Here is a 144,179-nt window from a genome sequence, read left to right as displayed (position 1 = left end):
ACCAAAAAAGGGACAGAATCACATAGTACATCAACTAATCGGGTTGTTTCATGTACCATGTGATGTCATCAAGGTTGGTTGAGTGGTCACTCTCAACCAAACTGATGGCTGATCACATGGTACATCTATCAATAGGATTGGTTGGTGTACCATGTGACTGGTCTAATGTGACGTCACAGGCCTTATATAATGCCTGCAACGTCTCATTTGACCAGAAGAAGATTACGAGTCAACGTCATGGATGAAGAAAGAAGAGAAGAAAGAAGACAGCTTTCAAGAAACTAAGAAAAAATTAGAAATATTCACCGGAGACGGCTTTTTAATCAACGGAGGATCCATTGCTTCGGGTCAAGTTGAGGATTCATCAACCTTCACTCAGGATGACAGCGGATTGGAAGAAGGCCGTCGGGCCTGGATCTATTTTACCTGTTTCAAAGATTGCTTATTTTTGTTTCACCGGCAGGGATTTATTGTTCTTGTTTATTTTTTTTGTGTCATCGAGCACGGATTATTTTGCATTGATTTTGTTTTTTTGTTTTTATTGGCCTTCGGGCAGTGATTGTTTCTTGATTTTATTTTTCATTGGATTGATGTGCAGGTGTCCCTGAGGATGAGGAGCATGGCTTTCATCCCGGCAGGGGTAAGTAATACTTGTATTTATTTAGGGTGTCCTTTGATTGCCAATGTGGCTATCTAGGCCCCACATTGCCACATTTGATTGTGTGTGCGGGTGGGGGATTGGTGATGGGGCTAGTTGGTTAGGCCTCATTTGCTGGGAAGGGGTTGCGCGAGGGGTTAACACCTTCATTACCTTAGTGGTTAACCTCTGGAATAAATAAATTCAATAAATTCAGTACTGATTTTTCAACTAGTTTTGCACCTGGGAGATAAATAGCTAACTTAAATATCCCTTTGCTGTTATTGTAAAAAAAAAAAAAAAAAAATGTAATACTGAATACAAATATTTAAATTTTTCTTATAAAAAAAATACTGTAAAATAAAATAAGTCCTGCTTTTTTGAGCTTCTAGATAACCACCATGTGGGATAGTTAGACTGGGATAGTTAGACTGGGATAAGACACTTTACACAGGGCAGGCTAGGGAAAAATTCTCTAAATATAAACCCAAATGGGAAAATGAGTCCCATCTTGTAAAAAGCATATCAGTATTTGTTGTCATACTAACTGCAACCAGCACTTCATACATTAGCACCCAAATGAGTACATTTCAATTAACTAGATTCTGCTGCTGGTCCTTAATGGAGAAGTTTCCAGCTCCTTTTAGTAGGGTTATTTGAGGTGTACACTTTCTAAGAATGGGACAGCAGAGCACAGATTTCTTTCCACATCAGCAAATAGAGCAAGACTTTCATATGGATTTCTGTTTGGTTTTAAATTACTCTATAAAGCCAGCGGGGACTCTGCCTTATAGTCCTACGGAAAGCTGCATCTTTTAAAGTCTGAGATGATACCACACAAAAAAATCTTGTCTTCTATATAATAGGGGCATATTGACTTATACATTATTTGCTGTTACACATAGATACAGCCATATATTATGAATAGATGCATTTATCTTTTGTACTTATTAAATGACATTCATTTTCTGAACCTCAACTTGAAACAGAACCAACATTGCCTGAATTTCTACTTAAAAAAAACAACATTCATTGGACCCCAACTTTTAACAAGACCAGACAACTCATGTTCTTAATCTTCCATGACACCCACATCCACACACTTGTGTAAATACCCTGAACCTCAACTTGCACCAGAAGCAGCAACCCCCCGACGTTTGTTTTGTCTTTCATTGAAACGTTAAATAAAAATTCCATAATCAGCACTGCTGGAATCACCTGCTGCAGGATCTATCACCTCCTGCTGGATCTATCATCTCCAGCTGGATCTATCGCCCCCTGCTGGATCTATCGCCTCCTGCTGGATCTATCACCTCCTGCTGGATCTATCACCTCCTGCTGGATCTATCGTCTCCAGCTGGATCTATCGCCCCCTGCTGGATCTATCGCCTCCTGCTGGATCTATCACCTCCTGCTGGATCTATCGCCTCCTGCTGGATCTATCACCTCCTGCTGGATCTATCACCTCCTGCTGGATCTATCGCCCCCTGCTGGATCTATCGTCTCCAGCTGGATCTATCGCCCCCTGCTGGATCTATCGCCCCCTGCTGGATCTATCACCTCCTGCTGGATCTATCGCCTCCTGCTGGATCTATCGCCTCCTGCTGGATCTATCGCCTCCTGCTGGATCTATCACCTCCTGCTGGATCTATCACCTCCTGCTGGATCTATCGCCTCCTGCTGGATCTATCACCTCCTGCTGGATCTATCACCTCCTGCTGGATCTATCGCCCCCTGCTGGATCTATCGTCTCCAGCTGGATCTATCGTCTCCAGCTGGATCTATCGCCCCCTGCTGGATATATCGCCCCCTGCTGGAATCACCTGCTGCAGGATCTATCACCTCCTGCTGGATCTATCACCCTGTTTCTTACAGAGACATTGCCTCTTAGATCTTTACTTCCTCTCTGCTGACATACGGTAACCCATCTCTAAGGCTACTTCTATGGCAAGGCAGTAACGCCAGGATGCTGCTCACCTGCCAGGAACCTCGCCTCCTTCTCCCCATCGCTCAGGTCAGAGTACGCGTCACTGTCCATCCTGGCGTTATCATTGGCAGGTGGTGCTGGTTGGCCCCAGCTCTGCCACTCTATCATGTGAGCAACACGCCCTGAACCTAACGCTGTCGGCTTGGTCACATGATCCTTCATCGTGCGAGACACACCTGAGGGAGACAGTGGAAGGGAATATTTAATGCTAGGGGAGCATCATCGTGCCAAAGTCAGACAGAAGGTTGACATAGTATGTGACAGTGTTGCCTCTCCACCAGTTTCTGTGAGCAGGTGATGGTACAGTACCTTTGACAGAGGATTTGGCGAGAGCACCAATTCCGTAGGCATTAGAGTTTCTCTTCAATCGAGGAAGGATCGATGTTGTGTCTTCCATGGACAGCTGATAGACAGACCCAAAGAGAGAGGAAACAATCGCTCAGAGAGAGAGAGACAGAGTAAGAGAAAGGGAGACAGAGAGTGAGGGGGAGAAAGAAAGGGAGAGTGGGACCGTGCACTGAGAAAGGAAAAGACTGTTGAGAAGCTGAGACAGACAGCTGATAGACAGAAACTGCTGAGACAGACAAATATGTGGCTGATACTGTAGATAGACAGAGACTGCTGAGAAATTGACAGAGACCTCTGGCAGAAAGAAACCTGTAAGAGATAGACAATGACGGCTGGGAGACAGCAAGAGTGAGGGAAAGAGCTAGAGAAAGAGACAGACATGAAGACTGTGAAGACAGAAAGAGGCATTATAGTGAGGCAGACAGAAACTGCTGAGAGACAGACATGAGACACGAGAGAGAGACTACGAGTGCACTATTGAGAAGACTGTATCTATAATGGATAAATCAGGTATCTGGTAAAAAGATTTAATCCAATAAACCGCTTCATACAGCAGAATGACATGTTAGTGGGTGCTAAATAATCAGGGTGCTAAATGATGTAATGAGTCACACCCACAGTGGTCAGTCCCCACACCTCTGTCATGCAGAGACCACAGGGAGACAGCTACAGAACCTTGCTGAGATAGTTTGGCACGATAGGGCTAGTATTTTGAGACATACACTGTAGTTGCTGTGGGTCCTGACCGCAATACTGGGGCAAAAACAGCACTAGGTTTATATATCCTATTGAGAGCAGTGGGAAATGTCTGTGTTCCCTAAATCACTTGCAGTTTGGAGACTTTGCTAAATAGTCACCTAAATGAGAACGTGCAAGCGACAGAAAGAAAGGGAGGGGGTGGGAATGACACAGGTAACACTCACATTAATCCCGTCCCAGGAGAAGTCGGTGCGGGTCTGAGAGAGAGGGAGAACATTAACACATGAGAGACACACAGAGAGTAGCACAAAGACACAGATAAAGAAAGAGACAGCCAGACTAAGGAAGAGACAGCCAGACTAAGGAAGAGAGGGCCATAGCTGCTCTCACATTTTACCATTGTCCACTTGTTTTTCCCCCATTAAATAACAGAAATAAAAGTACTCCTAAAAAAAAGCCCTTACAGTGCTTTACAAACCAATGGTCACTGTTTGCAGTGATTCTTTCCTTTCTCCCAGAGATATCTGACTACCACTTCATTGCTAGAGGCACTTGTATAACATTGCACAATAAAAAGATACAGTACATTGACTCAGATACACAGCAAACATTTAACCCCTTCACCGATGCATTGCTTGCTAATGTTTTACAGAGCCCTCTATGGCAAGGAAGGGGTCAGTTACAGACAACGTTAGGCCACCTGCAGCAATCTTCTCAGTATATTAAGCAGCATTTATTCTCCGCGAGTTGCTAGAGAATGGAGTCGTTATCCTGAAACCTATGTGAGACTGTGAGTGTGTGCGCCTGTTACAGTAACACACCGTAATACGCTCTGAGCTTGAATGGGCAGGTTTGAGTTATGTGCTTATGCTTGAGGTGATGCTATTAACATCCCAAGATTGCTAACTTGGCTGGATGCTGGGCCTGTGTGCTATATATGAAGGGAAATGAACGGGGGGATATATACTGACGGAGTCTCTTCCGGGTGCCTTTATTCCTGCAGGGATATCAATCAACAAATTACATTGTGCTAGCCATGTTAGTCCAATTCCATTTGTGCAATAAGCAAGTACTTAAACAATAGATTACACCTCTTTTCTGTGGATAAACAGAATATGGGATCAATGTTTTGGTGTTAAGTTGACAATAAGAGAAGCATGTACATTGTATCTCTTAGAATACGCATATCAAGGTAAGGGAATGGGACAGGGCAATTATTTTATAAGCATGTATACAAAAATGTAATCGCTTCTCTACCGGGAGAGAAAGCAAAGCATTGCACACACCTCTGTCACAGAAAGGGGTAGTGAAAGGGTTAATGGTGCCCACTGCACAATTCCACAACCTGGTGATCTTTAGATGTACTGTACATAAAACACACATTAACACGCACACACTGACACAAATGCCTAGGTTCACTAAAGGTCGATACATTCATACAATTCTATTTATCTCCCTATGGACTAAAAGCCATAATGCCAGCGGTACTGAAGTGATAAAGGACTTATTACTGCAGTGATCTTTTTAATACAGTATATGCAAATGACCAAGCAAATGAGTAAGTGGCGCTAAATTACTTATTTATGCGCTAGTCACTAAACTCTGATATATTGCAGAGATGCTGCGGGACGGAGCAGTAAGGGAAGCTGTATCCCCCTCCAGAACATTACCATGCCGGGGGGGCAGAGTCACAAGCCTGGGGGCAGAGTCACAAGCCTGCGGTCAGAGTCACAAGCCTGGGGGCAGAGTCACAAGCCGGGGGGCAGAGTCACAAGCCGGGGGGCAGAGTCACAAGCCGGGGGCAGAGTCACAAGCCTGGGGGCAGAGTCACAAGCCGGGGGGCAGAGTCACAAGCCGGGGGTCAGAGTCACAAGCCGGGGGTCAGAGTCACAAGCCGGGGGGCAGAGTCACAAGCCGGGGGTCAGAGTCACAAGCCGGGGGTCAGAGTCACAAGCCGGGGGTCAGAGTCACAAGCCGGGGGTCAGAGTCACAAGCCGGAGGTCAGAGTCACAAGCCTGGGGGCAGAGTCACAAGCCTGGGGTCAGAGTCACAAGCCGGAGGTCAGAGTCACAAGCCTGGGGGCAGAGTCACAAGCCGAGGGGCAGAGTCACAAGCCGGGGGGCAGAGTCACAAGCCGAGGGGCAGAGTCACAAGCCGGGGGGCAGAGTCACAAGCCGAGGGGCAGAGTCACAAACCAAGGGGGCAGTCACAAGCCAGGGAGCCGTCACGACGGGAAGCCAGGTGGCAGAGTTACAAGCCCGGGGGGAGTCTCAGGCCAGGGGGCAGTGTCACAAGCCAGGGGGCAGAGTCACAAGCCAGGGGGCAGAGTCACAAGCCAGGGGGCAGTCACGTCGGGATGCTGGGTGGCAGAGTCACAAGCCCGGTGGCAGTCACAAGCCAGGGGGCAGAGTCACAAGCCGAGGGGCAGAGTCACAAGCAGAGGGGCAGTCACGACGGAGGCAGTCACAAGAAGGGGAGCTGCGTACTAACTTCAAGTTCAGAGGGAGGGGGCTAAGGAACTGGGAGACCGAGGGAGTCGAGGTCAGGAGCTTGATGAGGTTTTATCTTTTTTAGGGGTCATCAAGTGGCGAAGAAAGGATTTTGTTTTAATTTATAGATTGTGTAATGTTTTTATGGTTGGGCATCAGTCTATTGATTTACAAAGTAATTCCAGAATGTCTTTGACCCTGAAGACCATGGAGGACATCACCATGGGTGGGGTAAGTGCCCCCCTCAATTAACCCCTTTAGTGTCATTGAGGCAAACAAGGCTTTCCTTGAGGGCATAAGCAGTGTTACCGGTATTCAAGAGGTTAATGAGTGACCATTCCATGTATATTGTAAGGAATATTTTGGGGCTGTGGAGTTGTTTGCAATAGGGGTTAGTAAAGCCCCTTTATTTTCTGAATTAATTTGCTATACATTGGAACCGTATCAGGTACATTATCAAAGGGGTTAAATACTTTTCTGCAATAGGATAGTGCAGTGGTTTCCAACCTTTTTTTGATTAAGGAACCCTAAGTGAAATTTTGAGGAACCCCAACCCTCTCTAATAGCGCGTATGAGATCAGAGCATTGTAAGGAACCCCAACCCTCTCTAATAGCGCGTCTGAGATCAGATGCATTGTAAGTGTAACCCCTCCCCCCCCCCCTTTAAGGGAGATTTGGCTCTGGTTACCGGGTGTAGTGCTGCTCACCTGTTAGGCTCTCAGGATTCTGAGCTTCCGCCGATGGTAGTGGGGATAAACATGACAGGCTTTTGGATCTTATCTTCTTTCTCTTTGGTGCAGCACCTCCATCCAACAGGGCCTATCATGGATAGATGCAGCCCCTGCAGGAAAACTCTCTTCCCTCCCCCCGAATGACTGAATCCTCAGGCAGGAGTAAAACAAGGGTCTTTATTCTTACAGCACACAGCACATCTTCTGGGTCCCTGGAGCCAACCCAAGGAGCTTGAGGCCCCAGGAGTCTCTCCTTAACTCCCCTACTCCCTGGTGGAGTATGGGGTAGGTGCTCCCACTCCCCTGTGGGAGGGAAGGCCTGAAAAACAGATCCCTGGCCCAGCACACAGACTAGAATACACCCTCCTCCCCCAGAACGGAGAGGATAGAACAGAACCAATCCTGGCTCAAGAACAACTCTAAATTGAGCTGCAGCCCCTTTTTGTTACCAGGGAGTGTCCCCGATCATAGCCCCATTAATGGGCAGTACCTAGGCCTTGGGCACACCCTTCCTGTAACTACTAGGGGATAGATTACTGCAGCAAGGGCAAGGATTAACCCCAACACTGCCTGCACTGGTACCGGGACTTATGTGTTAGGCAGAGGAATTTAGTAGCTAAAGGGTAAATGGCTATATGCTCCCCCTAGTGGAACCCTCACCCCCCGCTGAGACACCCAATTTATATAATTCCATAAATTGGAGAACAGGAAAAACATCATTGGAAAACATTGGAATAAACATGAGTACAACAAGATCCGCCCTACACTGGAGAATCTATACCCATTCATCAGTAGTAATGCTTTGGATCAGGCTTACGAACCATCCTGCCCTCACCATCTGGTACTGTTACCGAATAGCAACGCTTCTAGCCCCTCTCTGAGATATACTCTACCCTGTTCATGTAGATTTTCCTGCCTACCTTCCATACTCTGACTAGGTAGGATACCTTCTCCTCGTTATAGTAGCATTAGACATTACAGCGGGCAGCCAGGTAATCCAATATGGCATCTCTGACCCACTCCTCTCTATTAGCCTCCGCTTCTCTCATTTAGGGGTTCAGGGACATAAGGATATCCATGAGATTTCCTATAGCGTTGGACCACTATACGATCCACCCTACTATTCTTAATTAAGTTCTGCCCACAGGCTTGCTCTGGCAGTACCTAAAATAGTGGCTCTTTGGATAGGGTCTCTTGCTTCACCACCTCCAGGCCTGAAGGTGATATCATCCCTAACTTGATGTCTCTATTACAATCTGTGAAGCCTTAAAATCAGAACCATGTCCCAATGTCTCAGGCGCCTTGCTCCTACCTCGGCCCATCACCGCAAGTACGTTGTGGCTATCTGGGTCCTTTGTGGCCTTACGATCTCGGCCTTGCCATGGGCACGGCACTTCTGCAAGAAACGATCGTCCTCGGCCTTACTCACCGGAGATCAGGTGACGGCTTTCGTATCGGCCCCGGCGGCCAAAGTTTCGATGACTACTTCTGGTTGCACCGGAAGGGTGGTGGCATCTACAGGAAAAAAGTACTGGCCGGTACCTCCAAGATGGACGTCTCCACAGGAACAAGCTGGGTTGATGCAGTCTCGTGGATCTCCCGGCCGGGAGCAGGCACCTCCAACACCTCGCGAAGATCCTCCGGGACCTCGGACGTCTTTCGCTCGGGTGGGGTCGTCTCCGATGTCGTCACGGACGGTTGACGAAGCTCCCTCTCACACCAGATGCCGCTCTCACCACTCCGGGGATAATGTGGCAACACTCCGGCAGGAGTACCGTGATGGAGCCTCCAGCCTCGATTTCAGCTAGCACAGAATCCGATACTTGCGTCAGTAGCTTCCGACAGGACACCACGCTCATCACCGGAGACACAGGTGATGACGGTTCCGTCGGCACATTGGATGAAGAGGACCACTGGGATATCACTACTGTATATAGCCGGCGGTGGGTTGCAAGTAGCGGGCCTGCTCTTGCACCTCTAGCGGCGGTGAAAAGGGTCCATCTTCTCCAAGCATCTTGGCAGGTATTTCGCATTCATAGTCACAGGTTAATTCTGAATTGTTCCTCCTCGGCTGCAGCTTCCAGAGAACTCGCTCCCAATTCATCAAGCCATAGGCCATAGTCCCAGCCGTGGCCCCTTTCCAGCAACGTCGGTCCGCATGGCACATATCATAAAGAGCCATCAGGCAGCCATCAAGCACCTCTCAGCCTGGCATGGAGTGCAACTCATCTGTTAGGCTCTCAGGATTCTGAGCTTCTGTCGATGGTAGTGGGATAAACAGGACAGGCTTTCGGATCTTATCTTCTTTCTCTTTGGTGCAGCGCCTCCATCCAACAAGGACTATCATGAATAAGTGCAGCCCCTGCAAGAAAACTCTCTTCCCTCCCCCCCGTATGACTGCATCCTCAGATGGGAGTAAAACAAGGGTCTTTATTCTTACAGCATACAGCACATCTTCTGGGTCCCCGGAGCCAACCCAAGGAGCTTGAGACCGCTGGAGTCACTCCTTAACTCCCCTACTCCCTGGTGGGAGGGAAGGCCTGAAAAACAGATCGCTGGCTCAGCCCACAGACTAGAATACACCCTCCTCCCCCAGAGGGGAGAGGATAGAACAGAACCAATCCTGGCTCAAGAACAACTCTAAATTGAGCTGCAGCCCTTTTTTGTTACCAGGGGAGGGTCCCAGATCATAGCCCCGGTAATGGGCAGTACCTAGGCCATGGGCCCACCCCTCCTCTAACTACTAGGGGGTTGTTTACTGCAGCAAGGGCAAGGATTAATCCTAACACTGCCTATGCTGGTACCAGGACTTATGTGTTAGGCAGAGAAATGTAGTAGCCAAGGGGTACATGGCTACATAAGGAACCCCAACCCACTCTAATAGCGTGTTGGAAATCCATTTATTATTTTAAAATGTATGAATGAGAACTTATATCAAGACAATTGCATGAGAATACATGTTTAAGGTTTTGAATTCATATGGAACAAATGAAGCTGAAATCTAATGAGGCTTTTAATTTATAGCAGATGTTAGGGGTTGGCTTAAGTCCTGGTAGGAAATTTGAGCCTGAAGCAGTTTGGGGAAGTTCTTTGTCTAAAGCCATGTGTAGAGAAAGGGGGTGGAGTTAGTGATCTTTAACTATTGTACATATTGCATCTCCATTTTCTCTCTCTTTGCCTGGACCCTCTTCAAGCACACCCACTGCATATATTATCTAAGCTGCAGAATGTGAGTGAACAAGGAGTCCTTTGTTTTATGAATCAACATCAGAAGAACATGTTTGCAATCATTGACTAAACTTCCATTTGTAAGTAACTTTGTAAGAATAAATTGACTTTATCTACTGGAAAACTATCTTCTGAAGTTTTGGAATCTTTTTGAACAAGAAAAAGTGGAATATTATTATTTAACATAGTGCGTAAGAGATCGGATGCATTGTAAGGAACCTCAACACTCTCTAATAGCGCGTCTGAGATCAGATGCATTGTAAGGAACCCCAACCCTCTCTAATAGCGCGTCTGAGGTCAGATGCATTGTAAATTCTTCTGTATTTGATACAGTGTTCAAGTGACCTAAAAATTGCAGGGAACCCTTTAGGGATGCCCGGAGAACCCAAATGTTTCTAGGAACCCTAGTTGAAAAATACTGGGATAATGTATTGATTGGTACAATGTATGTATGTTGTTCTGTCCCGGGCTTACTGTGGCTTGATAAGCTGACGCAGGCGGATAACTCAATTCCTACTTCCATGCAAAATAGAGTCTTCTTGAATTTCTGAAGTATTTATTATGAGAATATAGAGAGAAATAAAAGGGGGAAAACGTTTTGGGAATGCGTAAAAATAAGGAATAGGTAAGAAACAGAGCTGTCTCAAAGGGACAGCGGGGCGGGGGGTGGGGGGGGGGTAGGGTTTGAGTTTCAGCTATGTACTGGGCAGCAAGCTCTGAAAGGAAGGAACTAAACACAGTCCCAGAGGAAACAGCTAGAACTGCACCTAGTGACAGGGAGAAAGGAAAGTACCAAAGCCGCAGGGCTGGGGAAAGTGAGGTTGCTAAGGCAACAGGCAGAAGCAGGAAACAGGAAGAATACTGAACTGGAACCAGAACACTCCCCGCCTGGTATCAATAGATACCACCAAAAAAAAAACCATATGTGGAACATATAATAAAACATACAGTGAAACAGTGATTGTAAGTCCATAGTCAACATTAACTCCATGATACCGGTAGATATCAGTGGGTCTCGAAAGTCCTTTTGGTAAAATGGGTGCATAGGTAGGTGCACCAGTTAAGGATAGATTGGTGCTCCTTGATGTCTTTTCGGGAGCCATAGAAGAAAGTGGGACCTACAAATAGTAATAGAGACACCCAGGTGGTGGTATTTCAAGTCTTTACAGTCCCAGTCCTTCCTAGATCAAGGGCTTCAATTTTCTCGTTTTCTAGAGTCCAGGTGAGACATTAGAAGGATGTCTCTGTAATGGGCCTGATAAAGGTTCTGGCTTTGACAATAGTTGAGACTTCGACCATAAACGTTGTACAACTTCATGGGAGAGTCAAGTTGGACTTGCCTCCAGGATCATGGAGTCTGATTCATTCCACCCTTTGGCTAACATATACATAGAATCTTCTTGTTTGGTTGCATATGTAGCCTATCAACACTTTGCTATCTGTATAAAACTTGATGACGTCTGGTTTACTATCCATTTTATTCCCTATGAGCTCTGCTAGCTCTACTGCTAACAGCTCGAGCCTTGGTATAGTGTGGTGTAACAGGGACTTATCCCTGTTAAAAAAAATGCCTCTAAATCCAGCAGGGAGCTGGTTAAGTGCAACAGGCAATCAACCAGACTCCACCTGCCTAATCAGAGCTCTGTGAAATAGTGTCATGTGAGACACAGGAAGAGGATTCCTTAGCTCACAATTGGGGCTGACACAAGGAAGGACAGAGCAGAGATTCCCTAGTCCACAACTGGGCTGACCTGGGGAACAACAGATGTCTTGAGCTGCAAAGGGACTGCAGGCTGACAGCAAGACAAAGGGGAAAGACCTACTGCACCGACACACTTTATTCGAGCAAATACCCGGTATGTACCTGGCAGATACCTGGAATGTGCCGCTCCTAACCTCTGACAAGCCCCGTTGCATTTGCCTTCCCAGCCTGGGTTCATGCCTGGCTGATGGGCGGCTGATCTGTTAAATGATAATGATTAGGATTTAATAGGCTGCAATGCTTCGCGTGTCTACCAGATGGCATAAATTCATGAATTGTAATGCAGTTTATATATATATACTGTGCAGTATTGCAGCCAGCGGGAATAAATTGCTTCAATCCCTGCTTGGAAAATAACTCAATGCACTCGGGCAGAAAACAGTCACAAACCTCAATACACCCGGGTATACCCGAATTCGTGGGACTAGCCAAGCTCGAATAAAGTGTGTCGCCAGTGTATATACCTGGACGCAGACATTGCAATAACACACAAGGGTGCAGACTCAGGAGAGCAGAGAGGCCTTCCCCTACAGTTACAAGAAACAGATAAGAGACTTTCTTATGGGACTGTTGTATATCTGTATATATATATATATATATATATATATATATATATATATATATATATATATATATATGTTTTGGGCCTGGTAATTAGCTTAGCTACCCACCCAGTTAGAGAGGGCTGGACTAAATGTGTAGATATTCTCCAAAGCGGAGTAGGCTTTTCTTTTGTTTATTTTGAATGTCTTGCTGTGCTAAAGGAAGAGGCGCAATAAAGCCTCATTTTAGTTTAACTTTAAACGGTCTCCATTGCGTACCTCTGCACACGTCTCTTACATGTGGTCTGGTTGTGGTGCCAACTTAGCTTTGCAAAGCATGAATCTAACATGGTGTTCTCCATTAGCATCTGTGACCGTTAAGTTAGTCACTGCTGCTATGGCTTTCGTAAAAGCATCTGAGAAAACACAAACGTCTTTGTTTCGTGCAGTGGTGAGAGATATGGGTGTGTGGGATCTGCAGTTGCTCAAGGGTCTTAAAGGAATCCCTCCACACCTCCCACTCTCGTTGCTTTTCTGTAGGTAATGGAATATTCCAGTCCTGTGTTTCAGCAGACAGCTCTATAAGTACAGACTTCCCTCGTATAGTGATTGGGACTACAAATTCGAGGGGGTCAGAGACTGTTGACCATAGACAGGACTCCACGCCGGGTGTATGGCTTTTCTTCAATGGATAGTTGGAACGTAAATGTGTCCGCTTTAAGATACCAGCTCAATCCTAAACGCTGTTGTATAGGTGGCGTATCGACTCCAAAACCTAAATCTTTCAGATCATTAGCGTGATCGTATGAATCAAATGCCTTCATCACTATGGTTCTCTTAGAGGCTATTTTGTGGAGCCTCAGGTTGGCATTTGCTAGCATCTTTTATGTTCTTTTGAGTAAGTCGATAGCTTCCTCTTCTGTAGGAGCTGATTTTAGCCCATCATCTACATAGAAATCTCTTTCGATTAACTTCTTAGCGTCTGTACCATATTCTTTTTTTCCCTTCTTGGGCTGTCCTGTGTCCACAGTCAGCCACTGCAGCTGATGGACTATTACCGAAGAAATGCACTTTCATCATGTACTCGTGTTTTCCAAACCCCTCCTTGTGCCACACGGCCAGACCAGGCTTCTGAGACAACCACCTAACATTCTATTAGTATGCAAAAAAAGTTAATTCACTTGGATGCAAATGTATTGGTTATTCCTAAAACCCAGTGGGGCCGTGGGTTACGAGGTTTGAAAACCACTGCTGTACTCCATAATTTTGTCATCAATGTCGTTGTTATAGTACCACAGGAACCTTAGGTAGTTTTTGGTGTCTTCTTGAATGAGGAAACAGTGAAATATCTGTTGAATGTCGGCTGTTATGGCAATAGGCTCCTTCTGAAAGCAGATTAATACTCTTAGGAGACTATTCGTAAGTCTGGTCCAGTAAGGAGAACATAATTTAAGGAGACTCCCTGGAATTGAACACTTGAATTAAATACTACCTGTATCTGACCAGGCTTCTGGGAATGGTAAACGCCAAATGATGGAAGGTATTGTACCAGCATTCTTTGCCTTCCTTCAGTGGAAGAGCAGGTTCTGCATTGCCACTGTCGAATATCTTCTCCATGAAGACCACAAAATGACGCTTTGTCTCTGGCTTCTTTTCCAAGTTGCGATGTAGCGGAACAAGTCTAAAGTGGGCCTGTTCTCCGTTCTTCCGGAGACGTCTTTTGGGTGAATGAAATGGAAGTGGAGCCACCCAACTGTTTTATTCATCTTTATAGGTTTTTATCCAGCATCCTCAGGAAATACTTATCTTCCATTGACAGAGCTGGTTTATCATCGTCTTTTGTTGTCTGGAACATTGTACATCCTAGGCCATCACCACACTTTAAAAAAAAAGCTGTGTGTGCTGTGCACGCGCATAGTAAGTGAAACTTCTTTGACTTTTGCGCGTGCTCGGCACACATGTGTCAGTCAGTGTATGTGTCAGTCAGTGACTATGTATGTGTGTCAGTCAGATAGTATGTATGTGTGTCAGTCAGAGAGTATGTATGTGTGTCAGTCAGAGAGTATGTATGTGTGTCAGTCAGAGAGTATGTATGTGTGTTTGTGTATGTATGTATGTCAGTCAGAGAGTATGTATGTGTGTCAGTCAGTGTGTGTATGTGTGTCAGTCAGTGTGTGTATGTGTGTCAGTCAGTGTGTGTATGTGTGTCAGTCAGTGTGTGCATGTGTGTCAGTCAGTGTGTGCATGTGTGTCAGTCAGTGTGTCAGTGTGTGCATGTGTGTCAGTCAGTGTGCGTGCGTATGTGTGTCAGTCAGTGTGCGTGCGTATGTGTGTCAGTCAGTGTGTGAGTCAGTCAGTGTGTGAGTCAGTGTGTGTGTGTGTGTGTGTCAGTCAGTGTGTGTGTATGTGTGTCAGTCAGTGTGTGTATGTGTGTCAGTCAGTGTGTGTGTGTGTGTCAGTGTGTGTGTGTGTGTGTCAGTCAGTGTGTGTGTGTGTATGTGTGTCAGTCAGTGTGTGTGTGTGTGTGTCTGTCAGTGTGTGTGTGTATGTGTGTCAGTCAGTGTGTGTGTGTGTGTGTGTATGTGTGTCAGTCAGTGTGTGTGTGTATGTGTGTCAGTCAGTGTGTGTGTGTGTGTGTGTATATGTGTGTGTCTGTCAGTGTAAGTGTGTCTCTCTTTCTGTGTCCTGCCCCCTCTCTCCTGACTCCCCCCACCCCAGGCAGAGCTGCGGACCCGCGGCGGCTCTGTCTTGGCCTCTCCTCCCCCCTCACAGGCAGGCAGAGCTGCGGACCCGCGGCGGCTCTGTCTTGGCCTTTCCGCCCCCCTCACACACCGCCCTCACAGGCAGGCAGAGCTGCGGACCCGCGGCGGCTCTGTCTTGGCCTCTCCTCCCCCCTCACACACTCCCCTCACAGGCAGGCAGAGCTGCGGACCCGCGGCGGCTCTGTCTTGGCCTCTCCTCCCCCCTCACACCCCCCCTCACAGGCAGGCAGAGCTGCGGACCCGCGGCGGCTCTGCCTGAGTCTCTCCTCCTCCCCACCCCCGGTGAGACGCGGCCGCACCGGGCCCGGCGTATGTGAGGGGCAGATACCTTAATAAAGGCCCCCCTCCGGAAGTGCTGCGTGGGCAGAGGCGATGGAGGCAGTGTCGGCGGGGGAAGGGGGGCAGCGTGTCATCGTCAGCGGGAGCTGGCTTCGAGGGGAGCGCTGCAGCGATCCCCTTCTGATGGTGCTGTGGGGAACGCAGCGCACTCAACTCCCCCCCCCCCCTGTTCCATGCCTCGGCCGGGGGAGGTCAGCAGGGAGTGGCGGCAATTAAATTTTGAAAGATGGGGGGGGAACAAAGATGGTTAGGAGCTGCCAGAACACAGCCTGGCCTCAACTGCCAGCACTGTGACATCAACACTTTGACGTCACATCCGTTTCATTTTCTATCCCCACAATCCATTTTTGTCCCATTAGGAATGAGGTGCCACTAAAGAAGTTTCACTTCAAAAAGAGATGGAACCGGGCGCTTCTATATTCAGTATAATAACTCATATCAAGTGAATAAAATAGTGACAACACCCAAATACGGTGAAACAAACTTTAAGAATATTTAAAAAACTAAACGTGAGTATCAAATCTTCACCACTAAAAAAACGTGAACTGTGAACTGTGCAATCATGTATGATTAAATGCAAATGCAAAGTGAATAAATACAGCAGCTCTACACAATTGTAATGTACTGTCCAGGTCCAGTAAAGTCACGCGATGTCTTCCAGGTAAGGGGGGCGCTGAAGATCTCAAGGTGATATGTGAAAAATAAAAAGATTCAAATAATAGTGCAGATTGTAATAAAAATAGTTATATCCAAACATATTTGTGTCAGTTTCACTCACAAATGTCTTCTGGTTAAGATAGGCGTATCAGAGATCCATCTCTCTCTGATGGGAGCCCTTGTGTAAGCCCTTAGAAGGTGGAATCCTTATAGATGGTGGTCTTTAAATAGTGTGCTTGCTGAGTTGTTTATCAGGTAAAATCCTTATATATTCCTCCCAAGGAGTAAAAGAAAAGAACGCACAATAGTGTAATATAATAAGGGTATATTGCCCATATAAAGCATATGGATAATGCACTCACATTTTGGTAATCAAGAACAATTCATTGGAGGGAACTGCTAATTTCTGGAGGTAAATGCCGGTACACTCTGCTGCCACATTCGCTTCCGCATATGTCACGCCTACGTCACGTCCTGTGACGGCTTGGCTGAGGGCAGAAGAAGATACTCTGTTCGTTTGGCTTCTGCAGCTTGCCAGCACCTTCCCGTATCGCTCCTCAATGGTTCAGTGGTTCTCCAACAGCTGATTCTACGCGTTTCAGGCATCCTGATGAAGCAATAGCGAAACACGTAGAAGCAGCTGTTGGAGAACCACTGAACCATTGAGGAGCCAAAATGTGAGTGCATTATCCAATAAGCATAGGGAGTGGTATATTTATTCTACCATCTATGGAACACATGATGTAGCCGTTTGCTCTCATTTCTGTTGTTTCCATCAGTCCGGCACACGTTCTGAGTGTGTTGGGGGATGCGTTGTCTCATATGTTGTATAAATCAAAGAACTCTGGCCTGGTTAATGAAAGGTTGCTTTGATCATCGATGCTGGCGTACATTCTTGTAGCTCTTTCAGGTTCTCTTTCGGGGTGTACTGCAACGAGACATATTTTGGAGCAGGATCTCCCATCACGTCCTTGTCCACAAACCTTGGTGCATTTGGTTGTGACTGATGGTGGTGATATTTTCTCTTCTCCCTTCTCCCTGCATTCTTTGTCATGGAGGTAGGAGACTTGAGTTGGCTAGGTTTAAATGCCTCTGAATATAAAGCTGCTACATGCTTGTCACTATCACACTCATTGTGCATTTGATAGCTTCTTTTCAGTCTCTGAACAGGTGACTTGTGGAAACACAGCAATTGAAGCAAACTAAAAGTTCTTTGATTAAGCTCCTGCATTCCTCTATGGACTTCATTCTAAAACCAATACACTTGTTAAGTGGGTGTGGTTTCTTGTGCACGGGACATTCCCTGTTTGGGTCCCGTCTTTTTGCTTGTTGCGATGGGATCGTTAGGATGTGTATATGCTATAGGACAGGGGTCCACAAATTTCCCCCCTGTGCCCCCATGCCTGCTCTACCTCACTGCTCGACCCGCCTCCCCCCGCTCGGCTCCGGTGTCAAATGACGCCGCTGGGTCATGTGACATCACGTGACCCTGCGGCATCATTTGACGTCGCCCGAAGCCAAAGTAAGAGAAGTTACAGAGGCCACACGCGGTCCCCCGGCATTTAATGTAAATGCCTTCAGGGAAGCGTGGGGCCTCTGTAACTGCCGCGCCACCCCTAGAAAGTCTCATAAAAGCACACTGTAGGTAAGAGCACTGTGACAGGGTAAATAAAAGCCACCAGTTATATGCCTGGAAAACCTATGTCTAGTCTGCAGTGCAGCACTGACTAGGTTAACTTCAGCTGGGAACCTCAGGACAAATAGTTGGATCCCAGCTGCCTAATCAAGGTGTGTTAAAACCCAGGCTGTAGACACATGGAGCCTGGCTGTTGAGGAGAGAGGAATAAGCTGATAAAGATTACTGAAACAAGGTCTGAGTAGCAAAGTAGTTGAATTGTGAACTGTCTGTCCCCTGCATAGAAAAAGGGTAGCTACCTTATATATAAACTGTCTGCTAAAGAGAAACTGTTTTGTTTGGTTTGCTGAAGAAAAAGCCATTTTCGTTTGTTGCTGAAGAAAAAGCCATTTTCGTTTGTTGCTGATGAAAAGCTATTTTTGTTTTGTGTGCTGTATATCTTTTAAGGCTAAATAAATAAGCCTTGTCAAGAAACCCATGTGTGTAGTTGCATGTACCCTGCAACAAGCACACTGTAGCTATGAGCACAGTGCAGGTAAGAGCACGCTGTATGTAAGGGCACACTATAGCTAAGAGCATACTGTAGGTAAGAGCACACTGTAGGTAAGAGCACACTGTAGGTAAGAGCATAGGGTGACCAGATTTTCAAAATGAAAAACCGGGACACTTTAAAACAATGTACATCACGTCACGCACCCCCCCTCGTTGCCATGACAACAAGACACTAACGTCAGGCGGTGACATGTTGCCATGACAATGTGGCATCACGTGATGCCTCGTCACCATAATGCATCCCATTGTCATGTCAACTTGATGCCGCGTGACGTCACGGAGCAGCTCGTTGTTATGGCAATGTGTATTACGTGACGTCGCGCAGCCATGTTGACGGAATTTGGAGGGGAGGATACAGCCAAAGGCAAGATAAATAAATATATAATAAATAGATCTAAAAAAATGTTATCTCCGCGTTAGCCTTCAATAGAAGGTGGCAACTCTGGCTGCAGTGTGTCTTTCTGTATACAGAGGTAGGCCCTGCAGTGGGTGTTTGTGTGTATAGAGGTGGGGGCTGCAGTGTGTGTTTGTGTGTATAGAGGTGGGGGCTGCAGTGTGTGTTTGTATGTATAGAGCAGTGATTCCCAACCTTTTTTGTTTGGAGGAACCCTTTAAGTATTTTGTTACATTTTGGGGAACCCCTATCTGGATAACATGTTCGACGGGTAAATCACAAAATAGACGTGTATAGAAGTGGGGGTAATAAATAATAATTAACTCATACTTTTGAATAAACAATGTGTATATATTTTGTAATGATTTTGGTTTAAACACCCCCCCTACATCTCACATCACCCCCCCCCCGTGCATCTCACATCACCCCCCCCCCCCACGGATCAATCGATCTCTCCCCCCCTTCTTTCTCCCTCCTCTCTCTCACCCCCCCCTTCTCTCCTCTCCCTCCCCTTTTCTCCTCCTCCTCCCCTCTCTCTCTCTCTCCCATCCTCTCTCACTCCCCCTCTCTCTCTTCCCCCCCTCTCTCTTCCCCCCTCTCTCTCCTCCCCTCCCTCTCTCTCTCCCCCCCTCTCTCTCCCCCCCTGTCTCCCATCCTCTCTCACTCCCCCTCTCTCTCTTCCCCTCTCTCCTTCCCTCTCCCCCCTCTCTCTCTCTCCCCCCCTCTCTCTCCCTCTCTCTCTTCCCCCCTCTCTCTCTTCCCCCTCTCTCTCCTCCCCTCCCTCTCTCTCTCCCTCTCCCCCTCTCTCTCTCCCCCTCCTCCACTCTCTCTCTTCCCCCCTCTCCCTCTTCCCCCTCTCCCACACACACTCTCGCACACACACTGTCACACACACACTCTCGCACACACACTGTCACACACACACACACACACACACACACACTGTCACACTCTCTCACACACACACACTGTCACACTCTCACACACACACACACACACACACACACACACACACACACACACACACACACACACACACACACACACACTCTCGCACACACACTGTCACACACACACACACTGTCACACTCTCTCACACACACACACACGTGCCGGGGGGATCGAGGGGGGCAGCCGGGGTGGTGCCGGGGGGGAGTGAGGGGGGAGCCGGGGGTGTGAGGGAGAGAGCCGGGGGTGTGAGGGAGAGAGCCGGGGGTGTGAGGGAGAGAGCCGGGGGTGTGAGGGAGAGAGATGGGTTGCGAGGAGCCAGAGGGAGGGCCAGAGTGCCGGGGAGAGGCAAAGACCCGCCCCCCGGATACTCCATCCAATCCCCTGCGGCCCGGCCTTCTAAAGCCCCGCCCCCCGGATACTCCATCCAATCCCCTGCGTCCCGGCACGTTTCTGCAGAAGCCCAACCCCTGGCAGTAAGAAAAAATACTTGCCGGGCTGCTCTGCAGCCTCTTCCTCCCCGCCGCCGTGCACCGCCCCCCCATCCCCACGCACCGCCCCCCCATCCCCGCGCACTGCCCCCCCATCCCCGCCCACCGCCCCCCCCACTGTAGCTAAGAGCACACTGTAGGTTAGAGCATACTGTAGGAAAGGGCACACTGTAGGTAAGAACATACTGTAGCTAAGAGCACACTGTAATTAAGAGCATACTGTAATTAAGCGCATACTGTAGGTAAGAGCATACTGTAGGTAAGAGCATACTGTAATTAAGAGCATACTGTAATTAAGAGCATACTGTAGGTAAGAGCATACTGTAGGTAAGAGCATACTGTAGGTAAGAGCATACTGTAATTAAGAGCATACTGTAGGTAAGAGCATACTGTAGGTAAGAGCATACTGTAATTAAGAGCATACTGTAGGTAAGAGCATACTGTAGGTAAGAGCACACTGTAGGTAAGAGCATACTGTAGGTAAGAGCATACTGTAATTAAGAGCATACTGTAGGTAAGAGCATACTGGCTGCAGCCGTGGAGATCACATTCTTAATATGAAAATGTAATTTTGAGGATTTCACTGTCTTGTCCCCTCTGAGCGCACTCATTGGCCGAACTGACCACGAGCAGCTAAACTAGCAGCCTGTGACTCCTTAACCAGCAGGAGTATCCCAGCACTGTAACAAATACACAAGAATACATCCCTGGCTGTGATAGGTGTACTACAAACTTACACCCCGCTTCCAAATAAAACACAATTTGAATCAATTATCCCAAATTATTCAGCCTGTCATTTTGCTTGGGTTTGCCCCAAATATTTGTACTCTACAATGCTGCTCCATTTTATCCCACGCCTCACATTTTTTGCCTCAATTCAGCGTGTGAAATTCCCCCAAGCCTGAATCGCGGCCATCTCCCGTTAAACGGGGGGAAAGATGGAGCCCAGTTCATTTTGGGGCTCATTCACTAAACTTCGATAACTGGCTTAATGCAAGTTAAATGCCCTTAAAGCACGATATTGCCTGTTTTGCTATTCACTAAACTTCGATAACGGTGCACTATGGAGCTCCAACAGCTTTTTAACAAGCTTTAACACTCTGACAAAAAAAGTCATACAAGAAGCCAAAAAAATTCCAAAATTCCTTTTTTTTTGCCAGAAACTGCTATTCACTAAGCCAGCGGTGCGCAAACTGGGGGGCGCGACCCCCAGGGGGGGCGCGAGACTGCCGACGGGGGGGCGCGGGGTTTACAGAGGCCCCATGCGCTTCCCGAAGGCACTTAAATTAAGTGCCGGGGGAGCTGCAGGGCCTCTGTAAACCTAACTTACAGTGGCTCCGGCGGCTTCCTCCCTGCGTCGCCATGGCAACGCAGCGTCAAAATGACGCTGCGAGGTCATGTGACGTCACATTACGCCGGTGCGCGGGTAAGTTGGGGTTGGGGGGGGGGGGGGCGCGGGAGTGAGGGGACAGCCGGCAGGGGGGCGCAGGGAAAAAAGTTTGCGCCCCCCTGCACTAAGCAGTGATAAGCTTATTGTACTTTAAAATGTTGCAATATTTTGGCACCAGCTAAAGGCTAGTGCTAAAGATATTGCAAGATGCAAAACAAATTATTTTATTTTTATTGCACCGGATTGATACTGGAGGCCGGCGGGGACCCCCGGAGACCTGCTGGGATCCCAGGGGTCCCTGCCGGCCTCCGGTATCAATCCTGTGCAATAAAAATAAAATTGCAGCCAGTTTCATTACCTTGGCGGCTAATCGCTATGGTAATGAAAGAGTTAAATAGCAGGCACTGCTTTGTTGTTGGTACAGGGGGTTGGTGAAGCCTGTAGTTGCCCCAGGGTGGGTGTTTAGGCCTTGCGGGAGGTTGGCAGTAGACGTTAACACCCTTCACAACCGCTAAGGTAATGAAGGGGTTAACCCCTCGTGCTACCCTCCCGAAACACCTAAACACCACCCTGGGGTAACTAATACCTTCCCCTACCCCCTGTACCCACAACAGGAATGGGTAAAAAGTGGTACTGTATTAACCTAAAGATGGCTAATAGCGCTTTTCCCCAGGCAATACATAAAAACAACACTCCCTCCCCCAACCTCAACACATACAGTACAGTAATGCACAAATTACTATTATCCAGATAAGGATAAAGGTGCATTTGCCCATTAAAAATAAAACCAGCCAGCATAAAGTAAAGAAAAGTTGTACTTACCGGGTTGAGTAGAACTTTTATTTACTTTATGCTGGCTGGTTTTACTTTTTTACCACCACTATGGTAAATGAAGGGATTATCTCCTCCTGCAACCTTCCCGGTAGGCCTAACCACTCACCCCTCGCCAAGTACCCCCTTCACTCTCCCCTTCTGCCCCCAATAAACCAACTACTGTGCCTTAACCCCTTCATTGCCTTAGCGGCTAGCCGCTTAGGCAATGATTTTTTTTTAATACTAGTGTGCGGGAGCAGGGGGTCTCCTGAGCTAAACCACATTGATTTCAGCCTCGGGGACCCCCTGCTTCCCGAGTTACAGGCCTCGGTATGGGGTGCCGGTATCTTCTGCAATATTTAAATCCCCCGGTCACGTGACGCAGAGGATTTAAAAAAAAAAAAAACCGGGGCCTGTATCTCGGGAAGCAGGGGGTCCCCGAGGCTGAAATCAATGCGGTTCAGCTCAGGAGACCCCCAGCTCCCACACAATAGTATTAAAATGAATATTTAAACTGCACGACGCAGCGTGCTCTTCCAGGCTGCAGTTTAAACAAACACTTATAGCACGATAATACTTAGAAAAAAATAAATAAAAAACAAGTAATTCGATCTTACATTTTTTTTACGATTTTTTTTTTTTTAAAAATGCAGTTTTTTCTTACTGAATACCAATTTGACACAAGCGTTTTATAGCGCGATAAAACAATGCAAAGTTGATCGGCAATGCACTGATTTTATCGAGGTTTAGTGAATAGGCCCCATTGTCTTTGAATATGGACTATGCAAGATTACATTGGGCCAGACTGAGCTGCCCGTCACCGCACAGTAAATATTACACCCGCTGCACCGATGCCTGAGCATGTGAATGAGTATTTAATACAGCCATTCATAAAGAGCCAGTTAATGCACTTCTCCTGCTGTGTTCTACACGTAGCATGTACAGCCAGGGAGGGGAGCGCTTTATAAAAACATTCATAACCGAGTAGAGTGGCAGGTTTGTAAAATGAAAGATCCGATTAGGTAATATCCACCAGCAGAGAAATGAAAACAGTGAAAGCGGACGCTGATTCCTCTGTATTTGTAGGGTGAGAACGAATAAAATCAGTGATCTACTGTATATTTAAAAGAGGTTTTAGCTGCAATACATATGACTCCATTATTAAAATCATGTATCAGCTGATGTTGCCCTTTAACAAGCATGTCACTGCTTTTCTCTGTTATTCTTTATTTATGCGCTGTATTACCGGGGAAATCCCTTTCATACTTTTAGGTTTTACAAATGTGCGGTTCCGACATAGACAGGAATCAGAAGAGGAATCTCAGTGCACTTCAGCCTCATCCCAGAAATGACATGACAAACCCACACAACTTTCTGCGCCGCGCTGACTTTCCAACCTAAAACAGTGGAATATACAGTAAAACCTGATGAGAAGCAATGGTGCTGGGTACTGTACTTGTAATGCAGAAAGCACAGAAACAAAAACAGTGCAGGAGGAGTAACTATGCAGGATACAGCAGGAGAGTGTAAGAGGAGTACAAGCACAGAGAGAGAGGGAGAGAGATACAGAGTGACAGAGAGATACATAGAGAGAGAGTGACAGAGACAGATGCAGAGTGAGAGAGCTACAGAGTGAGAGAGATACAGAGTGAGAGAGATACAGAGTGAGAGAGATACAGAGTGAGACAGATACAGAGTGAGAGAGATACAGAGATAGAGGGAGAGAGACAGAGGCCCAGATACATCAAGCAGTGTTTAGGAAAACTGGAGATGTTATGTCCAAAAATAAGTACATTTTTGGTCAACATGTATGCAAGTTTTTTTAGAGATAGCAAATACAGTTTTCCTTAACACTGCTTGATGTGCGAGAGAGAGAGAGAGAGTTAGAGAGACAGAGAGAGGAGAGAAGAGAAGAGAGAGAGGTACAGAGAGAGAGAGAGGAGAGAGAAGAAAGAGACTGAGAGAGAACGCAAGAGAGAGTGCAGGAGAGAGGAGAGAGTGAGTATCTCCTTTAGTGTCAGAGAAGTGTAGCAACGCATTGCCATGGTGTTAGTAGTGCAAAAGGCCAAACATGTGTTCACATATACACTGTGGTACCTCATTAGATGGTCTGTGTGTGCTGCTTCCATGTACAGAGCTGTTCTCCATGGTTCCTTGGTCAGCCTCTTTCAACCCTTTCCAGTCCACAGCTGCCCCCTCACTGCCTGCAGGAAGGAAGGACAGCTGAACAAAGCTTGGCCTAGAGATCAGCAATGGGGCATCCCTTTATTCCGAAGGGCATCTTTCCCTTGTCCACAATAACATACCGCTCACCTCCTTAACACTGCTCAAGTTGTCATTAAAAAGTACCAGTCGCACTGTCAGATTCCAAGACTACCTCTATTTCAGAAGCTCAGCATTTTAGGCTCTACTTTCAAAAGGCTGCGCTCTGTATACTGAAAACAAGGAGTATAATATATATATATATATATATATATATACACAATATATATATACATATATATATACATATATATATATATATATATATATATATATATATATATATATATATATACTGTACAAACAAAAGGAAAAGAAAGCGCATGCACCATATTATACATCAATATTATAATGTATTTCAGGGTTAAAACAGATTAATGTACACTCCAAAATACAGTGATGATTAGAAATCTGATAATGACCACACTGGAACTCACTACAAAACAGCTTAATGAATTGCAGAAAAAGATAAATCTCCAGAACAATTACAATGCTCCAAAGTAAATGTTAGTCACTGGGAGGAAGATACAAGAGGGTCAGAGGCCACTCTATAACCCATCACACTGCAGGGATCAAGCTCCCAATATCAAATCTGTCCGAGGGTGCTTCTCTGCACCCGACAGGCTGCACAAGACAGCAAACCGCTCCGTACCCTGCACCGCGCGCTTATCTGGTAAGTAGAGACTGTCGCTGACTTTGAAAGGTTTCCACTTTGATCACATTTTATTCACCAATCAAACACATTCGTCCATACTGTCCACACTACAAAGTGAATATTAAAGGTCAGCTGGAAGAATCTGATTATCAGACCAGGGGGATTCATGCTCGGAGTCTCCCACTCACAGAGGAAGGTCCCACCTCTCAGGGTCCTCTGTTTGAATCAGCAAAGATTGGTGATAGTCACAGCTGATGTAAAGCAATTCAAAGAGGAGTCACCAGCAGGATTAAAACCTCTCAAAGTTTGCAAAGGAGTGCAGTGTCCCACACCCAACGCGCTTCATTGTGACTCTGCGACTTCCTCAGGGTGTCTTTTTCTGCCATTCATTAAGCTGTTTTGTAGCGAGTCCCAGTGTGGTGATTATATGCTTTCAGATTTCAAGTCATCACTGTGTTTTGGAGTATACCTTTATCTGTTTTACCATCAAATACCTTCATATTGATTTATAATATGGACATGCGATTTATAATATGGACATGCGCATTTTTTCCTTTTGTGTTTTAGATTATTTTGGAAATCAGTGCCTTTGAAAGCTGCTAAGTCGCCAACTTTACTCCCTTTTCACCTGGCATTAATTATATTCAATCATTGATTGCAAGCAGGATTGTATCCCAGTTTAATAGAAAAGTAATTGTTATTATTTAATTAACAGTTGCATTTATTAGCAAGTTATAAAGTTATCACAATTTGTATGCACATATTTTCATATTTAAGTGATTTATTTCACTATAGCAATCTGTTATTTCGCATAAACTCATCAATTTACATTTAATATATTAGTGAGCACTGTAGCGCTAATTTCTTCAGGTTTCACACACACACACACACACACACACACACACACACACACACACACACACACACACACACACACACACACACACACACACACACACACACACACACAGTAGATATATAGCAGTAGATATGTAGCAGTTCTAGTGAATGGAGAGATGAATATAGCTATACAATAACATATTCTTACATATTAACATATTGGCACATACTGATCTAATGGGTAAGGAAGTAGATCAATGTAGATAATATTATAAAGTTCTGGAGGGATAGTATGGTAAAGTAGGCACATTGGGTCCCTGATGTGAAGAGCTAACACTAACTGGTGCCTGAGAGTAAGTGACCAGCACAAGGTCACACAGAATATGCAGATGTGTCTGAGGATGCAATCACAGCCAGCAGCTTAACATATCTATCTATATAGTCATTATGCATCATTCACAGCAGCCACTGTGTGACATATGATCACTAACACATGACATTTAGCCGAATATAACACTTAGGATTTATTCCTGAAACTTCGGCATCAAATAGGAGAAACCGAACATCCAACATTAAAAGCAGAAGGGTTTCTAGTAAAGGAAAAACAACACAATAACGTTCCCAGACCCAGACTTTGCGATATCCCATTATATCTCCTTACTGATGCCCAACATAAGAAGAGACAGTCATACTGACCCTGACACAAAAGACGTCTGCCAACATCAATTATACGCCAAGAAGACCCCATGACAAGTAGCCCCCCTCAGTGACCAATATGTGTCCTTCTTGCACCATAACACTCCTAGGTAAAACTATTTCCTGTAGTATGAGCAGAAACCACATTGTGTCGCTGTCGCTATGTGATGCCCAGAGGGAATTTACTCCTGCAACTACACACAGAGAGCACACGATGCCACTCCTGCTCCATTACACACACTGGGGGGAACATGTTCCCAGCAGCACATACACACAGTCATTTATTTGGAATATTTTTTTATTTACAGGTACAATGCTGAGAGCAGATGGGGATCGCTTCCCCCATCATACACACAGGGACCACACTGCATCTCTATCTGTCCCAATAGGGATATATTCCCACAAGACACATGGTAACCATATATTGTCATTCCCCATACCCGCAGAGACCGCAGGATGTCACTACATGACAAAGTGAGACATGTGCAGTACACTGATATATGGGAATACACACATACAGTGACTAACAGTGACACACATAGTGACACACAGTGACACATGTACTCACTGTGAGATGCACGTACACACACTGATATAAAACACGATTGTAAATCTGTACACGCACTGACACAGACCAACGCTGATATCTGCACACACAGATAGTTATACACAGGGACACACACAGTTACACACAGGCACACACACAGTTATACACAGGAACACATACAGATGTAAATACACAAGTCTGTATCTGTGGACATTGACAAACTGTTACACATTGACACACACTATACTTACACAAACACACACACACACACACACACACACACACACACACACACACTGATATATACTGATACATAGTGCTACACTTGCACACACTGACACTCACACCTCATACATCAGTGGAAACTGCCGGCAGAATTTGAAGCAACACAACACAATATTACATAGTAGTTGAGGTTGACAAAAGACATGCCCAATGAGTCCAACCTTTTTATTATTCAGCACAACACAGCACTAGAAGAAACACAATTCAACACAACACACCATATGAATGAAGCCAGCAGAGTACAGAGTATACTGTGGTACAATGCAGTGTGTGAGCTTACCTGCACTGTGAGATCCAATGCAGCCCATAGTGAGGGGGGGGGGAGAGAGAGGGGCAGAGGGGAGAGAGAGGGGGCAGAGGGGAGATAGATTGGGAGCGGGGGGAGGAAGAGGAGGCAGAGAGACGGGGGGGGGGGGAGAGAAGGGACAGAAGGATAGAGAGGGGGGAAGCAATAAGGGGGCTCAGAAGGAAAAGAAAGGGATAGAGAGGGGGCAGAGGGAAGGAGGGGGGTGAGGGAGGATAGAGGGGAGAGAGTGGGGAGGCAGCGGGAAGAGAAAAGGATAGAGAGGGGGCACAGGGAAGGAGGGGGAGAGAGGGATAGGGGGCAGAGGGAAGGATGGGGAGGGGGAGAGAGGGGGGAGAGAGAGACAGAGGGAGGAGAGAGGGGGAAGAGGGAAGGATGGGGAGGGGGAGAGAAGGAAAAGAGGGGAGAGGGGGAGACGGGCGGAGGAGTGGCCCGTCACTGGGGTCTCATATTGGGGGGAGGTCTCCGGACGTGACGAGCAGATCCCCCTTTCTCTCTCTCTCTGTATTAGGGATGCTGCTCGGGGACCAGCAGGCTGCAGGAGGCGGGGGAGGGATGAGATACACAGACAGAAGGAGAGAGGCCTGCAAGGATTGGCTGAGGGGGAGGAAACAGCTGTGAGAGAGACTGGCACATCCAGAGACAGCAAGAGACAGCCAGAGAAGGATGCAGTCTGTTTCCTTGTCTGTCTCTCTGCATGCTTCTAGCTGTCTCTCTGTATGATTTTAGCAGTCTCTCTGTATGCCATCTGTCTCTCTGCATGCTTCTATCTCTCTCTCGCTCTCTCTCTGTATGATTCTAGCAGTCTCTGTATGCTATCTGTCTCTCGGCATGCTTCTAGCTGTCTGTGTATGCATCTAGCTGTCTCTGTGTATGCTTCTGACTGCATGAGTCTAGCTGTCTCTGCATGCTTCTAGCAGTCTCTGTATGCTTCTAGCAGTCTCTCTGTATGCTTCCAGCAGTCTCTCTGTATGCTTCTAGTTATTTCTCTGCATGCTTCTAGCTGTCTCCCTGCATGCTTCTAGCTGTCTCTCTGCATGCTTCTGTCTCTCTGCATGCTTCTAGCTGTCTCTGCATGGGTCTAGCTGTCTCTCTGCATGCTTCTAGCTGTGTATGTATGCTTATAGCTGTCTCTCTGCATCCTAGCTTTCTCTGTATGCTTCTAGCTATCTCTCTGTATGCTTCTATCTGACTGCATGAGTCTAGCTGTCTCTCTGCATGCGTCTAGCTGTCTCTCTGCATGCTTCCAGCGGTCTCTCTCTATGCTTCCAGCTGTCTCTCTGCATGCTTCCAGCTGTCTCTCTGCATGCTTCTAGCTGTGTATGTATGCTTATAGCTGTCTCTCTGCATCCTAGCTTTCTCTGTATGCTTCTAGCTATCTCTCTGTATGCTTCTATCTGACTGCATGAGTCTAGCTGTCTCTCTGCATGCGTCTAGCTGTCTCTCTGCATGCTTCCAGCTGTCTCTCTCTATGCTTCCAGCTGTCTCTCTGCATGCTTCCAGCTGTCTCTCTGCATGCTTCCAGCTGTCTCTCTGCATGCGTCTAGCTGTCTCTCTGCATGCGTCTAGCTGTCTCTCTGCATGCGTCTAGCTGTCTCTCTGCATGCGTCTAGCTGTCTCTCTGCTTGCGTCTAGCTGTCTCTGCATGCTTCTAGCTGTCTCTATGCATGCTTCTAGCTGTCTCTCTGTATGCTGCTATCACTCGGTATGCTTTTGTCTCTCTGCATGCTTCTAGCTGTCTCGCTGCAATCTTCTAGCACTCTGCATGCTTCTATCGGTCTCCCTGCATGCTTTTAGCTGTCTCTCTGCATGCTTCTTGCACTCTGCATGCTTCTAGCTGTCTCTCTGCATGCTTCTAGCTTTCTCTCTGCATGCTTCTAGCTTTCTCTCTGCATGCTTCTAGCTGTCTCTCTGCATGCTTCTAGCTTTCTCTCTGCATGATTCTAGCTGTCTCTCTGCATGCTTCTAGCTGTCCCTCTGCATGCTCCTAGCTGTCTCTCTGTATGCTTCTGTCTCTCTGCATGCTTCTAGCACTCTGCATGCTTCTAGCTATCTCTCAGTATGCTTCTAGCTGTCTCTGCATGCTTCTAGCTGTTTCTGCATTATTGTAGCTGTCTCTGCATGCTTCTAGCTGTCTCTGCATGCTTCTGTATCTGCATGTATCTAGGTGTCTCAGTCTCACTCTGCATTTAGGCTATCTCTAGTATTTTGACTGGACATTACTCTTGCAGTAGTCTCTCTCTCTCTCTCTATATATATATATATAGTCAGATAAGGCAGTTGGCACTCCAATAGGTGCTGGTAAGCCACAGGTGCACGTCCCATATAGAGAATGTAGTTATACGTTACCGTTCCAAGGATTGGTAAACAAGAGACAGCACTCAATGTTGAAAATCAAAGTGTATTAGTGATAGCAAAAATACATCCAGAAACCCAACGTTTCGGTCCTACAAAATGGGACCTTCCTCAGGAAACGTTGGGTTTCTGGATGTATTTTTGCTATCACTAATACACTTTGATTTTCAACATTGAGTGCTGTCTCTTGTTTACAATCCTTGGAACGGTAACGTATAACTATATATATATATAATGTAGCACGTCCCCTTTCCTCCCTTTCCCCTCTGGGATATTTAGTCATGGCTATTGCTAGGTGTAGTGCTGGTTACCTGTTTGGCACAGGAGAGCTGAGGTATCAGCGATGGTGTGGAGGAAGACAGGCAGACTTTTAGGGATTCCTCCGGTTCTTCTTCTTTGTTACAGCGCCTCCAGATATGGGGGCTTCATCAAGGCTGAAGGCGGTCCCCGCTATGACAGTCCTTACTCATAATACTCCCTCCACATAGACTGCCGTGGAGCCAGAAGTATAAATGAGGAGGATCTTTATTATAGCAGCCTCTGCGATGTTGTTACAGCGAATGCTTTAGTTGGTAAGGTAGATCCCTGGCTTCTGGATGGTACGGGCCTGCTGGTAATAGTGAGGCCTCTCTGGATTGAATTAGTGCCTCAGCCCATGAGGGACTGAGCACATGTCTCCCTCCCAGCTGGGAGGAGAGCTCAGAGCTCCTACCCCATGAAGGGATAGTTTGGAACCCCCATCACAGACTGAAGAACCCACCCCTAAGGGGCTGAACTTCATACTATAATATAGGCACTTCCTTCCTGTAGCTCAAAGAGGGATGGCCCAGCACATGCACCACCACTCTAGTCACTCAGGAAGTCAGCATGAGGAGGGGGAAAACCCCATAGGACAGCCTGTCACTGGCCGTGTCTTACTAGAACTTACATGACAGGGTAGGTAGAGAGATAACTGGACCAGCAATCGCTGTACTCTCCCCTAGGTGAAAAATCCAACGTCCTCGCTTGGATCCAAATGTGGGTACCACCCATCCACCTGGTCTCTGCAAACAAATACAGGTTATAGCAGATGTACAAATAACCTCATACTGTACACAGTACTGTATCATCCACTGATGACAGTGATGAGATTAGATAACTTATTCTCCCAACTGTAAGATACAAGAAAAACCTTCACTTGTAATATTTTGGGTCCGGATTCTTGATCACCCTCCCATCAAATAACTTGGTCCAGATATAGTATACCTTAGGACAGGCCTGCACAACTTGTAAAGCGAGAAGGGCCGAACTGCTCCAAGGAAAACAGATTCAAGCCGCACGGGTAAAATCATCATCCTCATATCTGCCCCAGCACCCCTCATCATCCTCATATCTCCCCCAGCACCCCTCATCATCCTCATATCTCCTCCAGCACCCCTCATCTTCATATCTCCCCCAGCACCCCTCATCCTCATATCCCCCCTCATCATCAACCTTTGCGAGACTCACCCACTATCTCACACCCCCATCTCTCCCCCTCACCCATACACAATATTCCCCCTCCACATAACACACAATACCCCCCTACAGCCCACACACATCCCACCCCCTTGCACCTCACCCCCCTGCACCTCACATCACTCTCCTGCACCTCACATCATTCCCCTGCACCTCACCTCACATCACCCCCTGCACCTCACCTGACATCACCCCCCCCTGCACCTCACATCACCCCCCTGCACCTCTCCTCACCCCCCCTGCACCTCTCCTCACATCACCCCCTGCACCTCTCCTCACATCACCCCCTGCACCTCACTCTCCCCCCTACACCTCACTTCACGGCGGCAGAGCAGGCAGGACTAGCGTACTCGCAAACAGGAAGTGCCACACACATACAGCGCGCAGTCCTGAGAGCAGAGGGGGAGAGCGGGCTCACACGCGAGGAGGGGGGAGCAGACGCGCGCGGGGTGAAAGCGGATTCGCGGGGGAGGAGGGGAAGAGCGGTCTTGCGCGCCGGGTGAAAGCGGGCTCGGGAGGGAGGAGGACAGGGAAAGCCGCCGCGGGCCGCACAATGAGTGCAGGACGGCCCGCGGGCCGTGTGTTGTGCAGGCCTGCCTTAGGAGAACCAGGGCACTGTCTAACCTCTACTCGGTCTTTAAAGATACATGTGCCTATGAGCCATTCCTCCATTACAGAACAAATCTTATCATCTTTAATAAACCTGTCATCACTGGTTTTGGTTTTAATATTCTCAATGACGGCCAACCTCAACCACTCATGTCGGTGTTGATCTATTTCGTCTAGTATGGGTTCAGGTACATACGGGAAGGTATACTCGTGAGATTGACGGTACCTATTACAGATAGCTCGGTCAGCTCTACTTAATCATTGTATTTTATGGCCATGTCCCTGACCAGGTAATACCCAGAACCGAGGCTCACTTAACTCAACCTCCTGGTAGAATATGGAGGGACTCTTGGGGATTCTTACTCCCAAATTTATTTCAACCATCCTCTTGCGGAGGGCTTCAGCTATCTCTTCCTGGGATAGTTGACCTTCCTCCCACCAGTGGTCCACAATTGCACCATTTACCAATAGCAGTCTCGTTCTATTAAGACATGGGGCATAACCCTCAAACATGGGTCCCACCACTTAAGGCCTTACCGGGACTCATGTGAACTACTGGACCTGGTGTCCATCTGGGAGGACACACCCGAAGTAGCAGACCTCTGGGGGATGAGTCCCTAAATGACGTAAACGGCCTGGGAGACCTTTTCACAGGAATGCGGCTGGCATAAGGTGTTTCACCTTCAGACCCAGATGACCACCCATCTTTTCCCTTAAAGTCCCAGTCTCAGTCTCTCAAGTCCATGGACATACCCGGAGATAACTTCTCACAAGGAAACATAGTTAATACAAACATAGCAGCAGCAGAGGCCGAGATACTAGGGTTAGGAATCAAGGGTAGGGGCCCAGTGTCACTCAGGATTGGCCTTCCCTTTACCTTTAGCAGATGGTGAGGGGCTAGGAACATGGGCTGGTGACAGGGCATTGACAACTGGGGCCGGTGAATGGGGCCTAGTAATGTCCATGATTTGTACCAGTAGAAGGAAAAAGATCAATGCCGCATCAGGCGTGGCTGCTGCATCAATCTTTTTCCTTCCACTGTGACGCTTTGATCGAGACCACGCCATGGAGGGACACTGACCACCAATTCAGGTGCACCGCGAGGCCAGGAGACAAGGGGGACGGTACCAATTGTGAGTAAGACGTATACTCCACATCGGCAAAAGGACACTGTGTTTATTTGCAGCCGTAAACCTTTACATTTGGATGCGGGTCTGCACTCAGTTACCCCCATACTTTCTCCATCTAGGCTTAACTCTGTTTATGCTCCGCAATATACAATTAACCTCTAGGCAATTCATTGCCATATACTTTTCTGGTGCCCTATGAGCTTAAACAGACGGTCTCTTTTTGTTTCATGATTTGTACCAGTAGGTCTAATAATATGTTTATTTTTCAGTCACCCTCTCTCTCTCAACCTATATATCTCTCTATCGCCCACACTGTCTCCCTCCCCCACACTGTCTCCCTCCCTCACTCTGTCTCCCTCCCTCACCCTGTCTCTTTCCCTCACTCTTCTTTCTCTCCCTTCACTCTCTGTCTCTCCCTCACTCTCTGTCTCTCCCTCAATCTCTGTCTCTCCCTCAATTTTTGTCTCTCCCTCACTCTCTGTTTCCCTCGCTCTCTGTCTCTCTTCATCGCTCTCTGTCTCTCTCCATCGCTCTCTGTCTCATTAGGATTTCGGGCATGTTTTCTTTCCTGCATCAATCACTTCTCATGACCATAAAGAGAGAGAGAGAGAAGCTAGAGAGGGAGAGAGAGGAACAGAAAGTAAGATGCAGAAGATCAGACAGACATAAACTAGAATGTGATCAAGTAAAAGATATGTAGACAACATGAGAGAGGCAAACGGGTCCGTGTATCAGGAGCAGTTCTTGGTCACAAAAAGTCTGCCCCATTTGTATCAGAAAAGGAAATCCCAATGAAATCAATAGGGTTTTTCTTTGATTCATTTTGAGCAGTTGCTTTGCACTAGGTTTGCATGTTCACCTTAATGCCGCAGAGCCCAGAGACAAACTCCCATGGTTGGGGCGTAAATAAATGTAAGTGGGACACAGACAAACAATTTGGGAGGCCGGGATCTATTTATCTAAGTCTCCCAACCATGCCGAAGATTTATCAAGCAATGCTGCTGAAGTTTTATCTTTACTGAGTCTGGTGCATTTGTTTTGTCCCGGTGGTGTCTCGGTGGTGTCCCATTGTCTGTGTTATCTCGGTGTTGTCCCATTGTTGTCTCTGTGTTATCTCGGTGGTGTCCTGGTGTTGTCCTGTTCGGGGTTGGCCCGGTGGTGTCCCGGTTTTGTCTCAGTGTTGTCCCGGAGTTGTACCTGTGGTGTCCCGGTTTTGCAGCCCTGAGACATTAGTAAATACCTCCCTTTGAGATTACAACAGGTAGATATCAGTTAGTGGGTTTATAGGCAAACAGAGCCTCCCACCGATTACTGTGCTTATGGGCATACGGGGAACTCCCCAATATAACATTCTTTTGTGGGGTTGTGACCATTTCAGTCCCCATCTGGGCCACTTAGACATGGAGTTATCTGAGTAAATGAATTCTCCCTGTACCTGAAAATGAGATGTACATCTCAATGTGTCGGTCCTGGTAACATATTTGTATAAATTAAGAACCTTCTGGATTCGGATTCCTTTTTATTTACTGGACCTCAATGGTAAAAGTGTGATGATCCTGGGAGGGGGGCCTTAATAATAACTTTATTTCACATAACTTTATTTCCTATAACGCAATTGGACTCAAAGCACTTAATTACAGTATAGTGTGCGGTATGCAGCGTTGTACAAAGGATTAGCCCAGATAAATTTACAATGTGTGGTTTTGGTGGTTTCCCTGAGGCACAGGGAGAGAAAGGGACTTCACCAAGAACACAAGGAGCTGACACTGGGAATTGAACCAGGTTTCCCTGATACAAATGCAGTGTCAGTGTTACAGTCAGTGCCTTTCCTCACTGAGACGCTCCTCACTTGAGTACTGTTATTTACAAAGCTCTTTTTTACATGGAAGGGAATTTACTCTCTGATTTCCGGTTTCATGAGCACACATATTGCATACACCTTCTTGTGTCTCATTGTTTAACAGGCTTATCACCTCTACAAACTGAACACAGTGCTATTGCTATTATTACCGGCACTCCCAACGCTGCATGAACTCCTCTCTGCCAGAGAGTGACGGCAAAGTGAGGGTCCGTCAATCAGCACTTTGATCTGTCCCATCATTGGGTTCCAGATCACCACCCAGACCAGGTTCTAAGATGGAAGCTTTAAACACTACTCATATGACAACGGAAGTCTTTGTTTGGCAGTAACAATGAGAATATTTGAAAATCTGTGCTGTATGGTCATTTGAAAGTGATTATGAGTTACTGTACCTGCCAACTTTCTTGCAATCTGCACAACACATTCGTAGCGTATTTAAGAGATTAATAGCCATATTTCAATAGTGCTACTGTAGGTCACCTAACACCTAAGGGCGCGTAAATAGTACTGACGCGCGCATGACCGTGCGTGTGGCTTCGTGTATGCCTGTACTTGCCGCGATCTGTGTCCTGCAGGATTGCGCGATAGGAAGGTGGGGTGAGGTTGTGCCGGGGGGCGTGGAGAAGGCGTGCCCCTGATGTCACGTGAAGCGGTTCGCCCGCATTGGCCGTCGCGCTGCAAATTCAAACGCAAAGTACCGGTTGCCTTGTCGCGCTTATGCACGCGCGATCTACTGTATACACAAGCACATTGGCATACATTTGTATGTACTGTATTCGGCGATTCACCCATTCTGGCAATTATGGTGTTAATCTTATGTTGTGAGCTCATAATTTTTTTTTATTTCAGTGACAACAAATACCCCAAATATAATGTTATCTGAGTCGGGGGGTTGTGGCCCTTCCTTTAGATCTGTTTTGAGCATGCAGTTGGCAGTGTCTATTGATCTCAGACTGCAGGATAAGGAGGGGCTGACTTTACCCAGGTGATCCAGAGCCAGGTGGTTCACTGCTCCTCTCCACCCTACTAATCAGAAGACAACCCAGCTATACAAATATTAGCTGCGTGCAATTAGCTGCTAGTTAAGGTATGTAATATTTGCTGAGGGCCTTAGCCATTGATTAACTCCTTGAGTGCCGGTGGGGATTTTAATACATTAAGATGCAGTTCATTTAGATAAGGTATAAAGTGAAGAGATACACACAATACCAAATGCACAGCCCTATAAACCTCAATGCTGCACCATTAGCCCTTTCTTGTTATTAATCGCTATATAATGCTGCATAGATCCTGCAGATCATTACCCTAGGAATTCTCTCGCCTGTCTTTGTGATTCTTTAGATATAACTAAGAAGACATATACCATGCCAAGGTAAACCCACCACATGCAGCTCGGGTCTTAGCCATGGTTAATTAGCTGAACCCTAATGCTTCCACTGATTCGTTTCCATGGAGATAAACTCACAGAGGTTGATGTATCAACATCATTTTTGATGATCGGAGTAGTATTATCCTCCTGCGTCAAGCAGCACAGAGAGGATTTGTCCACCTTTGCCCCGTGAGGATGGTTTATCGAGGCAGTCTTACCAATAGCATTATTTTCATCTCTTAATGTCAATGTACCACGGCACTTTGCTCTCATTTTGCTCTAGGGAATGCCAATAGGAAGAGTTAGGGAGAAGTTACATTTGTGGTGTTCCTGGCCGGTTCTCTGGGATTTAGGAGACAACGGGGCGGCCCAAACTTCTGGCGCCGGTCAGACTCAGCTCCCTTGGTTAGGAAGGGCCCCGCAGCAGAGGGGAGATGGAGGCCCTGGTGGTCGGACATGGGACCAACTCCCAGCATTGACCAGCTGGGCCCCCGAAGCTGCCGAACCTGGGACACTCATCCTGCTGACAGCCCTGATCCTACTCAGTACAGGAAAAACTACCTCTGCCATCACGTGGCAGAACACTGTATAACACTCTGTACTTCCAGCAATGCGCATACCTCACATTCTTAACCCCCCCATCTGCCAAAGGGGAAAGAATAAGGCCCCACACCTATCTTACATATGTGGCTGTCTTCGAATGCTATAACAATTCAAAGAGAACAACGGGCAACCTCATACGAAGTACAAATATAACAGTATAGAACACATATAAAACAATAACACAGACAACATTTTAAGACTGCCATAAAGATTTAAGCATGACTATTCAACCCACCAGTATGATAAGGGTTGCTCCATCTGTTTTTTTGCCAGTGCTGGGTAACCCATGGCACTCTGGGTAACCCTTGGCACTCTGCGAGGTCAAAGACGATAAGGCAAAGGGACTTCTGGATTAAACAAAATCAGCATGAGTCCCCTCATTAGAAGAGGTACAATATACAGCATTGGTCTGGACGAGTTTGTACCCTCACTGACTGCCCCGTAGAATCATATATGTTCTCATGATCTGAAGGAATATATCAGTCTGTGTGTTACGCCGGTGCTGCCCGCAGACCAGACCCGTTCCTTTCACTGAGGTGAGGAACGTATAGAAGCACGCACCCGCAGCAAAGGGAGCGTGTCCGGAGTGTGGTGATTTTGGCGTTGCCAGGCCAGGTGTATTTCGCTAGCAATACTTGCCGGTACCGGTGTAGAAATGCCGTTGTCGTTGCCGTTAGCCAAGGTCTGGGATTGGAGAATACTGGAAGGTCGTTTGTCCAAGCAGGGGTCTAGAGCCAGAGAGAGACGTCCGCCAAGCCAAGTCGTAACCTGAGTGAATGAGAGAGAAAACGCCAGAGTAGTAATCCAAGTGAAAACTATGTCGAGCAATGAATGATAGGAAGGACTGGCATTATAAAGTGTGGCTGACCAATCAGAAGTGAAGGCAGACCTGGAGGACTGCGTGGAGCCATCCTGGATAGGTTCCCTTGATTGGCAGGCAGGTGAGAACTCTTGTCTTGACAGGAGATCATATTTCTGTATTGGGGGCGGGTCTTCACTGCCAGAGCAGTGAATAAATTAACTTCGCCCGGCGCGCGCTGTTCAGGCGCGCGCCCGAGCAACATGGCGGCCGCGTGAGGTACTGCTGGAAACCGGGGACGCCGAGGACGACGAGGAACCCCCAGCACCGACGGAGGTGAGTGGCGCTGGCGAGAGGTGCGTGCCACGGCAGCAGGAGGGAATATATCAGCAGAGGAACCAGGGCGCGGGCGCCGCGATCCCTGATTCCTCACACTGTGCAAGGAAGTTGCAACCTTTAACTTTTTCCCACTTGACATGATTTATAGAAGAAGCCGAATCTGGCGTCCCATCAGACCCAAATTGAAAAAGGTTAGATAAACCTAAGTCATTGTCACCGCTCAATTCTGAGCTCTTGGATTCCGGCAAACTTGGGCGGTCCAGGGGTGTATCCGGACTACGGTCACCATTTAGGCCATTTGCAGTATCAGAAGGTCAGTAAGGAATAATGTCACAAACATGAAATGAGACACAAACTCACCTATCCGGTATCCTCAGAATATAGTCTCCCACGATAATAATAGCGTTTTTTTGGTCCGGTGGGACTTATCCAGTTCTGTTCTGACTAAGGCATTTGTGTCATCCAGAATTGAAGAAAAACAAAAAACTTCTTCAACTGGTGTACTGTGATACCTACCCTCTGTAAGGGAGGGTTGGGTGGTCAAGTCCTGGGATACCCTCTATAAGCGAGGGTTGTCTGGTCAAGTCCAAGGTCGTACACGAGTCTTTCCCATATACTGTATAAGACATGCAGGGCCCAGGGGTTGTCCCGTACTAGCATGCAGAGCGTAATATAGACTCCAAAGACAGGAGGAATCCATCCCAATCTTTATTCTATTTAGTTACAAAAGCCCTTATTGCTTTTCTGAGTGTGCTATTAACCCTTTCTGACATTAAACTCAGTAATAACAGAAGTAAAATTGTGCTAAATGTCTAAAGTACAAACTTCTCCTTTGAAAACAACACTTGGAAGTTATTACCTCAATCAGAAATTAAGATCAGAGGAGCTCAATGCTGCAGGAAGTTAATTTGACGACTTTATCAGTATGGTTTTAACTGTTGCCTGTTGAGTAGGGGTGATTTCTACCTGTTTTGAGAAAAAGCCCACAAAAAAAACCAAATGTATTTAAATCCTCTTGTTGTTCTTTGTAAAGGATCCATAAAAATCCACTCCCACCACATGAAGTGGATGTAACGGCTTGAAACGTACAATCAATTCCACTGGTGCCATGTTAGTTATCATGTTAGCCTGCATGTTAGTTAGCCTGCATGTTAGCTAGCATGCATGTTAGCATGCGTGCATGATAGCTAGCGTGCATGTTAGCTAGCGTGCATGTTAGCTAGCGTACTAGTTAGTTAGCATGCATGTTAGCTAGCATGCTAGTTAGTTAGCATGTTTGTTAGTTAGTTAGCATGTTAGTTAGCATGTTTGTTAGTTAGCATGTTAGCATGCATGTTGGTGATCATGTTAGTATGCATGTTAGTTAGTATGTTAGTTAGCATGTATGTTGGTGATCATGTTAGCATGCATGTTGGTGATCATGTTAGCATGCATGATAGTTAGCATGCTAGTTAGTTAGCATGTTTGTTAGTTAGCATGTTAGCATGCATGTTGGTGATCATGTTAGTATGCATGTTACTATGTTAGTTAGCATGTTAGCATGCATGTTGGTGATCATGTTAGCATGCATGATAGTTAGCATGCATGGCAGAACATCACATGCTTTATAAACAAACATCCTCTCTCATAGAGATGGACAGTAAGCACTGTACCTAAGTCGCAAAAGAGTTTTAGAAATACTCAACGGTCCACTGATCAGATAGATGGTCATGGTAATTGTGAGTCTCCTGCTCTCAATACTTGTGGCACACAGACTTTGGGGCACATGTACTAATATGTACTAACAGATTTTCTCACATTTTTATTGCATCAAAAATGTCAGTGTTAAAAGTAATACAAACCTTCCAAAAAATGTGCCTTGCACGTATGAAGTCTTCCTACATATGACGCATAATTTGTTGTTTGAAATATTTTTTTTATGGTTTCTCATGTTGAATACCTGATTGGTACAATTTTAGTGAAAAAAATAACTGTTTATTTTTTTACATTTATAACTAGTAGTGAATAACAAGTATGATAGCATTCGCGCGAAATAATATTCCTACAGTAGGTATCAATCGAAAACTTTTTGGAGCGCATCCTGGATGTATCATTATATAAGTTAAAACAATTCTTATTTTCACAGTATGGCTATTGTGAATTATTGAAGAAATTCCGAGGCATAAAGCGGTGCACAGCAAAAATGTAACCAAACGCAGCTAATAGAAAAAAGGGCTTATTTAATGAAAAACGAACACCTTTACATAGCTAAACACACTGACGCATTTCACCCCGTTCGGGACACAAGAGGTGTTAGTTTTTCATTAAATAAGCCCTTTTTTGTATAACTGCGTTTGGTTACTTTTTTGCTGTGCACCGCTTTTTGCCTTGGAATTTCTTCTACGACTGATTCAGCTGGAAGCACGTCCCCTTTGCAGACGGAATACGGACGTTTTATGCTTCTTACCAGTGGATTCTACCTAGGAGCGACGTGCACACTGGTCTCAGCATGACAGCAGGTACTTTTGTGGTGGTAGTGGGCTGGGGGTTATGTTTGGAGTAAGCCGGGCTGCTCCTTGTTAGGACGGTTGGCTATTCCTTCCTATACCCTAGTTATTACCCCTCCCCCTATCCTGCTTAATAGTCCTCTTTGCTCATAGACCAAGCTTTATGACGTGCCTTTATCTGTCTATTTCCTACAGGTCATAGACCTTTACTACTACGGATTTTATATTCTACTATGCTGAACTAGCTCTCGAGCACTGGTTGTGGGATTATTATCCTACGTTTCTCCTATTATGAATTATTCATGTGTTTTTATATAAAATATTAAATATGAAATAGGCTATTACATAATAGCCATACTGTGAAACTAGTACATTTATTAACATATATTGTGAAACATCTGTGCTACGTCAAATAACGTTTTGGGTTAATACATTATTTTGCACTAACTCTATTAAGAGTGTATTGAGGTTGAACAAGACGTATGATTGTGACGCACTTTTTATTAATGTTGTGATGCACAGAAATCTTCTTTTTTAGTACGTACCATTTACCTCTGTAATTGAAATGTAGTTTGACAAGCGCAGCACCAGAAAAGCCTTTTTTGGCGTAGTACCAATGCCTCATTCAGCACAGGATGGCAATCTACTGCCCGATCGTAGACAAGGTTATCCAAGAGAGGGAAATGGGGGTTCATGCATGAATCTGGGGTCCAGTTCTGAAGCTTAAAAGATAAAGGACCGGTTTCTGGATCTTCCATTTCCAACTTTTGAAGTTCCTATTTGTCCTTTGGTAGCCACACAGGCAGAATGGACCATAAAGCCCTAGTTAGTACTGGTAAAGGATCCACATCTTCCCAAGTTTCTGGTAAAGGGTTGCGGGAGAGGGCATCCGTTTTGTATTCTCAGTCCTTTTTCTGTGATTTGTGATTCACAGTAAAATCAAACTTGAACCAGGGTAAGCAGCACCTGCAAAGTCTACCAGGAGGCTTCTGGTTAGACAGGAGCCATTCTAGAGGACAATGATCCATCACTACCATGAACTGAGCTCCTTCAACATATGCCCAGAAATGTTCCATGACCCCATATCATAGCCAAACATTCACATTCTGTTCACGGTGGGCAGTTCAACTCCCATAAGCATTAAGAACTTCCTTGCCGTCTGCAAAGCATTGAGAAAGAGCTGCCCCTAGGTGAGGAGTGGCCAACTCCAGTCCTCAAGGGCCACCAACAGGTCAGGTTTTAAGGATATCCCTGCTTCAGCACAGGTGGCTCAGTCAACGTTGAGTACACACATACACACACACATATATACATACACATACACACACACATATATACATACACATACATACATACATATATTACAGCGGCGGTAGCAGCGCAAAAACGTTATTTTCCCAATCTTCCCCCCTGTCGCCAGTTCCACGCTCACTGACGTGCGCGCGCGGCCCTATTATAGAAAGGCTGACTAACCACAGCCAACTATAACTGCCGCGCACGGCGCAGCAAGCGCACGCACTATAGAACAGCCTTAAGGCTTGGTCCGTGCTGGCTACTGCAGCGCTCGCTATGGCGGGTGCTGCGGGGACAAGAGCCTCAATGGGGTCGGGCCCACTGCGAGGGGTGGCCGCCGCGCAGTGCGTTTTTCAGGCAGACGCGAAAATTGTCAGTACAACTAGCGATGGAGTGGTAGGCCACGCCCCCCTGGCGGTTCAGCCAATGAGGGCGAACCTGCCGGGTGACGTTATGGCCACTCCCCCATCACGCCCCCCCCCCCTGTCTTTCCCCCTGCAGCTCACATATTACATTAGGACACATCCAATTCTGCATTGATGTGTGCTACTTTCATTAAAGTGCACTAAGGAATGAGATGGTATAAACTGTCTGTCTGGCTAACAATCTGTTTAAGTAACCAAGCAAACATACTTGTGCCATATTGTTTTATACGTGTAACACGTCTTTCTGTGTAGACGCGGGGGAGGGGGGGGTTATATCAATTAAATGGGCCACAGACCTTCAAAACTGCATCCGGAATCCGCCTGTGTGTTTGTAAAATGAAACAAATATTTGTTATTCTTGGATCCCGTTGGAATGTGACTTTATATGCAAAACAACCAAAAAAACAAGACGCATATGCACATCCTATTAACCCTTAATTCTGCTCCCTCCATGCAAGGCTATCTGTCATAATGTAACAATGCAAGGCTATCCGTCGCACAGACCTGGTAACACTGCCGCTACACTTGCGGTTTACTGGCTCATAAACTAGACCGAACGTATTTGCACTGGATCCAGAGTCTAATTTACAAACTCTTACAAGGATCACAGCCGCATCATATTGTTTTAATACCCAATATTTTATTATCCGTGTTGACATTAAAATGAAATGAATTTTTAACTTGCTCATCTATACAAATCAGACGAGGGCCCACACTAGGTTTCTTCAGTTCTTTTGTTCTGATCTTACCTAGAAGAGCACCGCTGACTTCATACATTAGCTGTAGTGGGGGTATCTGTTCTAGTTTACAAGGCTATCCGTCATTATGTAATAATGCAAGGCTATCTCTCATCATTTCAGAGGGGAAGGCTACCTGTCATTATGTCATAGGGCAAGGCTATCAATGATAAATTACATACAATGTTTTAAAAAAAAAAAAAAAAAAAGGATTTTACTTAATGTTTTCGGCATTTTTATGCTACTAAAATGGAGAAATTCTAATACTAATAATGATAATAATAGTAATTAGTCCCCAAAGATTGTGGAAATCAAAATAAAAACCTGTACACTGCTATGGCACAACTTACAATCATTTATAAAGCAAACACATCGATTCACAAGCACTTTTTTCAAAAGATGATGCAAACTTTGCAATGATTTACTCTTGTAAAAAGCTGCAATTTCGTTGCAAAAAACGCTGCCTCTCTGCAGTCACACGTTCTCTTGTCTATTGCTTTGGACAGTGATGTTCAGTAGGAGATTGTAACACTGATAAACATGTCCTGGTAAGAGACTGGGAGATAATGGCTGGGGTAATTTTGGTGGCACATATATCTGTATTAGATTTGATACAAAAAGCACTGGAGCACATAGTATGTTTCTTAACTGTGCCATTATAGCAGAGATATACCAAATCAGTGTCATTTTGCTCAAGCATCAGAAACCTCATCTGAGACTAGGAAAAGTGTGACATTAAATGAAAATGTTCGACTCGTGCCCAAAAGGTGAATTGTACAACAATAATCTTGAAAATGCTCCAAGGTACATAACTGCAATAAAAACATGCAAGTTATTTGGACAACCATCTAAAAAAACTGACCAAGTTTGGTAACAATCTGTTCTGTCGTTTGGAAGATATTCTTTCCCCCAGAAACGTGATATTTTTCCAAAGCTTCAGGTTTTTTTTTTGGTTTTTTTTCTTAGGATTTTGTTTCCAAAAGTGCTGAATGTTTCAAATAAATGTGAAAAAACCCAGATCACTAGAAAACTGCCAAGTTTCATCAGGTTTTAAGCTTCCCAGCCAGTCCTATGGATCCACTCACAAAGTGGGGTTAGCTGCCTTAAATGGGTTATTCTACATAAGGCCGTGCTTATAGTCCTGGCTACAGCGACGCCGCGTCAAAACAAGTTTATGCAATCCGTCGCGTGCGCCTATAGTGTGCACGACCGCGACGGAGCGACACAGCGACCAAAATCGCTGAAGTCAATGAAAATTGATTTTTCTGGCGACTGCCGCGTGACGAAAGAGGGCACGTGAGCGGTTCAGCCAATGAGGGCGAACCGCTCACGGCCACGCCCCCTGGTTGCCGTCTCTTGTCTCCTACACTATAGGCAGAAATCGCTATGACAGCAGCAATGGATGATCTCACGCGGTCACGTCGCCGTATCCGGGACAAAAAAGCTTAGTCTAATGCAGCAGTCACCATGACATGTATAATCACACAGCTTACCATTCATTTTCCTGATCAGCTACTGTATATATACACATTTTGGTTTTGTTATGAGGTTTTTAGCTCTGGGTATGATATTAAGGAAAAGGACATGCTGGGTTAGTTTGTCTTTGTATTCATTTCATAGGCAAACTGTAAAACCTGCTTCAGAGAAACAATGTGACATGTTCACCATGTGCTAGAAACATTTTTTGTTAGAGCAAACAAAACAAGTATAACAAGGACATTGTCAAGTTTTGTGCTGTAAGTCTCGATGAAATTTTCTGTGTAAACCTATTTATGAGCTTACAACGTTTGATCTGTAAATAGGACCCGGCTGAAAAGAGCTTGAAAAAACATTGTTGGTGAGAATTGCGCATGTCAGACGTTTGGCACCGCGGCTCACGGAGGTCGGAACTTCTGCTTTCTGTGCACCGACAGTATGTGTAAATAGGCCTGTAATATTTGCTATGTTGCTTCTATATATATCAAACATAAGATCCGGTCCCACACAACTTTGTAATCATGATGATTGAATACGGTGAAATGCTCCACTAGTTTTTTTTCTGCTATCCGCTTATCCACACTAGGAACACACACACTATTTTTGTCCCTGATTTCTAGGTTACCCAGAAAAAGAGTCAGCTGTGACAATAAGCACTAAATATACTTTCTAACTTGACTCTGGTTTGCAACATGTAAGCTCCTGCACAAAGGAGGTTTCATATAGTTTCCATTGCATCGGCAAAGACCCTGGGACTGTTTCATGTTGACCTTTAAATATTCCTATATGTGTTGTTTTGTTTGAAACAGTATATCAGTTGTGTAGTATAAGGCCTCGGGCATGGTCAGCGCGCTGAGGCGCGCTGCTGCTCGGCACTGAGCCCCTGCAGCCGCAATGAGAGTGGCTTTAGCAGGGGCTCGCGTACGCTTCCGCACGTTTGCAGAAGCGTGTGTCTCACTGAGTCTTCAGATTTTCCTGCTTGCCGGAGCGCAGGGCCGGTCACGTGAGCGGTTTGCCCAATGAGGGCAAACCAGCTCCGTGACGTCACTGGCCCGCCCCCAGACCCGCCCCCGACACGCCCACGGACGGCGCGCTGTGTAAGGCCAGGGAAAGCACCGCTTTCCCTGAGCCTCAGCGCGCCTCCGCACTCGGCAAACCACTATGTCCCAGGCCTTAGACAATACTTATTGCCTTTTGTTTTCACCCTTTATGCCATTTTGAATGTATTAAGCTTTCTTGGGTTGCTATAGCAACTATTTAGGAAGCTACACCACTTCCTCTTTTGAAATAGGCAGCCATATTGCGTGCCCTGGGAAGAAGGATCTTCTGCAAGCGATCATGGGGGAAAGGATTGATCAGAAGCTCAATTTCATTGCTGTAAAGGCAAGGTACTGCTGCATTTATCAAACAAAAAATTGGGCCAGAGGAAATGCCCCTTTAACACTGTAGGCGGTTTCGCTTTCCACAAATTCATTACGCCACAGTATATATAATTCATTCTCCTATTGACAGTCAGCCTGCAGTTCTTGTTTGTACATGTGTCCTCCTGAGTATGCTATTCACATTAAACGAGGAGATGCAGCTGGCTGTGCATCGCAATTGACCGGTGTAGCAATAGCAGGATCAGTGCATATACATGTAATGTAAGTAGCCTTTAATATAGGGATGCTCATGTTACAGTTACATAGTAAATGAAGTTGAAAACAAACATACGTCCATCAAGTTCAACCTATGCTAAATTTAGATAACAGATACTTTATCCTATATTTGTAATTACAGTATATTGATCCAGAGGAAGGCAAACAAAAAACCCCAGTGATACATTATCTAATGATATCTCATAAGGAGGGGTATAAATTCCTTCCTGACTCCAAATATTGGCAATCAGATTACTCCCTGGATCAACATTCTTCCCAAGTATACTTATTTGTTATATCCCTGTATACTTTTCCTTTCTAAGAAGATGTCCAACCTTTTTTGAAGATATCTATTGTATCTGCCATCACAGTCTCCTTGGGTTATAAATTCCAAATTTGAACTGCCCTTACTGTAAAGAAACCTTTCCTTTGTTGCTGGTAAAATCACCTTTCCTCCAACCTTAAGGGATGGCCCTGAGTCCTTAGTACTGCCATTGGAATGAATAGTTCTTTTGAAAGCTCCTTGTACTGTCCCCAAATATATTTGTAGATCATTATCATATCCCCTCTTAGACGCCTCTTTTCTAATGTAAACAAATCTAATTTAGCTAGCCTCTCCTCATAAATTAGATTGTCCATTCCCTTTATTAATTTGGTGGCTCTTCTCTGCACCCTCTCTAGTTCCATAATGCCTTTTCTTAGGATTGGTGTCCAAAATTGTACTCCATATTCAAGGTGTGGTCTTACTAATGCTTTGTTATGGGGCATAATTATGTTTACTTCCCTTTCATCCATTGCCCGTTTGATGCAAGATAAGATCTTGTTTGCCTTTGCAGCTGCTGCATGACTTTGGGCACTATTACTTAGCCTGCTGTCTACAAGCACTTCTAAATCCTTCTCCATCAAGGATTCCCCTAATGTATCCCCATTTAATTTGTAAGTTTCCTGTTTATTCTTGCTTCGTAAAATGCATAACCTTACCTTTATTTGTATTAAACCTCATCTGCCATTTAGCTGCCCAAGTTTCCAGTCTCTCCAAGTCCTTCTGCTCCGATTCTGCTACCTTACACAATTTAGTATCATCAGCAAAGATGGAGACTGCACTCTATGCCAACCTCAAGGTCATTAATAAATAAGTTAAAAAGCAGGGGTCCCAGTACCGATCCTCCACTCACAACTTTAGCCCAGTCTGAAAAAGTTAAATTTAAGACAATATATATATAATTTTTTCTCTATTACTTGGATACTAACATGTGAGAGTCAGCTTTGCGGGTTAAAAATGCCAAGGTTATCTTCACAGCTTGCAAAGAGTTTTTTCATTCCTGAAAAATATTACTAAAAACCCAGAGACCCAGTTAATCTACCAAAAAAATTCAAAAACGTGTCTTGTTTATGTAACACCCATACAGAGTAACGCCCTTTCCCCATCACATGATGCTGGGTGAATAGGTAGAATCATAGCCCCACCCACTTTTGCCTAGTGATGTCATTGCAGGATATATATATATTGTGTGTATGTGTATATATATATATATATATATATATATATATATATATATATATAGTCAGATAAGGCAGTTGGCACTCCAATAGGTGCTGTTAAGCCACAGGTGCACGTCCCATATAGAGAATGTAGTTATACGTTACCGTTCCAAGGATTGGTAAACAAGAGACAGCACTCAATGTTGAAGATCAAAGTGTATTAGTGAAAGCAAAAATACATCCAGAAACCCAACGTTTCGGTCCTACAGAATGGGACCTTCCTCAGAGGAAGGTCCCATTCTGTAGGACCGAAACGTTGGGTTTCTGGATGTATTTTTGCTTTCACTAATACACTTTGATCTTCAACATTGAGTGCTGTCTCTTGTTTACCAATCCTTGGAACGGTAACGTATAACTATATATATATATATATATATATATATATATGATAATGTGTATATCAGGGGTGACTCCATTTTGTCTAGTGTATAACCATTTTATGCTAACACTGCCATTCTGCTTAGTAGTATAAAATTAACTAACCCTTTTTTCAACTACCCTTTTTATGAATCTAATGTTGGCTGAACTTCTGAATTGATATAGGAAGTATTGACCAAATAAGGCACAAACGGGAACTTATGTACGGTCTCAGCAATTTAATCTTGCCATTGCCCTAAGCCCGCAAAATGTATATATTGTATGAAACGTTTAGGAATTGCAACCATTTTCATACACAGTCCCTTATTTCAGGGGCTCAAATGTAATTGGACAAATTAACACAATCATAAATAAAATGTTCATTTTTAATACTTTTTTGAGAATCATTTGCAGGCATTGACTGCTTGAAATCTGGAACGCATGGACATCACCAAACGCTGAGTTTCCTCCTTTGTGATGCTTTGCCAGGCCTTTACTGAAGCTGTCTTCAGTTGTTGTTTGTTTGTGGGTCTTTCTGCCTTAAGTTTTGTATTCAACAAGTGAAATGCATGCTCGATCGGGTTGAGATCAGGTGATTGACTCGGCCATTGCAGAATATTCCCCTTCTTTGCCTTAAAAAACGCCTGGTTTGCTTTCACAGTATGTTTTGCGTCATTGTCCATTTGTAAAGTGAAGCGCCGTCCAATCAACTTCGCTGAATTTGGCTGAATCTGAGCAGACAATATATCCCTATACACTTCAGAATTCATCTGGCTGCTTCTGTCTTCTGTCACATCATCAATAAACACTTGTGACCCAGTGCCATTGTAAGCCATGCATGCCCATACCATCACGCTGCCTCCACCGTGTTTTACAGATGATGTGGTATGCTTTGGATCATGAGTCGTTCCAAGCCTTCTCCATACTTTTTTCTTCCCATCATTCTGGTACAGGTTGATCTTAGTTTCATCTGTCCAAAGAATGCTGTTCCAAAACTGGGCTAGCTTTTTTAGATATTGTTTGGCAAAGTCTAATCTGGCCTTTCTATTCTTGAGGCTTATGAATGGTTTGCACATTGTGGTGAACCCTCTGTATTTGCTCTCGTCAAGTCTTCTCTTTATGGTAGACTTGGATAATGATATGCCCACCTCCTGGAGAGTGTTCTTCACTTGGCTGGATGTTGTGAAGGGGTTTTTCTTTACCATGGAAAGGATCCTACGATCATCCACCACTGTTGTCTTCCGTGGACGTCCAGGACTTTTTGTGTTGCAGAGCTCACCAGTGCGTTCTTTTTTTCTCAGAATATACCAAACTGTGGATTTGGCCACTCCTAATGTTCCTGCTATCTCTCTGATGGATTTTTTTTTTTTTTGCAGACTCAGGATGCCCTGTTTTGCTCGCATTGAGAGCTCCTTTGATCGCATGTTGTGGGTTCACAGCAACAGATTCCAAATGTGAATGCCACACCTGGAATCAACTCCAGACCTTTTACCTGCTTAATTGATGATGAAATAATGAAGGAATTGCCCACACCTGTCCATGAAACAGTTTTTGAGTCAATTGTCCAATTACTTTTGATCCTTTGAAAAAGAGGCGGCTACATATTAAAGAGATGTAATTCCTAAACCCTTCCTCCAATTTAGATGTGAATACCCTCAACTTAAATCTAATAGACTGCACTTTAAGCCCATATTCATTATTTAACTGTAACTTGAATTTATTTTGGTACACAGCCAAAATAACAAAACTTGTATCAGTGTCCAATTATTTCCGGACCTAACTGTATACATACATACAGTTGTGTGAAAAAGAAAGTACACCCTCTTTGAATTCTATGATTTTATATATCAGGGCATAATAACAATCATCTGTTCCTTAGCAGGTCTTCAAATTAGGTAAATACAACCTCAAATGAACAACAACACATGACATATTACACCGTGTCATGACACCGCACCACGCTGTCAGTAAGACTCGCAAGCGGGTAAAGTGAGGGGGGGTGACTTTCTTGGGGCGCGTTTTCTTTTTAGAATTTGTCGAGCCCTGTGTATATATATATATACACACACACATACACACACACATTGCCAATGAGTATCAATATAGAAGTGCAAATTGCAAACATTTGACAAATGTACCTGTAGCCTCGGTCTCTTTTTGGTCCCAGAGACCCCCCTCCTTGCGTGCCGAGCGGTCGCGGGTGCCGCCGGAGGCAGCGACGGACCCGCCGGCACGGCGAGAAGGTGGGGGCCGGAGCAGGGAGTGCTCCGAGTCCTCTGAGCCTTGGCAGCGCACCCGGCTAGCGGGGGCCACCATGACAGGTTGCGCGAGCGTGCGAGTTGGTCGCGCATGCGCAGTAAGGTGCGGAGGTTGCGGCGGCCATCAGGGACTCAGCAGGATAATCGCGCACACGGCCCCAAGGTAAAGGCAGCCTCCACGGGACTACAACTCCCATGAGGCTTAGGGCCAAGCATCCCAGGTGTCCCCAAGTAGCCAATGAGAGGCCAGGATTCCCTAGAGCAGGGATAGATACATTTTGCGGGCTTAGGGCAATGGCAGTTGGAGCTTGGAGCAGGAAGGGGAAGGCAGGGTGTAGGGAGCAAGTGGCTCCTACACCAGGTAAGGTATCCCCGGGTCCCAGGCAGGCCCCAATCCATGTTAGGGTAGTGGGTAGGTACTGAGGGACGGCCCCTAAGGTAGGGATTCTGCCCTTAGGTGCGTGTGGTGTGCAGTCTTGTCAGTGTCATGGCTGTCAGTGCTGTGAGTGCTGACAAGAAGGCACAGTGTGTGTGCAGTGTAGCTGCAGGTACCAGGTTGAGTGCAGTGCGGTTGCTGCAGGTACCGTGTGAGTGCAGTGCGGTTGCTGCAGGTACAGTGTGAGTGCAGTGGGTTGCTGCAGGTACTAGGGAGAAGCTAGTGAGAGGGTATCCGGGAGGTGAAGGGAGAGGTAGTGTGGGTGGAGGGGGTCAGGGACCCGCCTGCATAGGACAAGTCTTCCCCGCAGGCCCCTAGGAGAATGCCTGAAGTCACCGTAGGTTGCTGTGCTGCAGGGACGCCCTATAGTGGTAGCGAGCATCACCCTTACTGAGTACCAGTTAGGGACAAAGCACAGAGTTGCGGCGGTTGCAGTCATCTGGGACCAGACGGCTGGACACCGTGACATCTGGAGGCCACGTGTCGGATCGACAGACCCTTTGCAAAGTTGTTACCGGTCACCGCCGTGACCGGAAGGTATTATTACATCAAGTGCACCAACACCGGTCAACAGGTGCTGATCCCGCCTTAGGCGTAACTCTTTAGGGACACTAAGCGAGTGGCTAAAGAACTGAGCCTAAACCAATACATTACCGTACACGGACACGGTGTGGAGCACGTGGTAGCGGGACAGAGACGGTACTCAATAGGAGCTTGGCTGAGCCACTACCGTTATAAGGACGGTACCAGTTATTAGGGTGTTAGGCATTGCTGCTAAGGTTATGTGTTAGGTTATGTGTTATATGAATTAATATGATAAAGTGATAAGGATTATTCATTGCGTTACAGTAAAATTGGTTGCATCACATATGTGTTGTATGTTTCTTGCCCAGGGGAATCTCACATCACGGGGATCCTGAGTAAGTGGAGGCGCTGCGCTATTACGTGTTACCCCAGGCTCCCAGATAGCGGAGGCTCAGATCTCCTGGAGCCACAGGTTGTGTACAGTGACCAGCAGTCTCTTTGGGAGCGTCAGAAAAAGGGCTACATACCATTTATAATAAAAAAGACAGAAGTGAAAACCATGCTAGGTGTGTAAACATATAACACACGAATTGCATATAGATTAATATAATATAGCGTTCTAAGTCAAACTTCTTTGGGTTTTGTCACTGAAATTGTGTTTTGATTTTTATTGGGTGAAAGACTTTTGCGAGTAACGGCATTTAGATAATTTACAATCCAAACTATATGTTTCTTACTTTAGTTATCATAAGTCAATTATATCATGTATTCCAAGTGATAGTTTGGAAATTTCAACACAAAAATAAATAAAATAATTAATACTCTCAAATCTCTTTCATTGAATTAAAAAAATCACCATCACAAATACAATTTCTGTGACAAAACAGTCACAAAAGACTAAGATGTTTAACTTACAATGCGCGTGCTCGACACACACAACGTTTTGAAAATCCACAGTGCCCTTTCTCTTTTTTTTCTGTTATTATTTGATGTTAAAACACTGGATTTTGAGACATTGTTAAACATCTTATGGAATGCACTTCATGGTCATTAATGGCTTGGAAACGTAAGATCTGTAATATCTCATGTTTGGAATAACGACCAAGTTCCCCCAGTGAGAAGGAAATGACTTTGTGCCATGAAACGTTTCAGGAAATGACTTTGTGCCATGAAACGTTTCAGGAACAGCTAGCTACACAACCGACACGCTATTACATTGGTTAGCAGTTTTAGATGTGTATACAATAAATAAAAATATTTACTGTTTTAATAAAATTGCTAATAAATCGTAGCCCAGCTTTATAATCTGTGTTTATCGCAAGCAAGTCTGAAATGGAACTCACTGCACGTAAAGAAGTCAGACCCCTCTGTAAGGTTCTCTCGTTGCTTTAGGATAAATACTTTCTGGAATGTATCAAAGAGTATGCAGTTTCCATTACCCAATGAAATCAAACTGTGCCAGTGACCAAAGAGAGACGTAAATCTCACGCTATCATAGCAGCTATGGTCTTTTGCTAACTGTTGCCTGGAGCCATGTGCTTTCTTCCTTCAGACACTTCATTTAGAGTTTGCTGTTTTTGATTAGGACCAAGTGCAGGAGAGCAGTTAAACAATGCTATCCTATGGTCAAATGCGTGTGCAGATATTGGCAGTAAAGCATTCAGCGACTGCATGATTGCTGTAAAATGAATGCTCAGGCTGCGCTTATAGTGCCGGCGACAGCGAAGCCGCGTCAAAACAAATGCATTGCCGCCGTCGCGTGCGCTTATAGTAACGGATGTGACAGAGCGACGGCTTGGTCGCAATCGCTGGAAGTCATCTCAATTTGATTTTTCCAGCAACCGTCGCCTGACCGTCGCCGGCACTATAAGCGTAGCCTTAGACACCGGCGTTTAGAAGTGTATAAAGATTCTGAATAGCATTACAGAGTACATGCACCACGATCACTTTAGGAATAGGGTCACATTGCTTTAAAGCCACAGGACCGCTTACTCTGTCCTTTTGTTTACAATTCACTTTGTCTTTCCTTTTGTGACTCTAAGCTCAGGTTTTATTGTAATATTCTCCAGATGTTTCCTATTCATGGCAGCTTTGGAAGCCCGGCTGCATTTTTCCTCAGTATAGATTGCATGTTTCGTGACTTGGGTTGTTCTATTGAGATTTGGGGATTTCATTGACAAAACATATTACATTACACAACGACATACAAAAATAGTAGGGAAATGTTACACAGCGGATTGCTTTTATTTTGTATACCTCCAATATATATTGCTAGATGGGACCACACCATTTAGCAAATACCTTCCCTACATCTGTCATATTCATGAGAAAGCTACAAGCTGAGCTTCTGTTGACAAGGCTGTAGATTGACCAATGTAATAAAATTCAGGCAATCTAGAGATTCCTGTAAATCGAATAGTTTGACCTTTTAGTCTTTCTCCCTGACATAAAGACTTTGAGAAACGGCTTTGGGTATCTGGTATTAATACTGTATGCTGACGTTCTTTCATCACTACAAGCGATTTCTGCTGCCTTGCTCTTTGGGTTACATTGGAAAGCCATGGACCAGCTATCAGTACTTCTACCAGCTTCTTGGCAATTATTGGGTTTTAAAGAGGCAATCCAAACAGCTTAAAATATATATGTAGCCTTTGATTTACTAAATCACCTAAGCTGCCGATCAATTTGTTCTCCCGTGATCGATCAGCAAAATCCTGCTTCCCAGGGTTCACTAAATGGCCGCCTTTCAGTTTAAAATCAATCTTTCAGTAACTCAGCAGCTATAATGTATCTTTATATGCCAACTGAAATATTATCTATTGTCACAGTTTACAGCTGAAACTGCTGGGAATATTGGCGACAAAATATCACAAACAGGAAAGTGTTACAAAGATCTTGCACTGCTCGGGAGGTGGGCTAAAGCCTGCTATAGAAATCAGAGGATTATCAGTATTTATTTATTTATTTATAAAATGTTTTACCAGGAAGTAATACATTGAGAGTTACCTCTCGTTTTCAAGTATTTCCTGGGCATAGAGTTAAGATGACAAATAATACATGGTTACAATACATAGTTATGTAGCCAGGCCCCCTCTGGCTCCCCAGACATTCGGTTCTCTCTCTCCTACCTGCGACAGCGTGAGGGCAGTTGCATGGGTGATCGCGTCACCGGGGGCACACGGCGACATCAGCTACAGGGCGCCGCCATCTTGTGTGCATTTGCGCATACGCGGAAGTTCGCGCGCGTGCAGTATAGCCTCAGATGCGATATGGCAGCCATTACAGGGAGTGAGAAGAGGCGCTCCATAGTCAGGGACATCCCCCAGTTCGCATATGCGCAGTTAGCAGCGGCGGCGGCCATTACACAGCGCGCACGAGGCCCCAATGTTAAAGAGAGCCACCAAGGACTACAGTTCCCAGCAGCCTCTGGGGACTGCACTTTCACCCTGGTCACAGGCAGCCAGGCAGCCAGGCAGCCAGACAGCCAATAAGGCTGACAGATTCTCATGCTGCAAAGTTGCAACAATGTTGTGTGAAGACAGGGATTGTCAGTTAGGAGCTGGGACACAGAGAGGGGAGGGTGTGTTTGTGCAGGGAGGAAAGTAGCCCCCTGCACTAGGCCAGAAGTCTCCCCTTAGCCCCCAGCTAGGCCCTACTCACCTCAGCTTGTGGTTACTACAGGGACTCCCCTTAGACTAGGGACAGGGTCCTGTAGAACCTAGACAAGTGAGGGTCCAGCCAGGAACCGTGACTATCCTGGAAATTGCTCTGAAGGTAATACATCCTCTGAATTAGCAGAGATAAGAGACATTATAAAGGTGGATCACTCCATGCGGGAGCCACCCACCATTGAGGCGGAGGCATCTTGGATCATCTCCTGGAGCAAGGGATTCCAAGCAAAGGTCATCTGCGCACCCGGTAGCAGGAGCACCGGGCAGGTATTATCCAAGTCACCAAGTGCACCACCTATACACTTCATCTTAGTGGGCAGCGCTGTTCCACACGTGGGTGGGGGTGTGGGACTCTTGGGACTTTGGGTACAAGGACTTTGGGGATACTGTGTAAGGAGGTTATAGCCCAGTTAGGGGCAAGGTTATAGCTGCCAGCTAGTGGCAGAGGGTGGCATATATATCGTTGTGCATACTGATGATGTTGCACTGTGAAAGTATGATACTCTGTGTTGTGTTGCTATACAATATGATGTGATGTTATTGTGTTATTTGCTCGTTCAGTAAACCTTTTAGCCATAACCCTGGTGTATGTGGTTTCTGGGTGGGTTCCTATGCTAGGCCCATTCTACATTCCTATAGAATCCTACATAGGTGGAGGCGCTGACTGACGAGAACGTTCCAGAGATTCACCCCAGGCTCTCACTAGCGGAGGCTCAGGCCTCCTGTGAGCCTGACAGGTCTAACGCACCACACCAGGTAACATTAGGTTCCCCACACACACACACTATATGCGATTGGGTGGGGGAGGAATACCCGTTACAGTTACATAAGTGAACAGGGTATACATTATATACAAGACATTGCATGCACAGTTAAAGATACTATATATTATAGGCGTATGTAACAGTGACAGACCAGATTAAAATATGAGACAGCTTTAGTTTTGAAAGAACTTCAGCTAAGGCCCTGCTGCGCGCGCCCGCCTTGCGTCCTGGCGGCGCGTGCACAGCACTTCACCGCGATCTTTGGTCTGTTGGGAGGCGTGGGGGGGGGGGATGGCCAAAACGGGTCGGGTGGGCAGAGCCATGGCGGGGGGGGGGGGGGTGGGGGGCGCGGCCATGATGCACATTTTCTGATGTGTGTGTCCAGCATTGAGGGCTGAGTATGGTTGAGGAATGATCCACCCCACTGCCGGTGATCTCCCCTCCTCATTGTCTCCCTGCCACAGCACGTGACGCGTTGCCGCTCGGAATCACAATCCTATTGTAGCCCCTGTGTCTGACGGGTCACAGTGGGAAGTGAGCCTGGCAGCGAGAAGGGACTGGGGCTGACTAGGCAGGAAGTAAGGAGCTGCTGAGTGGTGCAGTCGCGTGCGCCGCCGGGTGCAGCGAGACCCAAGCCTTAGACTGGTGGTGGCTGTGAGAGTCTCCGGTAGATTGTTCCAGTTTTGGGGTGCACGATAAGAGAAGGAGGAGCGGCCGGATACTTTGCTGAGCCTTGGGACCATGAACAGTCTTTTGGAGTCAGATCTCAGGTGATAAGTGCTGCATGTGGTAGGGGTGAGGAGCTTGTTCAAGTAGACGGGCAGCTTGCCCAGAAAGTATTTGAAGGCAAGACAGGAGAGATGAACTTTGCGCCTAGACCAGTGATTCCCAACCTTTTTTGTTTGGAGGAACCCTTGAAGTATTTAGAAAAATCTAGGCGAACCTCTAACTGGCTGACACATATTGGGTTCGACAGCGGTAAATCACAAAATTTCCCACCTTACGAGTCCCCTCTATTTCCCACCCTCTACCCATGTATTTCTCTCCCCTCCATCTCACTCTCTCCCCCCGTCCCGCCATGCATGTATTTCTCCCCTGCATGTCACTCTTACTCCATCTTTTCCTCATTCACTCCCTCCCCCCCTCTCTATTCTCACTCGCCCCAACCATCTGTCAATTACCCCACTTTCACTCAACCCCCCCCCCACAAAATACATACCATATATCCCCACCCTGCAATATACTTAATAAAAATACCCCACCAATACATATTAAAAAGGCCCCCACTGCCCCAATACATTTAAAAAAAATCCCACCATAGATCACCCTCTCTCCCCCTCCCTTCCCCCCTCCCCCCCCCCCTTCGAGGAGCACACAAGAAGAAGCAGCAGCAGCCGGACTCCTAGAGCGCGCTCCTAGAGAGGAGAGCCAGGGGGAGAGTCAGGAAAGCCGTCGCGGGCCGCGGTGAGTGTGGGCGGCAAGGCGGAACCCCTGGGACTGCTCCACGGAACCCCAGGGTTCTGCAGAAACCTGGTTGGGAATCACTGGCCTAGACTCAAGTGATGACTAATCTAGTTCTTTGAGCATTTTGCAGTGATGTGTGTTGTAGTTGCATTGGAGAACAAAACGACATATTGAATTGTAGAGGGTATCAAATTTCCTAAGGTGGGTTTGGGGTGTCGGGCCGTATATTATGTCCCCATAGTCGATAATTGGCATTAGCATCTGCTGTGCGATACGCTTTCTGACAAGCCGATTTAGGGAGGATTTGTTCCTGTAAAGTACACCTAGTTTTGCATAGGTTTTGAATGTCAGGGTATCAATGTGCATCCAAAATGTTAAATGGGAGTCAAACCATACAGTGGCGGCCGAGCTGACTCTAATGTGGCCGCCACCGCAGTGCGCGTGCAATGCGCGGGGTGACGTCGCTTGTCCGCGCGTCACTGTGGCACCGGTGTCACGTGGCGCGCCCGCTTCCCCGGCTTCCCCGACATCCCCTGAAGGTTGAAGCGGGGTAAGCGGGGTTACGGGGAAGATGCAGGGCAGAAGGGGCAGAGCAGGAGCAGCCAGGGGGTCGGGAAGGGAGCGGAAGATGCGCGCGAGGGGAGTGCAGGGAAGAGATGCGGCTGGCGAGCGGCCAAGTTTCCTTTTTGTGGTTTTCTTGCGGTTCTTCTTTCCGATGTCAGGGCCCATTCCTCTGAAGCTTCCCCCACTGAGCTCCCCAACAAAGAGGCATGTCCACATTACGCAATACTTCAATAATAATAATAATACTGTATTCTTCTATTGCTCCGTGTTATGCAGCTATAACTGGCTGCTCCGTGACCCCAGGTATAACATGCACTTCTCCTGCTTAATCTTCAAAACTCTCCAGCAGAAGTCGCTCAGTTACTGTGCCTAAGCTGCTTACATGTTATATTCCCGCACATGATACATTGCATTGTCGTTATATATAGAAATAGGCTTCACCGTTCATGTAACAGGGTTGGGCTCATCTAAAATGTAATGGGGCAGTCTGCAGTTATTATCAAAAGTTGTTGTTTTTCAAACTCATTAATGTACTTGGTTTCTTTAGAAAGATTAGATCACCCCTCCAGCAAAATTGTAACTTATTTACTCTGTGTAAAAATTAGTCATTTTCTGTTGTCTTCCATTTAATTTGAATGTTATCTGTTAATTATTGTTCATTCCCATTATCTCTTTAAAATAATGATGCTGTCATCATTAACTAAAGAAAACATCAAAGAGAGAGAGAGACTGGATGAACAATCTCCCTGCACATTCAACAATTATCACAGAAGAGATTAGGTAAAGACAATAAAAACCACCCAACGCATTCGGTAACTGTAGAGAAATTAAATGTTTGAACTAGGTATTTTAAAAGACTTCTATTTGTCTGGTTTGTTTTCAAATGGAAGGGCTGACTCTTTATTGCCATTTCTATCAACAACGTCAGAGCTCATTATAATTACGATGAATCAATCATTCTTCTTGGAATTCACTCACAGTTATTCATCTTATCATCTAACAAACAGACGCAGAGTGCTCGGGCCAAACGCAAGGTGCCCGGACCAGACAGTGTGTGTGTGTATGGTGCAGTTGCGGGTGTGTATTTCTTGCAGTCAGAGCTGTAATAGAAGGAGGCCAGTAAGGACTGAAGCTCTATGACACCACTTTGTGTGGCTGGGAGGTGGGCCCCATGCTGTGGCATGGAGTGACAGGAGTCTGGCCAGGTTTAAAGGTTCAATCCAAGCACCATTTGTTGTTATCTTTTTGTAATAGGTTTGAAGCAGGGGGTCTCCAAACGGAACCATGTTAACTTCAGCTCTGGGGACCCCCTGCTTCCCGGTATCACTCACAAATTTAAATGTCCTGGTTATGCGGGCCAATAGGAAGCTGCAAGGGATGACGTCACAGCTTCCTATTGGCCTGCGTGACGTGCTACCTTTAAAACCGCCATTATGAGAACCCCAACTAGCCTAGTCAGAGTTGCTACCTGCATACAGTGTCAAGTGACTGCCACAAAGCTGAACAAATACAGTGACAAGTGACTAACACAAAGCTGCACAAATACAGTGACAAGTGACTGTCACAAAGCTGCACAAATACAGTGACAAGTGACTGTCACAAAGCTGCACAAATACAGTAACAAGTGACTGTCACAAAGCTGCACAAATACTGTGACAAGTGACTGTCACAATGCTGCACAAATACAGCGACAAGTGACTGACACAAAGCTGCACAAATACAGTGACAAGTGACTGTCACAATGCTGCACAAATACAGTGACAAGTGACTGTCACAAAGCTGCACAAATACAGTGACAAGTGACTGTCACAAAGCTGCACAAATACAGTGACAAGTGACTGTCACAATGCTGCACAAATACAGTGACAAGTGACTGTCACAAAGCTGCACAAATACAGTGACAAGTGACTGTCACAGTGCTGCACAAATACAGTTGCTGCTTTTTGTTTACAAAGTGACCAGGGACAAACAGTGAATGTGTAAGAATTTAGTGGATGGAGAGGGGACCTGCACATCTGGGGGGCAGAGAATATTCAGGAGGGAGGGAGGCTGCAAAGAAAACATTAAAAAGGTTACCAGTGAAGGAGAGTCAGTATTGTAATAGCAGGAAATCATTATTGTAATAGCAAGAAGTCAGTATTCTAATAGCAGGGAGTCAATATTCTAATAGCAGGGAGTCAATATTCTAATAGCAGGAAGTCAGTATTGTAATAGCAGGGAGTCAATATTCTAATAGCAGGGAGTCAATATTCTAATAGCAGGTAGTCAGTATTGTAATAGCAGGGAGTTAATATTATAATAGCAGGGAATCAGTAAAGGAGGACAGGGCCTCTGATGCACAGGTGTGTGTCCAACATTGAAATAGGAGCGGGTGCTGTAGGGTACAATTCAGTTGGATGCCAGACATAGGAATACAGGGCTCAAGGGAGGTGCATTGGCAAAGGTGTGTGTGCGTGTGTTTTCCCAGGATCTCTGCAGGCAGTTTTTAGTTGTACAACCACAATATGTTATTTATTTATTTATAAAAATGTTATACCAGGAAGTAATACATTGAGAGTTACCTCTCGTTTTCAAGTACTGTATGTCCTGGGCATAGAGTTAAGATGACAAATAATACATGGTTACAAATACAGTTACATATACATTTTATTCAAGACATAGCATGCACAGTTAGAGATAATAGGCGTTAGAGTTAGAGATAGAGTTAGAGATATAGGCGTATATAACAGTTACAGACAGATTAAAATGTGACACAGCTTTAGTTTTGAAAGAACTTAGACTGGTGGTGGCTGTGAGTCTCCAGTAGGTTGTTCCAGTTTTGGGGTGCACAGTAAGAGGAGGAGCAGCCGGATACTTTGTTGAGCCTTGGGACCACGAACAGTCTTTTGGAGTCTGATCTCAGATGATAAGTGCTGCATGTGGTAGGGGTGAGGAGCTTGTTCAGATAGATGGGTAGCTTGCCCAGAAAGTATTTGAAGGCAAGACAGGAAAGATGAACTTTGCGCCTAGACTCAAGTGATGACCAATCTAGTTCTTTGAGCATTTCGCAGTGATGTGTGTTGTAGTTGCATTGGAGAACAAAATGGCAAATTGACTTGTAGAGGGTGTCAAGTTTGCTAAGGTGGGTTTGGGATGCCGAGCCGTATACTATGTCCCCATAGTCGATAATTGGCATTAGCATCTGCTGTGCGATACGCTTTATGACCAGCAGACGTAGGCACGTTCTATAGTGCCGGGCGCACGCGCGGAATTTTAGTTGGCTGACGTTAGTCAGCATTTCTATAGAAAATCTATAGAAAATCATCTTTTCGCGCCGCCACCGGCTCTGAAATGTATGTATGCATGCATGTATGCGTGGATGTGTGTTTGTATGTTTGTGTGTGTCAATGATTGCGGAACTAAAAAAAATAAAAATATTTATTAAACTTTTATTTTCTTTAAAAAATCTTGCTTAGGTCTTCCTTTCACTCACACAACCCATGCACACACATATACAGTACTCGCATATACTCACACATACACAGCTCCCTGCTCTATAAACATGAAAAGCATGCGGTCCGTGCACGTGCATTCGCATAGGCACGCACGGCCGCATGCTGTATATAACAGCCCTAAGGGAGGATTTGTTCCTGTAAAGTACACCAAGTTTAGCATAGGTTTTGTATGTCAGGGTATCAATGGCATCCCGAATGTTAAGAGGGAGTAAAACCATATGCCCAAGTATTTAAAACTAGTGACACGGGTTAGGGTGGTGCTGGCGTTGGTTCTGATCTGGAGCTCAGTCACTGGAAGCTACATTTTTGTAGTCTTGGTCCCAAATACCATTGTTACAGTCTTGTCAATGTTTAAAAACAGTTTGTTTTGGAAAATCCAATTTTCGAGTCTCAAAAAGTCAGATTGAAGTACATGTCCATGGTCGGAGAGGCTTTGGCTGTGTGCATATAAGATTGTGTCATCTGCATACATGTGTATTGAGGCTTCCTTACAAGCTGTAGGACGATCATTGATGAACACTGAGAAGAGTAGGGGCCCCAGAACAGAGCCTTGCGGGACACCACAGGTGATATCCAGGGGGTTTGAGTTATAGCCTGAGATAGACACATGTTGGGATATACCTGATAGGTAGGACTGAAACCAGTTTAAAGCATGCTTTGCTATTCCAGAGCACTGGAGTTTGTTAAGCAGGATAATATGATCAACTGTGTCAAAAGCCATTGCAAAATCTAGGAATACTGCACCAGTGAGTTGTCCCCGTTCCCTTCCACATTGGATTTCATTGCAAACTTTTAGCAGGGTATTTATGGTGGAGTGTTTGGGCAGGGGTTTGGACAGGGACTATGGTGTTGTAGGACATATAGATGGGCAACGCAAAGCACAACGGATTTGTCAATAATCTAATTTATTTTAAGCCAGAAACATTACAACGTTTCGCCAGCTACATTGTATTACTGTATTACTTTCATTTGCCAATTTTGTTTGGTGTGCAGCATCTACCTTATCTCATGTTGTAGGACATATGGCAGTGTGGTTTCAGTGCGGTGGTATTTTAAAAGGTGTTGTAGTAGAGTGTAGGTGCGAGTGTCGGAGATGTGACCTCCATGTAGTAGTGTGTAGGTGCTGTGGCATGTAGTAGTAGTGTGTAGGTGCTGTGGCATGTAGTAGTAGTGTGTAGGTGCAGTGGCATGTAGTAGTAGTGTGTAGGTGCTGTGGTATGTAGTAGTAGTTGTGACGATCGTGAGGGTTTGGCCCGGGATTAACGGGGTTACCCCCCCATTTGGCCACCCTCTAACCTCGCCAGGGAGACAAGGGGTTAACTGGGCAGAGGCCCAGAAATGTGATTTAACCCTTGTTATAACATGAAAATGCTTATTCCCCTGTTCCCCCATGTTTTATTGTTTCTGGTTTAATCAGTGTCTGCATAACACACCCACTGGGACTTAAGGGGTTAATATTATATGCAGTGCTGAATAAACGGTTCCCTGAAAACTGGTAATTTGGGAACGGAGTGCGCCAGCTCCCTGAATCTGGGGGTGCAGCCTCCGGGGAACCCCCCAAGTACACACATATTAAAAATATAACTTTGTCATAAGGGGAACATATATTTTTGATAAAGTGCCTTTCTGGGGCAGTTTTTGAAATGTATAGGCAGAATGCTAATGGTGTGCTAATGCTAATGTACAGGCAGAATGCCTGCCCTTTTGTAATGCATGAGGAACCAAATGGTCTTGACACCTTAAAGCTGGGTTACCTCTGTATGCTAGATAGGACATCTTGCTAGAATTTACATAAGCCCTGATCAAGGGGTAATTACCTAATTGTTTATGCGGGAGGCAGGCACAAGGAATAGTTAAAGTGTAACAATTCACACTTACAATGGAAGCCAAAAGCCTGCTTCAAAAGGTTTTATTGATGGGGCCAGGGTGGGGCTACCCCAAGCAGGATATCTGAATGGGTGTCCTTATTAAATATAAGAATATTATGAGATGTCCTTGGCTGAAAATTATAAGAATTACAGATTTGTATTCGTGGGATGTAGCATATCTTTTGGAGTGTAAACACTGTATATGTAACCGCTACGAAATGCCAGATATTAATATCTCTATTAATTTTCAGATTACACTGTAATGTTTGGTCTCTCTGCGAGCGTCAGGTGTGACGGAATGTATTAATATATCTCACCTGCCTGTATGTATTACTGAACTCAAGTTAGGGAGTGATTTGCAGTAAATATGAAATTTTGGTTGAGTTCTGAAAGACTGCAACCCCCCCCCCCCCTGTTATGATAATGAGCAGGGACGAGGATGTTTTTGTAAACGTGGTAACTCACACTTACACACCAAGGTTTCCTGCAGGAGTGAACATGACAAATGTCCTCCCTGCTTCAAAGGGTTTATTGATGGGGGGGCTACCTCAAGCTGGAAGTCCAAAATCAGCTTCAAAAGCTTCAAAGGGACTTTTGCTAGCCGTCGCGGCACCTAGGGTTAAAGAGATGAGTTTGGCATAGTATATAAGTCAAAGCCACCCTTTACCCATTGTTCTTCATGTTCTTCTTGCAAATGTTCTTCATGCAAATGTCTTCATGCATGTGTCCTGCATGTATTGCTGTGATGTCAACTGACATATGGGAGAAGTGGCCCAGTCTGTATCCTGATGGCCTTCTGTCCTAATCTTTAAGTAAGTGTCTATATTTTGCTGTTATTTGTACATATCTGTTGTGTTCACCTATCCTAAGGAATAAATACAATTTGTTATATCTAAGTCTCGTCCCAGTTCAAACCCAGGTATATATATATTTATATATAGTTTTGGTGTAAATTACAGCCTGTCACAAAATACCGTGACAGTAGTGTGTAGGTGCAGTGGCATGTAGTAGTAGTAGTGTGTAGGTGCTGTGGCATGTAGTAGTAGTGTGTAGGTGCTGTGGCATGTAGTAGTAGTGTGTAGGTACTGTGGCATATAGTAGTAGTGTGTAGGTGCTGTGGCATGTAGTAGTAGTAGTAGTGTGTAGGTGCAGTGTCATGTAGCAGTGGGTAGGTGCTGTGGTATGTAGTAGTAGTGTGTAGGTGCTGTGGCATGTAGTAGTAGTGTGTAGGTGCAGTGGCATGTAGTAGTAGTAGTGTGTAGGTAGAAGTAGTGTGTAGGTGCTGTGGCATATATATAGTAATAGTGTGTAGGTGCGTGTGTAGGGCGGGAGGGAAGGGAGCGTGTGCGTAGGGCGGGAGGGGGAGATCGTGTGCGTAGGGCGGGAGGGGGTGTCTGTAGGGGGGCATGTGTATTTAGGGGGTGGGGTGAGTGGGCGGATTGTGTGTGCGGAGGGCGGGAGGGCGGGTGTGTGTGCGGAGGGCGGGAGGGCGGGTGTGTGTGCGGAGGGCGGGTGTGTGTGCGGAGGGCGGGAGGGCGGGTGTGTGTGCGGAGGGCGGGAGGGTGGGTGTGTGTGCGTAGGGCGGGAGGGTGGGTGTGTGTGCGGAGGGCGGGAGGGCGGGTGTGTGTGCGGAGGGCGAGAGGGCGTATGTGTGTGCGGAGGGTGGGAGGGCGGGTGTGTGTGCGGAGGGCGGGAGGGCGGGTGTGTGTGCGGAGGGCGAGAGGGCGGGTGTGTGTGCGGAGTGCGGGTTTGTGTGCGGACGGCAGGAGGGCGGGTGTGTGTGCGGAGGGCGGGAGTGTGTGTGGACGGCGGTTGTGCGCGCGGAGGTGTGTGCGGAGGGCGGATGTGTGTGCGGAGGGTGGGTGTGCGTTGTGTGCACGTGGGGTGGGTGTGTGTACGTAGGGCGGGAGGGCAGGTGTGTGTGCGTAGGGCGGGTGTGTTGTGTGGGTGGGAGGTCGGTGTGTGTTGTGTTGTGTGCGCGTAGGGTGTGTGTGTGCGCGTAGGGCAGGTGTGCGTGGGGCGGGAGGGGGGTGTGTGCGTAGGGAGAGCTGGTGTGTGTGCGTTGTGTGTGGGGAGAGCAGGTGTGTGCGTAGGGCAGGTGTGTGTGTGTTGTGTGCGTAGGGTGGGAGGGCGGGTGTGTGTGCGTAGGGTGGGAGTGTGTGCGCTTTTGTGTGCGTAGGGCGGGTATGTGCGTAGGGCGGGTGTGTGTGTGCGTAGGGTGGGAGGGCGGGTGTGTGTGCGTAGGGTGGGAGGGCGGGTGTGTGTGCGTAGGGTGGGAGGGCGGGTGTGTGTGCGTAGGGTGGGAGGGCGGGTGTGTGTGTGCGTAGGGAGGGAGGGCGGGTGTGTGTGTGCGTAGGGTGGGAGGGCGGGTGTGTGTGTGCGTAGGGTGGGAGGGCGGGTGTGTGTGTGTGCGTAGGGTGGTAGGGCGGGTGTGTGTGTGTGCGTAGGGTGGGAGGGCGGGTGTGTGTGTGTGCGTAGGGTGGGAGGGCGGGTGTGTGCGTAGGGTGGGAAGGCGGGTGTGTGTGTGTGCGTAGGGTGGGAGGGCAGGTGTGTTTGTGTGTAGGGTGGGTGTGTGTGCGTAGGGTGGGAGGGCGGGTATGTGTGCGTAGGGTGGGAGGGCGGGTATGTGTGCGTAGGGTGGGAGGGCGGGTGTGTGTGTGCGTAGGGTGGGAGGGTGGGTGTGTGTGTGCGTAGGGTGGGAGGGTGGGTGTGTGTGCGTAGGGTGGGAGGGCGGGTGTGTTTGTGCGTAGGGTGGGGGGGCGGGTGTGTGTGCGTAGGGTAGGAGGGTGTGTGTGTGTGCGTAGGGTGGGAGGGGGGTGTGTGTGCGTAGGGTGGGAGGGCGGGTGTGTGCGTGCGTTTGTGTGTGTGCGTAGGGTGGGAGGGCGGGTGTGTGTGTGCGTAGGGCGGGGGTGTGTGTGTGCGTAGGGCGGGAGGGCAGGTATGTGTGTGTGCGTAGGGTGGGAGGGCAGGTGTGTGTGCGTAGGGTGGGAGGGCGGGTGTGTGTGTGCGTAGGGCGGGGGTGTGTGTGTGCGTAGGGCGGGAGGGCAGGTATGTGTGTGTGCGTAGGGCGGGTATGTGTGTGTGCGTAGGGCGGGAGGGCGGGTATGTGTGTGTGCGTAGGGCGGGAGGGTGGATGTGTGTGTGCGTAGGGCGGGAGGGCGGGTATGTGTGTGTGCGTTATGTGTGTGTGCGTAGGGAGGGAGGGCATTTATGTGTGTTTGCGTAGGGCGGGAGGGCGGGTGTGTGCGTAGGGCGGGTGTGGGCGTAGGACGGGAGGGCGGATGTGTGTGCGTAGGGCGGGTGTGTGTGCGTAGGGCGGGAGGGCGGATGTGTGTGCGTAGGGCGGGAGGGCGGATGTGTGTGCGTAGGGCGGGAGGGCGGATGTGTGTGCGTAGGGCGGGAGGGCGGGTGTGTGTGCGTAGGGCGGGAGGGCGGGTGTGTGTGCGTAGGGCGGGAGGGCGGGTGTGTGTGCGTAGGGCGGGAGGGCGGGTGTGTGTGCGTAGGGCGGGAGGGCGGGTGTGTGTGCGTAGGGCGGGAGGGCGGGTGTGTGTGCGTAGGGCGGGAGGGCGGGTGTGTGTGCGTAGGGCGGGAGGGCGGGTGTGTGTGCGTAGGGCGGGAGGGCGGGTGTGTGTGCGTTTGTGTGTGCGTAGGGCAGGTGTGTGTGCGTAGGGCTGGAGGGCAGGTGGGCGGGAGGGCAGGTGTGTGTGCGTAGGGCGGGTGTGTGTGCGTAGGGCGGGTGTGTGTGCGTAGGGCGGGAGGGCGGGTGTGTGTGCGTAGGGCGGGAGGGCGGGTGTGTGTGCGTTTTGTGTGCGTTGTGTGTGCGTAGGGTGGGTGTGTGTGCGTAGGGCGGGAATGTGTGCCTAGGGCGGGAGGGGGTGCATGGTGGGATGGGGGGGAGCGTGTGTGTAGGGAGGGCGGAGGGTTTGTGTGTAGGGGGGCATGTGTATTTAGGGGGGGTGAGTGGGCGGGCAGGCATGGAGTGGGGAGTGGGGAGTGTGTGTGTATGTGTGTGGGGAGACTGTGTATGTGTGTGTGGGGAGTGTGTATGTGTGTGTGTGGGGAGTGTGTGTGTGTGTGGGGAGAGTGTGTGTGTGTGTGTGGGGAGAGTGTGTGTGTGTGGGGAGAGTGTGTGTGTGTGTGGGGAGAGTGTGTGGGGAGAGTGTGAGTGTGTGGGGAGAGTGTGAGTGTGTGGGGAGAGTGTGTGGGGAGAGTGTGAGTGTGTGGGGAGAGTGTGAGTGTGTGGGGAGAGTGTGAGTGTGTGGAGAGTGTGTGGAGAGTGTGTGGAGAGTGTGTGGAGAGTGTGTGGAGAGTGTGTGTGTGTGTGTGTGTGTGTGTGTGTGTGTGTGTGTGTGTGTGTGTGTGTGTGTGTGTGTGTGTGTGTGTGTGTGTGTGTGTGTGGACACTTAGTATTTCTCTTTCTGACTCATTTCCTGCTGATTTGGGATTGCTCCTTATATGGGCAGAGAGAACAGACAGAGTGAGATCACAAAGAGACACCCAGAGACAGTGCAAGAGACAGCTACACATATATATAGCTAGAGCACAAGAATAATATATATACAGAGATTATATATAGCGAGAGAGCAAGAATAATTTATTTTTTTTACTATTTATACAATGTTTAACCAGGAAATAATAGAGTGAGCGTTACCTCTCGTTTAAAAGAATGTCTTGGGCACATGTACAGTTCTATGTATTTATACACACACACACACACAGCAAGAATTATACAGAGATTATATATAGCGAGAGCAAGAGACACTGATAGAGGTGTTATTATTAATAAGGAATACAGAGCTAAGAGACTGAAATATATGAAATATATAGAACAAGAGACAGGCATGCATGCACAGAGAGACTGACTGAGACGGGCATGCATGCACAGAGAGACAGACTGAGACGGGCATGCATGCACAGAGAGACAGACTGTTTATTACAGAGAGCCCAGAAAGGCAAACACATAGAAGAGACCGCAGGAGACATCCCGAGAGTGTGACACACAGAGTCATTTCCTTGCCTCGCCCCGTCTCCTCCCCCTGGGCTGTCTCACGCAATCTCGGGCTGTCTCTCACTCTTGGCTTGCAGTCAGTCTCTGATACTCAGAGGTAAGAGGCGCTCACTTTGTCTTTTGTGTGTCCCAAACAGTCCCTGTCTGTCTCCTCTTCCACTCTCTGGCGGTCTATTTTAAGTACCTCACCATCCTCTGACTGTCTGTCCCCTTCTTACTGTCTCTCGGAGGAGCACAAAGAGCCTTATAAAGATCAGAGATTCCCGGACTGGTATCTACGTGTTTGTTATTGGGGTTACTGGTAATACTGGGGTTGCTTGTACTTGAGCCAGTGGTTAAGTCTGGGGCTTGTTGTAGTTATACTGGGGTTACTGGTCCCATGCTCTTGCTCTGTACTGGTGTGAACTGGTCTTTGCAGGGATTGTACTGGTAAGGGCAGAGTAATTACCTGTATTGCTGGGTGCTTTTAATGTTCGGTGGTGAGGTTTTAGTACTGGGATATACACTGTGCGCGCTATATACGGGGTTGGCACTGGGTGTGTTACTTCAGGGGCTTGATTTTGGGGAAGTGAATGTGTGAGGCTGCCTGTCCCTCCCTGGGATTGCTAATTTGGCCCTGCCTGTCCCTCCCTGGGATTGCTAGCTTGGCCCTGCCTGTCCCTCCCAGGGATTGCTAGCTTGGCCCTGCCTGTCCCTCCCTGGGATTGCTAGCTTGGCCCTGCCTGTCCCTCCCTGGGATTGCTAGCTTGGCCCTGCCTGTCCCTCCCTGGGATTGCTAGCTTGGCCCTGCCTGTCCCTCCCTGGGATTGCTAGCTTGGCCCTGCCTGTCCCTCCCTGGGATTGCTAGCCTGGCCCTGCCTGTCCCTCCCTGGGATTGCTAGCTTGGCCCTGCCTGTCCCTCCCTGGGATTGCTAGCCTGGCCCTGCCTGTCCCTCCCCGGGATTGCTAGCTTGGCCCTGCCTGTCCCTCCCCGGGATTGCTAGCTTGGCCCTGCCTGTCCCTCCCCGGGATTGCTAGCTTGGCCCTGCCTGTCCCTCCCCGGGATTGCTAGCTTGGCCCTGCCTGTCCCTCCCCGGGATTGCTAGCTTGGCCCTGCCTGTCCCTCCCCGGGATTGCTAGCTTGGCCCTGCCTGTCCCCCCTGGGATTGCTAGCCTGTCCCTCCCTGGGATTGCTAGCTTGGCCCTGCCTGTCCCTCCCTGTCCCTCCCTGGGATTGCTAGCTTGGCCCTGCCTGTCCCTCCCTGGTATTGCTAGCTTGGCCCTGCCTGTCCCTCCCTGGGATTGCTAATTTGGCCCTGCCTGTCCCTCCCTGGGATTGCTAATTTGGCCCTGCCTGTCCCTCCCAGGGATTGCTAGCTTGGCCCTGCCTGTCCCTCCCTGGGATTGCTAGCTTGGCCCTGCCTGTCCCTCCCTGGGATTGCTAGCTTGGCCCTGCCTGTCCCCCTCTGGGATTGCTAGCTTGGGCCTGCCTGTCCCCCTCTGGGATTGCTAGCTTGGCCCTGCCTGTCCCCCTCTGGGATTGCTAGCTTGGCCCTGCCTGTCCCCCTCTGGGATTGCTAGCTTGGCCCTGCCTGTCCCCCTCTGGGATTGCTAGCTTGGCCCTGCCTGTCCCCCTCTGGGATTGCTAGTTTGGCCATGCCTGTCCCCCTCTGGGATTGCTAGCTTGGCCCTGCCTGTCCCTCCCTGGGATTGCTAGCTTGGCCCTGCCTGTCCCTCCCTGGGATTGCTAGCTTGGCCCTGCCTGTCCCTCCCTGGGATTGCTAGCTTGGCCCTGCCTGTCCCTCCCCGGGATTGCTAGCTTGGCCCTGCCTGTCCCCCCTGGGATTGCTAGCTTGGCCCTGCCTGTCCCCCCCTGGGATTGCTAATTTGGCCCTGCCTGTCCCTCCCTGGGATTGCTAGCTTGGCCCTGCCTGTCCCTCCTGGGATTGCTAGCTTGGCCCTGCCTGTCCCCCCCTGGGATTGCTAATTTGGCCCTGCCTGTCCCTCCCTGGGATTGCTATCTTGGCCCTGCCTGTCCCTCCTTGGGATTGCTAGCTTGGCCCTGCCTGTCCCTCCCCGGGATTGCTAGCTTGGCCCTGCCTGTCCCTCCCCGGGATTGCTAGCTTGGCCCTGCGTGTCCCCCCCTGGGATTGCCAGCTTGGCCCTGCGTGTCCCCCCCTGGGATTGCCAGCTTGGCCCTGCCTGTCCCCCCCTGGGATTGCTAGCTTGGCCCTGCCTGTCCCCCCCTGGGATTGCTAGCTTGGCCCTGCCTGTCCCCCCCTGGGATTGCTAGCTTGGCCCTGCCTGTCCCCCCCCTGGGATTGCTAGCTTGGCCCTGCCTGTCCCCTGGTGCTGATAATCATATTTATCTCACTTATTCAAAAAGGGAGTCTTTTTTTTTTTTTTTAAACATGTCTGTCTTTGTGGGACAGTCTCACTTTGGTAACTACTGTATACCTCAGTGTCTCTCTTTCTGTGACAGGTATACATGTTTCCCTGGCTCTGTGTAGGGCAGTCTCTCCCTGCTAACATGTACCTCTCTTTTGTATCCTGTTACTCTGGCTGTCTCTCTTCCTGCTCTGTATCCACCGCCCCCATCTCTCTCTCTTTGGTGTCATGTTACTCTGGCTGTCTCCTGTATGGGGCAGTCTCCACTGTTATTAGATCATGTTGTATCTCCCTGTTACCCCCAGCTCAGCTCTGTAATGCAAGTTAATGGCTCCCAGCTGGGGAAGGGGGGGGGGGGGAGGAGAGAGTCTGCAGGGGGGAGCCCCCCCCCCCCCCCTGCAATCCTAAAGCATTGCTCACTCACCTCTTATCCCCTCACGTCCTGACAGAGGAGGCCCTCCCCCACACACAGTTACCTCATTCCTGCCCTGCGGGGCACAGCTTTGCTAGTTACCTCATTCCTGACCTGTAGGCCACAAACTTTGCTAACCTATCAATCACAGCTGCCCTATACTGGACCATGTTATTACAGCAATATATCTCCTCACACTGCTAAGCTAGTGTACCACATTCCTTTAAAGAACAGGGCCCCCACTATACCCCATTCCTGCCCTAAAACAGCCTTTAATATCCCCTGACTGCTCTTCCATTCACATGCGCTGCACCTTTTTAATATGCAATTGTCTTAGTATTGCAACACAAATTCAACTCATCCCTGTCCTGCATTCCTGCAGCACCCCCTGTACTCCAGCACTGACACTCTGCATACTGCTGTGTGAGCGGCCTCACATATTGACACTCAGATAAGAGACAGCCTTGGTTTAAAAGCTGAGCTATGCGGAAAACCCCGGGGAGGATTTCCATGGAAACGGGAGAGACAGAAGGAGAGAGGCATCCAACCTTGAGCTGGCAGAGAGCTGTTTTGCAGATCCTAGTGAGAGTTACATTACATTAACCCCCTCGCTGCCAGACGGGCCTGCACCGGTATCTCTGGCAGTGACGCGGTTACAGAAGAAAACATCGGTTGGAGATCAGTGACTTGAGAGCCACAAAAGATGAGTTTACTAAACAGACATTGATTGTTAGAGGGAGACCTCCTGTGTGGCTTTTTAGTTTCTGCTGGCGAAGCACAAGGTATATTTGACTTGTGATTGATTTGATTCCGCCCTCTCTCCTTTTTACATAGACTTCAAGATGGACCCGGCAGCGCCAGCCACTCGGATGACATCATCCTTCACTATCAACATTTCCACACCGTCTTTCTATAACCCACCGAAAAAGTTTGCTCCAGTGGTACCTCCCAAGCCCAAGTTGAACCCTTTTAAGGAGTCGGAAGGCCCTGGACCCCAGGATCCACCTGCAGACTTCCAGGAGCAGGCATCGGGCCCAGGGATTCACCGTGCATTTGTGGGCAAAGTTGGAGAGATTCCTTCAATAGCACCATCTGGTGGTGAGCAGGAAGGTAATGGGAACATCTGACTGTCTGTCATCTGTGAGGGGCTATCTCTTTGTCAAACATTTGTTTTTCTGGTTGTCTCTGAATCTGAGTCTTTATTAGAACTGTCCTTTTTTTTGACAAAGTATCTAATTGACTATCTTTGGCTGGTATCTGGGTGTCTCTTTCTGGCAGGGTATCTAAATATCTCTCTGTGTTGTGGCTGTCTTCCCTGGGTCTCTGAGTTTCTACACATCTCTTTAATAGGGCTGTTCTTCTACTGGTATCTAATTGTTTGCATGGCCTTCTGGAGGGGTATCAGAGTATCTATCATTTTTTTTTTTAATCCCATTGGTGTACTGTATGTTTGTTTAATTGTCCTTCTGAGTACATTTGTGTTGTATCTGTTGAGTTGTCTGAGTAGCATTCTGTCAGGGCTGCTTCTTTCTGGCAGGGTTTTTTCTCTCATTGTATATATCTGTCAGTGATGACTCTCTCTGGGTGTCAGGGTTTTTTCTGGATATAACAGGGCGCAGGGTTGTGTGTTTGAGAGCATACAAGGGTCTCCTATTGTACTTTGTGTAAAGATTTCCGCAGAATTGATGCTTGGCCTGTATATACAGGACTCTGGTGGCTCATCTCTCTCATAAACCACTCAATGTGATCGTTCTTCTCTCCCTGCAGATTTTGTCCTGCCGCCTCCTCCACCCGCTGAGGACTCTCTCACGTCTCCTACTGCTTCCTTTCCACCTCCCCCGCTCTCCTTTAGAGATGAGGGGCTCAGCTCCCCCACTGGCAGCTTCCCACCCCCTCCCCCGCCTGACTTTTCTGAGCTCTTCCCGCTCCCAGGCGAAGAGTCCTTCCCATCACCACCACCTCTGGAGGAGACCACTGGCGAGACCATTGGAGAAAGTTGCAGCCAGGTAACCGGAAGTGAGGGAAGTAAATAAAGAGCAATGAATCTTTGTGTGGTTTTATCACTGACATTGTATTGTCTCTTTGGCAGGTGAATCTCATACAAAACACAATTTCTGTGGTTCCTCCACCACCACCTCCTCCTCCCATATTTTCCCCTAAACCTGCTGCCCCTTCAATAATTGCTCCTAAACCTACTGCCCCTAAACCTGCTGCTCCTCACACATTTTCCCCCAAACCTGCTCTTCCTCACACATTTTCCCCCAAGCCTGCTCTTCCTATTACATCTACCTCTACACCTGTAGCCCCTACCTCATCTGCCCCTGCACCGCCATCAACACAAACATTTTTCCCTAAACCTATTATCCCTCCCATATTTTCCCCGAAACCTATTACCCCTCCCACATTTGCTCCGAAGCTTGCTACTCCTCCCTCATTCACCCCTAAATCTTCTGCCCCACACACATTCTCCCCCAAGCCTGTAGATCCACCCATAGAAGTTCCTCAACCTCCACAGAAATTCCCCTCACCCCAGCCAGCTCCCAAACTAACACCAAAGTGCACAGCTGAAGCCCCTGCCCCTCCAGTCCTATCTGGTACACAATCACCTGGCTTCACCTTTGTGCAGCAACGTGAGAAACCTAGAGTTCTGGAGAAGCCGAAGGTTGAAATGGAAGGGTCACAGTTCGAGAATGTTAGGAGCCTGAGGTCCCAGGCTGAGAATGTCAGGAGTTTGGGGTCACAGCCCGAGAGTGTCAGGATTCTGGGGACACATTCCAATGGAACCCAGGGCCTGAAATCACAACCAGAAGTATTGCAGAATAAAAAACCACAGTCTGATGGAGTCCAGAAGAAAGGGCCTCAACCTGATGTGATGCCAAGACCACCTGAGACTGTGAGTGATGCAGGAAATACAGAACCTCCGAGAAGATCTCAGGATCTCTGAGTTTAGTACACTTTTTTTTTTTATTATTTATTATTTATTTTGTTTTGTTTTGCAGGATCAGGCTGGAGGTCCCCAAGGACTAAATATGAAGGAGGTGGAGGAGCTGGAAATGCTGACGCAGCAACTCATGCGAGAGATGGACAACCAGCCCACACCCGAGACACACAGCATGGGTATAAAGACAGATAATATAAATAAATATATATATATATATATATATATATATATATATATATATATATACATACGCGCAACACACACACAATCCGCAACACACACACACACACACACAATCCGCAACACACACACACACACACAATCCGCAACACACACACACACAATCCGCAACACACACACACACACACAATCCGCAACACACACACACACACAATCCGCAACACACACACACACACAATCCGCAACACACTCAAAATGAAAAGTTGTTTAATCCGTGATATACATCAGGCAATCACAGAAACTCTAGCAGAGCGACGTACGTTTCTGACCACCGGGTCTTTTCACGTATGTGTGTGTGTATATATACATTCCCATTTTGGGTATCCTCACAAGTGACGGGGGTAGCTAACTCCTGTTCACGATCTTTATATTTTGAGGGCTCTTGGCCTTTCTCAGTTGGCTGTCACAGTGGGATAATTGTCTGTGGCACGGAGCCCATTTATATACGAAATGCTTAGTACAAAGATGTAAATCATACCGTTACGTGCCACAGAACTTATAAACACTGTACTCGGATCTTATCGCCTCTCTTTTTAAGTAAATAACCTATATACTGTGCAGAGTGATTCATCGTTTAAACAATCTTTATGGGCCTCAGTTAGCCTAAAATGAATTGTCAAGTGGATGAGTGAAGTGGAGTCATAAGTGGTTAACCCGAGGTCACTGGGGACAAGTGAAATTTCAACTGTTTATATAAAGGCCCATGCTGGTGTGTTTAATTTATACAGTTTGGCTTTTTTTTTGGCTTGTCTGGTTTTAGCTGATTTTTCAAAGCTGTTTCACAGTGGAGCTTTCTGAGTTCAGTTTGGTTGTCCTCCTCACTGACTTCATCTTGGAGCCGTCAGGTTTAGGTTGGATAAATGTTTGAAGTGTTTTTAGTATGCTGTGTGTCAGCCTCACGTGGGAAAGAAGTCTGGAAATGTGGCGTTATCCCATTTGTGCTTGACCATTACCCAGAATCGCTAGCTGCGGTGGAAGTACTGTATGCTAAGCCAGCGGTGCGCAAACTGGGGGGCGTGAGATTGCCTGCGGGGGGGGGGGGGGGCGCGCGGTTTAGAGGCCCAGTGCCCTTCCCGAAGGCACTTAAATTAAATGCCGGGGGAGCTGCAGGGCCTCTGTAAACCCTTTACTTACCTTGGCTCCACATACGTCGCATGGCGGCAAATGACGCCGCGAGGTTGTGACGTCACACTGCTATGGCAACGTGACATGACGCCGGGGTGAGGGGGGGCAGGGAAAAAAGTTTGCGCCCCCCTTTGCTAAGCGACCATGGGGGATGACCGAATAGCAGACCTTTTTTTTATTTTTTTTAATAACTTTTATTTTATTAGGTGATCCAGTACATACATAATAACACAATCCATAGGCTTTTGTAAAATCACCAGTTCCTTTTTTTCCAGTACATTGAATGACACGAACGTGACAGACTTGACAGACAAAAAGACATGACTTCAGGGTGTCTGGGAGGGGGGGGGGGAGGCGACCGTGTTGCCTGATGGACGGAGGCAGCTTTTTTTTTTTCTCCCTTCCCTTCCTTCCACCGGTTTGTGACGTAGTAGGGATGTGCGGGTCTAGCAGACCTTTTTTATTTCTTTATTTTTTCTTTCTCTCCCTGTACGGTGGATGTTTTTTGTCACTCTTTTTTAACCACTAACCTTTTAATGGTTGACCAAACCATACTTCCCAGTAGTGATGTACCAAGTACCCGGCATACCCAGCCATATTTCACCTACTCGGAAATTACCCGGACCATGCCCATGGCGCTGGAACCCGGTGCCAGGTACTTCCGTCCTGCTCTGCTCCCTCGGTCCTCCTCAATCACCCCCATTCCTTCGGGGCGGCAGGAGAAGAGGATGGAGAACGGTAAAAGGAGGATAGCAGCCGGCGGTGGAGGGAGAAGAGGACCACGTGAGCGGCACAGGATGACAGCCGGGGAGGAGCGCGCTGTCGCAGCGGCAGGCACCGGAAGTCAGGGAAGACTTCCGGGTCGGACCGCTGGGGCGCTCTCCTCCCCGGCTGTTCTCCTGCTCCGCTCACATGGTCCTCTTCTCCCTCCACCGCCGGCAGCTGTCCTCCCGCCGCCGCCCTGCACTTACCGCCCTCTTCCACCGAACCCCAAGGCTATGAGGACGGGTAATTTTTCTTTTTTTTCCCTGTATTTTTTTTTTAGGACCCGTTACATCATCACTTCCCTGTGGTTGTGTGTTGTGTTTTTTGTTTTTGTTTTTCCTGATCATGAAATAACTAGTGTTCCCTTTTTTAATTATTTATTTTTTACTTTGATCACAAATCTACTAAACTGATTCTGTCGAAATTTGGGGAAAGTCATCCCTGACTGCAAGCTGTAACCCAGTCTAACGTGTGCGTCCAGAGCTAAGGGAACATTTAATGCAGATAGTTAGTTTAGAGCCTGTATGATAATATAAAAGAAATCCATTCTGTTTGTCAAACCGGTTTCACTTCTCCTTTATAAACACTGTATGGTTTGCAGATGTCATTGCGCATACAGTACAGATAGGGGGCGCTGCTCCTAGATTAATCCCTTTCATGTCACTGTGATTTATAGGTCCTTTTTACTGGAAAAGGGTTAAATGTATTTCATTTTGTGCTGGCTTTTGACGAGGAAAAGGACAAATGAAGATAAGTGATGTGGTTGTTATTGGTGACTTTATATTCAGGGAGAATATTTGTTAGTGCTCCATATTTTATTTATTTTCGTATAGCTTTTATGAGGGGTAATTGAGCATAATTTCCTCTACAGATGTCTTGTTGAATCCCAATGATATGACTTGTGTTTTTACGTTTCGGTTGCATTGAACACTCCAATTTACATGACATTTGGCAATTTGGTTTTAGTATTGATATGTAACCAAGAAAGCGACGTGTGTAATATTCCAGCACATAGGGAGCTGAAGGGACTCTGTGTAAAATGGTCAATGTAAGGTTTGCTTAGCCATTTAATGCTAATCACTATAGCACTTCTTCCCATTGTGCCGGCGAGAAACATCATGGAGTAAATAGTAAGGATATAAGCTGCTGCGGAGAGGAATTCGTGTTCCCTGTGCATGTAACGGTCTCGTGATGTCTCACCAGGTCAGTGTGGCATCTGTGGCCGAGGGTTGTCTCGCACAGAGACGGTCGTGCGAGCTGGAGAGCACCTTTATCACGTGGCGTGTTTCACATGTACCAAGTGTGATCAGCAGCTGCAGGGGCAGCAGTACTACGAGAGTGCGGGGAGGCCGCTGTGCGAGGAGTGTTACCAGGTACGTTGCCTGCGCGATGTACAGGAAATAGACCCCGCTGGAATTATTTCCCCCGCACCCTAAAAATTAACAGAAAACATCATATAATAATGCAGAGTTCATTCTTGCAGATAAATATCATTATAAGTATTTTCAATCTACGGAGAATCGTCAAGTGCTGATTTTTTGTTTTGTCTTTTAACCCTCAATCATACCGAGCCCCCCAGCTGGAGTTGGGAGGGGGTTGCATTGCGTTAGGAGTGGGGATTACCTCGCAAGTCCCCCTGGCAGTGAAGATGTTAGGAGAGGTGTGTGTGATCACAGAATGTCTCTTAGGTTGTTGGAACGCTGCTGTGTCACAACGTGATTGCTTTGTGCCTTTCAGTCTCGGAGCACGTCAGAGCGCTCCAGTCTTGAAGTAATCGCAGTGTAATTGTACCTATGGGGACTGAAGCCTTTCTTTTAATTACAGACTCCAGTCTGACTCATTTTAGGAGACTACTAAGAAATACTTCATTCCCTTTCACTCTGAAGCATAAATCTTTTTTAAAATGCAGCGTTTTCCCCCATTGTATAACCGGATTATATCATTGTGTATTTAGAGCGTATGAGACCACACTGGGTCACAGGAAGCCTGTCTGTTATTGTACGGGGAGCCTTGCCAGTACACATTGTGAGAGAGTGCTGCATTATACACACTCTCAGCGCTCTGAGGGTTGTGGGGTCTCTCTCAACATATTTTAGTGCTGTGCAGTGAGATCACGCGCATGTTAGGTTTTTGTCTGTCTGGAGACATGCACTGTGAGAGAGTGCCTGGTCAAAGTGTACCTGTCTCTCAGGGCTCAATAATGTGCTGTGCCGTGGGAGAGTGCTGTAGTCTCTCTAAGAACACATGGGAGTGCTATGAGTTGTAGAGTGCAGGGTTGAGTGTCTGTCTCTGGATGCATTGTGGAGTGCTGTGCAGTGAGAGCACTGGATTATTTATGTAGTCTCTTTCTCATAGGACACATTAGAGTGCTGTGCAGTATGTGAGATGAAGATCACAGAGCGCTTGCTGAGAGCGATGGGCAAGGCATATCACCCATCCTGTTTCACCTGTGCAGTGTGTAAGCGCTCTCTGCAGGGGGAACCCTTCATCGTGGATCAGAACAACCAACCACACTGCGTGGCAGACTACCACAGGTTAGCACTCTCATATGCTTTCACTCGCTCCATGGCAGTTTCTTTTGCGCTCTTCTATTTCTTTCTCCTGATCGCAGATGTCTCTGTCTGTGGGTTTCCCTGTGTTTTCACTGTCGTAATCTCTCACTCTTTCCATTGGTCCTCACAGGCGGTACGCGCCTCGCTGTTCTGTATGTGGAGAGCCCATCGCTCCAGAGCCTGGACGAGATGAGACGGTGCGGGTGGTTGCTCTTGAGAAAAACTTCCACATGATGTGCTACAAGTGTGAGGTATGAGATGTCCCCTCCCTCATTGTCTAATACTCTTCCTGATGTTCCCCATCTCCTTGCTTCTCTCCCTGCTCTTATCTTTCTTTCACTCCTCTCAAGCTCCTCGACCTTGTATTTCTTCCGCTGTCCTCCCCTTGCATCTCTTTCCTATCCCTGATACCATTTCTCTCCCTTGTCTGGCTTCTCCCTCCTCTTTGATCTAGTCCCTCCCCCATTACTCTCCCTGACCATGTGTATCTCTCTCAGGACTGTGCCTGTCCCCTCTCTATTGACGCTGATGATTCTGGCTGTTTCCCATTGGATGGCCATGTTCTGTGTAAGAAGTGTCACACGATGCGCGCTCGTGCCGCACTCTGACCGCTGCATGTTCATCACCGGATCCTGCCGATTTATGACCTTTGTCCATATTCACCAAAGACTCATGGACCATCTTATCACTCCATCCACTTTGCTGCTGATGACGCAGTGTTCGTGTTATGGTTATTAATCAGTTTACAGCTTCTGCGGAGATTGCTAGGTAACTGCTGGTTAGCTGCTAACTGCTTGTTACTATATTTTTGCTCCTCTGACAGCCACATGACGGCTTTTACTTGTATTGGCAAGTTTCCGACGTACGTATCTTTTTCTTTTTTTTCTTTCCCTTTTCTTGCATTCCCTTTTTCATCTCCTCCCCTGGACCTTGTTCTGCCCTTGTTCTATGCACACTCATTCTTACAGAAGAGGGTAAGCAGCAGGGTAGGGGTTGGATGGTATGGAGCAGGTTATTCACTGAAGGGCGGTGCTGGGCTGCCCAGCTGGCCTTGTACTTGGACTAACCAGTAAGAAGAGGATTGAGAGCGATCGGGGGAGGTTCCGAAGAACATATCTTGAACATAATTGTGGGTAAAGGTGAAAGTGAAACTATTGTAGGGTTTGTACTTTTTTGTGACTGGGTGGGATAGATTTCAAATAATCAATAAAGCATTTTATACAAAGAGCTTCTCCTGTTTGAAGGTTCTCTGCACAACCTCAACAGAAATCACAATGGACTTAATGTAATTCGTGACAATTAGTGCAGTGTATTGCTTGCCACTCGGATAGTGATTGAGAGTTCCAACGATATCTGGGACTCTAAAAATATTCCAGCAGCAAAAGAGAGACTGTAGAGGTGCCCTTTAAACATGAAGTACTATGTATCAAATATATGGATAGGATCAGGCCCATAAATATTTTTGTGGAGTATACTTATGTGGGTATCCAGAGGTAGAGAATAAGAACGCCTACCTGTCCCCACTCATAAGAGCGTGCAGCATCCAGGAAATATAAATGGCGTAGAATTTTCTTATATGTCCTTTAAATACTTGATAAACACCCCCCTAAACATCCACATGTTTCCTCCAATAAGGTAAATCACTAGTCACACAGTCGGATGTACCTTAATCTTCTTGAATTCTGGGCCTGATCGCTATCCTCCGGTGTGCTGTCTGCGAGGGTAAAATAGAGCAAAAATGAAGAAACTGCAATGCACCACCAAAAAGGAGGAGGGGAAGAGAAGGACTTGGTTACAAAAGACTGCTTTATTGGATCCTTGGCAAATAGACCGACATTTTTCGCGCTTCTGGCGCTTTCTCGAGGTCCCTTCTGAGCTAGCCTCCGTCGGGACTTTTAAATACCCTGCTTTCCCAGCAAAAAAAGCCGGTGGTGGTGTCATCACGCATCAGCTGGCGCGTCATCACGCAAGGTATGTAGAGCAATAAAAAATGTTAAAACAACTTTGACAAAATACATATAAAACAAGGAAACGGGCCAAATCCTTCCACATAGCTCATGCTAACTTGTTGTGAAATAAAGTGGTTAGAAAATGGCAACACACTGTCCCTGGACAGAATAAAATTAAAAACAAGATATCAAAAACAGTTATAGGTTCTGTAGAATGACTGCCTTTCAACACACAATACCACTAAGCAATAAAACAAACCATATAGCATAATTGTGTACAAAGATTGACAATGAATTTCCACGTTATTACAGAATTGAGCCATCAAACATTAACTAACTCTTATACATATAAAATATTATGGGAGAATAGTAAGATTCATTAAATCATTCTCAACATAACACAAACAATTGCTAATATAGTAAGAATTGTACGTATAAGTAATAGGTGTAAATTCATAAATTAAATTTTTGAGATATTCCAAACCTATTATGAATATATTTCATTCTCATTTTAAACTTATTTTAAGCATATATTAAACATTGGCACAACTTATCCTTGAACAAACTGATTTTAAAACAATGTATTAACCATAAGTTAGAATTTATGGACAAGATATTTAAAAATTTTTGACTGTAGAGAAATGTAGGACTAATGATATAAAGAAACTAAAAATCAACAGAATTTTTTTACAAGCAAACCTACTGTAGAAAGTGTAATTGAGGGAAAAGGTGGGGTTGGGGTTAGGGAAGGAAAGGTAATTAAACAACCTAAATGGTAATAATATGTACATTTGTCTACGGTCCAGTTTGTTAACCTGATTTCCACCTCTAGTTAATGGTGGGACCATTTCTATGCCCCTATCAATTTCTTAAGATTACCCTGGGGACATTGTGATAGATGTTTAGATACCGGGTGATTTAGGTCACCCTTATTAATGAGCCCGACATGCTCCTGTATGCTGTTTGAGAGGTCTTATCGTCCTGCCCCCATACTGCTTCCCACAGCCACAGGTCAGAAGGTACACCACAAATTTGGTATCACAATTAATAAATGATTTAATACGAAAACTTCTGTCTGTGACTGGAACCAAAACATGGGGAGGCTTGCATACTCGTACAAATATTGCAATGTCCACAGGGGGAAAAAACAATGGGTTCATCAGTACAACTATTTGCTTGGTCTGACAAAAAGAAGCTTGGTGAAAGACTGTTCGCCAGGGTCTTAGCCCGTTTGAACACATTTTGGGCCCTGGTCTACTTTATTGCTTATGGATGGATGTAATTGAAGTATCCCCCAATGTTTTTTTTTAAACTATTTTCTTAATGATATATGCTTGTGCACTGACCTGTGTGACAAACCAAGGGATTTTTTTTTATTTTCCTATTCAATATGTGCATCAATACAATCTGCACACTGACACGTGATTAGCTAAGCTGCAGATCGATCCGTTCTCCTGTAATTGATCGCTTGCTCCGGGTTATTTAATTCAGTTCTTGCACAGCATTCTGGGCAATGTAGTTTTGGAATATGATTGATTGGGCAGTTACTAGATACATTTGGTTCACTGCTAGAGAGAGGGTGGGGCTCAAGAGCCAGAGCCTATCAAAAGGGGAAGGTGCTGTCACTTTGGAAATGCTTCCTACATTAGAAACATTAAAAATGTCTTTAAAACATATATATATATTTTTAATGCTACAAGCATTCTTATAGTACAGAAATGATTTATTAAAAAAACACAAAAAAAAACACATGTAGGATATTGCTTGAACTGCTGCTTTAATGTTTGATGGCTCAATTCTGTAATAACTTGGAAATTCATTGTCAATCTTTGTACACAATTATGCTATATGGTTTGTTTTATTGCTGCGTGGTATTGTGTGTTGAAAGGCAATCATTCTACAGAAGCTATAACTGTTTTTGATATCTTGTTTTTAGTTTTATTCTGTCCAGGGAAAGTGTATTGCCATTTTCTAACCACTTTTATTTCACAAGTTAGCATGAGCTATGTGGAAGGATTTGGCCACTCCTGTTTCCTTATTTATATGTATTTTGTCAAAGTTGTTTTTAACTGTTTTTTTAAAGTGAAACTTCTTTAGTGGCACCTATTCTGATGGGGTAAAACGGGAGAGTTGGGGGCGAAATGTGAAACGGAAGTGACGTCACGGGTCCCCCCCCTCCTCCCTCCGCGTCTACTGTATCGCCGCCGCCGGGATATATGTAAGGTGAAGGGGGGGTGATGTGCAGGGGGATATGTAAGGTCAAAGTAACGCACGCAGTCACAGTCACGCGCGCAGTCTCAGGCACGCGCACACTTGAGGAATTCACACTTAGTGCAAATAGCTAATGCGGGGGATGTGTGCCGAGCACGCGCATTCTAAGTCAAATTTATTTGAGTTTTGTCAATGAAATTGTATTTTGATTTTTAATTAAAACATCACCAACACAAATACAATTTCTGTGACAAAAGTCAAAGAAGTTTCACTTACTATGCGCGTGCACAGCACACACAGCTTTTTTTTATATTGCTCTACATACCTTGCGTGACGAGGCGCCAGCTGCTGCGTGATGACGCCACAACCGACTTTTTTTTTTGCCAGGAAAGCAGGGTATTTAAAAGTCCCGACGGAGGCTAGCTCAGAAGGGACCTCGGGAAAGCGCCAGAAGCGCGGAACATGTCGGTCTATTTGCCAAGGATCCAATAAAGCAGTTTTTTGTATCCATGTCATCCTTCTTCTTTTTGGTGGCGCATTGCAGTTTCTTCATTCTTGCATTCGGCTAGTGAGGTGGCTGTGTATTAACATGAATTACTTTGTTACATGAAGACTATAGAACATAACTGCATTCCCCAGTGTACACTGTAGCACGCGCGCCTGGTGGGGGGCGGCGCATGCACAGCGCTTCACCGCGATCTGCGGTTTTTACAGAGGCAGAGATTGCGACAGGAAGGGGCGTGGTGGGGGGGTTTGCAGGGACGTCGCCATGACCTCACGCGGCTGGTTTGGCCTCATTGGCTGAACCGCTGCGGGGGGTGTTGGGGGGCGTGGTGTGGCCACGCCTCCGTCGCAAGTTGCAAATACAATTGTTTTTTTTTTATTATTTGCAAAAACTTGCAGTAGAGTGCGGCTGCACCTTCCACGACGAGGTAGTTACTGGGACTGGACTGATTGGGGGGCGGTGCTTGTACACACAGCGCACGTCTCAAGGCACCGGGACCGTGGCCTTAGGCAATATTTCTCTGCAATAAAAGCACAACCCACATGGTGGTGCTGTCACATGGTAACTGGTAGTGTTCTCCTGCAGTACAAAGTGCACACGCGTGTGTACAAGATGCTGCAGTACACACAGGAATTATAGGAGCTTGCTGTCCTTAGTGCCATACCTGTAATAAATACTTGCATGTCAGCTTACATCAATACTTTATTACTCTAGGTAATAAATACCTGGAATATAGCAAGCCAGTCACGAGGAGAGATTATTTTACTTGCAAACACATGACACAACGTGCAGAAAGTGGCGTCTGCCAGAAGTGGCGATAATATCCGGGGTATAACACAAAATGTGGGGGGAATGCACGCGCAATAGGATTGGCACGTGAGGGTACAAATTAGGCCGTGCGTACAGTGCCGGCGACGCGATGTTGCCCGAAAACAAATGCATTGCCGCCGCCGCCGCGTGCGCTTATAGTGCACACGACGTTGACGTTGCGAAAATGTAGCCGGCAAAATGTGATTTTTCAAGGGCTGTCGCGTCACGTGACGGCCCTGGAACCAATCAAATTGCCGGAAACACGCGACGCCGCCCGGCGAAATATAACACTTGCCGATGTGACGGCACTATAGGCACGGCCTTAGAAACTAGGATTAGGGAGAGGATGCTGTGTGAGGGGAGGGTGTGGGTGTAGGACAGGATGCTGTGTGAGGGGAGGGTCTGGGTGTAGGACAGGATAATGTGTGAGGGGAGGGTCTGGGTGTAGGACAGGATGCTGTGTGAGGGGAGGGTCTGGGTGTAGGACAGGATGCTGTGAGGGGAGGGTCTGGGTGTAGGACAGGATGCTGTGTGAGGGGAGGGTCTGGGTGTAGGACAGGATCCTGTGAGGGGAGGGTCTGGGTGTAGGACAGGATGCTGTGTGAGGGGAGGGTGTGGGTGTAGGACAGGATGCTGTGTGAGGGGAGGGTGTGGGTGTAGGACTGGATGCTGTGTGAGGGTCTGGGTGTAGGACAGGTTGCTGTGTGAGGGGGGGTCTGGGTGTAGAACAGGATGCTGTGTGAGGGGAGGGTCTGGGTGTAGGACTGGATGCTGTGTGAGGGTCTGGGTGTAGGACAGGATGCTGTGTGAGGGGAGGGTCTGGGTGTAGGATAGGATGCTGTGTGAGGGGAGGGTCTGGGTGTAGGACAGGATGCTGTGTGAGGGGAGGGTCTGGGTGTAGGACAGGATGCTGTGTGAGGGGAGGGTCTGGGTGTAGAACAGGATGCTGTGTGAGGGGAGGGTCTGGGTGTAGGACAGGATCCTGTGAGGGGAGGGTCTGGGTGTAGGACAGGATGCTGTGTGAGTGGAGGGTCTGGGTGTAGGACAGGATGCTGTGTGAGGGGAGGGTGTGGGTGTAGGACTGGATGCTGTGTGAGGGTCTGGGTGTAGGACAGGATGCTGTGTGAGGGTCTGGGTGTAGGACAGGATAATGTGTGAGGGGAGGGTCTGGGTGTAGGACAGGATGCTGTGTGAGGGTCTGGGTGTAGGACTGGATGCGGTGTGAGGGGAGGGTCTGGGTGTAGGACTGGATCCTGTGAGGGGAGGGTCTGGGTGTAGGACAGGATGCTGTGTGAGTGGAGGGTCTGGGTGTAGGACAGGATGCTGTGTGAGGGGAGGGTGTGGGTGTAGGACTGGATGCTGTGTGAGGGTCTGGGTGTAGGACAGGATGCTGTGTGAGGGTCTGGGTGTAGGACAGGATAATGTGTGAGGGGAGGGTCTGGGTGTAGGACAGGATGCTGTGTGAGGGTCTGGGTGTAGGACTGGATGCGGTGTGAGGGGAGGGTCTGGGTGTAGGACTGGATGCTGTGTGAGGGGAGGGTCTGGGTGTAGGACAGGATGCTGTTTGAGGGAAGGGTCTGAGTGTAGGACAGAATGCCGTGTGAGGGGAGGGTCTGGGTGTAGGACAGGATGCTCTGTGAGGGGAGGGTCTGGGTGTAGGACAGGATGCTGTGTGAGGGGAGGGTGTGGGTGTAGGACTGGATGCTGTGTGAGGGTCTGGGTGTAGGACAGGATGCTGTGTGAGGGGAGGGTCTGGGTGTAGGACTGGATGCTGTGTGAGGGGAGGGTCTGGGTGTAGGACAGGATGCTGTGTGAGGGGAGGGTCTGGGTGTAGGACAGGATGCTGTGTGAGAGGAGGGTCTGGGTGTAGGATAGGATGCTGTGTGAGGGGAGGGTCTGGGTGTAGGACTGGATGCTGTGTGAGGGGAGGGTCTGGGTGTAGGACTGGATGCTGTGTGAGGGGAGGGTGTGGGTGTAGGACAGGATGCTGTGTGAGGGGAGGGTCTGGGTGTAGGACAGGATGCTGTGTGAGGGGAGGGTCTGGGTGTAGGACAGGATGCTGTGTGAGGGGAGGGTCTGGGTGTAGGACAGGATGCTGTGTGAGTGGAGGGCCTGGGTGTAGGACAGGATGCTGTGTGAGGGGAGGGTCTGGGTGTAGGACAGGATGCTGTGTGAGGGAAGGGTCTGGGTTTAGGACTGGATGCTGTGTGAGGGTAGGGTCTGGGTGGGAGGGGAGGGTCTGGGTGTAGGACAGGATGCTGTGTGAGGGGAGGGTCTGGGTGTAGGACAGGATGCTGTGTGAGGGGAGGGTCTGGGTGTAGGACAGGATGCCGTGTGAGGGTCTGGGTGTAGGACAGAATGCTGTGTGAGTGGAGGGCCTGGGTGTAGGACAGGATGCTGTGTGAGGGTCTGGGTGTAGGACAGGATGCTGTGTGAGGGGAGGGTCTGGGTGTAGGTCAGGATGCTGTGTGAGGGGAGGGTCTGGGTGTAGGACAGGATGCTGTGTGAGGGGAGGGTCTGGGTGTAGGACAGGATGCTGTGTGAGGGGAGGGTCTGGGTGTAGGACAGGATGCTGTGTGAGGGGAGGGTCTGGGTGTAGGACAGGATGCTGTGTGAGGGGAGGGTCTGGGTGTAGGTCAGGATGCTGTGTGAGGGGAGGGTCTGGGTGTAGGACAGGATGCTGTGTGAGGGGAGGGTCTGGGTGTAGGACAGGATGCTGTGTGAGGGGAGGGTCTGGGTGTAGGACAGGATGCTGTGTGAGGGGAGGGTCTGGGTGTAGGACAGGATGCTGTGTGAGGGGAGGGTCTGGGTGTAGGACTGGATGCTGTGTGAGGGGAGCGTCTGGGTGTAGGACTGGATGCTGTGTGAGGGGAGGGTCTGGGTGTAGGACAGGATGCTGTGTGAGGGGAGGGTCTGGGTGTAGGACAAGATGCTGTGTGAGGGGAGCGTCTGGGTGTAGGACTGGGTGCTGTGTGAGGGGAGGGTCTGGGTGTAGGACAGGATGCTGTGTGAGGGGAGCGTCTGGGTGTAGGACTGGATGCTGTGTGAGGGGAGGGTCTGGATGTAGGACAGGATACTGAATAAGATGCTGTGTACGTTTGATTGCACTTGGGAGCAGAGAAGGATTCCCTGAGTACTAAAGTCCTAGAATGGATAGCAACGGTCCTCAGCTGTGGGCGAGGTCCTCACCTCAAGGATGGTTTGTATCACAAGCTGTCATTTCAAGAGACTGTCCTACAAAGAAAGAAAGGAAGAAAACCGTGTTGGCTAAGATTCATAGTGTACCCACTCTACAGTATGTGTACCTGCAATATACGAAGTGACCGCGTGACATCGCTGCTCTGTGAATTCCTGCTCTTGGTGGTAACAACGCTTCCTTCAATGTGGGCTGCCCTGGGGTGTATCCTCAGGGAAGTCCCTTTATTTCTATGTCCCTCAGGCACCAAATAAGATTGTAATCTCTTCAGGGCTGGGAATCCTTGTACCTACCCAATTCTACTTAAAGCACTGTGTATACTGTCAGCACCATATAAAAAAAATGACCCATATTTATCTACAAAGTAAATCCACCTTTTAGTTTCTTTAGCTCTGATTGGCTCACACAGTTGTCATGGATACTCTGAACGTGTCCTTTCATCGATAATGTCTTCAGGCTCTGGCTCCAGTCACTGCGAGCACGCGCACGCACACGCGCGAGCAGTGGGGACGAGGCCTAGAATGTCCCATACAACTACAATGCATATGGATTGATGCAATCCGTTTATATATTCTCAACGCTAAAGTACTTTGGCAAACTGACATTAAAGATGCAGCCAAAGACTTTAATAAGAACTTTGCAGATTTAAACGTGAAGAATAAACATAATATACTATATTACAGATTACATAGTGCATACAGCATTTCTAAGGAGCTTGAATGTATATATTATAAGGAGTCCCTTATAATACATGGACATTAATATTTCCCAGAACATACAGGGAAATTTAGGTGCATAACTAAACAATAGGATTGTATTTTAAAATTGTGGTATATGGGGGAAATATCTGAAAAATGTAACTGTAAAGGTGTGTGTGTATATACACAGGATGCTGTGATGCTGTGGAGGGTCTGGGTATAGTATAGAATGCTGTGGGGTGGGGGGAAGAGAATGGACAGAATGGTGGGGTGAGGGAAGGGGACAGAATGGGGGGGAGACAGTCACTAGATTTCTCACCATTGTCCTGTCCTCGGGGGAGCTCTCGCTGCCTTGGGCGCTGCAGAAGCTGCTGCTATTGGACGAGGGATGGGATGGACTCTGCCCCCTGCGGCATTCTGATGCCTGTGGCCTTCAAAGTTAGGAGGGGAAACAGGTCAGCATGGCTTGGGCTACTTCAGTGTCTTCTCAGGCTCACACTCATCCCAAGTGTGACTCAGTGACAATCTCATTATTTATTTCTTCATACATTAAAGCCACGGCTCTGTAAGGCTCGGGAAAGCTTGACGGGACACGTCAATTTATCAGAGATGCAGAAAGGGGCTGATTTATACTTTGTACTATATAACAGTTTATTACAGTATATTTATCACATCCTCTAAACAAACATGTCACAGTGCTTCTAACATTCAAAAGTAGGCCAACAAGACTGGAGAAACCCATCCGGCTTCTACTCTCGGTTATACTGGGACATGTGGAACTGGTTTCTGACGTGGGGGAAGACCAATCTGAGTGTCCGCTCTGCCTAACTTTGGATGTGTCACTTTGTTTCTCTATCACTTGGGTACTAACACATGAGAGTCAGCTCTGCAGGTTATAAATGCCATGGCTATCTTCACAGCTTGCAAAAAGTTTTTTAATGCCTGAAAAATATTACTAGAAATCCAGTTAATCTACCAAAATATTTCAAAAATGTGTCTTGTTTATGTAACACCCCTCTGGGATTACTAGGGCCTTAGAAGGTTAACTGTGTGGACCCATACAGAGTAACGCCCTTTCCCCATCACATGATGCTGGGTGAATAGGTAGAATCATAGCCCCACCCACTTTCGCCTACAGATGTAATTGCAGGATATGAAAAATAAATACATTTTTTATATATATATAATAAAAAATTAATAGATGATACCGTTTTGTGGCTAATGAAATGCCTTTATTTGTGCGAGCTTTTGAGATACACTGATCTCTTCTTTCGGTGATGGTCCATGTAACATCGCCGGAAGAAGAGATCAATGTATCTCGAAAGGGTCCATGTAACATCGCCGGAAGAAGAGATCAGTGTATCTCGAAAGGGTCCATGTAACATCGCCGGAAGAAGAGATCAGTGTATCTCGAAAGGGTCCATGTGACATCGCCGGAAGAAGAGATCAGTGTATCTCGAAAGCTCGCACAAATAAAAGCATTTCATTAGCCACAGAACGGTATCATCTATTCATTTTTTATTATTAATGCTCGGCTAACACGGTACCGATAATAATAATAATAAATATATTATTATTATTCATAGTCAGGAGAGGTTCTTAGAAGTGAAATAGATTAGGGTACCTCGCACTAACCACTGTTCTACTTGAAGGGTCGTATGGAGGTTGTGTGCTACCAGGGAGATAGACGGAATTTCAGAGGTTCCTAGAAGGTCAAATCCCTGGAGGAGGTGCAGGTAAGGGCCTCACAGTGATTAGTGTGTATAGGTTATACTGTAGATATGTCTAGGATTGTTTTATAGTTGGGACAGTGCCTTATTTAGATAGCGTCGCCAGGTATGGCTCCACACTACACTCGGGATTCACAGAGGTGCAGCCTATGCCCCGAAGGGGCTACCAAAGCCACAGCCTGGAGGCATAGCTGGATCAGCCGGTCGATAAGGTATTTTCACCCAGAAGGCCATGAGATGTCATTCAGTACCCGAAAGGGGGATACTGACAGCAGACAGAGAGGAGTACAAGGCCCGGTTGGGGCCCACAGGAGATGGAGCATCACCGATGCTACACAGCAGAGAGATCACTTAGGCAACAGGAGTTAGTAAAACCTCAGCACCTCCCTAGTGGGCCGAGATAGGGGGCAGCTATGGAAAAGGATGCAGACGGCACAAGCAGATAACAGTGGTGAGAGTATACATGAAGTGATGTGTACGATGTAAGTGAGACTTTATCAATGGTGATGAATAAAGCTGCTGTTTGTATGAATAAAGTTCCTGGTGCCCATCACTGCAGCATTACCAACGCCCGCCCGGATCCAGCACCCTGACAATGTAACCAGCACTGAGCAAGATAAGAGACAGTTGATGTAAACTCCTTAGGAGCCTGACAGGTAGGGTTACATTTATACAAACAAAACAAAATACGGGTAATATAATAAAGGTGTGTGTTGATAATGAAACGTCTGGCAGCGTTATTATTCCATTCCATACAATCTGTGTACCTGCTCTCTGCGGGGGACATCGCAAAGTCTCCTGGCTGCAAAACTTGCAATATTTCTTCCCAGTGGCCTGTTTATTAATGGTGCTGCCTTTTTGCTCTGGTTTTGCAGCTGGAAGACTGATAAAAGGACTTGCAGGAAGCAACCCAGATTCTGACGCAAGTTCTGCCTCATTATAATGGTTGCACTATATAAAATATCATACATTGAATTGACGGCCTTTCCAGCAATGCTCAGGTTAAAAATATGATTGTGTTCTTAGCCGACCTCGTGCAGAGTAAGTGCAGCTTTCCGCGCACAGTTAAGGAGGACACGTGTGTGCAAAGTGGGCCTGTATCTAGGGAAGTGTTCTCCGCTCTAGAGCCCTCGGATTAATTAATGCATAAGTGCTGCTGGAACCGCAACATTCTCAGATGACTAAGAGCTTTTGGATGTGTGATGATATTTGATTTTTCTAGCAGTTCATCCCTCAAGGAATTTATAAAGAGCAGATGTGGAATTTCCGAGTGAGAAAGGGGAGTTAGCCAGACAAGTTACTACGTGGAAATACTGGCAGGATTACAAGTAACAATATCTTCTGACATTTGGGAGTAGGGATACTCATCAATGCTAGTTCTTTACACATGTTGCTTGTACATAAGCTGCTGAGACCTCGCAGGTCTACCTACAGTAGATGTGATAAAGTGCCCATGAATGTAACACCTTGTCTGTCATCTTTAATGTTAGTGTAACAGTGTTTCCCCCACCCGATCGCAGATAGGGGCCATTGCAGGGTGTATGGTGCATATACCTGCTGGCAACAGGAGGGCGGAGTTGTCCGTTGATGGTAGTGGGGACACAGGAACAGGCTTCTGGACACAGAGAAATGACACACACCCTGCACACAGAGAGAAATGACACACACCCTGCACATAGAGAGAAGTGACACACACCCTGCACACAAAGAAGTGACACACACCCTGCACACAGAGAAGTGACACACCATGCACACAGAGAGAAGTGACACACACACTGCACACAGAGAAGTGACACACACCATGCACACAGAGAGAAGTGACACACACCATGCACACAGAGAGAAGTGACACACACCATGCACACAGAGAGAAGCGACACACACCCTGCACACAGAGAGAAGTGACACACACCATGCACACAGAGAGAAGTGACACACACACTGCACAGAGAGAAGTGACACACACCATGCACACAGAGAGAAGTGACACACACTGCACACAGAGAGAAGTGACACACACCCTGCACACAGAGAGAAGTGACACACACCATGCACACAGAGAGAAGTGACACACACCATGCACACAGAGAGAAGCGACACACACCATGCACACAGAGAGAAGTGACACACACCATGCACACAGAGCAGTGACACACACCATGCACACAGAGAGAAGTGACACACCATGCACACAGAGAGAAGTGACACACACCATGCACACAGAGAGAAGTGACACACACACTGCACACAGAGAGAAGTGACACACACCCTGCACACAGAGAGAAGTGACAAACACCATGCACACAGAGAGAAGTGACACACACCATGCACACAGAGAGAAGTGACACACACCATGCACACAGAGAGAAGCGACACACACCATGCACACAGAGAGAAGTGACACACACCATGCACACAGAGAGAAGTGACACACACCATGCACACAGAGAGAAGTGACACACACCCTGCACATAGAGAGAAGTGACAGTGAGTGGAACAGTGCCTGCACCCCATTCCCAGAATCCCATCTCGCTAGGCCACTGTATTTGCTCCTCAGCCCATGTCTGCAGTATGATGTGCAGCTCTGGTCCCCATGTATTGTACACTATTTGGTGATTTGCACAGTTATAAATGAAAACCTCTGAATATATATGTAAATATAATCAACTTTCACACAGTTCACACAAATTCAACAGTATCCTTGCCAATGAATTGACATGCATTTGCATTAATCATTTGCAATAGTTGGTATAAAGGTGCTCTCTAAGGCCCATATTCACTATATGGTGCTAAGCTGTACCACTTCTTAACTCCCAGTCCCTGAAACGGAAGTTAGGGTGTGCTAAAGCAGGGGTGTGCAAACTTTTCCGTCTGCGCCCCCCCTGCTTACTCTCCCCCCCCTGCTTGTGCCCCCCCCTACCTTGTCTCTGGCATCATATGAAGCCGCGTTGCCATGGCGAAGCATCGCCGAAGCCGTCAAAGACAAGCTAAGGGAAGTTACAAAGGTCTCCCCCGGCATTTCATTGAAATGCTTTGGGGAAGAGCGTGGGGCCTCTGTAACCACCGCACCCCCCCAGAAAATCTCGCGCCCCCCAGTTTGCGCACCCCTGTGCTAAAGCATAGCACACTTTAGTGAATATGGGCCTAAGTAAGATATTTGTAGTAGATAATTTCTGGCGAAGTTTCATTTTTTGGCCAACCACGAATGTCCATAAATTCACCAAAGTTGTGAAGTTGTGCGAATGTTTCTCCCATCTCCATCCTCAAAGAGAAGTTACAATATTTAGCACTTTCTTTTCTTTCCCTTATCACCTTATGATGTGATATGAATATCAGAAGATATGAGAAGCTGTTATTGGTACAGTCACTTGGTACAGATGCACTTTGATAAAGCCGTTTGTTGGTGAAACATGTCAGTGTAATCTTCTCTTTTTTGGCACATTAAATAGTTTTTTACTATCTCCCTTTTGCGTTTTTGTGGTGCAGCGTTTTTCTGGGCTTTGTGCCTGGATCATCCCTACAGTACTGGTACAGTCAGATAATATCCCCTAGTGCGCAGCTCTCTGATTGGCTCACACAGTTGTCATGGATACATTAAATCTGTCCTCGCATCAATCATCCCTTGAGAATGTTCAATTGAAATATAATGCATATTGATTTACGTATTCTATGATATACAGATAAAGCATGATTTATGTTAAACAGCCGGACTTGTGTTGTCCGCACCTCACCCGCGATCTCGCCGCGCGAACTTCGGTTGTGGTCAGATGGAATTATTATTTGTGTTTTTGCAGTTCAGTGTGTCACTGGCAGGTGGCGCACTGAGTATCTTTGTCTAATGACCTTCTACATTTCTACTGTTGCAGTTCCACACTTTATTAAATAAACACTATGCATTAACCTAATCTGCCTCAACTTTTGTTCTGTACATGGCATGGGACATGGTGCTTACACCCTGCCTTACAAGACCGGCTTGCAGTTATGCCTACATGAAATATTGCGCCATTCAAGTCGGGACAGATTATTTATTTATTTATTTATAAAATATTTTACCAGGAAGTAATACATTGAGAGTTACCTCTCGTTTTCAAGTATGTCCTGGGCAATACTTGATACGAGTGTGTCTCTGTCTGAGATCTATCAGCAGGGCCGCAGTCAGATTTCCCCAGGCCCAGGACTAGGAGTTATGACTGCCCCCCCCCCATGTCGGCAGTCTTGCGAGCCCCCCCATTTTACACCTTGCGGGCCCCTCTATTTTCCTCTCTTCCCATGTATTTCTCTCCTCTCCGTCTCATTCCCTTTCCTCTCACTCTCCTCCGCTCCATCAATTACCCCACTCTTGCTCAATCCCTTCCCCCCCACCTTGCATGTATTTCTCTCTCCTGCATCACATTCTTAGTCCCTCTTTTCCTCACTCCCTTCTCTCACTCGCCCCTCCTCCGTAAATTACCCCACTCTCACTCAATGCCTCTTCCTCACACTCATCTCCTCCCCCATCACACAATATACACACCCAAACAAAACCACCCCCAAATACATATAACCCCCCCTTCCAAATACATATAACCCCCCCTTCCAAATACATATAACCCCCCTTCCAAATACATATAACCCCCCTTCCAAATACATATAACCCCCCCTTCCAAATACATATAACCCCCCTTCCAAATACATATAACCCCCCCTTCCAAATACATATAACCCCCCTTCCAAATACATATAACCCCCCCTTCCAAATACATATAACCCCCCCTTCCAAATACATATAACCCCCCCTTCCAAATACATATAACCCCCCCTTCCAAATACATATAATCCCCCCTTCCAAATACATATAACCCCCCCTTCCAAATACATATAACCCCCCCTTCCAAATACATATACCCCCCCCTTCCAAATACATATAACCCCCCCTTCCAAATACATATAACCCCCCCTTCCAAATACATATAAAAAAACAACCACCACCAAGTACATATTGTGACAAATGGCTCCCTTAGACTGCGGTCCAAGTGCACGTGCGCCTGGCAGGGGGGCGGGGTTGGGGGGGGGGGTGATGGAGGGTGGGTTGGCACGTGTGTGTATATATATATATACAACACCTCACAAATACATATAACCCCCCTGCTCCCAAATACATATACAAAAGCCCCGCCCGAAAATACAGATTTTCCTTGGGGATGGTCTCAGGCTGCTGGCCAGGCCCGGTGGCTGCAGGGGGTCCGGGCAGCCGGCGTTACCACCAGGCCCCAGCTCTCCGCCAGCTGCAGGCCTCACTCTCACTGACTGTACCACGCCGAGCTTCTGACGTCAGCACGCTTCGGACCTCTTTCTCATACTGGAGCTCGCCAGAAGCTGAGCCCAGCTTGCTTCCAGCGCGCGCCGATGTCGGAGAGGCCTGGCGCACGCCTGCATCAGAAGCTCAGCGTGGGACAGTCAGTAAGGGAGAGAGGCCCACAGGTGGAGGAGTGCAACTAAAGGACTGGCAGCCGGGTCCCCCACAACCACCGGGCTCGGAACACCTGTCCCGGCTCTCCCCCCTGTTGGCGGCCTTTTCTATCAGTATATCGTTGACAAGAACCCATTATACAAACAAACACCAAACCAAAAAGGCTGGAAGAATTCTATTCAACACGACTTAAGCATTCATCAGTATTTCTAATTCCCATAAATTAAGGTGCAGTATTTTGTACAAACTGACATTAATGGCGCAGTCCGAGGTTCGAGCTCAGCCATATAATACCTTATCTACTATTCTAGAGTTGTTTCATAAATCAAGACATGTTCAAAAAGAGATCAACTTTCCCAAAGAATCCTAAGATGTACTCTTCCCTTCTAATGATAACATTGTATCAGAGAGACACATATAGCTGCCATTTAATGCACAGTGACACAGACATTGAATGTGGGGTATGCAGTGCTAAATATACACAAAGTGAAACACAAAGCGTAACACACAGACACTGACAAACACACACACACACAGTGACACTTCCACACAATGACATACATCTCACCTCCTCTCCTCGGGGACACTCTCTATTGCGATGCTGCTACTTCTGCACCCCTGTGAGAGAGAGTTACGAGACCTCTGGGGACTCCTCAGGGAGAGAGAAAATGTCTGTGAGAGACAGAGGATGCTCTGAGACAGTTTCCCCAAGAGAGGGAGAGAGAGGGAGGGTGGGTGAGAGAGGGAGGGGGATAGGGGGGAGGGAGGGGGGAGGGAGAGAGGGGGAGGGGGGAGGTGGAGAGGGGGGGGGCGAGGGAGGGAGAGGGGAGAGGGAGGGGGTAGAGGGAGGGAGGAACGGAGGGGGGAGAGGGAGGGAGGAATGGAGGGGGAGAGGGAGGGAGGAATGGAGGGGGAGAGGGAGGGAGGAGAGGGATGGAGGGAGGGAGGAGAGGGATGGAGGAAGGGATTGATGGAGGGGGGAGAGGGAGAGAGATGGAAGGAGGGGGAGGGAGAGATGGAGGGGGAGAGAGGGAGAGATGGAGGGGGAGAGATGGAAGGAGGGGGAGGATGAGATGGAGGGGGAGAGAGAGGGAGGGAGAAAGAGGGGGAGAGGGAGGAAGAAAGAGAGGGAGGGAGAGCGGGAGGGAGGGTGAGGGGAAGAGGGAGGGAGAAAGTGCGGGAGGGAGAGGGAGGCTGAGAGGGAGGGGGAGAGAGAGGGATGGAGGAGGAGGGAGGGGAGGGAGAGGGAGGCTGAGAGGGAGGGGGAGAGAGAGGGGAGGGAGGGTGAGAGAGAGGGAGGGTGAGAGAGAGAAGGAGGGGAGAGAGGGAGGGGGAGAGAGAAGGAGGGGAGAGAGAGAAGGAGGGGAGAGAGGGAGGGTGAGAGAGAGGGGGAGGGTGAGAGAGAGGGGGAGGGAGAGAGAGGGAGGGGGGAGGAGGGATGGAGGGGGGATTTTTTTCTAGCGCCAGGGTATGCAAAAATCTCTAGATATTATTATACAAGAAGCGTTTCGCTCTAAGTCACATGAGTTCTTAGTTTGCACATTCTATTCACGGTAGATTCTGGTACAATGAATGTTACATTGTATATTCTGTGTTTATTGTGCATCTGCTGATCTCTCTCACCTTGAAATTCTCTAAGAACCCACTGCCTGCGCTCTCCATCTTCTCTCCGGCACTCTCATCCACTGCGCCCAGCACTCTCTGACTGTGCTGGAGAAGCTCATCATACAGACTGTCAATGAGAGAGCCACGAGTTCGCTCCTGAGAAGAGGAGAGAGGGTTTGAAACAGAGATACAGTAGGTGAGAATGGAGTCACTGCCGGAGCGTGAGAGCAGCGGGCAAAGAAACAGCATACTGTATATATGTCAATAAAAGGACTAATGTGTGACAACTGTTATTGAGCTTTCATGCCCTTTCCCAGCTGTTTCTCACCTGCAGTTTTGAGAACCTCTCGGCTTGGTAGCAGCTGACCTCCGCATTAATCAGCTTTGTGAGTAACAACTCCCGGAACTGCGAGTTCTGATAGTGATGAGAGACAGGGGCGTGTTAATTGGAGACGTAGAAGCATTATGCACCAGATTATGGGCCTCATGCAGTAAACAGAGATACGCCACTTATCGTCAAAAAAGCCTACTGCTATTCAGTAAGCCCCGATAATTTGGCGATAAGAGAGCTTTTCGGCAACTTATCGCCAGCTTGTCAAAATTGCGCTATTCTAGTAGCCCTGATTAGCTTATCGAGGCTGATCGCCGCACTAGAATGGAGATTTCCTCTCCGAATCGTCTCGCCAGGAAAAGTTGGCAAGGTGGTGAGAAGCTGCCGATAAGCGGCGAGACGGCACTTAGAAAAAGAAATATGCATTTTTACTGCATCGAATTAATGCCGGGAGACTGATACCCATTAATATCACCACCGGAGACCCACGGCATGAATCAGATGCATGAATAATGCATTTACAGGCAACTTCATTACCTTAGCGGCTAACCGCTATGGCAATGAAGGGGTTAACCACCAGTGCCATGCTAATTGTGGGTAGCGGGGGTGGGTGAAGGTGGTATTTGGCTCTTGGTATGTGTTTAGGCCTTGCGGGGGGATTGCGGGTGTACTTAACCCCTTCATTACCGTAGCGGTTAATACCGCTATGGTAATGAAGGGGTTAACCCCTCACGCTACCCACCCGGTAGGCCTAAACTTCCATCCTTGGGGCCACTACCCCCTTGACCCACCCCCGCTACCCACAATAAACAAAAATACACACAACAGCCCTACTACCCACCTCCTAGGCCACCAATAACCATTAAAATATGTAATAAACACCAATACATAACCCACCCAACCCCTGTGCCCCCACATAAAACCATAATTTTATTTTTATACACAGGATTAATACCAGAGGCCGACAGGGGACTCTGGGCAGTCCCCACGGGTGTCTGGGGGCCCTCATGTGGTTCCCACGGGTGTTCGGGGTCCCCAGGTAGTCCCCGCAGGTGTTCGGGGGTCCTCAGGTGGTCACCATGGGCACCCGGGGGTCCTCGGGTGGTCCCCGTGGGTCCCCGCTTGCCTGCGGTACCATTCGTGTTGTAAAAATAAATAAAGATGGCCTACATAAATACACCTCCCCTCCCCCAAAACACATACAGTATAGTAATGTGCAAAATAACTATTATCCAGATATGGAAAATAGATAATTTGCCCATTATTAAATAAAACATTAGCTAGCCAGCATAAATAAAGTAAATAAAACCGTTCTACTTACCCCTGCCATTAGGAAGGGCGTCCCCATCAGCATACTGCAGGGCCATATCCTCTGTTGCCAGAAAGAATACATAAAAAATACATTCTAATGGCCCCTAAATCCTTAATCACCTTAACGGTTAATAACCACCATAGTAGTTAAGGGGTTAACCCACCCGGGTTAACCCACCCTCCCCCATTACCCACCCGGGAGGCCTAACCACCTACCCCGGACCAACTATACCCACCCTGTACCCATTGATTGGCATAGTAGTACATCATACCCATATAATATGGGCATGATAAGCTACTATTGCAGTCAATGGTCACCCTAACACAAAAGCATAAATGTCCAAAATACACAATAATCAAACATATACAGTACAACAAGCACCTAAACTCCCAAAATCAAAAATGAAAAGCACTAGCCAACCAATCAATTACCTAAATAAAACCACTAGCCAATAAATTAAAGAAATAAAACCACTAGGCATTCAATTAAATAAATCACACCACTAGCCAAACAGTACATTTAATACATAAAAGCAGTAACCAACACAACAATTAATTAATACAACCACTTGGCAACACATCAATTAAAACCAGTAGCCAACAAAATACATCATTAAATAAAAATGCTAAACAATCTGATTTTTTTTTTAAAACAAGCCATCACAATTCAAAACAATTTATCTAAACAATAAACAGAAATAGAGAATAAACAGTCAATAGAAGAAATGCATTTGGCCAAAAATGCATTATCTCCCACTGTATTCATCTATACCCTAAACAGGCACAGATTAATACATTAGCAGTCAATGGGCATTGCAAAACATAAAAAAAGATAAATCCTATGAAAAAACCTGTAAAAATAAAATGACATACATTCAATATTTATCTTACCTTTAGAAGCGTTGGCCCTCCGAATCCTGTGGAATTAGGAAGCTCTCAGACCGTGATGTCATGAAACTCAATCCAACGCCATCCACCTTGAACATCCAGAACAGATAACAAAATTCTTCTTTCTTTAATCTACTATCATCTTCTTTCTTCATCTGTGATTATTTATTTTCTTTATCTTCTGTCTTCATCTGTCAATCCAACAACCCCATTTTAAATCCACGATGTTGACCTGTAGGCTTCTTTAGCTCAAATGAGACGTCACGGCCTTAAATATGGCCTATGACGTCACATTTGAGTAACAAATGGTTCACACGCCATCTGATTGGCTGTGAAAACCATGTGCCATTTAAAAAGAAATAAAAATGTATGTGACGCCATGTAAAGGGAATGAAGCCAGCCAATATACATTCTCAGTTATAGATGTAGCATGCGTTATTGCCTGCAATGTATATATGAATGTATATCTTTATTTATATAGCGCCATTAATGTACATAGCGCTTCACAGCAGTAATACACGTGACATTCCTATAAATAACAAAATAATACAAATAACACATCATGGGAAAAAGTGCTTCAGACATAAAAGTGACATTTAGGAAAAGGAGCTCCTGCCCCGAAGAGCTTACAATCTAATTGGTAATGATAGGGAGGGTAGGGAGGGAATGGAATAGCTCTTGCAGCAGTCTCCTTGAAGAAGTGTCATTGGATGTGAAACGTACGTCGGTGTGTGTCGCCGCGACGTAACGTCCTCACGTGGGATAACAGCGGGGCGGCGACTGCCTAACTGTTTACCAATGCTTACTAGTGTTGCAGCGCATACTCATCCTGAGTATGAACCTAGCATTTAGATATTCCAATAATTCTAACATGGACATTAAGCAGGTGTGAAAAACCTAGCAATAACTCCGGACCTTAACTTATCATATTTAAGGAGTGTGATCGCCGAGGGTAACCCACCTTAGCGGCACTGCAGGAAATTTGAGTCACTGACCCAATGTTACTGACAAGTACAAAGGACCACACTTAATGACTGGCTATATCTCAGATTCTAATAGATCACGACTCTGGGGAGTGTGTATGCCTGATCTCATTCACAGCAATACCGCTGCAAGCTATTCACATGTGCAATTTAAGGCTGTAGCATGCGCCTAAGGTAACAAGATGTACATACAATGTGTCGAAAGTGTATGTAAATAGACATATTTCAACCAATAGGCACCACCGCTATTCCAGCCTTTTATATACACTTTGGTTCTTCTGCTTAACAACAAGCACTGCATAAATTGACTACTAAGATTGTTAAGATAAGACAAATATATGTGCTTGCACTTATAGCACGCTGTGGACGTTGGAACGCTGATCCTATAAGTAACAATACTAGGCAAGCAAATATCATATGCTTCCTCTGTTGCTGTACCACAAGCAACACTTTTAATACAAATAGCTGATACATATTTAGGGACTTGCACCAGTTGTGAGTAATCACCGAGTGTTCTGATTTTATATGAGCAGACTCTAACGAGACAGGCTAATCCACACTAGCTGACTAGTTTATCTGCCTCGCTGCTCTTTGCATCCCTTGAATAATCATCCCCTGGGGAATTTGGGGTGCCCTCACCTACATAACACCAGTTGTGTAACAACTTTTGCACATATAGTTCATTCAGGTGTTAGCCCTGACTCTTCTGACCACTTGACATCAGGGCACATAGGGTCACACTATATGTTGTTAGTAATCATCACCACAGGGTATTATGGGTTCTCCCTCCCTTTGCCCACACTCCTCATCAAGGGGTTAAAGCCTTATTGGGTAACAGCTATTTAACGTCTAGTTTATTAGTATATGTGTGTGTCTGTCCACCATTATTTTATCCACATTTCCTATTAACGTACAAAGAGGTTTACGTATGAGGTGTAAAGTATCAGGCACGGTGAAACTCATATGCTTCATTAAGGAGGTGTGTTTTAAGATGGGTCTTAAAGGTGGATAGAGAGGGTGCTGGTCGGATATTGAGGGGAAGGGCCAGGGCTGCAGACAGATCTCCCGGGGCCAAGGATTGGAGGTAGCCCCCCCCCCCCGCTGTTGGTGGTCATGCGAGCCCCGCATTTCCCTCCCTCTTCCCATGTCTTTCTCTCCCCTCCATCTCACTCCCTCTCTTCCTCACTCACCCCCTCTCACTCACCCCCTCTCACTCACCCCCTCCATTAATTACCCCACTCTCACTCAATCCCTCCCGGCCTCTCATGTATTTCTCTCCCCTGCGTCTCCCTCTTACTCCCTCTTTCCTCATTGTGAGGATTCGCCATCCATGGCGGTCGCAGACCGTCTCCTCACCCCAACAAACCTTCCGTGATGGATACCCAAGATGCGCGGTTTCGTGGTCCCAGTACGCGCGCACGCGGTCCTCTCTCTCATGTCGGTGCGCGCTGGAAGCTGGTCCGAGCTTGCTTCTGGCACGCGTCAGAGAGGCCAGGTGCGCACCGGCATCAGAAGCTCAGCGTGGGACAGTTCGTGAGAGAGGGCCGCAGCTGAGGGAGAGCCTGGCCCGGCAACTAGAGGACTGGCAGCCACACCCCCGCAGCCACCTGGCCCGGGACACTTGTGCCGGCTCTCCCTCCTCCCCCCCATCTGCGGCCCTAAGAATGGCATTACAGAGGTGTGGGGTAGTCAGTGAGAAGGGTTTTAAGGTGGGAGAGGGCTTTAGACACAAAAGGGGTAGAGAGAAGACATCTTTGAGCAGAACACAAGAGTCGGGATGGTGCATAGTGAGAAATTAGGACTGAGGAGCAGAAGAGTGTAAAGCTTTAACAGTGAGGGAGAGAATTGAGTGTGTGATAGTGGATTTGATCGGAAGCCAGGAGAGGGATTTCAGCAGGGGAGACGCTGAGACAGATTTAGGAAATAGTCGAGTGATTCTGGCTGCAGCAATTAGGATGGATTGTAGGGGAGACAGGTGAGAGGCAGGAAGGCAATGCGTTGCGTTAACACTGACACGTTATTTTACAGTAGTGGTATGGAGAAATGGCATTAACACACGTGTTTTTAATTGGGTTTTGTGTATTAACTCATGGTGACCAGGGTAATAATATTTGCTACATCTGTAGGTCTCATCTCCATACTGCCCTCTAATAAAAACAATATGTATTATATATACTGTGATATCTGCACTTAGAGTTTTGGTCTTAAATAATCATTTTCATGTTAGCTTCAGATACTATGAAGTCCGACTCCTCCAGCATAAGGAACAGAGATGGTTTTATTCAAAATGAAGCAGCTGATAAATAATTGATGGCGATTTGATCCACATGATGCAGAGAATATTATATGGTTGCCACCTGCTGGGAATCTTGGGTACTGCAAAGGTATAGTCTCCATGGCAGTGAGGAAGTGACTCTCAGATCCATGCTACAAATCTGCTGGCCATATTAGGCCTCGTCCATGGTTGTTGCTTGCTGGTGGAGGCGCGCTGAGACGCGCTTCCGCTCAGCACTGAGCCCCTACAGTCGCAATTAGAGCAGCTTTAGTAGGGGCTCGCCTACGCTTCCGCAAGCGCGCGGAAGCGCAGGTCTTAGGGAAATGTAAAATTTTCCCGCTTGCCGGAGCGCAGGGCCGGTCATGTGAGCGGTTCGCCCAATGAGGGCGAACCAGCTCCGTGACGTCACTGGCCTGCCCCCGGCCCGCCCCCTGACGGCGTGCAGGGAAAGCACCCGCAAGGCCAGGGAAAGCACCCGCTTTCCCTGAGCCTCAGCGCGCCTCAGCACGCCAGCGGGAAGCTTGGCCGAGGCCTTATACTCAGACGGTCAAAGCGTCCAGTTGCACGTATACTCAAGTTGATAATATATATAGTTGATAATACAAATAAATGTACCTTTCATTTACAAAACTCTCAGTGCTCTGATTTAATTTATCCCCCACAGAATGAAAATAAATGGAAACTTTTGTTATTTTGTTAATAGTAAAATTTGCGGTGAATACCAAGTGATTCATTTCCTAGTAATTTCATTAATAGAAAGTATAGAACAACAGTGACACCTTGTGGGCATTTATATGTATTTCAGCAATACATTCCCTCTTAATGAACAACAAATACAAATATGTCTGGTGAGCAGAGACGGGCGAATCCGCACAAATCCGTTTCCCGGATTTTCGCTGATGTTACCACCAAAATCCATTATGCCGTGTAAAAATCCGCAAATGGATTTGGCCAGTTTCAATCTGTGCGGATTCATCAAAATCCGCCATTGGATACAACCCGTGGACGGATTTGTAGACTCCAATCCGCGGATTCAGCAATCTGTTGTCGGATTGTAAAGGACGGATTCCCGAATCCACGGATTGGATTCTACAATTCTGTCCACGGGTTGTGAAATCCATGGAATGTATTGGTAATAATAAAAAATCCGCAAAACGTGAATTGCCCTTTTTGACATAGATTCGCTCAAATCCACTTACCAAAGGAACCGACCGATCCGCTGCAGATCCAAATTTGCAAAAAACAATTAGTTCAGCTCTACTGTGAGCACATTCACATGTCTCAGACAGGTCTGCAACCTGCTTTTCCCCATTATCTCTTGGCATACAGTGCTTCCACTGCAGCCAGGGAGTCGGATTCCTGTTATTGTAATGAATTGGCATGTTTTTTGCATCTGCAAGGCTCTGCTCAACCCAAAGCGATATTACACAAAAGGAAGGAGATAAAGTTGGTCAAGCCCCTTCCACATTTCAGCATATCCCTATTACAAACTCATTTAAATAACTTTTTTAAAAAGGCAACCAAGACGAAACCTTTAAGGCCTCGTACTGCTTCACTTTACTTCTAGGATGGATTATACGTTGCACTAACCTTTTGAAACACAGCAGGGTTAGGAAGAGCAGGTCCAAATGAGGGCACATCGTCCCGGGCGGTGACTGACACCTGGAGATGGAAAAGATCACTAATTGAATATCCTGCAGTGTGCAATATAAAATAATAATAATAATACTAATAAACATTAGTATGCTGGTATCCAAGGAAAAGACCTAATCATACAGTGATAATCTGCATATTGACTGGGAGACTTTAAAATTTTGGTCGTTTTGTTGGTTGTGATTCTTGTTAAGGGAAAACCTACAACTGTTTACAATTGGATTGCTTTTCTTTGATAAATCCGGTGCTGGTCCTGGCATTGTTTTGCTCCATATGGTGCTGGTTCTGGCATTGTTTTGCTCCATACAGTGCTGGTTCTGGCATTGGTTTTGCCCCAGTGTTGCCGCCGGGGGGACTTAGTAAATAGCAATAGAAAAAATGGAGCAAAACTCCGTATCTGTGCTCTTAAAAGTGAGCATGAGACATCTTGAAACAAAATGAATGTAGCATTTTCAAATGATCATGATGTAACAACGTAACAATGAATGCATGTGTCTTCTGAATGAAATGCTTGCCAGTGTGTCCAGTCATATATAATGCACCTATTAGGGGGAGGTATGACAATGAAGGGCCATGTAGTGGGATGACCAGGTTGACCAATGTATATGGACAAACAGCCCCCACCATAAAAAACCTAATGTCCAAAATCACTCCCCTGGTGCTAGACTGGATGATCTTAGGAGTACTGAAACATATAAATTGATTGAAGTTTGAAGTACTTACACTTGGCAGCAATGTATCCTGTTATCAGTGTGCTGCTGTTCCGTTTGTCCAGGCAGAGAGTGTCCCTTGGAGGGAGGTGCAAACAGTGCACAGCTTGTTGAATTAAAGAATAAAAAAGACGGTGTCTGGATCAGAAAAGGTTGATAAAAAGATTTCTTTTTATTTTGTCACATCACCAAACACTCACAAAGCCTTGTGAGAGGAACCTTTGACGTGTTTCGGGCTGGTCTGCCCTTTGTCAACCTGAAACGCGTCAGAGGTTCCTCTCACAAGGCTTTGTGAGTGTTTGGTGATGTGACCCAATAAAAAGAAATCTTTTTATCAACCTTTTTTGATCCAGCCACCGTCTTTTTTATTCTTTAATTCAACAAGCTGTGCACTGTTTGCACCTCCCTCCACGGGACACTCTCGGACTTAGAAACAGCCCCAACAATGTAGAGATTTCCAAACCTCACAAGTCTCCTTGTTTGGTGTAAGAAGAAATGTGTAAGATTTTGAAAACTCTGCACATAATATTTTCATGTTGAGTCATTACAATGAACTTTCTTTTGTATATACAGTGCTGGTAATTTAGCAAGGAAGCTGGATATTTAATCCGTTGGCCACCCACTTGTGAACATTTATATACTCCTACTACTTGGTCTCACCGTTGCTCCAGAGGGGTTAATACCCTGACTCTTAGCATCCTCTGTCCTCTATATCCCACCAACATTAAGTGGTCAACTGGGATAGTATGACTTTATAATTGACGACACGGATGCCTGATAGCGTTGATTTAATATAATTTTAATTCACATTACACATTACTTTGGTAATATATGTTTTAAGTAAATTTATTAAAAGTTAACTTTTATACCTGGTGGTGTGCATTTAAGTGAATTCTTTTAGGGGGCACATCCAATTTGTGTTTCCCCTTCACCTTTTCTGATTCTTTTGTATATATTTTCTATTTTGACCAGTTTCCATCCTGATTCTGATACACTTGCCTAGACAACTCACTTTAGGGGCATGAAGGTTTTCAATTTACAGTTACCCATCATCTTTACCCCACATTTGTGTTTTATTTTTCAGAGCAGCACAGTCCCCCCACATCCTGATCACATAATCCATTGTTAAACAATACATTCGTTTTGTATTGTGGAAAATAATTATGTAAAAACAATTCTGAGGGACCTTTAAAAATGTCAGCCTTAGTGATTGGGCTCAGACTGGCTCAATGTGTCCCACTAACCTGGAACCAGATCTCCCCCTTACTGAAGTGTCTCACCTTATAGAGCGTCTCCCCATTGATGCTCAGGCATGGCTGGACTGCTATGTAACAGTGCAGAAAGTGGGAGGTGATGATGTCTGGAGAGAAAATGCCCCCATCATCCTGATACACAAGTGACACTATGTCATTCCCAATGTGACGCTTTCTCTGCAGCTACAGAGATACAGAGATAAAGGGAGAGCGGGGGAGCAGAACAGAGAATGGGAAAGAGAGAATGAGATGTGGGTGAGAGAGAATAAATACTTTTTTATTGTAGGGCAATATTGCCATTGGCCATTTTCAGGGTACCCTTAAAATGGCCACTATTCTGAATATCTGGATAAATACATGGTAGACTGCTTGCACTTTACAGTATTTCTACTCGATCGTGTTGCTCACTAGAATTATTCCCGTTAACATGCAGAGTTAGTGAACTAACTTCAATCCTTCAGCTCTCACTTCAAATATTACAAAGTATTTATCCAGTTGCATATATCTGATGCATTTTCTGGTGACCAGATTAATGGCAGCTGAGAGGAGGCAGTTGTACAGACATAAAACAGGAAGAAACATATCCACCAGACGTGCTGAAATTAGTTAAAACAAAATTGTTTTGCAAAATGTTAACTCATTTGTTGCTGATCAAAAAGGTACATTAATAGGTTCACATAGAGTCATCCACAAATTTCCCAAATCCCTCCCACAAAGCCGGGCGTCATCTGAAGAATGAGAGAGAGGAAGATGGTGCAAGAGAAGTAATGTCCAGGGTGGAAGTTTCTGTAAGGCTCCCAACATACCACTTCGATTGTAAGCTCTCCGGGGCAGGGATTTCCTGTCCTAATGTCTGATTTTGTATGTTGCACTTATTGTATTATAATTCCCTTTATTGAATTGTCTCTTTTGTAAAGTGCTGAGTACACTGTGGGTGAAATCTAAATAAAGATATACATAATAGAGATAGTGAGAGAGGAGAAGCACAGATACAGACCTGCTGAAGGTCTCCCGGGGTGTAGGGAAGTTTGGTTGACACATGGAACATGATCTCATGACCCCGGAATGTGGTGTATAGAGATTCTGACCCTGTCTGACCTTGGGAAACATCCAGACCCCCACGGAATCTACAGGGGACAAAGATCATAAGCATGGTGACATCTAATCTCCACAGCATATTTTTCTGTCAAAGGCTTTCATAATGTTTCTTTGTCATTTTTAATTGCATGCAAACAGAAGCTTGATCTCTCTGACAGAAACAAAACAAATATACTATTTATGTGGCTGTATTTTTTAAATGCTCATCATGCTCAACAAGGACATCAAAGTCATTAATATCACTGCTTCTCTTAATAACGCTTGAAACAGCAGATTCTCTAACTTTAAAAGTTCATCATTTGCTTCTCACCCTTTGAAATTCTGTAGCTGAATGTTTTCTCCCAGGAAGTCAAGAAATTCAATGAACCCCAAACTCTCCTCTGTGTTACTAAACAGCTCTGCTTCAGTCACCTGCGAGACATGGTGATGCAGAGGGATATATCGATTATAGATAGATGCAGAGGGGGTATATAGATGATAGATAGATATATGCAGAGGGATATATAGATGATGGATAGATGAAGGGTTATATATAGATGATAGATGCAGAAAGCAATATAAATGATAGATTGATGCAGAAGGATATATAGATGATAGATAGATGAAGGGCAATATATAGATGATAGATGCAGATGGATATATAGATGATAGATAGATGCAGAGTGATATATAAATGATAGATAGATGCAAAGGGATATATAGAAGATAGATAGATGCAGCGTGATATATAAATGATAGATGCAGAGGGATATATAGACGATACATATATGCAGAGAGATATATAGATGAAGGGTGATATATAGATGACAGATGCAGAGGGATATATAAATGATAAATGATGCAGAGGGATTTATAGATGATAGATGCAGAGGGATATATAGATGATAGATGCAGAGGGATATATAGATGATAGATGCTAGATGTATGCAAATGGATATATAGATGATAAATAGATGCATATGGATCTATCTATCTATCTATCTATCTATCTATCTATACGATAGATGCAAAGGGATACATAGATGATTGATGCAGAGGGATATATAGATGATAGCTGCAGAAGGATATATAGATGATTGATAGATGCAGAAGGATATATAGATGGTAGATAGATGCAGATGCATATATAGATGGTAGATGGATGCAGATGGATTTATAAATGAAAGATGCAGAGGTAGCCCCCTCTCTATTCTGTTTCCCTTATACCATCTTAAGTCTTTTCACGTTTATCTATCCAACAACTTTCCTATCATTCCATCTGCTTCCTTCTCCTTCTTCTCACTCTCTTCCTTTTATTCTTTCCATTCTCTCCTATTCCCGGTCCCTGTCGTAGTATTTTCTTACTCACATTTCTCCCCTCACTCCATTTGCTCTGTCTCCTACTGTTTCGTTTCCTCATTGATCTCTGTCCAAATTCCTTTTTCTACCATCTCTCTTTTAATTTTTCTTTCTTTTCGGCACATTTTCATATTGTTCCCATTCCTCCTGTATCTTCTTCTTCTCCCTTTACCATGTTCCCTCTTCTCCCCCATCCTCCTCTCAGCTGTTTTCTGTCTCTTTTCCTCCCTCACCTGTCCTGGTTTCTGGTATATGACCCCGAACTTGAAGTTGTTGTTCATGACATGTTCATCGAAGGACACCAGGAGATGAGAGGCCTGAGAAAGGGAGTGTTAGAATAATCACATACAACATTCCAATACACTAAACTACTAAACACAAAAAACGAATGCATAATAGTCCGACTCAATTAATACCATTGCCATGCATCCAATATATGAGATGAACATATACCATGCATCCTACATATATGAAGAACATATACCATGCATCCTTATAGAAGACAAACATATACCATGCATCCTATATATTAGACAAACATAAACCACGCATCCTATATATAAGAGGAACATATAGAATGCATTCTATATATAAGAGGAACATATACATGATTCTTATATACAAGAAGATCATCTAGAGTTCCTATTCTGTGCCTCCCACTCACACAGGATCCTCACCTTCAGGTACAGAACTGGAAGGAACCGCTCTACAGTAATCTCCTCACTCAGAATCTATGGGTGAGAAAAGAGAGAGTTCACAGAAGTACAGCTGAGTGAGAGTGCAGTGAGACAGAGACACAGGGTGTGAGAGTGTAGTGCGACATTGACACAGGGGTCTGAGAGTGCAGAGAGACAGGGATACTGGGGTGTGAGAGTGCTGAGAGATAAGATACCGGGGTGTGAGAGTGAAGAAAGACAGTGACACAGGGTGTGAGAGTGCAGAGAGACAGCAACACAGAGGGTTTAAAGTGGAGAGATACAGGGATACAGGGGATTGAAAGACAGAGACAAGGCGACTGGGAGTGCAGAGAGACTAGCACAGGGGACTGAGAGGGTAGAGAGATAAAGATAGCCACACTGAGACAGCAGTGCACATACACAAACTGACAGGTACTGAAGTGCAGAGACAGAAATAGGGAGAAGGCAGAGATAGAAACAGAAGAAGACAAAGAAATAGGTGGACTGAGAGTACAGTCCATTATTTATATATCCTTCCTTTATATCTTCAAGTGAGGTACAGCTCAGTTTCTGCTTCTTCCACTCATACCTGTGCCATCTGCACTGCGCTAGGGAAGTGGCCCAAACCCGATATAGTTATCACTTCATGTTTTGTGCCAGACCTGGTTCTGAAATATATAAGAAAGAGGTGTAATTACAAACTCCTCCTACATGTAGCCATGTAGCCCCCTGGCTACTGAATGTCCCTGCCCTAGTACTGTCAGTTCTAGTAAGTGCTGGTAGTGCCTGGGTTAAGTCTCTTGCACATGGACCTGCATGTGAGAAGTCTAGCCAGAAAGACACTTTATTGCCATCTGCAGGTGCAGGCTAGTGACAGTTGAGATCCCATGCCAGAAAGGGGTGGGGGTTACTATCCCAGTTCCTGGGAAGGGTGTTACATACAGTACAACAGAGCGAAAAGCGCCTTATAATATAAAGAGAGGGTTAATGGGACCTTACACGATAAGGTCTGGTAATAATTAAAGCTCAGGTGCAGTATGGCAACCAAGAGGTCAGCCTTTTCTTTAAAAGGTCTTTATAGTCTGTCCAACAAATACATGATTTCACGAGTATATAGAGGACTCTCATCTGTGATACATATGAATTAGTCACAATACCACGAATGCAAGGATACAGGCGCCATTTATCTGGTGATTATTCCTGGGAGAGAGTTGTGGAGTATTTTATACTCTGCTTAAATGAGAAATGCATTCATTCTGAAGCAGTTGGGATACCGTCTTGTCAGGTGTCTCTCAGGGGAGAGGGTGACATGTGGCAGATTGGCCGTGCTCACCTGGAATTGTCAGACATCTGTATCTTTCTCACAGAGGAAAAAGATTATTTGCAATACGAGTTTGTATCTGAAACTCAAGACTCAGATCTGCTTCGGGATGCACATTGTGTGAGGATCTCACAATTTTTCTTCTGTTTTACTCCTTTTTATTTTATAAACTATCTGATCCTTTACTGTATGTGATTTTGTAACCTTTTTCTGTAACGAGCACGGTACGCCTTTTGTCTTTGGGCTACAATTGAACCTAGTCCTTTTTGAAGAGATTATCCTCCTTTTCGGACACGTTTTGCTAAATTAGGTTTGTGTTTAGTTTGTATATTTTTCTGGTAGACATGGGTTGACTCGAGGACTCCTGGGCTGTAAATCCTAAAATGAATCCTGCTGGTGACAATTGGTGTAGTGTGACAGATTTGGGGGTATAGAGTAACCATTTTGGGGGTGGGACCTTTCAGTGTGAGATGGGCAGGCAAACTATTCGAGAAAAGGAAAAAACATAGGTATTAAACACATTTGTTGCTTCTGTATTTACCAGTAGAACAGCGAAGAGGCAAGAACCCTAGCTAAAGCACTCAATACCCTAGATGTAGAATGAAACTAATTAAAACTTTTAGCTTTAATGTTTAACTGATTAAAATAATGAGATTTAAAATCCAAACAGAGAAAGACACACATATATAATCCGAAAATTGGAGTGTATATGACACTCCGCATTATAAATTGATATGAACAGTTGAGAGAGATTAAATCAAATGTTCAAGGAAGGGAGCTGGTATGCAGATTTCCCTTAATGAGAGTTCTAGGGTGGAACAGAGATGAGATGGTGTTGACACCTCTCTAATATAAACACAAGTGTAGCTCAGAAATCAGAGCTTATAAATTAACTTGCTGGCAGTAGGTAATGTAGCTAACAGATACCCAGACCGGTGTGGCTTGTTGTGAATGCTTATGCACATATTCATGAATGTGCTAAACCGTCAGGTACTGTGCTACAACATAATAAAGGTAATACTCTATACCACTAAATAACAGTACAATCACTGAAGTAGGAGGTTAAATGAATGCTCATGTTGATACCAGATACCAAAAAATGGTGTGGCTAGCTGGGTATGCCTGTGCACATATTCATGAATGTGCTCAACCGTCTGGTACTGTATATAGTCAGGATCTCCTATTGTACAGCGGTATATGTGCCTTGTAAAGTACAATCATAAATGCCAATGTGGGTGTGTACAGCCAAATCTCCCCACTCTCAGCCCACCAAGTGAACTCACAAACTCTGACCCGATACAGGAGGGTATGTGCAGGCGCTGCGTCTGGCAGCTACTCGCTCTTCGAGATGTGAGGCTGCCACGTCAATGCTGACTGTGCGCGTGCACGTGAGGGGTGCCGACGTGCGCGTTTCGCGTGAGAAACGCTTTCTCAAGGCTGCAATCAGGGTATTGAGTGCTTTAGCTAGGGTTCTTGCCTCTTCGCTGTTCTACTGATTCACTACCCTCAGCACCTTACCCTCATACATACTAAGTTGAATTTAGCAGTAGCAGGGTTCACCTATTATTAGTTCTGTATTTACCAGGAAGAAATCAATTGAAAAATAGTGCCCAGGAAGAAGCCGAAACCTCTATATTAATGAACAATTTGTTAACTGGCACATTTCGTCCTTCTGAAAAAGCTTCCTTCTGCTCCAGAGTTGGCAGATATTTGCATCAGGGAGGTATTCCACCTGCATGGCTTACCAACACAGATTGTCTCCGACGGGGGCTCTTAATTCATCGCAAGATTCTGGAAGGCCTTTTGTTGTCGTTTGGAATTGACCTCCATTTTTCCTCCGCCTACCACCCACAGTCCAATGGCCAGACGGAGAGGACAAATCAAAAGTTGGAACAGTTCCTTTGGTGCTATGTTTCCAAGCTGCAGGACGATTGGGCAGACCTCCTGTCTCTGGCAGAATTCGCCATGAACTCCCTATTCCAAGAGTGCCTGAAGTGCTCTCCCTTCTTCACGGCATTAGGGTATAACCCGAATACCCTTCATTGCGACTTCTCAGCAGTAGGTGTCCCTGCAGCTACCAGGGTCAACGACCTACAGGATCTCCAGAAAGGCATAGAGGCGACTCTTCGCATAACGGCAGAGACACAAAAGAGACATGCCGGCATCGCATGTGAAAGAAGTCTAGCAGTAATAGTACTGTCCGTGTACTGTACAACAACCAGCAGCCAATATAACATATATATAATAAATAAATATATACAAACATAACAATACCAACCCAAACCCAACCATGCCAACCCAAACCTAACAACACTAACCCAAACCCAACCACGCCAACCCAATCCCACCCACACAATGGTTTAGACCTAAGGCTGAATCTATATTTATATTCTACATCTGCAGCATTGTGGGGGGAGGGGGAGGGGGGAGGAGGGGTCATGTGCAAATACTTGGCGCAAGCAAACTTTAAAAAAAAAAAAAGAAGAAAAAGTGTCCGGCTAGAAATTGAGCCATGAATAGTCACCCTTGTGAATAAACACCATATTCGCATCAAAGTTGAATTTCGGTTAAATTATTTGAGCATCTCTAGTAAAGACATAATTCACTATGATGTGTGCATCCATGTTTTGTGTTTTTGAAGATACACTCACTACCTGATTGTCCAAAGTATCACTGATACACATGGACAGCGCTTGTGCAAACTTCTTTTCACCAATATGTGCTTATCCATGTACACTGCTGATCACAGGTATGGCATGAGCAATACCTCCAGGCTCTGTCCCTTTAACTTATTGTCTATACTCTTTATTGGTTTGAAGGCATAAAAGATAGCTGAGAATCAATGTACTTTTTGTCTCTAGGAGTGAGACATAGCTCAGTACCATGGTACTTTCCATCACAATCGCTCAAATAAAAGTCCCCCTGGGAGTGGTTTCTGAAGGTAAGAGATCGCTCAGTTTCATGTGTGAGTGATTGCTCGGTTACGTAGTTCTACAAAAGTTCTCTCTCTCTAAAGAGTTTCTTCAGGAGATGTGAGTCTCTAAAGGGGTTAGACAGCACAATTCAGTGCCACTTTATTGCTGAGGTGTGAGATCACTGAATATTATTAGCTCAGACCCCTCAGCCTTTCTCCCACCTATATGTGGCTCTGTGAAGATGAGATAGCTCAGCCCCCTTGGCCTCTCACCTCAGAATCAGGCGTAGACTTTCTGTTTTCTGCTCCAGTTTCGCAGACAGGATGAGGGCTCCAAGCCTCGGGTCCTGGGCACAGAAGTTCTGATGCTCCTAGCACAGAGGTCAGCTGGAGGTCAGAAAGTATCCCACATGGACATGGGGTAAATAATACAGTCTGGGAGTCACACTGCCAATATGTTTCAGACAGTGCGGTGTAAATTAGGGTGAAGTGGTCAAACAAATGGACCAACACTTGCCTATTGACAGTGATTTGCGCAAGTGGTAGGGACAGACAGTGCTAAGCTGTACATGGGTCATAAGGTGCATATAACTTTGTATAAATGGCTCTTAGAGCTTATGGTGACCAACACAATGGTATGGTATTTTGCCTGGATTGAAGAATGATTCAAACTTTACAGAGCAATCACACCATACTGAGTGCAAACCCTAAATCAGCTATCCTTAAATGTGTTGCTGGCTCGGTACTACTTAACATAGTCTTGTATGCAAGATAAATCTGTATCATGAAAGGAAATGGTGTCTGCTTTTACCATAAAAATAAATAAAATAAATACAGATATCTCCATGAAATTGAGTTATACGTTGAGTTTTTAAGACAGTCTCTTAGGAAGACAGCTGTGTGCCCCTGCTGTTCTGGGATAGGTTCAGAGATTAGAGTTCATCGTACCTTACCCAGGAAGTGCTTCCTATAGAGCCGCGCTGTAGGATCAGACTGCAGAATCTGGACTCTGTCGTTAGGAGCTGGGAAATCGGAGACGGGGGAGGGGAGTGAGTGATTGGTCCCCTCAATCCAATAGCCCCCAAAAGGGGGCAGAATGAGGAGGGGGAAAGGGCGACCTCGTCTTAATACCTGAGAGAATAAAAAGGGGGAATATATACTGTATAACAGTATACAACAAGAAAAATAAAACAGAAAGTAAGAGAGTAGCAGAAGTGGAGGGAGAATAGAGTCATGGAAGCTTATTCCAGAGAAATAAAGGATAAAAAGATAATGACGGAGGGAGAGATAAAGAAAAAATAAAGATTGAGACGAGAGAAAGTAATGAAGGAATGATGGATAGATGGAAGAAATTCAGGAAGAAACTGAAAAAACAAACAAAAAATGGAAGAAACCAATGGTGACAGGGCAGAGAGAAGATGGAGAACGGAAGGAGATGGCAGGAAGAAAGTAGGAAACAGTCATCAAGGGACAGGAGCTGGTTACCACTCACTTCATCAATCTCAGGGTGTGTTGTGACTTCTCCCCTTTTCTGCAGTAACAAAGAAAGTGAAAATACAGTTAGCAAGCCAAGGGGTCTCCATGACATGAAGAAGTAGTATTTACAGGTCACAGGCCTTCAGGGACTCAAAATTATGGGAAGGGATGCACTGTCCGGCCGAGATTACAAGTAATTAAAAGAACTGGGATGACTATCAGAGCTTGAAAGTCATTGGAACGGTCAACACTGACTAACAGAGATCATAGGAGGTGCATCACTGACCTTCAGAGGAGAAGGAAAGACACAGCGCTGATCCTCCAAACGGCTGCACTGCAAAAACACACAACAGTGTACAGTATGTCATATCACAACACACAACTCTGTACATGGAAATGTGACAGGTAGAAAAGCATGTGCACAAACATGACCAATTACCATCAAACAGGCACAGGTACAGAAATCAAGAAACATAACACCTGACACAGGCAGATAATGAATAAGACAGAGGCTGAGACAGACAGACAGAGGCTGAGACAGACAGAGGCTGAGACAGACAGACAGACAGAGGCTGAGACAGACAGACAGACAGAGGCTGAGACAGTCAGAGGCTGAGACAGAGAGAGGCTGAAACAGACAGACAGAAGTTGAGACATACACATAAAGAAGGGAAAAACATATACACAATTATTTAAACACATACAGAAATCAAGACATTGAACAGGCAAAAACACACACAGCCCGGACACAAAACATCAGCTATAAAAACAGGAGTGTGAAGTCTGAAACACTGTATACACACACACACGCACACACAGGAGTGTAAAGACTGAAACACTGTATACACACACACATACACACAGGAGTGTGACGACTGAAGCACTGTATATACTGTGTGAGGAAGTGTGGTATAATTGTATTTGGAAGATATATTGGGCCTGCTTTGATAAAATTCTACCTGTCCTCACGAAGAGTTAAAAGCCCAGGGCAGGCTCTGCAGGTGAAGCCAGTTGCGGATCACCTGGGCCTAATTAACAGGGTTTAAAAAGGCCAGGCGAGGCCAATTCTCCCTCTCTCCCCATTCCAGCTAAGGTCGCGCTTATAGTCCCGGCGACGTTGACGCGACGTTGTGTCAAAACTAATGTATGGAATCAGCCGTGTGCACCTCTAGTAGGAGCGGCGCAACGGTATAACGGCTTGGTCGCGATCGCTGGAAGTCAATGAAAATTGATTTTTCAACGACCGCAGCATAACATCAGCGGCCAGGTGAGCGGTTCAGCCTATGAGGGCGAACCGCTCACGCCATATCTCCTCCATGTGCCCCGGTCGCCGTCTCTTGTCTCTAACACTATAAGCAAAAATCTCTGCTACAACGGCGACGGATGATGTCACGCCGTCGCCGTTGCGAGGACTATAAGCACAGCCTAGGAGTGCTGGACGTTACAAACAGACGCTTATGTTTGTGATACCTGCGTTTATACTGTTTGGTAAGTGGGGAAGTCACCCAAAGATAGCTAGAAAACTTCTGTCTAGTTAGTGCTCAGAAAGAGCAAGGGTTTATTTTGGATCTTTTGTTTATCTGCTGGAGTGTTAAAGCAAATAAAACACTTGAACCCGTGCTGGATCTGTCCTGTGTTTCGGTTTACCCAAAAAGACAGTAGGTTTTATGGACCCCAGACAAAAACCCTTCAGCTAAGAAGTCACAATACACACACCGGAGTGCAAAGACTGAAACACTGTATACACAAACACACACACACACACACACACACACACACACACACACACACACACACACACACACACACACACACACACACACACACACACACACACACACACACACACACACACACACACACACACACAAATATGCCTTATCTTACCTGCATTTTTTCAATCATTTCAAACAAGTCCACAGGCTGAGAAGAAAACAGAGAGACTGAGAGAGGCAGGGAGGAAACCAGTAGAGTGCGGAGATGTTACATAGTAATGTAATATTAAAGCATAATTAATCATATTTAAGCTTCCTAGAAAATGAAAGCTGATGACTGCAGCAAATCGAAGCACAATGAATAAAAGGTGACACACCGTTATCTAACAATTAATTATGAGTTATCAGCTTCCCATCATATTGAACTAGGGGGAAATGAGAGAGAAAGTGTGACTGTCACAGAGATGTAGCAAGAAAGAGAGACTGCCATTGAATAAGAGATTAAGACTAATGTGTTACATCTAAAGAAGGGACCATTGATCTCACAAACACATAAATACATCTAGTTCCAGTTCGGTCTAATGTTTCACTAAAGTACTTGCAAAGAAGAAGCTGGAAATAGAGCGAGAGAAACTGTCACAGGAAGAAAGGGATGCAAGCAGAGAGACAGAGGGAAGAGAGACAGAGGGAAGAGAGACAGAATGCTTGAGATATAGGGGCAGTAAGGGAGAGAGAGAAAGTGTAATATGGTTAAAGATATTAGGAGATGAGTTAGAGAGCACTGCCCTGTTATATGAGATTGTCTGACCTTGCTGCGGGATGTCGGAGGATGAGACATCTCCTGGCTGTGGGAGTTTATCACATCTGTAATACAGAGGTCTGTGTCTTCTGACTTCCTAAAGAAAACAAGAGATGTCCTCAGGAATGGAGAAGCAAAATCCTAGAGAACAAGTCAAACCAGCAAAAAGTGAGACAAAGTAAGGAAAAATGAGACGCAGAATGAGGCTGAGAGAGTGACACGATGAGGGATGGAGAGGTGAGAGAGAGACTGTGAGAGACAGCTTCTCACCTTGATCCAGTCCAAGGGAAAAATGTCTCCCCCCTGAGAGACACGTGGATTAATGTAACCCTACCTAGAGAAAGCCTGATAAAGTTACAGATAGACTATATCCGAAAGATAAAGGCCCAGAACAAGGAGACAGCTCCTGAGCAGATAGAAAAGCCAAGCACAAATGGGGTGAACCATAAAAGAGACATGTCAAGACTAAGCACTGCAAGAGACAACCCCAACCAGAGAGGCAGAAAAAGAGAGAGTTAGACAACTGTCAAATAAAGAGAGAAAAAAACAAAGGAAAAAGGACTATAAAAAGAAGACAGAGTGACACTTAATCACAGGGGAAAGGGCACTCAACTGAAATGAATAGCGTGAGACAGCAGCATAAGAGATCAATTCTACCAAAATTAGACATTTTACAATCTCACGTTTTCTGTAAAGAGACTTCTGATACCTACTTACCCTCCATATGCACCAAAAGTGAAGCTTCTTTTTCTGGAAAACATTCTGCTATCTCTCTATAGGATGCACCCTGGTCTGTCTCATGCACTCACCAGTGCTTTTACCAGAACGGAAATATATAGAGGAAAAGAGGGTTCTTGGAGACCTGAATGAGAGAGAGAGACCACCCGCTTAGTGAAGCCTGTGAGACTGTCAGTCTGTCTAATAAATGTCAAAGTCACCACTTGAAAGGAAGATGGAAATGTCATTGAGACAATCAGCCAATGTCCCCTCCTGAGACTGCCGGTACCCCAGCCAGAGAGAGACGAGAGGCGAGATTCTTTCTGTCATGGCCTCTATATCCCTGTCACTTACTTTATCTCCATAGCTCTCTCTTTGTCTCAGTCTTTTCTTTGCACTCTCACATCATATTACCACCTGCTGGCACTCCTGCAGAGACTGACATTAACTTCCAGAAACAGGAATAATTCCCCCAGCAAAACACACACACACACACACACACACACACACACACACACACACACACACACACACACACACACACACACACACACACACACACACACACACACACACACACACACACACACACACACACGCACGTATCCTTATAAAACAAATGGTGTTAATTCAACACAAGGGTCTCTCTTAAATAGGACAAAAGTTTGGAAATGCATAGTTTGGGTCTCCATCCTCTGGATTTATCATTAAATAACACACTACATCACAACCCTTTTCTGGAGTCTTTTGCTGATGTTATATTATGTGAAATAAGTCCATATTACAGGTTATCATTTGGGATAGATCATAGACAGATAATTCTGCATTTACACTATTGTATTGCACCTGTAGCATCCATGTGAAAACAATATCCAACAATGAACAGTTAGGAAGCTGCTATAAGAAAACAGGACTTTTCAAAAACATTTTATAACACTCCAAACCATTTTTCCCAATCTATTTTCTTTAGACATTTCCTCCCTAGGTGATTGCAGAATCAATTGTTCTTTGCCAAATTGCGCTTTCACCTATCTCAAGGTATATTATTCTCATTTTTTTTACACACATTCTAAAATTCAGTCTTGGGGGCCTATTCTAGTAGGTTTGTTAACTTTCCTGCAATCTCGAATGGTTTCTCATTTGTGTTATCACGGTATTCAGAAATAATCTGAAACTATTTCCACAAGTCTCAAACTGTGAAGTACGTAGGAAAATGCCAAAACCGCTCGGGGCAGCAGCGATGTGATCTCAGCCTCAAAGTTCTCCCCCGTGCGATGTAAGAGCTGCACAGAGAGAGCTGCATCTCCCTGCCCAGCTCTCACAGGCGATCGCAGTGTTTTTATTTACATTTGAATACTAATGTGCAGGAGAAGGGGATCTCCGGAGCAGAACCACATTGATTTCAGCCTCGGGGACCCCCTGCTTCCCGAGTTGCAGCCCCTGGTATGGGGTGCCGGTATCTCCTATGCGTTTAAATGTCCCAGTCACGTGACGCGGGAGATTTAAACATTGCAGGGGGATACCGACACCCCATACCGGGACCTGTAAATCAGGAAGCAGGGTGTCCCAGGGGCTGAAATCAATGTGGTTCACACCACAGGCTCCTGTACACTAGTATTAAAATGTAAATAAAAACAGCTTCATTACCTTAGCGGCTCGCCGCTAAGGCAATGAAGGGGTTAAACCTGAGTACCCAGTTTGTTGGGGGTACAGGGAGTGGATGAAGGAGGTAGTTGCACCAGGGTGGGTGGTTAGGTCTGTTAGAAAGGATGCAGGAAGAATTAACCCCTTCACTACCATAGCAGTGGTAACCGCTACGGTAATGAAGGGGTTAACCAACCCCGCTACCCACCCAAGAGGCATAACCACCCACCCTTGGGGCAACTACCCCTTCACCCAATCCCTCTGCCCTCAAGAAACATTAAAATACATCAACCCTTCTACCCACTTCCTCTACCCCCAACAACCCCCCCCCCCAACACATACAGTACATTAATGGACAAAATAACTATTATCTAGATCTTGATAATAGCTCATTTGCCCATTAAAAAAAAAATAATTAGCCAGTCAGCATAAAGTAAATAAAAGTTCTACTTACCCCTGCCAGGATGAAAGCCATCCTCATCACCATCCTCCACGACCATGTCATCCGTGGACAGCAACAGTACAATCAAAAAACAAACTAATGGCCACTAACCCCTTAATCACCTTAGCGGTTAGTAACCGCTTTAGTAATAGTATTGGTTTGATTTAATATTGTATTGTTGGTGCTTGGTTTGATTTAATTGTTGTGTATTGTTTTTGTTTTTAGGTTGCCCATTGACTGCCATAGTGGCAAATCATGCCTATATTATATGGGAATTGTATACTACTGTGCCAATAAATGGGTAGAGGGTGGGGGTAGTTGCCCTGGAGACGGTGGTAGGTGTCCCGAGTGGATAGCGGGGGAGGTGGGGTTAACCCTTTAATTACTATAGCAGTTACTAACCGCTAAGGGGATTAAGAGATTAGTGGCCATTAGTTTGTTTTTTGATTGTACTGTTGTTGTCCACGGAGGACATGGACGCAGATGATGGTGATGAAGACAGCCTTCATCCTGGCAGGGGTAAGTAACTTTTATTTATTTTCTGCTGGCTGAGTAACGTTTTATTTTTAATGGGCAAATGATCTATTATACAGATCTGGATAATAGTAATTTTGTCAATTATTGTACTGTATGTGTAGGGGGGGGTTGTGGAGGTAGAGGGGGTGCCCGTTCATTGCCATTGGGGTTATCTTTGCTAACATTAAGGGCATAGGTAACAACACTCGCAATCAATGGGTGGCTTGGCTAGTATTGTGTTTTAATGTTTATTGGGTAGCGGGGGTGAGTGAAGGTGGTATTTGGCCTGTGGTGGATGTTTATGCCTACCGGGTGGGTAGCTGGAGGGGTTAACCCAATTCATTACCATAGCGGTAGTAACCGCTAAGGTAATGAAGAGGTTAACTCCTCCCGCAACCCTCCCGCAAGGCCTAAACACTCACCATAAGCCTAATACCACCTTCCCCCACTGCCGCTACCCACAACAAACTGGGCACTAGTAGTTAACCCCTTCATTGCCTTATCAGTTAGCCACTAAGGTAATGAAGCTGCCTGTAAATTTATTTTTATTGCATTGGATAGAATCCGGGGGTCTCCAGTGCTGATATTAATGCATATCAGCTCCGGAGACTCCCGGCATCAATTCGATGCAGGAAAAATTGAAAAAAAATTCTAAGTCCTCCCGCAAATCCCATCTCGCCACCCTTGATGTGGCGAGATGAGATCTGTGATAAGATCTCTAGTTCAGAGCCCCATTGAGATTATCGGGGCTACTAGAATTGCGTGATTTTTATCAAAATGGTGATCTTTTTTCAGCTCCCACTCGGTGTGTTTGAGCAGGAGAGTTACCGCTCGGGGAGATGCACTTCCCGAACGAGTTTGGCAGGTTATCAGAGCTTTCTGAATAGCAAAATGGCCAATCGTTTGGGAAGTGCTCAAAATCCTCGATGAGTTAGTTATCGAAGCTACTAGAATAGGCCCCTAGGTCTTTCCCCAAAACTGCCCAATCTTTCTTACAGAAAACATAGGGTTAAACAGAGACAGCCACTTGACCTGTCGATGGGATCACTAACATAGTACATGAATACATACTGTACCTTTATTGCAAAGATGATGATAGGCACTACAGCTGTTACCAACTATTTTAATAGATAACATAATTCCTAATGCAGCTGTACAGAATAAATATCTGTATTATGTAAGCATGAACCATATTATTACATCTATATATAGATATTCTGTACCATGGGATTGTATCACATGCCAGTTTACTACGCTGCAGAAATGATGTAATACATGATGCAATACATAAGGAATATGTAGGCATGTTAAATCTCACTAATTTTCTATGAGTTTCACTGAATTGGAATGTTTGCTGATTCTTAACATACGCCTCACTGAGAACAATCTGCACTTTCCCAAATAATACCCATCGTTTGGGGCCCAATCGCTTTGATGCTGGTTCTTGAAGGGTAACAAGATGAAAGATGGAAGACAGGGCACACAGATTTGAAAATAATAAAAGTATTTATTAAGCTTACACAACGTATCGACCACAATGGTATAGACCATTGTGGTCGAAACGTTGTGTTAGCTTAATAAATACTTTTGTTATTTTCAAATCCGTGTGACCTGTCTTCCATCTTGCATCTTGCTGCCCTGGATTGGATGCAGCCTTTTGTTCATTGATGGGAGCACCGGTAACTGTATCAATTTTGCTTTTTACTTTATTTGGTGTGAAGCGCTTATCCATTCTCGGTTCTTGAAAGGAGATATCTCTGGCTATGTGGGGGGGGGGGGGGCATTATATAAGTTATATTTGAACTAGTGATGTGGAGATATAACAGAAATCCTCCCTTGGGGGAGTAATGAAGCGGTGCACAGCAAAAATCAAGATGGTAAACTGGATCACTACGTGAAAAAAAATATTTATTACTCAATAATCTTGAGACAACAGATAAAAAACAGCAGGGAAACTGTAACGTGTTTCACGCTAACTTGCGCTTTGGCAAAGAGTATTGGACATCTGATGGATGATCCAATATATAGCGCAATCACCAGAGCAGGAACTCTATTTCCTGTGTTCACCAACAAATGCTCCCCCAAGGAAGAGGGAAACAAAAGATGGTACAAGGGAGCACAAGAGCCTGGTGTCCCTGGTGGGGAGGCACTACTGCATATAAAAATACATGTGAAAACAAACATATAAAATCAAAATCAGTAAACAAATTCTGGACCCAAATGTAAACATATAGATAATAACAAATATGATAAAGGTAGTATTGGTATGAATTAAATATATAAACTATACCATCATATCAAAATGTTGACCTAAATATGTTACTGAATATACAATTACAAAATATGTTAAAAACAAAAAATGCTGGATAATTACTGAAATAATATATAACAGTATAGATTTATCATTATTAAACCAAACAGACAATGTATATACTTGATAAACTAAGTGAATGGGGGAGTATTAAATATAGGTACAGCAGGGCCCCGCTTTTCGGCGATCTGCTGATACGGCGGCACTGAGAAGGGGGCCGCCATGTTGGATTTGAAGTCGCGCATGTGCAGAACGGGCGGGTGCGCCCGGCGCGAGCATTATATAAATTATGTTTGAATTAGTGATGTGGAGATATTAGTAGCTAATGTAGGTAAAGTGGACATATAAGAGAGAATTTCTTCCCTAACCCATCACATATTCCATTTATGCAATAGCTCTTTTGGTTTCTTATAATGATTATGGGTTTTTACTTTTACATGTTGCCAGTGATTGATTGGAGCTGCTTGGTGATACTTGCTTGTGAGTGGCTGGTGCGAATATCTCGCACTGTGAGGTAGGCAGTTAAAGTCCACGATCAGCTTGTGTGTACGGTTGTTTATTCACCTTCAAAAAGTAACCAGCTCCTGTATTTGTATATCATGTAACGCAGCAATATGGCTCTAACTTGGGTCAGTTAACTGGTTTATTTTATTTTGTTTACTGACACTTCAGTAAATGTTCTGGGTTTCCTTTGTTCTTATTTTTTTCTTTGTCCTCTGCTCCCAGAGGGTGGAGAATTACAGCTTTGGCATTTAGAGACCCTCCAAAATTGGGCACATGAATATAGGTACTATTGAGTTCCTCTGTCACTGTGGAATACAGGAGCTTACAAGTGAGCACCTCCTATGGAGACTTCATAATATTCAAAGAACATTTATATACACAAAATAGAAGCATTGATAACTCCTCCATAACTAGACACAGGACATACAAAACAGGGTAGTATTGGGTAAATAGGTGCACTTGGAGATTATGCATTTAGTTTTGATGAAAGAATGTATTTACATCAGCCACGAAATGTAACAGATAAAGGCCCCTTTAACCCTTTTGCTGCCAAGAAGGCACGTAACACATCTCTCTGGCACTAAATGGGGTTCAAATTAGTCTTGCTTAAGACACTTATATTGTAATCGCTTACTTCAAATTTTGAGAAGACTCTGAAAAAACACTGGATTTGGACTTTGCAAACCTAACATTCAGTAACATATATACTGTATATATATTATACACATTGTTACATAGTGGCATCGGAATGGTCACATTCTGCAGGGCTTGCTGCTCGGGATTCAGGGTGAAACGCCTGCGCTGTGTGAGTTAAACTTTGACACTGTTGTAAACGAAGATATTGACCAGAATTTTATCTCCAACGAATTTTACTTTGAACTAAGGCCCTTATTCTGTAAGGTGTGAAAGTGCATGAAAAATCCCACTGACTTTATTTGGGCTTTTCATGCGATAACATGTCATCTGCGCTATCACACCTTACAGAATAAGCCCCTAAATGTAGAATGAACACAGTCCTAGGTGTGCTTATTTTATGACCATGAATGTATGTGCACATGTATGTGAACATGTATGTGCACGTGGCCTGATTATTTCACTGGTGGTTGAACTACAGCAGGCCTGCACAACATACGGCCAGCGGGCTAGAGCGCGCATCCCTCGCGCTTCTCCCTGCCGCCATCTCTGTTGCCTCCGCCACCACCTCTGCTGCTGCCGCCATCAGATAACATGGGGGGGGGTAGTTCATCCATGAGGGGTTGGGGGGGGCTGCTGAAATGGGTTGGGGGGGCTGCTGAAATGGGCTGGGGGGCTGCTGAAATGGGTTGGGGCAAGAGATGTGAGGTGCAGGGGGGAGAGAGATGTGAGGTGCAGGGGGGGAGAGAGATGTGAAGTGCAGGGGGGGAGAGAGATGTGAGGTGCAGGGGGGAGAGAGATGTGAGGTGCAGGGGGGGAGAGAGATGTGAAGTGCAGGGGGAGAGAGAGATGTGAGGTGCAGGGGGGGAGAGAGATGTGAGGTGCAGGGGGGGAGAGAGATGTGAGGTACAGGGGGGAGAGAGATGTGAGGTGCAGGGGGGGAGAGAGATGTGAGGTGCAGGGGGGGAGAGAGATGTGAGGTACAGGGGGGGAGAGAGATGTGAGGTGCAGGGGGGGAGAGAGATGTGAGGTGCAGGAGGGGAGAGTGATGTGAGGTGCAGGGGGGGAGAGTGATGTGAGGTGCAGGGGGGTGGGATGTGTATGGGTGAGGGGGAGAGATGGGGGTATGAGAGATCGATGGGGAGTCTCGCAAAGGTTGATGATAAGGGTTTTTGGGGGAGATATGAGGATGATGATGAAGGGTGCTGGGCTATCATATGAGGATGATGATGATGATTTTACCCGTGCGGCCCCAAACTTTTTTCCTTGGAGCAGTTTGGCCCTTCTCACTGTACAAGTTGTGCAGGCCTGAACTACAGTATGAGTTGCTTAAAAAAACCCCCCATAAGAGCTGGATATTGAGCAACTTGGGAATCGGCATTAGAAACCCCCTGCTGTGAAGGGGTTTAATATGTTTTACGCAGACGTTGAATTAAATTGCAAAATCGTAAAGCAACATGACTTAACTAGTTTGGAACAATGTTTCGTTGTCTTTACCACATCATACTCATCTTAATTATAGTGATGTTTGATGATCCTCGCGTGTGGTATCAAGTGGATACAAATCCACGTGGTCTGAAATGTCCTTTTTTATTCTTGGAAAATCAGGATAGTAACTTTGCCTAATTACTTCTACCCAAATACAGTACCTTTCTGTAGAATAAAGAAAGAAAAAGTGGATTGGATATTTCACTCAAGGAAGAGATCTGAAAAATAAATGAAACAGTGTTTCCCCCACCCTGTGGGAGATTCTGCCATTACTGGTCGTGTGGTGCATGATACCTGCTGTAACAGGGCTGAGTCGTCCGCCGATGGTTGTTGGGACACAGAAGTAGGCTTCTGGGGTTCATACCATACATATCTTTAGCAGTGCAGCGCCTCCATCTGCGTAGACTCCAGGAAACTGAAGATGATCTCCCATGGTAGAACCGATAACCTCTCCCCCCCAGTAAGATCACACACCGGGCCGGAGGTATAACAACAGGAACGGTTTATTGTCTGTACACCAACAGCAGTACATGGCAATCTTCTTCCCAATGTAGTCCCACTCTCAGCTACCCACTGAAGGATGGTCTCTGGACTAGAGAAGGCCCAATAGGCTCTTGGCTGTGTGACCTGCCTCTCTCAAGGGGGTAGAGGCACTGCTATATTTGGGGCGGCACCGCCCTTAAGTACAGCTAGGAAGAGGGCATTAGGTCTGTCCCATGATTGGACATGCTCAGGCCTGATGTCACCGCCTCCCCCTGTCACTCAAGTGCAGCACCAGTGAGTGTGGAAAACCCATGTTGACTACTGGCAGGCCTACTTTACCAGGGCTTACTGCCAGGAGTTGGGCAGGTTAGTAGCCATAGGTGGCATGGCTACATCAACATGGGCCCAGTGGTTAAAAACAGATTGCACAGATTGTGTTTATTTCTATAGATATGGAGTTAACATTGGTGGAAGTCAATGTGGTTTAAATATAGTTTACCTATTTGTCACAATGTAGTCATGAAGATGTATTCAAGCGAATTAACCAGCACAGAGTGCCCTGTCCCAGCAGAGAAGGGGGAAGCCATTGGGTCAGTATGTTCTTATAAATTACAAGTAATCAAACAATTTAGGCGATTCTTTGTTTTCTCAGGATACAAAGGGTAACCGCTTTGTGACCAGCTGTGTGTGTGTGCTTAAAGCTGCAGTTCAGTCTTTTTTTTTTTTTTATTTATTTTTTTACTTCAATAGTTTTATGTGTGCAATCTCTAATTACCTAAAGAACTGTATAGCTGCAGGTCAATTCGTTCTCCATGTATTGATAGGTCTAAATTTGGTGACATAATTAGTGAAGGGATCAGTTTATATTCTGCTTGTCTGTCAGTGGAAGCTCATAAATATTCATGAGCACTCCTGCACTGACATGTGCTAGAGGGAGGGCAGGGCTGACAAAGGGGTGTGCCAGGGCTTGTGACAGGACATGAAGGGGCAGTGCCTTAGCAAATGGCTGTTAAAATAGAATACAAGAAAATTGGTCTTTAAAAGTTGTTTTTTTAAAAACAGAAAATGCTAAAAGTATTTTTTCTTACTACAGAACTGATTTATTAAAAAAACACACATACAGGATATTGACTGAACTGCAGCTTTAAATGACATTAGTGAAGTGAGCCATTCCAGACCTTTTTGTGTTAGCGCAGCAGCCCTCCGACCAGAAGCTTGCATGTGTTAAACTCATACAATATGAGTATCTTGCACCCAGAGCATGTCCTACAAAAGAATAAATGTTAGTATTAAAAATCAGGATTTTCTTAAGAGTCTGAAGTTAAGGTGGTAACCTTTAACCCTTTGAGTACTGGAGAGGTTGTGGTGACTTTGTGCCATGCTCTTCCGGCACAGTGCGGTCACGTTACCGCTTTCAATGGAACCCGGGAAAAACCAGAGCTTTTGAGGATGATGAAGTCACTGTATCATTGCCCCCTCCCCCCCCCCCCCCCCCCCCGGAGTACCAGCCCCAGTGACTATATCCTGCGGCACTCATAGAGTTAAACTGCTCTTGGCTCTCAGGAAAGATACATTTTAACCTCTAGGACACTCACTATTTAAATCTCCTGAATGGAGGATCATATTTTACAAATAAGAACAGTGTTAGGAAAGGGCCATAATCTATCCCTTTAAGTACAGTAAGTAAAAAAATAAAATGCAAAAAAAAAAAAGGCAATTAGGGCAAACTGTTGGTTTAATGTGAGTACAGTAATGTTTATTTGGTTTTGGGTAACTTTAAATGCGGTCAGAAAAGTGCCTCCCAACCAGACTTGTAAAGGTCACCTAGAGGACAGTATATCATTATTATGGGCTAACAGGAATAACAATTATTTCTGTATATTATCAGTTCTATACAACTCTTACAAGTGTCACCTATGGATCTGTGAACTGGGGCTATAATTGCTCCTCTTAGGCAGAAATGATTAGGACCCCACAGTGATGAATAACAGGTAAATCATTTCACCTTCAGGGTTTCAAAGAAGACGATCACATTTGTGACCGGCCGAGCACTTCTCCTGAATGTGATGACGTTGGGACAATGAATCTGGTAATTTTTGGGAGAGCGTTATTGAGCATTTTATACTCCTTGATTACATTTGTGGGTATAAAGTTTCAGGTCTAAATCTCAGACGTTAGGTTCCTAATGAGAGAAAAACGGCATATTTTCTCACCACAATCCCCTGTGGCAAACCTATTACTGGACATCTGAAGTTCCTGTTTGCTATAGCTTCCCTTGTCAAAGTATAGGGTTTCTGTTTTATTCCGTGTTACTGTATGTATTCTGTAATCTTTTAGTTTAAGCACTGTAACTGTTTTTGTTATATTATACACCTACAATGGTATATGTTCTGTGTTTGTGATTTAATTGAACCCCTTTAACCTCAGAGGGGATAGTCCTAAATTTTGGACACGTTTTACCCCCTGTTTTGTTAATTTAGCAATTTTGTTACATTTGTGCATTTTTCTGGGGACTCGGGGAACGAGATGTAAGACCGGAAATTCATTCTGTTAGTGGAAGCAGCGCAATTGGAGTATTATGTTAGGATTATTGGGGGGTGTATGCTCATCTTAGTTTCCAAGGTCAGTGCAAGCGAGCGTGTATATGACACCCATCGCTGTCAAAGTGCCCTGCACCTGAAGGACTGTCACATGGTAAATTGTACACTGGACATTTTCCATTGTTTCAAAAGATTAACATAAGGAAGTGGACTTTACCGAGGTTCAGCAGGCTGAGGAAAACACGTCACATTACAGTCTCAATTGCTATGACAAATATCATTTTGCCAAGTAATTTTATTATCTGCTCCACATTTCCATGCAAAACTGTTAATGACTAGAAAGTATTTTAAAGGCAGGCTCCACCCTTCACAGGAATTTTTTTTTCCCCATGAGGCTGAAGTACAATGCTATGTATTAGTGTAGCACCCTTGGGGGTATGCTACGTTATTTTAGTGGGTTCCTACAGGGTGTTAAGGGGTTAACTCCTTGTACAGGCCCCCCAGTATAATGTTGCAAGTCACATAGCCAGGTGCTCTGCCACTCCCTGTTTGCAGAATGTGCTGGGAGGGTGACTCAGCATAGGCTGAGTCTTGCTTTATTCTGGCCAGATACAGGGGTTAGGATAGGAATGTCACTTGGGGGTACAGTATATAAATTAGGGATGGAGTAATCCACCCTCAGATCTTAGTGGACCCACGTGAGGGGGATCTCCAGGGCGAATAGTTCTATAATTCAGCTAAAGTCCCATCTTTCTTGTTTTCTGAGGCTGCACTTATAGTGACAGCGACGCTGACGTCACGCTATGGTCGCTGGAAAAATCAAATTGAAGTGACTTCCAGCGAGTAATAAGGTGGAAGACTGGAAAAAAAGATTTCCCCAGCTCAGGTTGCTTATGGTGAGGATGTAGGTTCACATACGTCTATGATGTATCTGCCGGAAAACCAGTCCTGTTAATATTTTAGGATTAATTTGACCTGTTCAAATAAATCAATAGAAAAGTTCCTGGCGCCCTCTCTATTATTTCTCACCATACCAGCCCTGCGCCAAGTCCAGCCCCCTGAGAAATAGGGTAACCTAACCACGGAGCATCCCCTACACAAAGACAGAAACCTATTAGTGATGCTCCTCTTCTATTGGCGGGGGGTAGAAGTGTTAGGCTGCGCACATGGTGGCGGCGCGGGCGCCACAGCACACACTCCTGCAGCCCCAGTGATTTGTGCACGTGGCTGCAGGAGATTGGGGAAGCGATTGGGGGCATGGCCGGGGCATGGCGAACGCATCACAGATGCGTCACGGAGCTGATTCACCCTCATTGGTTGAACCAGCTCATGTGACGCTGATGTGAAGCGACTGCAGCCTGGAGAGACAAATTTACTTGTCTCTCCAAACTGCAGCAGCGACGACGCGCTACATCACTGATAGTACTATGCTACCCTCAATAAGGAAGCATAGAAGAGTCCAGAACGTGCGCGTGCCTGTAGCGACGCCCCCACCATGAGCGCGGCCTTACATTTGTAATGCTTATGCTATTTTTGCAGTAGCGACAGTATATCCTGTGTCTTGGAGCAAAGACTTGTGCTTATTCCCCTGAATGCAGCTCAGTGACCTCCAATGTACAGCCTGAAAAACCAACACCACTATATGTACTCTTATTACTGCAATCAGCCTACCCTTAAAACTCCTAGAGAAGGGATATATGCAATGGATAAAATAAGAAAACTTTTCTCTGTGGCATGATGTGTATTTGGATAACAAATTATAAGGGTCAACACAAATTAGGATAAGCACTGTTTAGTTAAGGTGTCCACATGTCATTTTAATGGATCCTTTCTTAAGAATTATCGCATAAAACCAGCTTATCAAGCACAGTATTCTTGATTCTCACCATTGGGACAAAACCACACTGTGGTACATGTTTTTTGTTTCAACAAACCAAACAAACAGCAGATTTGTGCTAAGCAAAACCATATAATTCATAAACATGAAAACAGGGTACCATTCCCTGCTGCCCTTCAGCTGAGCCCCTCCAGGGACACTTGGCAGCCTGCTTCCTTGCTGGCTGTGGGAGAGAGACAGTGATGCTCACTATAGTAGTTCCTTATCTATGTTTAGTAACTAGCTTACTGCTTGGAGCCTCTGCATTGCAAGCAGAACCCTTACCTTGGGTGGCGAACCCTTTCCCAGCTTGGGAACTGATTTAACCCTCCCACTGACTAATTCTCTGTTCGGCTTGAGCTCCCTGTTCCTTGAAAGATTGCCTTGTTTCTTCCAAATGCCTCCATCCCGACTTCTTTCTACGGTTGATTTAATTCAGAAGGTTCCCATCCATTGTTACTTTCTGGCCAAGACATACATAGTATTTGACTTCTAGTTCTATTCCATTTATTTGAATCTTTGCAGACTTAACACAGTGTTGAACATCACTTTAGTGTTGCTGAGATTCATATGGAGGCCACATTCTTAATTGCTTTGGCGAGTTCTCCAATTTTTTGCTAGATGTTCTCTGGCCTTGTGGCAAAAATAATATTGCCATCTGCACATCGCACAGGCAGAATACACTGGTTGAAAATGTTTCTCTTGAGGCCAGTGGAAGATTCCCTTGAATGATTGTCCTTTTTCTTCCAAACGCACTCCATTCCATCTTCATTCTCCTATTGACTTTATTTAAAAGGTTTCCATTCATTGTCATTTGCCCATCAAGGTAGACATAGAACTATAAAATGTTGAAGACTATTTGTTAACCATCACTTTGGTCTTGCTGAGATTTATATAGAGGCCATTTTCTTACTCGCTTCGGTGAGTTCTCTGATTTGTTGCTGGACGTCTTCTGCACTTGTGATACAAATAACAATGTCATCTGCAAATCGTAGGTTTCTCAAGTATTCACTGTTGATTTTTGATAATTTTTTTGAACAATTCTTCAAGTGTTGCAGTGAAAAAGCTTTGGTGACATGGTGTCTCCCTGCTGATCCTGGTGACACGGCTTTGGTGACATGGTGTCTCCCTTGCTGATCCTGGTGACACGGTGTCTCCCTGCCACACTCCCTCGCTGATCCTTACCTTGCTTGTATCTTCATGTAATCTAACGGTTGATATGGTATTCTTGTAAATGTTCTTTATAATATCAATTTATGCTTCTTCAACACTTTACCTTCTTAATGCATTTATAACCGCTGAGGTGTAGACAGAATCAAATGCCTTTTCTTATCTATGAATCTTAAGCTACGTGGTAGCTCGTATTCATTACTTTGGGAAATCACTTCTTGTGGTCCATTGTGGTGTATTCACTGCAAAATCCCACTTGTTCTCTAGGTTAGGCAAAGTCCAGGGTCTTTTGCAGCCAGTTATTGAATATCTTCGCAAATATCTTGCAAGTAATTGGAAGAAGACTGATTGATCTGTAGTCCTTGAGGTCTTCTTTGTCCCCTTTCTTGTGGTGAGGATAACTATGGCATTGCTCCATTGTTCTGGAATTTTCCCGTTCTTCAAGCAGCAGATGCATGGATTTTGCAAGAATTATCTCTGCTTCTTCCGCAGCTTCTTTCATGTTTTCACTTGTAATTCCATCATCCCCGGGAGCCTTCTCATTCTCCATGCATTTGATTGCTTTTGTCACTTCTTCTGGAAGGATGCATGGTACATCATTGGTGGATTTTTCTTCCCAATCATAAGTCACTGCTTCATCTTCTTTATGCTTTTTGTTATCTTCGATGGTCTTCTTCACCATTTCACAGTTAGTTTTTGTCTTCAGTTATATGTTTGCGGATCGTCTTGCACAGCTCGGCATATTCAATTCTTGTTATTGCGTCTTCGGATTGCTTCATTTCTTGTCATCTCCTCATTAATTGTTTTGTCTCATCTGATATTTTATTTTTCCTGTTTTTTCTTAGCAATTTCCTCTAGTTTTGTTTCTCCGCTTTGAACTACAATCTTCATAATTTTTTCCAGAATTGTTAGTGTTCCCATGCATTTCGGACAAGCTGAAGCAATTTTTCAGTTCTAGTTGAAATTCTCTACTGCTGTGTTTGTCTTCTTTTTAATCATTTTTCTTCTTTCCATCTTTGCTTTCAGATGTGTAATTTGCAGTGAACCAATCGGTGATCACTCCATGTTAAAAAGATGAAGGACTTTGCAATATTGTATGTCTTTATTTATATAGCGCCAAAAGTGTACTCAGCGCTTCACAAAGAATACAGTACAGGGAATTATAATAATACAATAAGTGAAGCAAAATCAGACAATAAGAAAGGAAATCAATGCCCCGAAGAGCTAACAATCCAAGAAAGTCTTTAATCACGTGTTTCTTGGTAACTAGGCTATAGTCAGTTTTATTCTTTCTTCCACATTGGGTCCATTTCATGCTCATTTTCTATTTGGATGATTCTTGAAAAATGAATTCATAACGTAGAAGTTTTCACATTATGCAGATTCTATGAAATTGTCTCCCCTTTCTTTCCTGTTACTATAACAATACTTACCACAGATTATTTGAAGCCTGTACTGCTGCGGCCGAGTTTATTCGAGCATTTGCCCGTTCTCGGCCGCAGCAGTAGCCTGGCGCGCGCCGGAGGGTGACGGGCGCACGCCGAAGCAGCGGAAGAGCGCCCTCCGATCGGGGCGCTCTCCCTACCGCTGCCGGGTCCGCCGGGTCCCCCGGAACCCCCTGCCGCCGTCCCCCACATCGCGGGACACCAGGGCTCCCTCGGGGAGCCCTGGACGCGCGTGCAGGGGGCGCAGGCTCCCGATGACGCGTGACCGCGCGTCACGCCGAGGGGCGGCCACTAGCAAGCCGGGAAATCTCCCGGCTTGCGGATCTGGCCGTAGTGCGATTAAGTGTGTCGCCAGTGTATCTCTTTGTCACATGAATGACGATTCTGGCTGCTCTTTCTAATGAGCTTTCATACTCCACTGTGTTGTTTCTCCATCTGTTATTAACGATGAAGCCAACTCCACTGATTCTTCCATTTTCTGTACCCCTGTAATATAATAGGTGTCCATGTTTGGGCTCAAAGAGAAATGCATATTTTCCTATTACTCCATTAAGGCCAAAAATATCACATTTGATCTTTCCACGTTCATCTTCCAGTTCTTGCAATGCTGCTTCACTGGAGAGTCCGGCCGTTGTACTGCAGGAAGCCAGATAGAGGTTTGAATTACAGCTTCTGTCTAACCTATGGGGATTCTTAGCACCCTCTGCATTCATGTCTTCTTCCTGAACGCCGTCGTGCCCTGGTGCAATCCGGGGTCATTTGCATGTCGACAAGTACCTTTCCATCTGAGCTTGTTATATCGTTCAAGCTTTCATATGGTATTTGGGGAGAGCGAGTGAGATGTGGGGAGAGAGAGTGTGACGTAGAGAAAAGAGGGACATGGGGGGGGAGAAGAGAGTGACATGGGGTGGGGGGGGGGGGGGGGGGCTATACCTTTGCCTTTCTCTTCCCAGTGCACGAGTAGCAGAGACATTGGAGTTGCAGGTGACGGTATCACCCTCCCCCTCTGGTCAGCTGCTTCATGCCGGTGCACTGATGAATACTGACTCCCCTCTTTACACACACAGATACCCAGCAAGCTATAACCCCCCCCAAATTACCACATAATATATATACAGTATATATATATATACAGTGTTCGACAATCCTATTCATTTACACGCCCGGGGCGGGTGGATTTAACCCCCGGGCGAGTAAATATTGGCCCGTGCAGCTCCTTATGGCCGCCCAAGCAGCGCACGTGTTTTTTTTTTAATTTCCCTGCTCGCGCTGAATTTTAGAGTAGCAGCACGTATCTGAAGCATTTCTGTTCCTGGTGTTATTACACATAGCTGCCGGAAGGTGTCGCTCTCCCATGTTATTACACAGGTCTCGCTCTCCCCAGAAGAGCACACATGTGCCGGTCATAGCGGTGCGCCGCCGAGCAGCGATACACCCGCGCGGCCTCCCTCCTCCTACAAATCTCTAGTGGCTTGGACCGGAGTCCGGCAGCTGCACACGTGTCCCCCCCCCCTCCCGAGTCTTAGTGGTGTCGCCGCAGGTCCTAGCGTGGAGCCGGTGGCCATGTGAGCGACGCCGGGCGGCAGCCTGTTGCCAGACAGGGGGTCCCGGGGGGCGCGGAAGCTGTGGGGAGAAGTTTGTGCTGCTGCTGGGCCGGGGTGAGGAAGCTGTGGGGAGAAGTTTGTGCTGCTGCTGGGCCGGGGTGAGGAAGCTGTGGGGAGAAGTTTGTGCTGCTGCTGGGCCGGGGTGAGGAAGCTGTGGGGAGAAGTTTGTGCTGCTGCTGGGCCGGGGTGAGGAAGCTGTGGGGAGAAGTTTGTGCTGCTGCTGGGCCGGGGTGAGGAAGCTGTGGGGAGAAGTTTGTGCTGCTGCTGGGCCGGGGTGAGGAAGCTGTGGGGAGAAGTTTGTGCTGCTGCTGGGCCGGGGTGAGGAAGCTGTGGGGAGAAGTTTGTGCTGCTGCTGGTGTTCAGCGGCTTCGGGGCCATCTTCTTCCTGCCAGACTCGCCCAAGCTGCTGAGCGGCGTGTTCTTCCAGCAGCCCCCGCCACCGCTTCAGCGCAGCCCTCCGGGGAGGAGCAGCAGATCTGAGGCAGCCTGGCCCGCATCCGGGAGGAGCACGAGAGGGCGCTCAGGGAGGCCAAGGGCACCCTCCATCGGCAGCCCGGGGACATCCAGGGGGACATCCGCAGGGACAATGAGAGGCTGGCGCAGGACAGCAAGGCGAGGGCGGCGGGGGCAGGGAAGCAGCTGCCCGGCATGGTGTTCAGGCCGCCGGTGGGGGCGGTGGGGAAGGAGCCGGAGGACCCAGCTGTGAGGGAGCAGAGGGACAAGATCAAGGAGGTGAGTCGGGTCACTCGTTGCATGCAAGTGGTCCTAAAGGTGTTGCTCTTACCCCTGAGGGGTGCATGTAGTAGTCTTAGTGGTTATCTGGTGTATGTGTTATTAGTCTGGGTGCTGCTAACGTGTGTCTGTGTGTGTGTGTGTGTCAGACATTGTGTGTGTGTGTGTGTGTGTGTGTGTGTGTGTGTGTGTGTGTGTGTGTGTGTGTGTGTGACAGACAGTGTGTGTGTGTGTGTGTGACAGACAGTGTGTGTGTGTGACAGACAGTTGTGTGTGTGTGTGTGAGCATAGGACACCAGAGGTACCCCCCAATCAGTCACCCCCTCCCCACCCAGTCAGTCACCCCCCCCCAGTCAGTCACCCCCCCCCCAGTCAGTCACCCCCCCCAGTCAGTCACCCCACCCCAGTCAGTCACCCCCCCAGTCAGTCACCCCCCGTCAGTCAGTCACCCCCCGTCAGTCAGTCACCCACCCCGTCAGTCATGCACCCACCCAGTCAGTCAGTCACCCACCCAGTCAGTCAGCCACCCATCCAGTCACCCCCTCTCTCTCTCTGTCTCTCTCCTCTCTCTCTCTCTCTGTCTCTCTCCCCTCTCTCTCTCTCTGTCTCTCTCCCCCTCTCTCTCTCTGTATCTCTCCCCTCTCCCCCCTCTCTGTCTCTATCTCCCCTCTCTCTGTCTCTCTCCCCTCTCTCTGTCTCTCTCCCCTCTCTCTGTCTCTCTCCCCTCTCTCTCTCCCCTCTCTCTCTTCTCTCTCCCCTCTCTCTCTTCTCTCTCTCTTCTCTCTCTCCCCTCTCTCTCTCTGTCTCTCTCCCCTCTCTCTGTCTCTCTCCCCTCTCTCTCTCTGTCTCTCTCCCCTCTCCTCTCTCTTGGTCTCTCTCCCCTCTCCTCTCTCTCTGTCTCTCTCCCCTCTCCCCTCTCTCTGTCTCTCTCCCCTCTCTCGCTCTGTCTCTCTCCCCTCTCCCCTCTCTCTCTGTCTCTCTCCCCTCTCTGTCTGTCTCCTCTCTCCCCGTCTCTCTCCCCTCTCTCTGTCTCTCTCCCCTCTCTCTCCCCTCTGTCTCTCTCCCCTCTCCCTCTCTGTCTCTCTCCCCTCTCCCTCTCTCTCCCCTCTGTCTCTCTCTCTCTCTCTCTCTCTCTCTCTCTCTCTCTCTCTGTGTCTGTCTCTCTTTCTCTGTCTCTCTCTCTGTCTCTCTCTCTGTCTCTCTCCCTGTCTCTCTCCCTGTCTCTCTCTCTCCCCCCCACACTCTCTCACATTCTGGATCTCTTATTTACCCTGTATATCTTAACTTCCCTATACTACACCGAAATAACCTATACTGCTTTCTCCAGATCTGACTCAAGCTTCACACGGAAGACATCGTAACCCCCACTAACCCAGAAGACAGGTAAGGAACACATCCCCTCCAATGTGTAACATTGTGGGAATGAGGGCACCTGTACATTGAGGGACTACGGATCAGGTAAGATCCCAGGCGGGATTTCTGCTTTAGATATTGTGAAGCGGGGGCATCCAGACACTGGTTAAGGGGTTCAGGAAACTAGTCATTCACATCTGGCTTTTATTTCTATATCCGACATTTACACACACATACACACACATGTAACAAGGACTAATTGTAGTATAATGTAATACAATAAATAAATTTATGTCAAAAACGAATGTTGTTCTGACTAGGAATTTATTAAATGTATTTTATTTTAAAGCGGGGTTGGGGGCGGGACTAGGGGCGGGGTTGGGGGCAGGACTAGGGGCGGGGTTGGGGGCGGGACTAGGTGGCGAGTAGATTTTTTGGGTGGGCGAGTAGATTTTTGGGTGATTTGTCGAACACTGTATATATATATATATATATGTATAGGGGTCAATTTGAGTGCTACTAGGCGTGGCTAAATGTATATAACAAGAAACGAAGAAGCCCAAAGCTACATCCAATATAACAAAAATATACAGTGAAATACCTATATATCTCTTGAAAAAAGGGTAATATAGTTAAACCCTTTGGCCAAAGCATTTTAAGCCTGCAAGCCACTTCAATGCATGACCAAATATTGCAGGTCCTAACACTAACTGATTAAAATTCTTATTTACCTCTATAGTTAGAGGAAGAATGGTCGCATTGGATCTGTCATATTGGATGTAGCTTTGGCTTCTTTGCTCCTCTCTTTACACTCAGAATTAGTGACTGATTTACCACAGGAAAGGAGTGGGACTGTACTCATCATGAAACAACTGAGGTAACAGAGAAGCTCTGATCAGCGGCAGCTACATTCATGTTGATCCATGCTCCCTTTGCAAACAGAAAAAAGGGAGAGCATTACGCAACCTCAATAAACAATCCCCAGACACCCAGGGGTCCACGGACCACAATTTGAAAACTCCATTGATTTAACAAATTTAACAATAACCATCAAACAGTAAAATCTGCCTGGTTTGGCATTCACCAGTACATTGTTTAGAAATTTCCAACCTCTAATATTTTGCACGTCTTATTGTGTATGTCTCCAGATACAGCCTGGAGATAAACAGCAGAGCACCATTGTAACACTGAAGTTCCTCATTAAATGGTATGTTTTGCCTTTATAAAGATTGTGTTGTTGTATTTTTACCTGGAAAATAACTGGGACCAAACTGGAACAGATCTTTATTAAATTACGCCCTTGATGCCATAACAAAGAATACCACAGAGAGTGACACGTATATTACACATTAGTAATACTAAGTATTGGTTGTGAGCTATAGCAACCACAAAGAGGAACTATTTAAAGGAAACAAATCCAGATACTAGACTGTGAACCATGATGTTAAAGAATGTGAATTGGGCTTTCTTACTTAACCCTCCTAAAAAAATATGTTTTATTTGTGCCAATAGTGGCCAAAACACATTTGCTTTGCAAATCTGCTGCAGACCTCCCTGGCAAGTGATAGTCGAATGTGTCAAAGTTCGGACCTCGAATTTTTGAATATACTTTTAGTTCAAACATTTTGTTATTCTAAAAGCGCGAGAAAATATGCTATTCCTATTGTCTCTATTTTGCTTTTTTCACTTCAGTTTTAAGAACAATTTTGCATGATCAAATTTAGAAGAAAATATGGATTTGACCTTTTTCCGAATTTAGAAGAAGTTGCAAAAAAACGAACATGAGAAGAAAAAACGGCATTTTTGCTGCAGTATCAAACTGACAAGAGGTTCTCCCATCTCTGGTCCCGGGTATTACTGGAGGAGTTTAATGGCCTTTATTCAATATGCTATTAAGCCATCTTCCCCTTACTTACGGATCATATTCACTAAAGGGTCTAAGCCTTAGCACATCTTAACTCCCATTCATTTGAATAGGAGTTAGGCCTTGCACAATTGTAGCACCCTTAAGTAAATATGGGCCTTAGGCTTCATTCATTCAAATGACAAGGAATGACCGCTTCATAACACGATGAATAGGGGCCAATAAGTTGAGGCACCTCACTTATCTCAGGGCCGTCTTAACAGCATTATAGGACCCCGGGCAAAGCAGTGCACTGGGCCCTGCCTACACAACCACTCACAGGAATAAAAATGTAAATTATCAATAAAATAAACTTATATTTGTTGGTACCTCCAACAAAACCGTTAATTGCCTCCCACAAATCCGTTACAATATTCTGCTTCCATAACATTGCAAGCAATAAAAACAGCAACATTTCTCTCGCGAATGCAGGCATGCCAACTCTCCGCTACAAGTCGTCATTTTTCTCCTTCTACCGAGTTAGCGGGAGATTTGAATGTTGCGGCGGGTGATCGGAAAATTAGTGTTATATTCTGGTCTGTGAATAGATTACCATGAGGCCCCTATGCTCGTGGGGCCCCCGGGCAACTGCCCAGCGTGTCCATGCATTAATACGGCACTGACTTATCTAACTCCATAGTGAATGCCTATTTCTTTCGAACATATGCAGTACTACACTTTACAATTTACTGTTCCAACACTACAGAAATGTGACCTCCCGCCAAACTTTCAGAACACTTTAGTACCGTTCTGGTTTTTAGCTTCTTCCAATAATCATTCTGGAATTTGTAACTTTTTTTTTATCAGTATTTATTAAGCAGATTACAAACGCTAACATGAAAACGTATCATTGCAGGATCCAAAACCGCCCACTAAGCCATGGTCCTGAGTGGACAGAGGCCTGCTAGGCCAAAACATGGTCTTATTTCTGGGGCACCACACAGGGAATATAATTTGAACAACTGTTTCAAGTGCGATGTAATAAAATAGATGACAACGTCTTTACTCACTGTGCTGTGGCTGATAATTTTACAGAGACTCCATATACTTTCCATCATTGAGGGGGGTGCGACGTTTATTTCACGTGCACCTGATAATTCTCTAGTATGTCCTGGTTAGGGCTGTGTACATCAGCCAAACACAGGATTTCCTTTACAGATATATACAGTTATTGTCTTATTATATTTTGATCTGATAGTTTTGCCGTATTAAACAGTTACCATGAAAGCAGCATCCTTCTACTTCGCACTAACTAACATACAAACATGCATGTGGCTAAATATACTATCCTACAGTAAAAAGGGTTCTTCTTATCACTGAGGATGGATGTTGCTATCAGTGAGATGATGATTGTATTTCGAGTCAGTAGTATTAACAATTTAGGGGGTTACTCATTAAATTGCGTGAGCGGCGATCCATGCATTATAACACTGAAAGCTCCCATTGATTTAAATCGCAGTGTAACGAACAACCCTCTTAGAATTCAGAATATAAATCACCTCACGTTGTCGGAACTATCAATAAGAACGGTAGTATGGACTCTGAGAAACAAAGTAAATATCATTTGACAAATAATGGTCATATCAGTGGTGATGCAAGAATGGACAGTCTTATCAGTTACAACTGACTGTGTTATCACATACAACTCTCACAGCCGAATTAGTCATGTACAAGTGTGGGATTGTTACAGGTTGTAATACTCTGCAGTGAAGAAAATATAAGAGTTCTTCGTCATAGGTATAACCAGTGGTTGACAAATCACCAAAAAATCTACTCGCCACACAAAAAAATCTACTCGCCACCTAGTACCAAACGTGTGCTGCTTGGGCCAATATTTACTCGCCCGGGGGTTAAATCCACTCGCCCGGGGCGAGCAAATGTATAGGTTTGTCGAACACTGGGTATAACTAACGGAACACAAGTCTTTATCAGGTGATCATCTAAAGAGGGGACTTGTGAGGTCTCAAAATCTTGATACAATGTCATTTGTGTCTTTGAAGAATGATTGTCAGCCCATTAAATTGTATTATGGTATCAGTATCCATTTATTAAACCTTCCAAAAAATATCACTTTATACAAAAGAATTGCAACACATTTTTCTGAGCTACTACACCTGATAATACTGTACTTTGAATTTGAAATACATTTTTTAAACTTTCCCGCTTGCAATTGCGCCCCCCCTCTTTCCCCCTGCGTGCACGTGCGCAAGTTGCAGGACAGCGCGCTCAGCGCCAGCGGGGACTCAGCCTCAGCGTCGAATTGTAGCTCGCACACTTTATAAAATCTGTCAAACAGTGAAATCATATTGTAGAAAGCTCTATACAATTGTGCTTTTTACAGAAGAGGGAGAACTTGTTCTTATCGTGATACATTTTTACTGTAAGTTTGCAAATAAAAAGTGGTAGTAATCTGACCTCTAGTTCAGACAATCACACTCTGACAGCTCATATATATTACAGCCTTGTTAGATGAGGTTAGATGTTATATAATGCTGACAGTGTGTGTACAGAGTACAAGAAATAGGCACAAGTTATTATCTAATTTAACACTATACAGGTACATACAATCCTATTTAAGCAAAATAATGTATGCAGTTTAGAAAACAGATGACACATTCTCCCCTACAGAGTTTACAATCTAATTTGTATGCAACTCTGCCAGTGTATGCCTTGTTTTACATTACATACCAATACAGGTATAATGGCTAAAGATCTTCTTATCCAGGTGTGTTCTGCATAACCAGGGCATGCAATGCAGTATGCTACAGATCTGACATTGGTGCCCTAAATACATTGTGTTGTAATGTGACTGTATTTAGCACTGTACTATAAGAAAGAAACATGAATCACAGTTATTGGAGGTGTCTCCTTTCCAGGTGTCTGGCAGAGGAGGGGTTGTCCTGCCCATTGGGCAGGTATGAGGTTCATGCTGTACTGCTCTCTGGCTGGTTGGCAAAGCCGCACCTCATGAATGGACACACTCTTATCAGAGAGCTGAGAGCGAGCAACACTGTCATCAGTTATATAGAGCTCAGCTTCCTGATTCACAGGAGCAAGGGTTACAGGGACAGGGGGGAAGAGAGAGAGAGAGAGAGAGAGAGACTCAGGAAGAGTGAGTAAAAGAGTAAGAGAAAAGGACTGAGAGGCCAGAAAGTAAGGGACACAGGCAGTGAAAGACAGAGACAGGGGGAGTAAGAGGGACCAATAGAGAGATGGAGACAGAGTGAGGGTATTGGAATTTCACTGGCTGGTTTACATGGCTCTAAATGCATTGTTGGCTCTTTCCATGGATTAACTAACTGAGAAAGTGAGTAAAGGAGTGAATGAGAAAGATACAAAGGAGAGATTCACATAGGAAGCCAGAGAGTAATAACGTGAGAGAGATTAGACTAGTGTAACAGGGAGATAATAGGAGACAAGTAGAGACATTTCGGGTTAATAAACATTTAGGTGTCAGAAACATGAGGAACCCTGCAGGGATTATACATGACATGGCTATGGGACAGACAGAACATTGAGGAGAGAGTGCCTGCTTCGGTCAACCTTTACAGCCCAACAAAGAAGAGACGGTGAGCGGAGAAGTGCCCTGTATCTGGTGAGTGAGCAGGTTAACTTGTGCTTGAGAGAACATACAGAATGGAAAGAGAGGTGGTATAGGAATGTGCACACTGGCATCTAAAATGGGCAAAGTATCAAAGGCAGTCATGTTACTACTAATCTCTTTGCTAGTAGTATGGGGAGTGACAATAGTATTGAGGAAAGAGCTTCACGTTATAATGGGATTATCACATTCTGTGGGGGTCATTATTCCCAAGATTGGGACAAAACCTGTCCCTAAACATGAGGGCAGCATTATAGTATCTGTTACTGTTCAATTCAGGCCCTCTGTGGACTCAGTAACAGAGCTCTTTGCAAACTGAAATCAGAAAGACCAGTGAGATCTATTGTTTCCTTTTGTACCTTTTATTAATTAGCTATTACCGCTGACTAATTACAGTCTGAGCATTGCAACATATAACTTGGGAGGAGCGCTCCTTAAATGATTTAACCCCTCCACTGCCTACTCCTGTTAAGCTTGAACACAGGGTTATTCACTAAAGAGCTATAGTGTTGTTTTGACACCACCGCATGACATCTCCTGCTCATGTCATTGCCGCCATCACACTTTAGCTCTTTGGGTGGCAGAGGGGCAGCGGCACGAGTGACCATGTGATCGTAGCATTACTTAATGCGGAAGAGGAGTGCTCTGCATTTCAGATCGTGTTCTGCCCTCTCTAGGAGCAGAGAACCCGATCTCCTCTGGGAATGTAACCCAGAAAGGGTATGATGTAGGGTATGATGTTCATCATGGGGCCCCTGGAGTGCCAGACCCCGGGATGTAGCCACTATATGGGGCCCCTGGAGAGCCAGACCCTGGGACGTAGCAACTACATCATGGGGCCCCTGGAGTGCCAGACCCCGGGACGTAACCACTATATCATGCCCCCCCCCCCAAAAAAAACAGACTCCATGATGTAGCCACAACATAGGGCCCCCAGATTGCCAGACCCGGGACATAGCAACCAGGGCCGCCAACAGAAATCATGGGGCCCAGGACAAATGAAAGGATCAGCCCACCCCCCCCCGACCCATAGCGCACTTACCACACATTTTTTTTTAGCATGCAACTTTTACTTAACTATTTTCTTCTTATTGTAATATGGAAAAAAACATTACAATGCAATCTGTTTATTTTAATATTTTCAACAAAAGATAAATATACCCAATGCTACATCCAATGTGACAAAAGGCCTGGGGGGGATTCAGTATGGATCTGGGGGGGGGGGGGGGGGTTAAGTATGGGCCTGGGGGGGGGTAAGTATGAACCAAGGTGAGGGGATAAGTATGGGCCAGGGGGGTTAAGTATTGGGGACTGACTGGATGACTGTCTGGGTGACTGACTGCCTGGGTGGGTGACTGA

At 46.1% G+C, this 144,179-nt stretch overlaps 3 protein-coding genes across 6 annotated transcripts in view; 1 reads left to right on the top strand and 2 right to left on the bottom strand.

The window, feature by feature from the left end:
* The window catches only part of FAM131B (family with sequence similarity 131 member B), a 45,808-nt gene extending 17,262 nt beyond the window's left edge, over positions 1-28,546 (bottom strand). Inside the window, exons 1-5 of one of the 3 annotated variants that reach the window (XM_075611804.1) lie at positions 27,971-28,545; positions 24,503-24,609; positions 3,896-3,928; positions 2,934-3,027; positions 2,615-2,800 (exon numbers count right to left, since the gene is read on the bottom strand). In XM_075611804.1, the coding sequence (XP_075467919.1) occupies positions 2,615-2,800; positions 2,934-3,027; positions 3,896-3,928; positions 24,503-24,609; positions 27,971-27,998 (448 nt within the window). In that variant the 5' untranslated portion in view covers positions 27,999-28,545. Of the gene's footprint in view, positions 1-2,614; positions 2,801-2,933; positions 3,028-3,895; positions 3,929-24,502; positions 24,610-27,970 lie in introns of all 3 variants that reach the window. The other 2 variants (XM_075611806.1, XM_075611807.1) reach the window with 2 other exon arrangements.
* Positions 28,547-58,921: 30,375 nt separating this feature from the next.
* ZYX (zyxin) lies at positions 58,922-80,190 on the top strand. 2 transcript variants are annotated; one of them, XM_075611798.1, is made up of 9 exons: positions 58,922-58,971; positions 72,175-72,450; positions 73,108-73,346; positions 73,430-74,233; positions 74,340-74,457; positions 77,615-77,784; positions 78,767-78,945; positions 79,094-79,214; positions 79,461-80,190. In XM_075611798.1, the coding sequence occupies exons 2-9, from the start codon at positions 72,183-72,185 to the stop codon at positions 79,569-79,571; spliced, it is 2,010 nt and encodes a 669-aa protein (XP_075467913.1). In that variant the 5' UTR covers positions 58,922-58,971; positions 72,175-72,182; the 3' UTR covers positions 79,572-80,190. The 2 variants fall into 2 exon arrangements, with proteins under 2 accessions (XP_075467913.1, XP_075467912.1); XM_075611797.1 differs by lacking the exon at positions 58,922-58,971 and adding an exon at positions 68,502-68,658.
* A 7,263-nt stretch (positions 80,191-87,453) lies between these two features.
* Positions 87,454-122,909, bottom strand: LOC142502171 (rap1 GTPase-activating protein 1-like). Its single transcript, XM_075613045.1, has 17 exons — positions 122,763-122,909; positions 117,868-117,999; positions 117,232-117,267; positions 114,817-114,999; positions 114,142-114,239; positions 110,223-110,301; positions 109,634-109,687; positions 109,190-109,273; positions 107,929-108,029; positions 107,518-107,647; positions 106,548-106,703; positions 104,495-104,566; positions 97,445-97,531; positions 97,135-97,272; positions 96,080-96,183; positions 88,652-88,763; positions 87,454-87,672 (listed from the first exon to the last, which is right to left on the bottom strand). The coding sequence occupies exons 1-17, from the start codon at positions 122,907-122,909 to the stop codon at positions 87,655-87,657; spliced, it is 1,731 nt and encodes a 576-aa protein (XP_075469160.1). The 3' UTR covers positions 87,454-87,654.
* Between the last annotated feature and the right edge of the window lie 21,270 nt (positions 122,910-144,179).

Source organism: Ascaphus truei, chromosome 8, assembly GCF_040206685.1.
Source record: "Ascaphus truei isolate aAscTru1 chromosome 8, aAscTru1.hap1, whole genome shotgun sequence".
NCBI lineage: Eukaryota > Metazoa > Chordata > Amphibia > Anura > Ascaphidae > Ascaphus > Ascaphus truei.
Note: the sequence above shows the minus strand (reverse complement) of the source record. Positions and strands in the feature narration are given on the sequence as shown.

Bases quoted from the DNA above. Each gene is read 5' to 3' on its own strand.
- ZYX (XM_075611798.1), top strand. From the start codon at position 72,183: ATGGACCCGGCAGCGCCAGCCACTCGGATGACATCATCCTTCACTATC. The intron at 77,785-78,766 runs GTACGTTGCCTG...TCTTTCTCATAG, and splicing joins TGTGCGAGGAGTGTTACCAG to GACACATTAGAGTGCTGTGC. The intron at 78,946-79,093 runs GTTAGCACTCTC...TGGTCCTCACAG, and splicing joins TGCGTGGCAGACTACCACAG to GCGGTACGCGCCTCGCTGTT.
- LOC142502171 (XM_075613045.1), bottom strand. From the start codon at position 122,909: ATGGATAAGCGCTTCACACCAAATAAAGTAAAAAGCAAAATTGATACA. The intron at 104,567-106,547 runs GTGAGACACTTC...TTCCATCTCCAG, and splicing joins ATGGGGAGACGCTCTATAAG to GTGTCAGTCACCGCCCGGGA. The intron at 88,764-96,079 runs GTGAGATGTATG...CTAACTTTGAAG, and splicing joins AGTGTCCCCGAGGAGAGGAG to GCCACAGGCATCAGAATGCC.